This window comes from Ursus arctos, unplaced genomic scaffold, assembly GCF_023065955.2.
Source record: "Ursus arctos isolate Adak ecotype North America unplaced genomic scaffold, UrsArc2.0 scaffold_40, whole genome shotgun sequence".
Classification (NCBI taxonomy): Eukaryota; Metazoa; Chordata; class Mammalia; order Carnivora; family Ursidae; genus Ursus; species Ursus arctos.
The window spans coordinates 1,026,087-1,170,265 of NW_026623057.1; the positions used below are offsets into that span (position 1 = coordinate 1,026,087).

Genomic DNA, 144,179 nt, shown 5'->3' on the forward strand with positions numbered 1-144,179 from the left:
AGGAGAAGCCCCCCCCAACAAAGAAAAGACAGTGAGTCTCTGGCCTCTGCCACAGAAGTAACGGATATGGATGTAACCAAATTATCAGAAATGGAATTCAGAGTAACAATGGTCAAGATGAGTAGACTTGAAAAAAGTATTAAGGAAAATGTTACTGAGAATATAGAATCCCTAAGGGCATAAATGAGAGCGAATTTGACAGAAATTAAAAATTCTATGAGCCAAATGCAGGCAAAACAAGAGGCTCTGACTGCCAGGGTCACCAAAGCAGAGGAAAGGGTTAGTGAATTGGAGGATGGGTTAATAGAGGAAAAAATGAAAATAGAAGATGGTCTTAAAAAAATCCACGCCCACGAATGTTGGCTACGGGAGATTACTGACTCAACGAAATGATCCAATGTTAGAATCATCGGCATCCCCGAGGGGGTGGAGAAAAACAGAGGTCTAGAAGAGATATTTGAACAAATTGTAGCTGAAAACTTCCCTAATCTAGCAAGGGAAACAAACATTCGTGTCCAAGAGGCAGAGAGGACCCCTCCCAAGCTCAACCACGACAAACCCATGCCACGTCACGTCACGTCATAGTGCATTTCGCAAATATTAGATCCAAGGATACAGTATTGAAAGCGGCCAAGGCAAAGAAATTTCTCACGTACCAAGGCAAAGGCATCAGAATTACGTCAGACCTGTCTACACAGACCTGGAATGAGAGAAAGGGTTGGGGGAGCATTTTTAAAGCTCTTTCAGAGAAAAACATGCAGCCAAGGATCCTTTATCCAGCAAGGCTGTCATTCAGAATTGATGGAGAAATAAAGACATTTCAGAATCGACAGTCACTAACCAATTTTGTAACCACGAAACCAGCCCTACAGGAGATATTACGGGGGGTTCTATAAAAGTAAAAAGGCCCCAAGAGTGATACAAAACAGAAAGTCACAGCCAATACAAACAAAGACTTTACTGACAACATGGCAGCATTAAAAGCATATCTCTCAGTACTCAGTCTTAATATTAATGGTTTAAATTCTTCCTTAAAGTGCCACAGGGTTGCAGATTGGCTAAAAAGAAATGACCCATCCATTTGCTGTCTACAAGAGACTCATTTCAAACCCAAAGATGCATTCAGACTGAGAGTAAGGGGATGGCGTACCATCTTTCTCGCAAATGGACCTCAAAAGAAAGCTGGGGTAGCAATTCTCATATCAGATAAACTGGATTTTAAACTATAGACTATAGTTAGAGACGCAGAAGGGCACTATATTATTCTTAAAGGAAGTATTCAACAAGTGGATATGACAATTATAAATATATATGCCCCCGAGAGGGGAGCAGCAAGATACACAAGCCAACTCTTAACCAGAATAAAGAGACATATAAATAAAATACATTAATAGTAGGGGACCTCAACACTCCACTCTCAGAAATAGACAGAACACCCTGGGAAAAACTAAGCAAAGAATCAAAGGCTTTGAATGCCATACTCGACGAGTTGGACCTCTTAGATATATAGAGAACACTACACCCCAGAACCAAAGAATACTCATTCTATTCTAATGCCCATGGAACATTCTCAAGAATAGACCATGTTCTGGGACACAAGACAGGTCTCAGCCGATACCAAAAGATTGAAATTATCCCGTGCATATTCTCAGACCACAACGCTCTGAAATTGGAACTCAACCACAAGGAAAAATTTGGAAGAAACTCAAACACTTGGAGACTAAGAACCATTCTGCTCAGGAATGACTCGATAAACCAGGAAATCAAAAATCAAATTAAACAATTTATGGAGACCAATGAGAATGAAAATACAACAGTCCAAAACCTATGGGATACTACAAAGGCAGTCCTAAGGGGGAAATACATAGCCATCCAAGCCTCACTCAAAAGAATAGAAAAATCTAAAATGCAGTTTTTATATTCTCACCTCAAGAAGCTGGAACAGCAACAGAGGGACAGGCCTAATCCATGCACGAGGAAGCAGTTGACCAAAATTAGAGCTGAAATCAATCAAGCAGAAACCAGAAGTACAGTAGAGCAGATCAACAGGACTAGAAGCTCTGAGAGAATCAATAAAATTGACAGACCACTGGCAAGACTTATCCAAAAGAAAAGAGAAAGGACCCAGATTATTAAAATTATGAATGAAAAAGGAGAGGTCACGATGAACACCATTGAAATTGGAAGGATTATTAGAAATTTTTATCAACAGCTATATGCCAATAAACTAAGCAATCTGGAAGAGATGGAATCCTTCCTGGAAACCTATAAACTACCAAGATTGAAACAGGAAGAAACTGATTTCTTAAACAGGCCAATTAATGATGAAGAAATTGAGTCAGTGATAAACAACCTTCCAAATAAGAAAACTCCAGGCCCGGACGGTTTTCCTGGGGAATTCTACCAACATTCAAAGAAGAAATAATACCTACTCTCCTAAAGCTATTTCAAAAAATAGAAACAGAAGGAAAGCTACCAAACTCATTCTATGAGGACAATATTACCTTGATCCCCAAACCAGGAAAGACCCCCTCAAAAAGGAGAATTACAGACCGATTTCCCTAATGAATATGGACGCCAAAATCCTCAACAAGATACTTGCTAATAGAATCCAACAGTTCAGGGGCGCCTGGGTGGCACAGCGGTTAAAGCGTCTGCCTTCGGCTCGGGGCGTGATCCCGGCGTTCCGGGTTCGGGCCCCACGTCAGGCTCCTCCTCTATGAGCCTGCTTCTTCCTCTCCCACTCCCCCTGCTTGTGTTCCCTCTCTCACTGGCTGTCTCTATCTCTGTCAAATAAATAAATAAATAAATCTTTAAAAAAAAAAAAAAAAAAAAAAAAAAAAAAGAATCCAACAGTTCATTAAAAGGATTATCCACCACAATCAAGTGGGATTCATACCTGGGATGCAAGCGTGGTTCAATATTCGCAAATCAATCAGCGTGATTGATCGATATGGTGTATCAGCGTGATACATCATATCAACAAGAAAAGACTCAGGAACCATATGATCCTCTCAATCGATGCCGAAAAAGCATTTGACAAAATACAGCATCCTTTACTGATTAAAACCCTTCAGAGTGTAGGAATAGAAGGTACATTTCTCAATCTCATAAAAGCCATCTATGAAAAGCCTACTGCAAATATTATTCTCAATGGGGAAAAGCTGGAAGCCTTTCCCTTAAGATCAGGAACACGACAAGGATGCCCACTCTCGCCACTATTATTCAACATAGTACTAGAAGTCCTTGCAACAGCAATCAGACGACAAAAAGGGATCAAAGGTATTCAAATCGGCAAAGAAGAAGTCAAAATGTCTCTCTTTGCAGATGACATGATACTCTATATGGAAAACCCAAAAGAAGCCACTCCCAAACTATTAGAAGTTATAGAGCAATTCAGTAACGTGGCGGGATACAAAATCAATGCTCAGAAATCAGTTGCATTTCTGTACACGAATAACGAGAACGAAGAAAGAGAAATTAGGGAATCCATCCCATTTACAATAGCACCAAAAACCATACGTTACCTTGGAATTAACTTAACCAGAGACGTAAAGGACCTTTATTCTAGAAACTATAAATCATTCTTAAAAGACATTGAGGAAGACATAAAAAGATGGAAAGATATTCCATGCTCATGGATCGGAAGAATTAACATAGTTAAAATGTCCATGCTACCCAGAGCCATCTACACTTTCAATGCTATCCCGATCAAAATACTGCGGACATTTTTCAAAGAACTGGAACAAATAGTCCTTAAATTTGTATGGAACCAGAAAAGACCCCAAATCTCCAAGGAACTGATGAAAAGGAAAAACAAAGCTGGGGGCATCACAATGCCGGATTTCGAGCTGTACTACAAAGCTGTGATCACAAAGACAGCATGGTACTGGCACAAAAACAGACACATAGACCAATGGAACAGAATAGAGAGCCCAGAAATGGACCCTCGGCTCTTTGGGCAACTAATATTTGATAAAGCAGGAAAAAACATCCGGTGGGAAAAAGACAGTCTCTTCAATAAATGGTGGTGGGAAAATTGGACAGCTACATGCAAAAGAATGAAACTTGACCACTCTCTCAGACCATACACAAAAATAAACTCCAAATGGATGAAAGACCTCAATGTGAGACAGGAATCCATCAAAATCCTAGAGGAGAACATAGGCAGCAACCTCTACGACATCGGCCAAAGCAACCTTTTTCATGATACATCCCCAAAGGCAAGAGAAACAAAAGATACAATGAATTTATGGGACTTCATCAAGATTAAAAGTTTCTGCACAGCCAAGGAAACAGAAAAACTAAGAGGCAGCCCACGGAATGGGAGAATATATTTGCAAATGACACTACAGATAAAGGACTGGTATCCAAGATCTACAAAGAACTTCTCAAACTCAATACACGAGAAACAAATAAATCAAAAAATGGGCAGAAGATATGAACAGACACTTTTTCAATGAAGACATACAAATGGCTAACAGACACATGAAAAAATGTTCAAAATCATTAGCCATCAAGGAAATTCAAATCAAAACTTCACTGAGATACCACCTTACGCCAGTTAGAATGGCAAAAATAGACAAGGCAAGAAACAACAATTGTTGGAGAGGATGTGGAGAAACGGGATCCCTCCTACATTGTTGGTGGGAATGCAAGTTGGTACAGCCACTCTGGAAAACAGTGTGGAGGTCCCTTAAAAAGTTAAAAATCGAGCTACCTTATGATCCAGCCATTGCACTACTGGGTGTTTACCCCAAAGATACAGACGTGGTGAAGAGAAGGGCCATATGCACCCCAATGTTCATAGCAGCAATGTCCACAATAGCTAAATCGTGGAAGGAGCCGAGATGCCCTGCAACAGATGACTGGATTAAGAAGTTGTGGTCCATATATACAATGGAATATTACTCAGCTATCAGAAAGAACGAGTTCTCAACATTTGCTACAACATGGACGGCACTGGAGGAGATAATGCTAAGTGAAATAAGCAGAGAAAGACAACTATCATATGATTTCTCTCATCTATGGAACATAAGAACTAGAATGATCAGTAGGGGAAGAAAGGGATAAAGAAAGGGGGGGTAATCAGAAGGGGGAATGAAACATGAGAGACTATGGACTATGAGAAACAAACTGAGGACTTCAGAGGGGAGGGTGTGGGGGAATGGGATAGGCCGGTGATGGGTAGTAAGGAGGGCACATATTGCATGGTGCACTGGGTGTTATACACAACTAATGAATCATCGAGCCTTACATCGAAAAGCGGGGATGTACTGTATGGTGACTAACATAATATAATAAAAAATCATTATAAAAAAAAGTGTCTACGAATGCATAGGGAAAGGGTCACCTACTTTACTCAAGGAGAGAACACTCTATGTGAAAGCATCTTGCACCTCACATCTGGTGTCATGAAGTGGGAGCATTGTGCCAAACGGTGTCTGCAAGCATCAAGATAATGCCCTTCATTTAACGACGTAAGAACACTACACAGAAAGCACCTCTCAACTCACATCAGTCATGAGGAGGAAAGCCCTTCAAAAAGGTTGTGTGAAAACGAAAGGAAAGTGCCATCAGTCAATTCAGTGAACCATGTTTTTGTAGAGACAAGGCAACGTTGATCAGTGAAAACACCAGGGTTCACCAATACGTGTGTTGAAACTTAAGGAAACAGCCATAGACGTAATCTCAGGAAGAAGAGGGTATGGAAAGGGTTTTCCAAGTCCCATAAACTGTCATGATGATGGAAGCATGTGTCTGATTGGGAATAAAAGCATAAGGAAAGGGACGTGAACCAATCTTAGGAAAGAACATTGTACCAAAGCCATCTTTGAAGTCACGTCTTCGGTGGTGAAGATGAAACCATTTGTACAGGTGCCTAAGAAAACATAAGGAAAGTGCCATATACTGAATCAATGAAGGAACACCGTAGAGAAACCATCTGGCATCTCACAGTCCTCTGTCATGAAAACGGAAGCATGTGCAAAAGTGTGTAAGAAAGAGACACATAATGCTCCTGGAGCATTCAGGGGCCGCTGGTGGCTGGCGGTGTTAGAAACACAAAGGACAGAGACACACTGGCCCTGTAGGTGAGAGCTGGGATGCCAGGTGTGGGGCTCACATCCCGGACAGTGCAGGGTTGAGCAGCACCAACAGAAACAGAGTTAAAGTGGCCAGAACATCAGTGGAGAACTGTCCGCAATCCCTCTGAGACAGAGGATGAAATTTGGCCACTGCTGCTCTGGCTCTCAGAAGAGGCACAGCAAAACACCAGGGAAAGCCGCCAGAGAACAAAAGCCTGGAAATACCGAATCACTCTGTGCCCATCCCCATCCCCCCTTGCAGGGGACACAGAGACTATACCCAAACAGGGTTAACCTTAATATCGGCTTGGCAGGCCCCTCCCCCAGAAGGCAGGCTGAAAAATCAAGAAGCCCACATCCCTAAGATCCCCATAAAACAAGGGCTCATGGCCTGGGTCCCAGTCAATAATTTGGGCTCTGGACAAACCCACAACTTCTCATTAGAATGTCTAGAAGGAGAAATCCACCCCAGCAAAGAAAAGAAAAGGAGTCTGTGGCTTCTGCCACAGAATTAATGGATATGGACATAACCAAATTATCAGAAATGGAATTCAGAGTAACAAAGGTGAAGATGGTGTGTAGACTTGAAAAAGTATTAACGAAAATATTGATGAGAATATAGAATCTCTAAGGGCAGAAATGAGACCAAATCTGGCAGAAATTAAAGTAAAAAAATAACAAATAACGTACAGTATCTTTGCTCAGTGTAGAATTCCTATCGTAAGTGGTTGTGGCAACGTAAAGAACATGCCATAAACTAATCTGTAAGAAACAACAGTGTACAAGAACAAATTAGCCCTAACACCATCATTCGTGAACATGGAAGCATTAACGAAAATGGTCATGGAAGCCTACGAAAGTGCAAAACACGTATCTCTGAGAGACAACACTATACAAGGAAAGACCAATGAACACCATCTTTCATGATTATGGAAGCATGAATGAAAAGGTTCTGGAATTACCAAGACTTTGCCCCATCCTTTAGGTAATAAACCACCGTGTACAGGAAAACACCTTCAACTCATATCAACCTCCTCAATAGTGATCCCAACTCAACACTGGGTGTGTTGGCCTAGGGAAATGTCCACATACTTAGAGATAAGAAACAACGGTGTCAGCATAATTCCCTTCAAGTCACATCAGACTTCCTGAAGGTGGAAGGAGGAATCAAAGTGGTTATGGTACCGTTAGGAAAGGCCTTCGAACATAAAGCTGAGAAAAAACAGTGTACAGGAACCCTCTTACAACATACAGTATCTTTGGTTAATGTGGAATCTCTATCGTAAGTGGTTGTGGCATCGTAAAGAAAATCCTTAAGCTTTTTTATATGAAACAACAGTGTACAGGAACCCGCTTAGCCCTAACATCATCCTTCGTGAATATGGAAGCAGTAACCAAATTGGACGTGAAAGCCTGACTAAAGTGCCAAACACTTATCTCTGAGACACAACACTATACAAGGAAAGACCAATGAACATAATCCTTCACAAGTAAGGAAGAATTAATGAAAAGGTTCTGGAATCTCGGGGACTCTGCCCAATCCTTATTGCTAATGAACCACTGTGTACAGGAAGACACCTTCAACTCACATCAGCCTCCTCAACACTGATCCCGATTCAATTTTGGCTCTGTAGGCCTAGGTAAAGGTCCACATACTTATAGCTAAGAAACAACGGTGTCAGGATAATGCCCTTCAAGTTACATCAGCCTTCCTGAAGATGGAAGCAGGAATCTAGGTGGTTATAGTACCATTAGGAAAAGCCTACTGAAATATACCTGAGAAACCACAGTGTACAGGAAATATATTACAACGTACAATTTTTTGTAAGTGGTTCTGGCAACATAACTACAATGCCAAAAATTTATCTGTAAGAAACAACAGTGTACGGGAACCCACTTAGCCCTGACATCATTAATAATGAGTATGGAAGCATTCACCAATGTGGTCGTGGAGCCTTACGAAAGTGCCAAAAACTTATCTCTGAGACACAACAGTATACAGGAAAGGAAAGACCAATGATTTCTCAACATTTGCTGCAACATGGACGGTACTGGAGGAGGTAATGCTAAGTGAAATAAGTCAAGCAGAGAAAGACAATTATCATATTTTTTCTCTCAATTATGGAACATAAGAACTAGGAAGATCGGTAAGAGAAGAAAGGGATAAAAAGGGGGGGTAATGAGAAGGGGGAATAAAGCATGGCAGATAATGGACTCTGAGATAGAAACTGATTGTTTCAGAGGGGTGAGGGGTGAGGGAATGGGAGAGGCTGGTGATGGGCATTAAGGAGGGTACGTATTGTATGGTGCACTGGGTGTTATACGCAACTAATGAATCATTGAAATTTACATCAAAAACAAGGGATATACTGCATGGTGACTAACATAAAATAATAAAAAAAACACTAAAAAAAAGAAAATAGGGGGTTATGAATCACCAAAGGCACGCATACATATATCTAAGAAACAACAGTGTACAGGAAAGAACCCCTTACAATGGATATCAGCATTCACGCATATGGAAATATGATCCAAGGTGGAGGTGGAATTAGAGGGAAAGGACCACATACATATCCCAAGACAATACCACTTTAGAGAATAGCATTAACAATTAACATCATCTTTCATGAATATGGAAACATTAATGAAAAGTTTTTATTTTTTATTTTTATTTTTTAAAGATTTTATTTATTTATTTGACAGAGATAGAGACAACCAGCGAGAGAGGGAACACAAGTAGGGGGAGTGGGAGAGGAAGAAGCAGGCTCATAGCAGAGGAGCCTGATGTGGGGCTCGATCCCATAACGCCAGGATCACGCCCAGAGCCGAAGGCAGACGCTTAACCGCTGTGCTACCCAGGCGCCCCTAATGAAAAGTTTGTAAATCTTGAGGACCGTGCCCCAATCTTATTGGTAATATACCACCGTATACAGGAAAACACCTTCAACTAATATCAGCCTCCTCAACACTGATCCCTATTCAAGATTGGGTGTGTACGCCTAGGGAAAGGTCCACATAATTATAGCTAAGAAACAACAGTGTCAGGATAATGCCTTTCAAGTCACATCAGCCTTCCTAAAGACGAAGGCATCGGTCAATGTCACTAGGGTACCCTCTGGTAAGGCCTACGAACATAAAGCTGAGAAACAACAGTGTACAGGAGCCATCTTACAACGTACAATATCTTTGGTTAATGTGGCATCCTTATCGTAAATGGTTGTGGCAATGTACATAAACTTATCTGTAAGAAACAACAGTGTACGGGAACCCACTTAGCCCTAATATCAAAATTCATGAATATGGAAGCATTAACCAAAATGGTTGTGGAAGCCTGACAAGAGTGCCAAAAACTTATCTCTGAGATGCAACACTATACAAGGAAAGACCAATGAACATCATCTTTCAAGAGTAAGGAAGATTTTACCATAGTGGTCTTGAAACATGAAATTTGTGCCCCATTCTTGTACGTAATAGATAGCAGTGTCTTTGAACCGTCCTCCAATTAAAGCAACCTCCTGCATAGGGATCCCTTCGCAAAATTGTGTTGCAGTCCTAGGGAAATGACCACACCCTTCTCTCTAGGAAACAACAGTGTCAGGATAATGTCTACCAATAATATCACTGATTAGAAATAGGGAAGCATGACTCAAAGTGGTTGTCGAAGCTTTAGGAAAGGTCTAAGTACATATCTGTAAGAAACAACAGTGTATAGGGACTGCCCTCAGCTAAAATCACCCTCATGATTATACAATCCTTCAGAAAATAGGGTGTGTATGAATCACCAAACCGCATACATATATCTAAGAAAAAACCGTGTAGAGGATAGAACCCCTTACAATGAACATCACCATTCATGAATATGGAAACATGAACCAAGGAGGAGGTAGAATCAGAAGAAAAGGACCACATACCTATCCCTTGACAACACCACTTTACAGAATAGCATTAACAATTAACAGCATCTTTCATGAATATGGAAGCATTAATGAACAGTTTCTTGAATCTTGAGGACTATTCCCCATCCTTATTGGTAATGAACCACCGTGTACAGGAAAACACCTTCAACTAACATCAGCCTAATCAATACTGATGCCTATTCAACATTGTGTGTGTAGGCCTAGGGAAATTTTCCCATACTTATAGCTAAGAAACAATGGTGTGAGGATAATGCCCTTCAAATCACATCAGCCTTCTGAAGATGGAAGCATGAATCAAGGTGGTTATGGTTCCATTGGGTAAGTCCTCCGAACATATAACTGAGAAACAACAGTGTATAGGAACCATCTTACAACATACAATATATTTGGTTAATGTGGACTCCCTATCATAAGTGATTGCAGCAACCTAACCAAAGTGCCATAAACTTATAGGTAAGAAAGAACATTGTACAGGAACCCACTTACCCATAATATCATCATTCATGAATATGGAAGCATTCATCAAATTGGTCACGGACGCCTGATGAAAATGAAAAACACTTATCTCTGAGACACAACACTATACAAGGAAAGACACAACACTATACATGGCTGCCATTTGGGACTCCAGAAAGCACTCTGAGACGGGGAAACCTCAGGGAACACCTGACCCAAGCCCAGACGAAACCAATTCCAGCAGATTCCTGGCCCCTAAACACTGTGCCGACAGTCTCCCCAACCCACTCTCCTCAGCCCCGATAGGGTCGCAGAGCCAGCGATTGAGATTTCCATCCTCCTAGGGCCTGACATTAACATTAGGTTGGGTTCTCAGGGTTTCACTCCTAGAGACACAGCACAAAGATATAGGTATTGGGGAAGCCTGAGCCCGATTGGGGCCAAAGCATGCCACACAGAAAGAAAGAGTGCTATCTGGGACTCTAGAGGCTATTAGGAGCAGGAGAAATCTGCATATCCCACACAGTCAATCCCGTCCAGCTCCCGCATTCAGGAGACCCTTGGATGAAAACCCTGAGCCTTCCTTTCTCCACAACCCACCTACTCAAATCAGGACACGGCAATGCTGAGTTCAAAACCAAGATATGGTCTTTCCCATGCTCCTGAGCCCTAAGCCAAATGCTCCGTTGGGTTCCCAGAGACCATTCCAGGAGCCAAGCACCAAACACACAGGGACTGGGGAAACCTGAGCCACATTGGTGAATCAGCATGCCACAGAGAGGGAAACCGTACCATTTGGACCTGCAGAGGAAGAGAAATAAGAATGCCTACCTGATCCAATCCCAGCGAGACACCACTTCCACAGACCCCCTGTGGGTAACTCCTGTGTCTGACATTCAACCCAAAGCACACCCTCCTCTTAGGCCCCTGGAATCTCACATCGGATGGCTCATCTGAACAGCCATACACCTAGACCCGTGCCCTTACTACACGTTGAGTAGTGTGAGGTCCATTCCGAGACATCTAGCTCCAAGGACCAGGGAATGGGGACTGCTGAGCAATGTCAGGACACAAAGCCTGCCACACAGAAGGAAAGGTTGTCATCTGGGACTCCAGAAAGCACTCTGAGAAGGAGAAACCTCAGGGAACACCTGACCAAAGCAAAGAGAAAATCACTTCCAGTGGATTCCTGACCCCTAAACACTGTGCCGACAGTCTCTCCAGCCCACTCTCCTGAGCCTCAACAGGGTGGCAGAGCCAGTCGATTGGGCTTTGCAGCCTCCTAGGGCGTGACACTCACCATAGCTTGGGTACTCAGGGGTCCACTCCTAGAGAGATGGCACAAAGATAGGGATTTGGGAAACCTGAGCCCTATCTGAGGCCTCAGCATGCCACACAGAAAGAAAACGTACCATCTGGGATGCAGAGGTATTCGGGGGCTGAAAAATCTGCATATCCCACTGAATCAATTCTAGCTGGCTCCCGCATTCAGGGTCCCCTTGGACCAAAACCCTGAGCCTTCCCTTCTCCACAACCCACCTACTCAAATCAGGACACAGCAATGGTGAGCTCAAAACCAGGAGATGGTCCCTCCCAGGCTCCTGAGCCCTAAGCCAAATGTTCCGTTGGCTTCCAAGAGGTCTTTCCAGGAGGCAAACACACAGCGACTGGGGAAATCTGAGTCATACCTGCAAATCAGCATGCCATGCAGAGGGAAACTGTGCCATTTGGACCCACAGAAGGAATGCAGAGCAGAAGTTATGAATTCCCAGCTGTTCCAAACCCAACGAACCCCACATTCAAAGCCCCCCTGCCTGCAACTGCTGTGTTTCAGATGCAACCCAAATCATGCCCTACTCTTGGCCCCTGGAAGGTCGCATCTGCTGGCTGATCTTTAGGGCCATGCCCCTAGACCCACGCCTTAATTCTAGTTTGGGGTCTGTTAGGTTTATTCCCATACGCCTGACTCCAAAGCACAGGGATCAGGTACCACTGAGCAATGTTAGGCAGTAGCCTGCCACACAGAACTAAAATATGCCATTTGGGACTCCAGAAAGTTTTGCGAGAAGAAACCTAAGTGAACACCTGACCTAAGCCCAGCAAATCTCCACTTTCAGCGGAACTCTAGGCCCTCATCCGTGACACTGGCACTCTCCTCAGCCCCCAGGTCAGTTTGTTTAGAGCCGGTCAATCGGGCTTTCCATCCTCCCCTCCATGACAGTAATCATAGGTTGGATTCTGAGTAGTCCACTCCCAGAGGTCTGCCTCCAAAGATACGGAGATGAAGAAGCCTGAGTCATACCTAAGGCCTCAGTATGCCACCCAAAGCGAAACCGTTTTATTTGGGACTCCAGAAAGGAGGTCGAGGGGGAGAAATCCTAATTACTTCTGTACTTGATTCCCTCGATCCCCTGCATTCACTGGCTCATGGGCACAAACCCACTGCTTCACACTCACCCCAACCCATGCCATCAATCCCCGCCCCCACCGTGGAAATTCTGGACACATCCACCCTATTGGAACTCTCATTCTCCTATGCCTTACCCCTAACCCTAGATTTGGTGTGAGAGGTCCATTCTGAAAAGGCTGGAGTGGGAGACATGGATCCTGAGGGCAGACCTGTGGCCCCCCTCCAAGGCCGGGCATCATCCTTGCCTCACAGGGGATCCATGAAAGTGTTCTATCAGATGACTGATGGGGCTCCCTCCTGAAGAACTCAGACACAGAAAGACAATTACAGATGCTCACATGTACATACAACATGGGGAAAGAAATTACTGAACGCATAGATACGGAGAATAGATTTGTGGGTGCCTGATTCAGAGGAGGATGGGAAGGGTGAAGGTGGTCAAAGATACAGGTTTGTGTGTTAAAATCCAACAGCCATGGAATGTTCTGTGCAGCATGGAGACTAAAGTGAACCCCGCAGGATGGGGTACAGGTTCCCCAGCTCTTTGAAAGTACAGTACTCCTAGGAAACCTTTCAGAGCAGAAAGGGTATAAAGAAGGAATGATCATTAATTAATATGGAAAAATTAGTGACCATACTCAGACTCCTAAATTTACTTATTGTTGGCATTTCTCAGGACCCAGGACACAATTCCTAATGGATGCCGAAAATAAATGGAGAGAAAGCACAGCAGATGCTCACAAACAGAATTCAAAGCGCTGGTGGCTGGACACGGAGAGCGGTTTACAGGAAGGAGCTGGTTACGGTGTACACTGCGTCTGTCGTGCTTCTCCCCAAACAGATGCTGAATGCAAAGCTCACCGTTCAACTATTTTCATAAGGAACATCCTCTTCAGGTTTCTTCCCATTAGTGAAACCAGGTGATAACGGAGATCTTTCCAAAAAGCCAAGTGTCTTCCCATGAACTTTTAAAAAATGGGGAATACTTATACTTCACCGTTGCTGAGGGAGGAGATGTGAAAGCTTCTCCTGGAAACAAACCTCAGCAGATCCACCCAGAAAGGCACCTTCCTCAGCATGCCGAACGCGGACTACCTCCTACCCCCAGATACCTTCTCCTTCCCCTCGCTCAGGACAACCCACAACAGCTGGGAGCTACCCCAGTTCCTCCTTTCTCCCATCCTCAATATCTAAGCTGTCGGCAAATCCTGTGAGCTCCATCTTCAAGACGTACCCACCGTAGGACTCACCACTCCTTTCAAGGCCGCCTGTCTGGACCACACTGGAGCCCATCTCTTGCCTGAGTTCCTGGAAAAGAGTCATCATTGACCTCCCTTGCCCAACCTCAACCCTCTGTCATCTGTTCTCAACCCTGCAGCCAGGATGACCCAGTGAAACAGGGTCCCATGGGGTCACAGCCCTGCTATGGCTTTCTGTCACTCTGTCACCTTGATGATGCAAGTCCTAAGCTGTCGCCTGTGGTCACAGGGCCATCTTGTAGCTCATGGATGCACCTGGTATGCTCCTTCCCTGGGGCCTTTGCACATGCTTTCCATTCTGTTTAGAATGCTCTTCATGTGATATCACTGACCTTCCCTAGATCTTGACTCAAGCATCACTCTCCTAGTGAAGTACCACCTGACCCCTATGTGAATACCAAACACCATCCCCACCTTCCCTTCAGCACCCCCAGTCCTGTCTCCTCCTTTATATTTCCATAGCACTTATTTTAATCTCCAGTTCATCTTGGCAGGGAAGAAACTGAGGCATCAACTGATGGCTTCATCACCTACTGCTCCCAATTTCCTGGTCCAAAGTCCAGGGGAAAAGGTGCCCCAGGACTCTTACACAGCCAGGATGCCCGGGACAAGGGGGTCCATCCACCTCCTGCACCCTGAACACCATCAGGTAAGGGAGCCATATGAGGAATTCACCTGTACACGAAACCTGAAACCAGAAACCTTCCTCGATGACAGGTGAGCACACACATTCACTCCTCTTCCCTGAGGTGCTCATCCAAGAAACCTGAGCAGAGATGCTGCCCAGAGCCCAAATATCCCTCTGGCCAAAATCCTGGGAAACAGACATCTGATCTCAGCACCCTGCCAGGCTTGGATCCGCTCAGTGAGTCCTAAGACCCAGAGACTTCTTTCCACTCCAGCTCAATCCTTCTCACAGAGAAGCAAACTCCAGCCTCACAAACGTGCTCATCATTAGCTCTGGAATTCCCTGGGTTGTGTCTACACTGGCCCACACAGTGGTCCCATGCAGAATACTCCACAAATGTCCTAGGTTTACAAGCCACTTTCAAGCTGCCCTTAGAAAGGCAGAAACTGGCCCAATTAGGCAGACCAGCCAAGTGTCTCGATGTGCTGCAAACTCGGACAACATCCTCCCTGAACACCAATGCTTCCGAGTCCAAGCGTCCAAACTTCGCTCACTGGGCACTGAGAACCATGTAAGCATGAACACTGCTCTTTCGATTCACTGACCTCCCAGGCCTTCCAATCAGAACCAAGCTTCAGTCACCACTCTATTTTCCCTTCAGAGAGAGAGGTCAAATGATGGAATAAAACACTCCCTGTGTACAGCACACTTTTATCCACATAGAATTCCTTGGTCTTTCTCATTCGGGCAGCCCTACAAGACCCACACCAATGAGAGATACCACAAGTTCAATCATCACGTATATATTTGACCTTGTGTTCTTTCTTTTGATAATTTTATTTCAAAGTCAATGTCTCTCTTGCTTCTTAAAATAATAATAATAATTAATAATCATGATAATGATGATGATGATATGGTCACCTAAGGATTTGGATCTCCATTGCCAGATGGCATGGCTCTTGTCCAGATAAGGATGAAGACAAAACCTCAGCCCATAAAGCAAAGCCCACAACCTCAGGGATCCCGACACGCCTCATGGGTGAAGAGTTCCGATGCTACATGGACGTGTCTGAGTCCAAATTATACAGGCAAACTCCAGCATTCATTCTGTTTTCTTCATTAATTCCCCAGCTCAAGTCGCAAGTGACTCACCGGGTCAAGCTTCCAGAGCCCTGGATGGGTCTCCAGGTAAGCACCCCCACCCCGGGGGGACATGAACACCAACAAAGGATTCTTTTAATATTTCACAAGACTGTTTTCCCATTCTTTAATTAAACTGGGAAATAAAAACGCACAGATAGCCCCTTCTACTAGCCGGTCCGATTCACTTCACTGGTCGATATAAGAGCAGGAAATAAAAGAGTTACGGATTTTCTGAGGACCCATCATGTCCACCACTTCAGGTTTGAAACTTCACACACATGCAAGGAAAGAAGCTCCAGCAAACATCTCGGCCTGGCAACTCTGACTGCCTGAATTGGAGTGACAGGGACAAACGATGATTCTGTGTGTGCTGGCTGAGGCTGGTGGCCCTGAAGAAGGGACTCGGCCAGCTCTCCACCTGTGCCTCAACTGTCCTCAGCCAGGAACCAGCTCACAGCCCTCACCTGTCACAACGTTCACATGGGAGACCACAGCCACCCCAGGAGCGCGCCCTGCCCATACCCTGCTGCAGAATGCACTCAGCTCTCCTCTGGGACCCGTCACCTCTACCCAGACCTGGAACCCCCATCTGCTGCAAAGCTCCAGGATTCCCCCTCTTCTTCCACAATTACACTGGCCCAAGGCTTTCCTGAGAAAGGGAGAAGGCTACCTAATGAATGGTTCACACCTTCTTTCCCTTTCTTTCATATTTATCTCCACTTACCTTCCTACCTGTGCAAACTGTTAAGTGATGTATGCATGGAACATGAACGTGTTCTGAGATCTCAATCTTTCATTGCAGCCTTCTCAGGCCTCCTTATGCAATAAAATACCATATCCCTAGGACAGGGAGTTTTAAAATTATTATTTACAGAATAATAGAGCCCAAATCACCTCGTTTTTAGTTGCTCTTCAATAGGCAGAACAGTTTCTGTGTAAAAAGATTTTCCACAGATATGACCTCCCATCAATTTCTTTATTTTCTTTTTTAAATTTTTTTTTTATTATGTTATGTTAGTCACCATACACTACATCCTTAGTTTTTGATGTAGTGTTCCATGATTCATTGTTTGCATACAACACCCAGGGCTCCATGCAATACGTGCCCTCCTTAATACCCATCACCGGCCTATCCCAATCCCCCACCAAACCCCTCTGAAGCCCTCAGTTTGTTCCCCAGAGTCCATAGTCTGTCGTGGTTCATTCCCCCTTCTGTTTACCCCACCCTTCATTCTTCCCTTCCTTCTCCTACTGAGCTCCCTGCTATTTCTCCTGTTCCATGAATGAGTGAATCCGTATCAAAATTGCCTTTCTCTGCTTGACTTATTTCACCTTCCAGCAATCTCATAAGGAGGAAACAGAAACTGTGTGGGATAACCTGACTCACCGGCGTCAAGCAAGTAGTTCCAGAACTCAGCCCAGGGCTCCCGTCACCAGGCCCCTTGAAGCCACCAGCATGACTCTATCCAAAAGAATTCCCAAAGACTCTCCTTCTGACTGCACCACCAAAGAAATGACAGAGAGAATATGGCACCTTAAAATATTGAGTTGATACATCTAGTAAAGCTAGATAGTCAAGCTTAACTTTTAAACAGGAAAAGGCTGCTTTAAATAATTTTGAATTTTCCCTCGACCCTCATTGTAATTCTTGGGATGAAAAGACTAATCAGTGATGAAACATCACCTTTGACAAATGACAAGACATCATCCATATCTGTATCTGACGACAAAAAGCCATCTAACCCTAAATGGTGGCCACTCACCCATATCGTAGGCCCAACTGAATAAACACTGTTAGATGTATATCTTAAAAATACACAAAGAGTAAATCTAACCTTCCCTTTCTAATGAAAGTGTTTCTAGGAAACAGCTGTTCAAAATACATTCATAAGCAGTCAATGAACAGAGAAAATGGGATCCCCTGCAAAGTGCTCTAAGTTCAGAAACTAAGTACCTCCTTCACCAAATTCAGAACACTGACACTATTACTAAAGTTTTACTTCATGGCTCAACTAGAGAAAAGAGAAAAGCCCAGGAGATAGTGGGTTAATGAGAGGTGTTACCTCCAGTCCTGACGTGGATATGACATTTCTCCAAATGGACCTGCCGCTTTCTCTGAATGCTGGTGTCCTGTGTCAAGCTGCCTCACTGACTCAGATGCAGACGTTCAAAACCTCGGGTCTCACGGAGCCAGAGAAGAGAAGTGTTGTCAGGTGGGGAGAAGGCGGCTCCTCGGACCTAAAGCCAGCATGCCTGCTGCAGTTTCTGGGAGAAGGGGAAACACAGACTTGTCTTTTAGTAGTAATTATCTTCTAGCCCATTGCCACCATTCCCAGGGAACAGGCAGCACAATGCTGAAGTTGGGTAACGGCTCTGGGGTTTCCTAGTGCCACACATGTGCCTGAAGGAACAGGGAACACCCTGCTGAACTTGGGGAACTGCTCAAGGTCCATTACCTGCACTGTGTCAGGGGACAGGGGCACCGCACTGAAGTTGGGGACCGTGCGGTCCTTACTCTCGCTCTTGCTGGGGAACAAGTGAAACCCTGGAATGTCTGTGACCAATACCACAAAAGCTCTGCTGAGCAGGTGCCCTGGAGTCCATGGGTTTGCTATGTAAGGCCAGTTGACAGAGAGTAGGCAGAAGAGACTATCAAGGGAAAAAGAAAACTCAACTGAATCTCCAAATGAACTCCCTCCACATGCCCTTCCAGAACCCCACCTCTCACCTGGGGTGCCCCTACTCCCAGACCATGCCCCACACAGGCACACAGCATGCATTCACTCAGCCAGGAACTCCACACTTTGAATCTCTCAGAGCTCCCCTTCCCTGGTTCCCAGTCTGCATCTTAGGTCTGCTCTGGGTTTGCCCACAGAGACGTAGCTCCACCCCCATGGGGTGATTGGTTTGGGAGTGTGCGGTTTCCATCCCCTTGAATGCGGGGCAACCGGCCCCATGACTCACAACTCTGGGAGTGCAAGGGGTCCAAGACCTGCCTCCTTGGCTCAATGCCCAGCGCAGGCATGACTGTGATCACGGGCAGGGCCCCAAGCACGCGCGTGCGCGCGCGCACACACACACACACTCTGCCCCTTCCGCGGACCCCTCTAGCTGCAGAACACCCTCAGAGCCCTGCCCCTTCCCTTCTGCACCAACCCTTCCTACAGGTGTGTGCCTGGATTCTGGCTAGGTCAGCTGCTCTCAGACTGTTCCAGCTTTGGGCTTTAGGAAATGGCAATGCTTTCATGCATGTCCAAGGCAATTTTAAGCCCCAAAAGGAATGCTCCAAGCGGGAATAGCTTTGCCTTCTTGTCTCACCCATGGAGTGGATAGTGCTTCTCAGACCTTCAAAGCATCCTTCTAGGATGAGCCCATTTGTGCTGGAATCTATATACACATGCTTGGTTCTGCAGGGTAGGGGCCAGGAGGAACAGCCGGCCTTCTGTGCTGTCACGGTTGTGAACCAGGAACATTTATTTTTCACTTGAAAAGAAAACATAGTGTTATTGTCAACACTAAAGGAAGGAACATTTTAAAACATTTTAGAGAGAAATGAAGAGAGTTTTATTCAAACCCAAGTCAGGTCAGATGCCTGGGAGACACAGTCTTCACAAAGAAGGGAGTGCTCCAGGGAAGGAACATTTAGGGCAGGGTTATATATTTGTTCTGTTTTGTGTTAGGTACAGTTACCCATCACGATGAGGCAGAAGATTCCAGAAAGTGACAGACTTTTCTTATCTTTTCAGTATGTACAAGTCGGTATGACTTTAATCTTACGGGGGACAGAGAGGTTCTTTTGTGTTCTCACCTTGATGTTGGCAAGGGCATTTTTTTGTTCTCTTTTTTCTTTTTGAAACAGATGGACAATATGTGCTGGGGGCAGAAATAGGGCCCATGCTTTGAGGGTTTGCCCGGTCATTTTGAGCTGGGTGAAATGATAAAGGAGGGTTTCCCTAGGAGGTCAAGATCAGGGCCCACAGATGGTATGAGATAAAAATTACTCTTATCCTTATCACCACTACCAAATGGAGGAGCTTGAGATGAAAGCACCTTTCCCATAGCTCAGAGACATCAAAAGGACCCCTACAGAAGGTTACCTGCTCCATGGTCAACACAGGTAACAGAGGCGTTTACGGTCTCTGGACTCCTCCCTTGTCCTGCCCAAATCTCTGAAGCATAGAGATCATTTACAGTCAGAATTTTAGACATCTTAGAGATGTCTGGCACCATTCCCTTGGACTACAGAATACAACAGAATAGCTCACTGTCACAATACGAAAGTGCCCCTGGATACACTAAGTTCTTTCTCCGTAACTTTTGCCTCATGGAAATCGTAATCCTAACATAGAAACACTGCGATAGTTGGGAAGTAAATAATCAGAGGTAAGGGAATATTTTAGCAATCTTTAGAGGCATTGTCTCACTCTGTAGAAGAGGCTGAGTGTTTTCAAATAGTCTTTCCAACCTTTCCACCAAGAGCTTCCATCAATTAAAAAAGGATAGTTCTTTCAGGCACTTTAATATCAGAAAAATAGTATAGTATCTCTATTCTAAGGGATCTTTAAGTCTCTTACTCAAAGGTCCTCCACTGAGATAATTATCTTCATGGTCATGATGGGCAGAGGTGAAAAGGCAGCCGAATTCATTCCATTTGGCCACACAACAAGAAAATCCTAATACTTCCTAGGTTTCCAGATCAACAAGACCAGAGGTAAGAGTGAAATGGTACCCTGTATGGAAGAACAAGGGTTTTGGAGTCAGTTTGGAGATCCCACTTAGGTTTCTGACACTAAAATCCTCTGTAATTCATATAATCTCTGAGCCCTTGTCTATCCATCTAGGAAATGGGACTCATTCTGTATACACCCTAGTTGAGAAGTTTAAGAGGGAGAATGCTACACAGAGCCACTATGCAATCTCCCAAGAGCAGGTGCTCAGGAGCCATAATTACCATTGGGTCTATTTCTTTTCCAGAGAAAAGAACACATGGTGAAACCGTTTTTTGAAAAGATGACTCACAAGATGATTTTTAAACCTTAAGGAAGGTCAAGAAGCTGCTATTGTGTCGTAATTCTCTCAGAAATCATGTTGATAGACTGGTGGGGACAATAGCACCATCATCACTAGGAGAGGGGAGCTCCCATCTCCATATGGCTATGTTGACTCCCTTAACTCAATGCCACCAAGAAGGAAAGCTGGAGGGAGGTGGTGGTGGGCCCAGGCCAAGGCTGCCAGGTGTGGCTGGCACATGCAGAACTCTGATAGGAGGCTTAACTCCTGTCTATGTTAGAATAGTCAGTGTTCTTCAGAGACAAAGGGCCATTGTGTGTGAGCCCTGATGTAGAAAAGGTGGCAAATATCCACTGCGATCCCCTCTCTGACCCTTAAGATATGCAGCAAAGTTACATTGAATTTTTAAACATAGAGGGACTGCCTGGTCTTCTTTTGATGAGGACTAGGGCTCTATTCCTTGGAGGCCTAAGAATAGAATCTAGTTACTTTCAGTATTTTAAAATGTAGACATGATTCATGGTCCAACATATCATCTGTTTGGGTAAATAGTCTATGACCGCTGGAAAATAATGTATTCTGCACTTATTATCGAATGTTCCATAGACGTCAATTAGGTCACATTTGTGACCGAGTTTTGTCTGCTCTATCAAATATTAAGAAAGGCATATTAAAATTTCCAAACAAAATTTCCAAAGAAAAGGAGGAAAGCCATTAGAAAAGGTTGTGTGAACACGAAAAGAAAGTGCCATCAGTCAGTTCAGTTTGGGTAGAGAGACGGCAACATTGATCAGTGAAGAGAGCAGGGTTTCCCATTACATGTGTTGAACCTTAAGGGAACTGCCATAGATTTGAAAGAGCACCATCTAGAGACAACATTCCAAATCATATCTACGTTCATGAGGATGGATGTATGTTCCAAAAGTGTGTATGAAAATGTAAGGAACATGCTGTATGCTCAGGTAAGGACACCCTTGGGAAAAGATCTTCCAATTCACATCTTCTGTAATGAAGAAGAAGTACTTGCAGAAGTGCAAGTGAAAGCAGAAGGAGAGGTCCTATCTAAGTAGTTGTGAGAACCAACTCAGTGTTGATAGAAGGCAACATCAAACCAACATCAGGACCAATGAACACACCCAAGTTTTCCAAAAAGTGTGATGAACCTTAAGGGCAATTTTCACAAATCTCAGTCAGAACACCGAATAGACACCATTGTCCAAGTCAAATCTTCTCTTAGGAAGGTGGCAAGTTTTTCAAAAGTGTCCATGAATGCATAAGTAAGGTGTCACCTGCTTTACGCTAGGAGAGAACACTCTATATAAAAGCATCTTGCACCTCACATCTGGTGTCATGGATTGGGAGCATTGTGCAAAATGGGGTCTGCAAGCATCAAGATAATGCCCTTTGTTTAACTACTTAAGAACACTACACAGAAAGCATCTCTCAACTCACATCTGTCATGAGGAGGAAAGCCGTTTGAAAAGGTTTTGTGAAAAGGAAAAGGAAGTGCCATTATTTAATTCAGCGAACCAAGTTTGTGCAGAGAGACAGCAACATCGATTAGTGAAGGCACCAGTGTTTCCCAGTATGTGTGTTGAACATTAATTAAACTGCCATAGACGTAACTCTCAGTAAGAAGAGGGTATGGAAAGGGTCCTCCGAATCCTAACGTCTGTCACGATGATGGATGCATGTTTCCGAGTGGGAATGAAAGCATAAGGAAAGGGCCATTAACCAGTCTTTAAGAAAGAACAATGTGGCAGGATACAAAATCAATGCTCAGAAATCAGTTGCATTTCTATAAACAAATAATGCGACTGAAGAAAGAGAAATTAGGGAATCCATCCCATTTGCAAGAGCACCAAAAACCATATGTTACCTTTGCATTAAGTTAACCGAGACTTAAAGGATCTGTATTCTAAAACTACAAATCACTCTTGAAAGACATTGAGGAAGACAAGAAAAGATGGAATAATATTCCATGCTCATGGATCAGAAGAACTAACATAGTTAAAATGTCCATGCTATCCAGAGCAATCTACACATTCAATGCTATCCTGATCAAAGTACCGATGACATTTTTCAAAGAACAAATAGTCCTTAAATTTGTATGGAACCAGAAAAGGCCCCAAATCTCCAAGGAACTGTTGATAAGGAAAAACAAAGCTGAGGGCATCATAATGCCGGATTTCGAGCTGTACTACAAAGCTGTGATCACAAAGACAGCATGTACAAGAACAGACACATAGACCAATGGAACAGAATAGAGAACCCAGAAATGGACCTTCAGCTCTTTGGGCAACTAATCTTTGATAAAGCAGGAAAAAACATCCGGTGGGAAAAAGACTCTTCAATAAATGGTGCTGGGAAAATTGGACAGCTACATGCAAAAGAATGAAACATGACCACTCACTCACACCATACACAAAAATAAACTCCAAATGGATGAAAGACCTCGAAGTGAGACAGGAATCCATCAAAATCCTAGAGGAGAACATAGGCAGCAACCTCCACGACATCGGCCAAAGTAAACTTTTTCATGACACATATCCAAAGGCAAGAGAGACAGAAGATAAAACGAATTTGTGGGGCTTCATCAAGACAAAAAGCTTCTGCACTGCCAAGGAAACAGTAAAAAAAACTAAGCACCAGCCCACGGAATGGGAGAATTTATTTGTAAATGACATTATAGATAAAAGACTGGTATTCAAGATCTACAAAGAACTCCTCAAACTCAATACACAAAAAAATAAGCAAATTATAATATGGGCAGAAGATGTGAACAGACACTTTTCCAATGAAGATGTACAAATGGCTAACAGACACATGAAAAAATGTTCAAAATCATTAGCCATCAGGGAAATTCAAATCAAAACCACACTGAGATAATACCTTATGCCAGTTAGAATGGCAAAAATTGACAAGGCAAGAAACAACAATTGTTGGAGAGCATGTGGAGAAAGGGGATCCCTCCCACTCTGTTGGTGGGAATGCAAGTTGGTATAGCCACTCTGGAAAACAGTGTAGAGGTCCCTTAAAAAGTTAAAAAGTGAGCTACCCTATGATCCAGCCATTGCACTACTGGGTATTTACCTCAAAGATACAGACGTGGTGAAGAGAAGGGCCATATGCACCCCAATGTTCATAGCAGCAATGTCCACAATATCGTGGAAGGAACCGACATGCCCTTCAAGAGATGACTGGAGTAAGAAGTTGTGGTCCATATATACAATGGCATATTACTCAGGTAACAGAAAGAACGAGTTCTCAACATTTGCTGCAACATGGACGGCACTGGAGGAGATAATGCTAAGTGAAATAAGTCAAGCAGAGAAAGACAATTATCATATGATTTCTCTCATCTATGGAACATAAGACCTCGGAAGATCGGTAGGGGAAGAAAGGGATAAAGAAAGAGGGGTAATCAGAAGGGGGAATGAAGCATGAGAGACCATGGACTCTGAGAAACAAACTGAGGGCTTCAGAGAGGATTGCGGTGGGGGATTGGGATAGACTGGTGATGGGTAGTAAGGAGGGCACGTATTGCATGGTGCCTTGGGTGTCATACGCAACTAATGAATCATCGAACTTTACATTGGAAACCCGGGATGTACTGTATGGTGACTAACATAATATTAAAAAAAAACTTAAAAAAAAATTGTATCAAAGCCATCTTTCAACTCATGTCTACGACTCACCCTGCCTCCCCACCGACATCGGGCCCGCTGGTGCGTCGCTGGTCATTCAGGGTGGGAGAACGGGCAGAGCCCTCAAGACTCCGGTGAATTTTGAAGGCCATCTGCGCCAAAACACTGGGGCCCACGCTGGAGCTTGCCAGCACCCTCACCTCGGCCCGCCCCTCCGCTCTGCGCTCTCCGCACAGCTGGCGGATCGGGCCTGCCAGCCTCCTGGGGGCTAACTCTAACCCTAAGTCGGCCCAAGAGAGGAGCCCCTCCAAAGGGGCCTGCTGCCACAACGCCAGGGATTGGGGACCCCCGAGCCACAGCACCAGACTCACCCTGCCGCACCGCTGGCACACGAGCCGCTAGGGGTACCGCCGTTCATTCAGGGAGGGAGAACGGGCAATGCTCACCATGCCCACGGCGACTTTCAAAGGCCCCCGGCACCAAAACGCTGGGGCCCACGCTCCGGTTTGCCAGCACGTTCACCTGGGCCTGTGCTCCACTTGGCGCACAGCCGGCGGTTCGGGCCTGCCAGCCTCCTGGGGGCTAACCCTGACCCTAGGCCGGCCCCAGAGAGGCCCCTCCCAAGGAGCCTGGCACTGCAACGCTGGGGATTGGGGACCCTCGAGCCTCACACCGGACTAACCCTGCCGCCGTGCCACCACCCGGGCCGGTAGGTGTGCCGCCGGTCATTCAGGGCGGGAGAAGGGGCAGGGCCCTCTGAGCCCCCAGTTAACTTTAAAGGCCCCCCGCGCCAAATCGCGGGGGCCCACGCTCCCGCTCACCAGCGCCTTTACTTCAGCCCATCCCTCCGCTCGCCATCTAGCCGGCGTATTGGGCCTGCCGGCCTCCTGGGAGCTAACCCTAACCCAAGATCGGCCCAAGAGGGGCCACTCCCAAGGGGTCTGGCGCGGGAATGCTGGGGATTGTGGACCTCTGAGCCACAGCGCCGGACTCACCCTGCCGCACTGCCGCCACCCGGGCCACTAGGGGCACTGCTGGTCATTCAGGGCGGGAGAACATGCAGGGCCCTAGGAGCCCCCAGCGACCTTCAGAGGACCCCCACGCCAAAACGATGGGGCCCATGCTCCCGCTAACCTGCGCCCTCACTTCGGCCCGCCCTCCGCTCGCTGCACAGCTGGCGAATCGGGGCTGCCGGCCTCCTGGGGGCTAACCCTAACCCTAGGCCGGCCCCCGAGGGGCCCCTCCCAAAGAGACTGCCGCCGAATGCCGGGGATTGGGGACCCCAGAGTCGCAATGCTGGATTCACCCTTGCGCCCCGCCGACACCCGGGCCACTAGGGCACTGCCGATCATTCAGGGCGGGAGAACAGGCAGGGCCCTCCCTGCCCCGGTAACCTTCGAAGGCCCCCAGCGCCAAAAAGCTGGGGCCCACTCTCCCGCTCGCCAGATCCCTGATCTTCGACCGCACTTCCGCTCGCCCCAGAGGGCGGATCGTGCCTGCCGGCCTCCAGGGGCTAACCTTTACCCTAGGTCGGCCCCTGAGGGGCCCCTCCCAAGGGGCCTGGCGCTGCAACGCTGGGGACTGGGGACCCCCGAGCCCCAGCGCCGGACTCATCCTGCCGCCCCGCCGTCACCCGGGCCGCTAGGGGCGCTGCTGATCATTCATGGCGGGAGAACTGGCAGGGCCCTCCGAGGCCCGGCGACCTTCTAAGGCCCCCCCTGCCAAATGCTTGGGCCTACGCTTCCCTCGCCAGCGCCCTCACATCGGCTTGCCCCTCCGCTCGTGGAACAGCAGAGGGATCGGGCCTGCCGGCCTCCTGGGGGCTAAGCCTGACCCTAGGTCGGCCCCCAAGGCGCCCTTCCCAAGTGGCTTGGCGCCAAACGCAGGGGATTGGGGACCCCTGAGCTGCAGCGCCGGACTCACCCTGCCGCCAAGCCGACACCGGGCCTGCTGGGGCGTCGCCGGTTATTCACGGTGGGAGATCCGGCAGGGCCCTCAAGACTCCGGCGTCTTTCGAATGCCATCCGCGCCAAAACGCCGGGGCCGATGCTCACGCTCGACAGCGCCCTCAACTCGGCCCACCTCTCCGCTCACCGCACAGCCGGTGGATCGGGACTTCCGGCCTCCTGGGGGCTAACTCTAACCGTAGGTCGGCCCCAGAGGGTTCCCTCCAAGGGGCCTGGCGCCGCAACGCTGGGGATTGGGGATCCCCGAACCATAACGCCGGACTCACCCTGCTGCCCCGCTGCCACCCGGGCCGCTAGGGGCGCCGTCAGTCATTCAGGTCAGGAGAACAGGCAGGGCCCTCCGAGCCCCCAGTGACCTTCAAAGGCCCCCACAGCCAAAACGCTGGGGCCCACGCTCCTGCTCTCCAGCGACCTGACCTCGGCCCACCCCTCCACTTGCCGCACAGGCGGCGGATTGAGCCTGCCGCCTCCTGGAGGGTAACCCTAACCCTAGGTTTTCCCCCCGAGGGGCCCATCCTAGGGGCCTGGCGCCGCAACGCCTGGGATTGGGGATTCCGGAGCCACAGCGCCGGACTCACCATGCCGCCCCACCGCCACCTGGGCCCCTAGGGGCGCCACCGGTCATTCAGGGCAGGAGAACGGGTAAGGCCCAACTAGGCCCTGGAGACCTTCCAAGGCCCCCCGTGCCAAAACGCTGGGTACTATGCTCCCGCTCGCCAGCGCTCTCACCTCAGCCCACTCCTCCGCTCGCTGCACAGCGGCAGATCGGGCCTGCTGGCTTCCTGGGTGCTAACACATACCCTAGGTCAGTCCCTGAGGGTCCACTCCCAAGGGGCGTGGCCCCGCAAGGCCCGGGATGGGGACCCCTGAGCCCCAGCAATGTACTCAACCTGCCGCTCCGCCACCACCCAGGCCACTTGGGGCGCCGCCGGTCATTTAGGGTGGGGGAACGGGCAGGGCCCTCCGAGCCCCCGGCGACGTTCGTAGGTCCCCCGCGCCAAAACGCTGAGGCCCACGCTCCCGCTCTCCAGCGCCCTCACCTCGGCCCGCCCCCCCCCCCCCAGCTGCACAGCCGGCGGATCCAGCCTGCCAGGCTCCTCAGGGATAACCCTAACCCTAGGTGGGCCCCAGAGTGGCCTCTCCCAAGAGGCCTGGTGCCGCAACGCCAGGGATTGGGGACCTGCAAGCCGCAGCGCCGGGCTCACCCTGCCGCCCCGCCGCCACGCGGGCCGCTAGGGGCGCCGCCGGTCATTCAGGGCGGGATAACCGGTAGGGCCCTCTGAGCCCCTGGTGAAATACGAAGGCCCCCCACGCCAAAATGCTGGATACCACGCTACGGTTCGACTGCGCCCTACCACGGTCCATCCCTCCGCTCACCGCACAGCCGGCGGATCGGGTCTGCCGGCCTCCTGGGGGCTAACCTAACCTTAGGACAGTCCCCGAGGGGCCCCTCCCAAAGGGCCTGGCGCTGCAACGCTGGGGATTGGGGACCCCCGAGCCCCAGCGCCGGACTGACCCTGCCACCCCGCCGCCACCCGGGGCGCTGGGGGCGTCGCCGGTCCTTCATGGCGGGAGAACGGGCAGGGCCCTCCGAGCCCCCTGTGACCTTCGAAGGCCCCCCAAGCCAAAATGTTGGGGCCCACGCTCCCACTCACCAGCGACCTCATCTTGGCTCACCCCTCCATTCGCCGCAGAGCCGGTGGATTGAGCCTGCCGGCCTCCTGGGGGCTAACCCTAACCCTAGGTTGGCCCCCGAGGGGCCCCTCCCAAAGGGACTGCCACGGAACGCCAGGGATTGGGGACCCCCGAGTCGCAACCCTGGACTCACCCTTCCACCCCGCCAACACCGGGCCGCTAGGGCACCACCGATCATTCAGGGTGGGAGAACAGGCAGGGCCCTCCCTGCCCCGGTGACCTTCGAAGGCCCCCAGCGCCAAAACGCTGGGGCCCACTCTCCCGCTCGTCAGCTCCCTGATCTTCGACCGCGTCTCCGCTCGCCACAGACGGCAGATCGTGCCTGCCAGGCTCCAGGGGCTAACTTTTACCTTAGGTCGGCCCCGGAAGGGCCCCTCCCAAGGGGCCTGGAGACGCAACGCCGGGCATTGGGGACCCCTGAGCCTCAGCGCCAGATTCACCCTGCTGCCCCGCCGCCACTCAGGCCGCTAGGGGTGCCTCCAGTCATTCAGGGCGGGAGGAGGGGCAGGGCCCTTCGAGCCCCCAGCGACGTTTGAAGGCCTCCCACTTCAAAACGCTTGGGCCCACACTCCCTCTCGCTAGCGCCCTCACCTTGGCCCGCCCCTCCGCTTGCTGCACAGCCGGCAGATCAGGCCTGCCGACCTCCTGGGGGCTAACCCTAACCCTAGGTCGGCCCCCGAGGCGTCCCTCCCAAGGGACCTGGCGCCACAATGCCGGGGATTGGGGACGACCGAGCCCCAGCGTCGGACTCACCCTGCAGCCCCGCCGCCACTCAGGCCGCTAGGGGTGCTGCCTTTCATTCAGGGTGGGAGAACAGGCAGGGCCCTCCGAGGCCCCGGTGATCTTCAAAGGCCCGTTGTGCCAAAACGCCAGGGCCCACGCTTTCGCTCGCCAGCGCCTTAACCTTGGCCCGCCCCTCCGTTCACGGCCTAGCCGGAGTATTGGGCCTGACGGCCTCCTGGGAGCTAACTCTAACCCTTGGTCAGCCCCCGAGGGGCCCCTCCCAAGGGGCCTGGCACCGAACTCAGGGGATTGGGGACCCCCGAGCTGCAGCGCAGGAATCACCCTGCCGCCAAGCCCACACCGGGCCTGCTGGGGCGTCGCCGGTCATTCAGGGTTGGTAAACAGGCAGGGCCCTCGAGACTCTGGCGACTTTCGAAGGTCATCCGCACCAAAACGCTGGGTCCCAAGCTCGCGCTCACCAGTGCCCTCAACTCGGCCCGCCCCTCCGCTCACTGCAGAGTTGGTGGATCCGGCCTACCGGCATCCTGGGGGTAACTCTAACCCTACGTTGGCCCCAGAGGGGCCCATCTGAAGGGGCCTGCCACCACAACGCCGGGGATTGGGGACCCCCAAGCCTCAGCACCGGAATTACCCTGCCGCCCCGCCGCCACCCAGGCTGCTAGGGCTGCCGTCGTTCATTCAGGGTGGGAAAATGGGCAGGGCCCTCTGAGCCCTCGGTGAACTTCGATAGCAGCCGCGCTAAAACGCTGGGGCCCACGCTCCTGCTCGCCAGCGCCCTCACCTCGGCCCGCCCCTCCGCTCCCCGCACAGCAGCGGATCGGGCCTGCCAGCCTCCTGGGGGCTAACCCTAACCCTAGATCGGCCCACGAGGGGTCCCTCCCAAGGGGCCTGGCGCCGCAACGCCGGGGATTGGGGACCACCGAGTCGCAACGCTGGACTCACTCTTATGCCCCGCCGACACCCGGGCCCCTAGGGTGCCGCTGATCATTCAGGGCGGGAGAATGGGCAGGGCCCTCTGAGCCCTCGGCGACTTTCGATAGCAGCCTGTGCCAAAACACTGGGGCCCACGCTCCCCCTCGCCAGCGCCCTCACCTCGGCCCGCCCATCCGCTCGCCGCACAGCAGCGGATCGGGCCTGCCGGCCTTCTGGGGGCTAACCCTAACCCTAGGTCGGCCCCCAAGTGGCCCCTTCCAAGGGGCCTGGCGCCACAACGCTGGGGATTTGCGACCCCCAAGCCCCAGTGCTGGACTTACCCTGCCGCCCCGCAACCACCCGGGCCGCCAGTGGCACCACTGGTCATTCAGGGGGGGGACCGTGCAGGGCGATCTGAGCCCCCAGCGTCCTTCAAAGGGCCCCCACGCCAAAACGCTTGGGCCCAGGCTCCCGCTCACCAGCGCCCTCACCAGGGCCCGCCCCTCCGCTCGACGCACAGTGGGCAGATAGGGCCTGCCGGCCTTCTGGGGGCTAACCCTAACCCTAGGTCAGCCCCCGAGGGGCCCCTCCCAAAGGGCCTGCACCACAAAGCCGGGGATTGGCGACCCCCGCGCCCCAGCACCAGACTCACCCTGCCGCCCTGCTGCCACCTGGGCCGCGAGGGGCACCACCAGTCATTCAGGGCGGAGGAACAGGCAGGGCCCTCCGAGACGCTGGCAAACTCTGAATGCCCCTGAGTCAAAATGCTTTGGCCCATGCTCCCACTCGCCAGTGCCCTCACCTCGGCCCGCCCCTCCGCTCACTGCACAGCTGGCGGATCGGGCCTGTCATCCTCCTGGGGGCAATCCCTAACCCTAGTTTGGCCCCCGAGGGGCCCCTCTCAAGGGGACTGGCGCTGAACGCTGGGGATTGGGGACCCCCGAGCCTCAGCACCGAACTCACCCTGCTGCCCCGCTGGCACCCGAGCCGCTAGGGGTACCGCCATTCATTCAGGGTGGGAGAACGGGCAGGGCCCTCCGAGCCACCGATGACCTTCGAAGGCCCCCCACGCCAAAACGCTGAGACCCACGCTCCCATCGCCAGCGCCCTCACCTCAGCCCTTCCCACCGCTCACCGCAGAGCTGGCAGATCAGGCCTGCTGGCCTCCTGGGGTCTAACCCTAACCCTAACTCTAAACCTAAACCCTAAACCCTAACCTTAACCCTAACCCCTAAACCTAACCCTACCCTCAACCCTACACCTTCCCCTAAACCTACCCATAACCCGTACCCTAACCCTAACCCGTACCCTAACCCTTACCCTAACCCTAAACCGTACCCTAACCTGTACCCTAACCCGTATTCTAACCGTAACACATACCCTATCCTGTACCCTAACCCTAACACGTACCCTAATCCGTACCCTAACCCTAACCCAAACCCATACCCTAACACTATCCCTAAACCGTCCCCTAACTCGTACCCTAACCCTAAACCCTAAACCCTGAACCTAACCCGTACCCTAACCGGTACGCTAACCTGTAGCCTAACACTACCCGTATACTAACCCTAACCCTAAACCCTAACCCTAACCAGTACCCTGCCTTAACACTAACCTGCAGCCTATCCCGTACCTTAACCCTTACCCTAACCCGTACCCTAACCCTAACCCGGACCCGAACCCATACCCTAACCCGAACCCTAACCCTAACTAGTAACTTAACCTGTACCCTAACCCATACCCTAACCCTAAACCGTACCCTAAACCTAACCCATTCCCTAAACCGTACCCTAACCCTAACCCTAACCTAAACCTAACCCGTATCCTAACCCATACCCTAAACCACACCCAAACCCAAACCCGTACCCTATCCCTAACACAAAACGTAACCCTAACGATAACCCATACCCTAACCCTAACCCATACCCTAATCCATACCCTCACCCTAACCTGTACCCTAACCCTAATCCTAAACCGTAACCTAACCCGTACCCTAACCCTAACCCATACCCTAACCTTAACCCATATCCTAACCCTAACCTGCACCCTAAACCGTACCCTAACCCGTCCCTAAACTGTACCCTAACGCGTACCCTAACCTGTACCCAAACCCTAACCCATACCCTAACCCGTACCCTAACCCTAACCCGTACACTAAACCCAAACCCTAAACCCTAACCCGTACCCTAAACCCTAATCCGTACCGTAACCCATAACCCCTAACCTGCAACCCCTAAAGCCAACCCTAACCCGTAACCTCACCTTACCCTAACCCTAACCCCTACCCTCACCCGAACACTAACTGTAACCCGTACACTAACCCTAACCCGTACCCTAATCCGTACCCTAACCCCGGGGATTGGGTACACCTGAGCCCCACCACGGGACTCAGCCTGCCACCCCTCAGGAAACCATGCCCCTTGGGACGCCGCAGAGCATCCCGTGCAGAATTAGTAGGGCCCCCCTGAGCCCCCAGCGATCCTCGGCGGCCCCCTACACCCCAACTCTGAGGCCCACGCTCATCCCGCCCCGCGCCTTCCCTTCAGCCTGCCACCAAGCTCGTCGCAGAGCCGGCAGATCAGTCCTGCCCGGTTCCTGGGGCCTAGTCCTGACCCTAGGTCAGCTAGGGAGGGCCCCTCCCCCGGGGCCCAGTGCCGCAGCCCCGGGGACTGGGGACACCTGAGCCCCACTGCAGGACAAAGCCTGCGACCCCGCAGGAAACCGTGCCCCTTGGGAGTCTGTAGAGCATTCAGGGTGGGAGAACCGGGAGGGCCCCCAGAGCCCCCGGAGAACTTCAGCGATCCTTAAGCCCCAACCTTGATGCCCATGCTCACCCCACCCCGTACCCTCACCTCAACCCGTGGCAGAGCTCGCCATATAGCGGGCAGATCTGGCCTGCGGGGTTCCTGGGCCCCAACCCTAACCCTAGTTCATCTGTGGAGGGGCCCCTCCCCAGGAGCCTGGAGCCGCAGCCGCGGGGATTCGGGACACCTGAGCCCCACCGCAGGACTCAGTCTGCCACCTTGCAGGAAACCGTGCCCCTTGGGAGGCCATAGAGCATTCAGGGCGGGAGAACCAGGAGGGCCCCCCTGAGCCCCCAGCGAACTTTGGCGGCCTCCCGCACCCCAACCCTGAGGCCCACGCTCACCCTCCCCACACCCTCACCTCAGCCTGTGTAGCTCACCATACAGCCAGCAGATCGGGCCTGCGGGGCTCCTGGGGCCTAACCCTAACCCTAGGTCAGCCGCGGGTTTGGCGGCCTCCCCAGGAGCCTTACACCGCAGCCCCGGGGAATTGGGATACCTGTGCCCCGCCTCAGGACTCAGCTTGCCAGTCCACAGGAAACCGTGCCCCTTGGGGCGCTACAGAGCATACAGGGCACGAGAACTTGGGGAGGCCCCCGGAGCCCGTCCCCACCTTTGGCAACCCCCGTGCCCCAACCCTGAGGCCCATGCTCACCCTCCCCCATGGCCTCATCTCAGCCCTCCACGGAGCTCGCCGCACAGCTTGCTAGATTGGCCCTGCCGGGCCCCTGGACCCTAACCCTTACCCTAGTTTGGCCACAGAGGGGCCCCTCCCCAGGATCCTGGCGCCCAACTCCGGGGGATTGGCGACACCCAAGCCCCACCGTAGGACTCAGCCTGCAGCCCACAGGAAACTGTACCGTTTTGGGGCACAATAGAGCATTCAGGGCAAGAGAACTGGGACACCCCCTCAGAGCCCCTGCTGGTGAACCCCGACCTTTGTGAGCCCTTCCGGATCAAACCCCAAGGCTCACAGTCACCCGCCCTTGTGCCCTCATCTCAGTCGGCCTGGGAGTTCTCTGAGCACTGGGCAGTTCGCACCTGCTGTCTCTTGAGGCCTAACCTAACCCTGGGTCTTCTGCTGAGGGTCCCCTCCCCGTTTGCCGGCCTCCAAGGTACCAGGCATTGGGCTCACCTCTGCACGACTAGAGGACTCAGCCTGCCCCACTGCAGGAAACTGTCCGTTTGGGGCTGCAGAAAGGATTCATAGCAGGAAAATCGGAGGGCCCCCCTCAGCCCATCCCAGGGAACCCCCACTTTCAGAGATCTCCCCGGATCCAATTAGTAGCTTCACACTGACCTTTAAACTTGCTCTCCATGGAGATCTTTTGAAATTCTCCACAATTCCAACCGATGGCATCATCCAGCTTCAGTGCCTTACCCAGCTTTAGGTCTTGAGATGGATTAAAATGGGAAGTCATTTCACTGATGACGATGTACTGGTGACCAAAAGATACATGCATAAATGCTTCATATCACTTGGCTTCAGGGAAATGCAAATCTAAACCCCTATAGATGCCATATCACACGAGGCCGAATATCTAAAAATAAGAAGACATGAAACTATACATGTTGGAGAGGATGTGGAGAAACGGGAACCCTCTTACACCCCTGTGCGAATGCAGTCCGGTACAGCCACTCTGGAAAATGGTACGGAGTTTCCTCAAGACGTTATAAATAAAGCTACCCTATGTCCCAGCAATTGCACTACTGGGGATTTACCCCAAAGAGACAGAGGTAGTGAAGACGGGACACATGAACCCCAGTGTTCATAGCAGCAATATCCATAATAGACAAGCTGTGGAAAGAGTGCAGATGAGCATGGACAGATGAATGGATAAAGAAGATGTGGATCATATATATAATGGAATATTACTCAGCCATCAGAAAGGATGAATACTTACCATCACACCGACCTGGGTGGAGCTGGAAGGTATTATGCTGAGTGGAATAAGCCAATGAAAGAAAGACAATGATCATATGCTTTCACTCCTATGTGGAATATCAGAAACAGGGAAGAAGACCATAGGGAGGGAAAATAGAAAGGGAAGTCATCAGAGGGAGAAAACCCATGATAGACTCTTAACTATCGCAACAAACTGATGATTGCTGGAGGAGAAGTTGGGGGGGGGGTAACTGGGTGAGTGGCATTAAGGAGGTCACACAATACAATGAGCACTGGGTGTTCCACACGACTGGTAATTTATTGAAGACTACATCTGAAACTAATGATGTACTGTAAGTTGGCTAATTGAATTTAAATTAAAGAATAAAAGACCTCGAATAAACAATCCTAAACATTTGTATGGAACCACTAAAGATACTGAACAGCCAGTGCAATGTGGAAAAGAAAAACAAAGCTGGAGGACTCACAATTTCAGATTTCAGGTTATACTACAAAGCTGCAGTCATCCTAACAAGAGAGTACGGCACAAAAATAGACACAGCGACCAAAGGAACAGGATACAAGTTCAGACAGAAACCCACAATTATGTGGTCCATGAATCTTCCACAAGGCAAGCAATGATATCAAAAGGGAAAAGGACAGTCTCTACAACAAATGGTGTTGGGAAAACTAGACAGCTACGCACAAAAGAATGAAATTAGACTGCTTTCTTACACAATACAGACAAACACAAAACAGTTTCAAGACCTCAATAGGAGACCTAAATCCACAAAAATTCTACAGGAGGGAAGACAGTAACTTCTTGACATGGACCATACCAACGTTTTTCTAGACTGTCTCCTGAGGCAAAGGAAATGAAAGCAAAAATAAACTATTGGGAATAGAGCAAAATAAAAAGTTTCCACATGGCAGAAGAACAATGAAAACGTAAAAATAATAAGACAACCTACTCAAAGGGAGAAGATGTTTGCAAAGATCATATGCAATAAAAGGATAGTGTCCAAAACATAGAACTGATACTACTCGACCCCCAAAAAACAAATAATTCAGTTAAAAAACAGGCAGAAGACATGAACAGACATTTCTCCAAAGAAGAAATACAAATGGCCAACAGTCCCGTGAAAAGATGTTCACCATCACCCATCATCAGGAAAATGTAAATCCAAAGGACAATGAGGTATTACCTCACACCTGTCAGAATGGCTAACATCAAAAGCACAAGAAAGAGCAGGCGTTGGGAGGATGTGGATAAAGGGGAATCCTCGCGAACCGTGGGTGGGAATGCAAACTGTGATGGCCACCGTGGAAAACAATATGAAGGTTCCTCAAAAAATTAAATATAGAACTACCCTACGATCCAACAATCACACTACTGGTATTTGCCCAAAGACTATGAAAACAGCAACTTAAAAGGATACGTGCACCCCTATGTTTCTTGCACCTTTATTTACAATATCACAATATGGAAGCAACCCAAGTGTCTGTAGAAAAATTGACAAATGAGATGATAGATGTGTGTATTCACACACACACACACACACACACACACACACACACACACACACACAATGGAGTATTACTAGGCTTGAATGAAACCTTGCCATTTGCAGCCACATGGATGGAGCTAGAGAGTATTATCCTAACTGAAATCAGTCAGTCAGGGAAAGACAAATCCCATATGATGTCACTCTTCTAGGGAACTTAAAAAACAAACAAAACTAAATAAAGAGAAAAAGGAGACACAGCAAAATACAAACTCTTAACAAGAGAGAACAAACGGATGGTTACCAGAGAGGAGGAGGTGCATAGAGGGATGAGTGAAATAGATGAAGCGGATTAAGAGGACACTTTTCTGGATGACCACTGAGTAATATATAGAATTACTGAATCACTCTCTTGTACACCTGAAACGAATGTAACACTGTATGTTAGCTCTACTGGAATTAAAATAAATTTTTTAAAAAGATTTTTCTTTCAGGAACCTCTTTGAAAAAGCTTTTCCTCTGCAATGTGCACAAGCCCTACTTGGGAGGATTCACTCTACAATAATTATTCACTCTATGCCTCGAATTCAGATTTCACTGAGTTCTTACTGTGGATCCCAGCCCACGGGAGCCATGGTCCTTTTCTGTCCAGGCTCAGCACCTATGCCTTCAAGATTGGAAGTAGAGACACATGTCACTTCACAGTCCAGAAAGCTATTATTGTTTCTGTTTCAGTGTGAGAGAGTCACAGACTTTGGGACAGGTTTCAGAGCAGGTTTATTATGGATCCTGGATCTCTACTTCAATGTTCATTACCTGGATCCATTTGGCTAATAGGTTCCCTGTGGATGGACTTGCTTCCAAGCACATACATGGAAGATGCAAAGGTGAGTGGGCTTGGTGCGGGACAGGAAGAAGACCAAAATCAGACAAGGGTCCGACCCCTCCCCTGATCCAGGAACTGCTACAGGAGAGGGTATGGGAGGTAGAATCCATGCGAAACTCCAAGGTCACCAGCTGAACACAGGAGGCATAGGTCAAGGGATCCGGAGATGCAGGGGTTGAAGGCTGCTCTGAGCTACCTCTGGGAGGAAGGGAGGGAAGGAATGGGGAGACACTGCCTGCCCCTGGCCTATGCCAGCTGCCCACCGCTCCGACACGCATCCGTCTACACAGCTGACACACAGCCTGGGCTCAGGATGGGCTGGCTCGGGTCCCTCAATCCTCAGTGGGACAGCTGGCCCCAGGGCTCAGAGACAGGCTGAGGGAGATGAGAGGGAAAGCTGCCCCACCCACGTCATCCCCTCCTTGAGCAGACAGCCCTTCAGAACTGCTAAAAAAAAAAAAACAAAAAAAAAACCCACTAACGGCGTTGAAAGACATGCCATGGATGAACTAAGGCATAGAGATATGTAAAATAACATCCACTTTTAAGTTCAGAGCTGTCATCTCAGGAAGTGGGGAGAGCTTCCCTGAAGAAGACTGAGGGGAGGGCAGGCCATGCTGAAAAGGGAGACATGGCTCTCCTGATTGGGGACCTGCAGCCTCCTTCCAGGGCAGGACATCATCCTCGCATCACACGAGATCCATGGAAGTGTTCCATCAGGGCCAGATATTTGTCTGGAGAAGGCTACCCTGGCATCGGACTGCACAGGGCACCAGGGACGAGGGCCAGATGGAGGACGGACAATACCCCGGAGGCCATGGGGCAAGAGCAGAGGCACACGACCTTGAAGATGATGATGAAAAGCAGGAGGTGGCAGCATGGAGCCGGCCCGAAAGTGCCATGGGAGCAGTGCCCACAGCTACACTGACTGGGGGCCTTCTGTGCCAGGAGTGGCTGACTTCAGTGGGCTCCAGACTAGTCCTGACCACAAGTCTAGGAAGTGTGCACCACCCCCGGCCTCCTCTCCCCTTGCAGCTGCTAGGAATCACGGTCACAGACCCTGGTCAGCTTTTGTGGAAACCAAGCAGTGGCTCCCCCGCGTGCTGCACCTCTGGTGGTGGTCCAGTGCGACCCTCGTGCCTGGCCAGACACTGATGTCTACCTGTCTCCACACAAATCCACAGACAGGAGGGTGTCCCTGAATTCCACAGCACCTGATGAAACAGATCCACGGAACCCAACACCCAGTGGGTCACTCGGGACCTCACCTATGAGGTCATGGAGCTCACCATACCCTATTTCCGTCACTTCCCACAGAAAGCCTGGTTCTGATCCCCCACAATACCATACATCCTGGTTGCTGACCTGGGGTCATGCCATGAACCCACATGGCACCTTTCTTTTAGAGAAGCCTATGCCTACACCTCCTAGAAAATATTTCTAATGAAGTACAAGCCCATCAGGACTACGGTGTGAACGGTAGCACACAGCCTGCATGGTAGTAGTCAGTAATTCTAACAAGGGTTAACCCCACCCCCCGTCTCACAAAACCTTCCTCCGTCCCCACGGAACTCATGGTCTGCCCTCAGAAAACCCTCCAGGAAACAAACCTTTCATCTGAATGCTCTCTTCACCTTCTGCTACAAATCTTGTCCAACCACAATGATATGAAACTAGAAATCAGTCTCAAGAACAAAATGGGACAGTCAAAAACAGGTGGAGATTGGGGGGCCTGGGTGGCTCAGTCATTAACGATCTGCCTTCAGCTCAGGTCGTGATCCCAGGAGCCTGGGATCTAGCCCCGAATCAGGCTCCTTGCTCAGTGGGAAGCCCGCTTCTCCCTCTCCCACCCCCCTGCTTGCGTTCCCTCTCTCGCTGTCTCACTCTCTGCCAGATACTTAAATAATCTTAAAAACATATGTGGAGATTTAACAACATGCTACTGAACAACCAACAGTCAAAGAAGAAATCAAAAAAATTTTTAGAAATACCTTGACACTGATGAAAAAGACAACCTACAAAAACTTATGGGATGCAGCAAAAGTAGCTCTACGGGGGGGACGTTCATAGAAATTCAAGTCTTCATCAATCCATGAGAATGCTCTCCAATAAACAGCCTGATTTCTGTGGTAAAGAAGTAGAAAAAAAAAAACAGCAAACAAAGCCCCAAATTAGTAGAAATAAGGAAATAACAAAAAGGAATGCATAAATAAATCCAACAGAGACTAAAAAGACAAAAAAAAAAAAAACACACACACACACACACAATGAAAATGAGAGCTGCCTTTTTTGGAAAGATAAACAAAACTGACAAACTTAGCTAGACTCACCAAGAGAGACAGAGGACTCGAATGCAATCAGGAAAGAAAGATAATGGATTCCTGTCTCATATCAAAATCAAAAGAACTCTTCAACCTTGGACACAACAACTTCTTGCAAGCCACGTCTCTAAAGGCAAAGGAAATAAAAGCAAAAATGAACTATTGGCACTTCATCAAGATAAAAAGTTTCTGCACGGCAAAGCAAACGATCAACAAAACAAAAAGGCAACCTATGGAATCGAAGAAGATATCTGCAAATGATATTACAGATAAAGGGCCGGTATCCAAGATCTATAAAGAACTCCTCAAACTCGACACCCAAAAAATGGGCAGAAGACACAAAGAGATACTTGTCCAGAGAAGACATACAAATGGCCAACAGACACATGAAAAAATGCTCCACATCACTTGCCATCAGGCAAATACAAATCAAAACTACAATGAGATACCACCTTACACCAGTTAGAATGGTTAAAATTAACAAGGCAGGGGGCACCTGGGTGGCACAGCGGTTAAGCGTCTGCCTTCGGCTCAGGGCGTGATCCCGGCATTATGGGATGGAGCCCCACATCAGGCTCCTCCGCTATGAGCCTGCTTCTTCCTCTCCCACTCCCCCTGCTTGTGTTCCCTCTCTCGCTGGCTGTCTCTATCTCTGTGGAATAAATAAATAAAATCTTGAGAAGAAATTAACAAGACAGGAAATAAAAAAAAGTCAGAGAGGATGTGGAGAAAGGGGAGCCCTCTAACACTACTCGTGAGAATTCAAGCTGGTACAGCCACTTTTGAAAACAATATGGAGATTCCTCAAGACGTTGAACACAGAGCTATCCTACGACCCACCAATTGCACTACTGGGTATTTACCCCATAGACACAGAGTAATGAAAAGAAGGGGCACCTGTATCCCAATGTTCATAGCAGCAATGTCCCTAATAGCCAAACTGTGGAAGGAGCCAAGATGTCCTTCAGCAGATGAATGGACAGAGAAGATGTGGTTCATCTATACAATGGAATATTACTCAGTCATCAGAAAGGATGAATACCCACCATTTGCACCAACGTGGATGGACCAGGAGGGGATTATGCTAAGTGAAATTAAGTCAAGCAGAGAAAGACAATTATCATATCGTTTCACTCCTATGTGGAATGGAAGGAATAGCATGGAGGACATTAGGAGAAGGAAGGGAAAAGTGAAGGTGGGGAATGAGAGGGGGAGATGAACCATGAGAGACTATTGACACTGGGAAACAAACTGAAGGTTGCAGAAAGGGAGGGGTAGGGGAATGGGTTATCCTGGTGATGGGTATTAAGGAGGGCACGTGTCATAATGAGCACTAGGTGTTATATGCAAACAATGAATCCTGGAACACTACATCAAAAACAAATGAAGTACTGTAGGGTGACTAACATAATTTTAAAAAAAGAGAAAGATATGAAATCCATACAGGAAAACTGTCACTATTTGCAAATGACATGAAATCCCAAAGGATTCCACAAAAAAAAAAAAAAAAAAAAAAAAAAAAACAGAATAAACAAATTCAAGAAAGCTGCAGGATATAAAGTCAATATACAGAGACCTGTTGTCTTTATTTTTTTTCAGATTTTATTTATTTATTTGACAGGAAGAGAAAAAGCACGAGCCGGGGGAGTGTCAGAAAGACGGAGAAGCAGACCCTCGCTAAGCGGGGAGCCCAACACGGGGCTCGATCCCAGAACTCTGGGATCATGACCTGAGCAGAAAGCAGACGCTTCACCTATGGAGCCACCCAGATGACCCAACTTCTTGCATTTCTGTATACTGATGACACACTTTCGCAAAGAGAAATTAAAAAAGCAATGCCATTTACAATTGCATCAAAAAAAAAAATCTAGGAATAAAAGTAACCAAGAATGAGAAAGACATAGTACACTCAACACATGGCAGAAAAGAAATGAAAAACATGTGTGTCGAGGGGGGCAGAATGTATGGGTCAAAGATTTGGAAGGCAACACAAACAAATGGAAGCATACGCCATGCTCCTTAACTGGAAGAGTTAATTATGTGAACATGTCCATCGTACCCAAAGCAATCGACAGATGTGATGAAATCCCCATCTGAATTCCAGTGGCATTATTCGAGGAAATAGAAAACAGTCCTCAAACTTGTATGGAATCACAAAAGACCCCAAATACCCAAAGCAACCTGGAGAAAGAAAGGTGCAGTCAACACACTCCTGGATTTCAAGCTAGATTACAAAGCTGTTGTCATCAAAACAGGACGGTACTGGCAGAAACACAGACACCAGGTCAGCGGAACAGAACAGAAAGCTCAGAAACTTACCCACACGTAGATGACCCTAACTTACGACACAGCAGCAGAAGATATGCCATGAGGGAAGGACTGTGTCTTCAGTGAGCGGTCACAGGCCAACTGGACACTAAATGCAGAAGAATATAACTGGGTCACTTTCTTACACCACACACAAAATTTTTAATGGATGAATGATTTGAACATAAGACCCGAATCCATAAACCTCCAAGAAGACACAGGTACTAAGTCTCTCGACATTGGTTTTGGCAAAGAGTCTTCAGATCGGACACCAAATGCAAAGGCAACAAAAGCAAAAATAAACAAGTGGAACAACATCAAACTGAAATCTTCCACACGGCAAAAGAAACCATCAAAAACTTAAAAGGCCACTGACCCAATAAGAAAAAAATATCTGCGAATCATATGTGTGAGAAGAGGCTAATATCCAAAATGCACACAACACTCATACAAATCAAAACAAAAAAAAAAACTGTATAAAAAATGGGGTGAATATGTGAATAGATACTGTCCAAAGATGGCACACAGGTGCCAACAGACAGAAAAAGTTGTTCGACATCACTAATCATCGTCAGGGAAACATCAGTCAAACCCACAATCGGCTATCCCCTCACAACTGTTGGAACAGCAATTGTCCCAGAGACAGACACCAGGTGGGGTCAAGGGTGTGCAGACGAGGAGACACTGTGCGCTGTTGGTGGGAATGGAAATTGGTGCAGCCACTGTGACAAACGGTATGGAGGTTCCTGAAAAAATAAATACAACTACCGCATGACCCAGTAATGGCTCTACTGAGTATTGATTTGGAGAACACAAAAATACTGCCTCAAAAAGACAGATGCACTCCCACGTTCACTGCAGCATTATTCACAATAACCAGACATGGAAACACAGACCTTGGGGGCCTTATGCCAAGTAACTCAGACACAGAAAGACAAATACCAGATGCTCTCATGTACATTCCACGTGGAATAAACAAATACTGAACGCATAGATACTGAGAGCAGATTGGTAGGTGCCAGATTCGGGGATGGGGTGGTAGAAACGGGTGACGGTGGTCCAAGTCTCAATGTTTGAGTGAGAAAATCCGACAGTCATGAAATGTTCTGTCCAGCATGGAGACTAAAACTAACCCCGCAGCATGGGGTATAGGTTTCCCTGCTCTTTGAAAGTACAGGGCTTCTGAGAAACCTTGCACAGCAGAAATGGTGTAAAGAAGGAATGACCATTCATTTACACGGAAAAATTGGACAGTGTGCTCAGACTCCAAGATTCCTTCTCTTTGGCTTTTCTTAGGCCTCAGGACACAAGTTTCTAACGGAGGCCCAGCATAAATGAAGATAAAGCACAGCAGAGGCTCACAGACACAATTCAAAGTGCTGGTGGCTGGATGCGGAGAGCGGTTCCCAGCGGAAGGAGCTGGTTGGGGTGCACGCCGCCTCTGTCGTGCTTCTCCCCAAAACAGATGCTGAACGCGATTCTCACTGTTCACCTTTTTTCATAAGAGGGAAATCCTCTTTAGGTCTCTTCCTCTCACTGAAGCTGGGTAATAACGTAGTTCTTTCAAGAAAGCCAAGTGTCTTACTGTGAACGTTTAAAAGCTGGGGGATACTTGTACTTGAGCATTGCTGAGGGAGGAGATGTGAAAGGTTCTCCCAGACACAAACCTCAGCAGATCCACCGGGAAAGGCACCTTCCTCAGCATGCGGAACACGGACTACCTCCTTACCCCAGAAACCCTCTCCTTCCCCTCGATCAGGACAACCCACAACAGCTGGGAGTTACCCCAATTCCTCCGTTCTCCTGCTCCTAATATCTAACTCATCAGCAAATCCTGTGAGCTCCATCTTCAAAATGGACCCAGAATAGGTCTAACCACTCCATCCAAGGCCACCTGTCTGGTCCACAGTGCCTGAGTTCCTGGAAAAGCTTCGTCATTGACCTGCCTTGCCATCTTCAACCCTCTGTCATCTGTTCTCAACGCTGTAGCCACGATGGCCTAGTGAAACAGGGTCTCATGGGGTTATAGCCCTGGAATGGCTTTCTGTCGCCCTCTGTCACCTCCCTGAGGTCATGTCCTAAGCTGTCCCCTGTGGCCACAGGGCCTTCTTGCTGCTCCTGGACATATCTGGAATTCTCCTGCCCCAGAGCCTTTGCACATGCTTTCCCTTCTGTTTAGAATGCTCTTGATGTGTTCTCACTCGCCTTCTGAGAAGTCTGAATTGGAGTGACAGGGACAGAAGGTGAGGCTGTGTGTGTTGGGTGAGGCTGGTGGCCCAGAAAAAGGTTTTCTGCCAGCTCTCCACCTGTGCCTCACTTGTCCTCAGCCAGGAACTTGCACACAGCCCTCACCTGTCACAACTCTCACACAGGAGACCCACAGCCACCCCTGGAGCCCACCCTGCCCACACCCTGCTGCAGAATGCATTCAGCTCTCCTCTGGGACCCCTGTCAGCTTTACCCAGACCTGGAACTCCCCCGTCTCCTGCAAAGCTCCCGGATTCCCCCTCTTCTTGCAAAATCACACTGGCGCAAGGCTTTCATGAGAAAGCTATAATGCTAACTAATGAAAGGTTCACACCTACTTTCCCCTTCTGTTGCCTTTCTCTCCTTCTGTCCTACCTGTGCAAACTGTAACATATCAGTGGAACATGAACATGCTCTGAGATCTGAATCTTTCATTGCAGCTTTCTGAGGACTCCTTATGTGATAAGAAACTAGTGTATCTTACAACAGGGTGTTTTACAACTATCATCTATAGAACAGTACAGCCCAAATCACTACAATTTTACCTCACTCTTCATGAAGCAGAACACTTTTTCCTTTCTTCTTTTACTTAAATTCCAGTTAGTTCACATGCCATGGAATATTCGCTTCAGGGGTAGGATTTAGTGATTCCTCACCTGCATACAGTACCCAGTGCTCATCACAAGCGCCCTCCTTAATACCCCTCACCCATTTAACTCTTCCCCCCACGCCCCTGTCCTGCAGCAACACTCAGTTTGTTCTCCAAGGTTGAGTCTATTTCCTTGTTTGCCTTTCTCATCACCCCTCAACTCTGTTCATCTGTTTTCTTTCTGAAATTCCACAAGCGTGAGAGCATAGGATATTTGTCTTTCCTCACTAATTTTGTTTAGCTTAATACACTCTAGATCCATCCACATCCTTGCAAATGGTAAGATTTCATTCTTTTTGAAACTGGGTCATATTCCCATATATATATATATGTGTATATATATATGTATATATACATATATACATATATATATGTGTGTATATATATATATATATACACATATATACATATATACATATATTTACGTATCCCACATCTGCTTTATCCATTCATCAGTGCATGGACTTTGGGATTCTCTCCATAGTTTGGCTACTGTGGACATTGTTGCTATAAACATCATGGTGCATGTACCCCCTTCGAATGTGCATTTTTGTATCTTTTGGGTAAGCACCTAGGAGAGCAATTGCTGGATCATGTGGTTGTTCAATGCTTAACTTTTCGAGGAACCCCCACACTGTTTCCCAGACTGTCTGCACCACTCTGCATTCCCACCAACAGGATGGGAGGGTTCCCCTTTAAGCAGAACATTATCTGCTGGCAATTTCATAAGAGGAAACAAAACCTCTGCGAGATGCACCCAGGGTCAGGCAAGCAGTTGCAGAATTCACCCCAAGGCTCCTGACGCCAAGCCCCTTGAAGCCACCAGCATGCCACTATCCAAAAGAATTCCCAGACTCTCCTTCTGACTCCACCACCAAAGAAACTACAGACAGAATATGGCACCTCAAAATATCGAGATAATAGTAAAACTAGACAGTCAAGCTCAACTTTTAAACAGGAACAGGCCCATTTGGATAATTTTGAATTTTCCCTCCACCCTAATTTTAACTCTTCTGATGAATAAACTAATCAATGATGAAACATCACCTTTGTCAAATGACATCATCCAACTCTGTATCAGATGAAAAAAAGCCATCTAACTCTAGATGCTGGCCACTCAACCATATCTTAGGCCCAATTGAATAAACATTGTTAGATGAAGGAACAAATTAGATGTTACAAACAGGCACAGAGTGAATCTCACCTTCCCTTTCTAATAAAAGAGGGTTCCTAGGAAACAGATAGTCAAAATACATTTGTAAGCAATAAATGGACAGAGAAATTGTGATCCCCTGCAAAGTTCTACCTGCAGGGAAACTAAGTAATTCTTGCACCAAACCCAGAATGCTGACAGCTACTTCAATTTTACTTTGTGGCTCAACTAGAGAAAAGAGAAAAGCCCAGGAGGTTTTGGGATAATGAGAGGTTTTACCTCCAGTCCTGACATAGATAGGACATTATGCCAAAATAGCTGTGTTTTCTCTGAACACTGGCGTCCTGTGACAAGCTGCCTCCCTGACTCAGATGCTGACGTTCAAAACCTCGGGTCTCATGGAGCCAGAGCAGAGAAGTGCTGTCAGCTGGGGAGAAGAAGGCACCTCTGACCTAAAGCCTGCACACCTGCTTCGGTTTCTGGACGAAGGGGCAACACATACTTGTTGTTTAGCAGTAATTATCTTCATTCTCAATAGACCAATGACCTTGCCTTTTCTGGAAAGCAGACTTACTCTTCTAAAGAAACCCTCAATTCGTCTATTCCCAATGCAACTAGAGTGGGGTCTGGTTTACGCCCGCCTCCAGGCCCCCACCTGGAGGATTTTCCTGCATGATTCTAACAGCCAATTACCACTAACTCGGGGGCACACGGGGCATAATGCTGAAGTTGGGGGATGGCTCTGGGGCTTGCTACTGCCACACCTGTGCCTGGGGGACCAGGGCACACCCTGCTGAACTCGGGGTACTGCTCAAGATGCATCACCTGCACTGTGTCAGAGAACCGGGGGACACCCCACTGAAGGTGGGGATTCTGTGAGGTCCTTACCCGCACTCTTCCCGGGGAACAGGGGAAACCCTGAAATTCTGCAACCCATCCCACAAAAGCTCAGGTGAGTGGGCGCCCTGGAGTTCACGGGTATGGGGAATAAGGCCAGTTGAGGACATGGGGCGGAAGAGACTTTAAAGGGAAAAAGAAAACTCACCTGAGTCCCCACAATGAACCCTCTCCACGTGCCCTTCCAGAACCCTGCCTCCCACCTGGGGCGCACCCTACCCCCCGACCCCCACCCCGGGGCATGCTGCTCACTCACCAGCCCGGACCTCCGCAGGGCAACTCTCTCTCTCCCAGTGCCCCTTCTTCTGCCCCAGGTCTGCAACCCGCTGCAACTCTGGGACCGCCCACAGAGACGTAGCTCCACCCCCAAGCGGTGATTGGTCGGGGAGGGTGGTGCCCTAGCCCCTTGGATGCCGGGCAACCCGCCCTCAAGCCCCTGGAACCCTGAAAGTGCAGGGGGTCCAAGAGGCGCCTCCTCTACTCAACACCCAGCACAGGCATGGGTGGGGTCGTGGGCCGGGCTCCCCCCACACACCTGGCCCCTTCCAGGGACCCCCCTCTAGCTGCAGACCACCCTCAGCGTCCTGCCCCTTCCCTTTCTGCACCAGCCCTCCCTGCTGGGGTGTGCCTGGTTCTGGGCAAGGTCAGTGGCTCTCAGACCCTCCAAGGCTTGGGCTTTAGGACATGCAATGATTTCATGCATTTTCAGTATGTACATGTCAGTATGACTTTAATCTTATGGGAGCCAAAGAGGTTCTTTATTTTTTCTTATCTTCATGTTGGCATTTTTGGTTATTGTTTTCTTCTCGAAACAGATGTACAACATGTGCTTGGGGCAGAAATAGGGCCCATGCTTTGAGGTTTTGCCCAGTCATTTTGAGCCGGGTAAAATGTTAAAGGATAGCTTCCCTGGGAGCCCAGGATCAGGGCCCACAGATGATATAAGATAAACATTACTTTTATCATTATAATTGCTCCTAAATGGAGGAATTTGAGACAAAAGCACCTTTCACAAGAGTACCAAGAAATCAAAATGATGCCCACAGAAGGCTACCTGCTCCATGGTCAGCACAGGTAACAGAAGTGTTCACAGTCTCTGGACTCCTGCCCTTCTCCTGCCCAAATCTCTGAAGCACACAGACCACTTAAAATCAGAATTGTAGAACTGCTAGACACCTTAGAGATGTCTGGCACCATTCCCTTGGACTGCAGTATAAAACACAGTAGCTCGTTGTCACAAACTAATTTCAACATGAAGTGCCCCCTGGATGCACTAAGTTCTTTCTCTGCAAATGTTGACTAATGTAAGTCACAGTCATACCAGTTAAACACTACGATGGCTGGGAAGTCATCGTCGGTAAGGGAATATTTTAGCCATGTTTATAAGCATTGGCTCACTTTGTAGAAGAGGCTGAGCTGAGTGTTTTTAAATACTATTTCAGGTACAAGAGAGGAGTTAAGATGGCGGAGGAGTAGGGGACCCCTTTTTCACAGGTCCCCTGAGTCGAGCTGGATAGGTACCAGACCAGCCTAAACAACCACGGAATCAGCCTGAGACGCAGGAAGATACATCTGGATCTCTACAAATGAACATCTCCAGCGCTGAGTATTGAGGTACGAAGCGGGGAGCCGTGAAACCGGGCACAGATATCGGAAGATAAACGGAAGGGGGAGGGAGCCGCCGCGTTCGGGCGCCGGGAAGCGGCAGCCACCTGGGGGGGGGGGGGAGCGGGCGGACTCACAGAGGGCACCCGCGAGAGAGCGGACTGAGACCGGTGAGCCGGGAGCGCGCGCCACCAGGCATCTCGCGGAACCCGGGAATCCCGTGTGCTCACGGGATCCAGACTGAGACCGGGAGCTCCCGGAGCGCATGCGGGGCAGCTGGCAGCTGGCAGGCCACCTGCACGGGGGAGCGGGCGGACTCACGGTCGGCACCCGCGAAACAGCAGACTGAGACCCTGAACCGGGTGCGCGCGCCACCAGGCTTCTCACGGAATTCCTGAATCCCGGTGTGCTCACGGGATCCAGACTGAGACCAGGAGCTTCTGGAGCACGCGCAGGGCGGCTGCCGGTTGGCGGGCCACCTGCACGGGGGAGCGGGCGGACTCACGGTCGGCACCCACGAAACAGCAGACTGAGACCCTGAACCGGGTGCGCGCGCCACCAGGCTTCTCACGGAACTCCGGAATCCTGGTGTGCTCACGGGATCCAGACTGAGACCAGGAGATCCGGGAGCGCGCGGGGGGGGGGGGGGGGGGGGCGGCGGCTGGCGGCTGGCAGCATTAGAAACACAAAGGACAGAGACGCGCCTGCCCTGGAAGTGAGGGCAGGGACGCCGGGTGTGGGGCGCACATCCCGGGACGCTACAGGGTTGAGCAGCACCAACAGTAACGGAGTTAAAGTGGCCAGAACATCGGTGGAGAATGGGCCGCAATCCCTCTGTTCTGTGACAATTCAGCCTCTGCTGCTCTGACTCTCAGAAGAGGCACAGCAGACCGCCAGAGAAAGCCGCCAGGGAACAAAAGCCTGGAAATACCGGCTCACAGCGTGCCCACCGCCATCCCCCCTCGCAGGGGACACGGAAACTCTACCCAAACAGGGTTGCCTGAGTATGGGCCTGGCAAAATACAAACCCTTAACAATAGAGAACAAACGGATGGTTACCAGAGAGGAGGAGGTGCATAGAGGGATGAGTGAAATAGATGAAGCGGATTAAGAGGACACTTTTCTGGATGACCACTGAGTAATATATAGAATTACTGAATCACTCTCTTGTACACCTGAAACGAATGTAACACTGTATGTTAGCTCTACTGGAATTAAAATAAATTTTTTAAAAAGATTTTTCTTTCAGGAACCTCTTTGAAAAAGCTTTTCCTCTGCAATGTGCACAAGCCCTACTTGGGAGGATTCACTCTACAATAATTATTCACTCTATGCCTCGAATTCAGATTTCACTGAGTTCTTACTGTGGATCCCAGCCCACGGGAGCCATGGTCCTTTTCTGTCCAGGCTCAGCACCTATGCCTTCAAGATTGGAAGTAGAGACACATGTCACTTCACAGTCCAGAAAGCTATTATTGTTTCTGTTTCAGTGTGAGAGAGTCACAGACTTTGGGACAGGTTTCAGAGCAGGTTTATTATGGATCCTGGATCTCTACTTCAATGTTCATTACCTGGATCCATTTGGCTAATAGGTTCCCTGTGGATGGACTTGCTTCCAAGCACATACATGGAAGATGCAAAGGTGAGTGGGCTTGGTGCGGGACAGGAAGAAGACCAAAATCAGACAAGGGTCCGACCCCTCCCCTGATCCAGGAACTGCTACAGGAGAGGGTATGGGAGGTAGAATCCATGCGAAACTCCAAGGTCACCAGCTGAACACAGGAGGCATAGGTCAAGGGATCCGGAGATGCAGGGGTTGAAGGCTGCTCTGAGCTACCTCTGGGAGGAAGGGAGGGAAGGAATGGGGAGACACTGCCTGCCCCTGGCCTATGCCAGCTGCCCACCGCTCCGACACGCATCCGTCTACACAGCTGACACACAGCCTGGGCTCAGGATGGGCTGGCTCGGGTCCCTCAATCCTCAGTGGGACAGCTGGCCCCAGGGCTCAGAGACAGGCTGAGGGAGATGAGAGGGAAAGCTGCCCCACCCACGTCATCCCCTCCTTGAGCAGACAGCCCTTCAGAACTGCTAAAAAAAAAAAAAAAAAAAAAAAAAAACCCACTAACGGCGTTGAAAGACATGCCATGGATGAACTAAGGCATAGAGATATGTAAAATAACATCCACTTTTAAGTTCAGAGCTGTCATCTCAGGAAGTGGGGAGAGCTTCCCTGAAGAAGACTGAGGGGAGGGCAGGCCATGCTGAAAAGGGAGACATGGCTCTCCTGATTGGGGACCTGCAGCCTCCTTCCAGGGCAGGACATCATCCTCGCATCACACGAGATCCATGGAAGTGTTCCATCAGGGCCAGATATTTGTCTGGAGAAGGCTACCCTGGCATCGGACTGCACAGGGCACCAGGGACGAGGGCCAGATGGAGGACGGACAATACCCCGGAGGCCATGGGGCAAGAGCAGAGGCACACGACCTTGAAGATGATGATGAAAAGCAGGAGGTGGCAGCATGGAGCCGGCCCGAAAGTGCCATGGGAGCAGTGCCCACAGCTACACTGACTGGGGGCCTTCTGTGCCAGGAGTGGCTGACTTCAGTGGGCTCCAGACTAGTCCTGACCACAAGTCTAGGAAGTGTGCACCACCCCCGGCCTCCTCTCCCCTTGCAGCTGCTAGGAATCACGGTCACAGACCCTGGTCAGCTTTTGTGGAAACCAAGCAGTGGCTCCCCCGCGTGCTGCACCTCTGGTGGTGGTCCAGTGCGACCCTCGTGCCTGGCCAGACACTGATGTCTACCTGTCTCCACACAAATCCACAGACAGGAGGGTGTCCCTGAATTCCACAGCACCTGATGAAACAGATCCACGGAACCCAACACCCAGTGGGTCACTCGGGACCTCACCTATGAGGTCATGGAGCTCACCATACCCTATTTCCGTCACTTCCCACAGAAAGCCTGGTTCTGATCCCCCACAATACCATACATCCTGGTTGCTGACCTGGGGTCATGCCATGAACCCACATGGCACCTTTCTTTTAGAGAAGCCTATGCCTACACCTCCTAGAAAATATTTCTAATGAAGTACAAGCCCATCAGGACTACGGTGTGAACGGTAGCACACAGCCTGCATGGTAGTAGTCAGTAATTCTAACAAGGGTTAACCCCACCCCCCGTCTCACAAAACCTTCCTCCGTCCCCACGGAACTCATGGTCTGCCCTCAGAAAACCCTCCAGGAAACAAACCTTTCATCTGAATGCTCTCTTCACCTTCTGCTACAAATCTTGTCCAACCACAATGATATGAAACTAGAAATCAGTCTCAAGAACAAAATGGGACAGTCAAAAACAGGTGGAGATTGGGGGGCCTGGGTGGCTCAGTCATTAACGATCTGCCTTCAGCTCAGGTCGTGATCCCAGGAGCCTGGGATCTAGCCCCGAATCAGGCTCCTTGCTCAGTGGGAAGCCCGCTTCTCCCTCTCCCACCCCCCTGCTTGCGTTCCCTCTCTCGCTGTCTCACTCTCTGCCAGATACTTAAATAATCTTAAAAACATATGTGGAGATTTAACAACATGCTACTGAACAACCAACAGTCAAAGAAGAAATCAAAAAAATTTTTAGAAATACCTTGACACTGATGAAAAAGACAACCTACAAAAACTTATGGGATGCAGCAAAAGTAGCTCTACGGGGGGGACGTTCATAGAAATTCAAGTCTTCATCAATCCATGAGAATGCTCTCCAATAAACAGCCTGATTTCTGTGGTAAAGAAGTAGAAAAAAAAAAACAGCAAACAAAGCCCCAAATTAGTAGAAATAAGGAAATAACAAAAAGGAATGCATAAATAAATCCAACAGAGACTAAAAAGACAAAAAAACACACACACACACACACACACACACAATGAAAATGAGAGCTGCCTTTTTTGGAAAGATAAACAAAACTGACAAACTTAGCTAGACTCACCAAGAGAGACAGAGGACTCGAATGCAATCAGGAAAGAAAGATAATGGATTCCTGTCTCATATCAAAATCAAAAGAACTCTTCAACCTTGGACACAACAACTTCTTGCAAGCCACGTCTCTAAAGGCAAAGGAAATAAAAGCAAAAATGAACTATTGGCACTTCATCAAGATAAAAAGTTTCTGCACGGCAAAGCAAACGATCAACAAAACAAAAAGGCAACCTATGGAATCGAAGAAGATATCTGCAAATGATATTACAGATAAAGGGCCGGTATCCAAGATCTATAAAGAACTCCTCAAACTCGACACCCAAAAAATGGGCAGAAGACACAAAGAGATACTTGTCCAGAGAAGACATACAAATGGCCAACAGACACATGAAAAAATGCTCCACATCACTTGCCATCAGGCAAATACAAATCAAAACTACAATGAGATACCACCTTACACCAGTTAGAATGGTTAAAATTAACAAGGCAGGGGGCACCTGGGTGGCACAGCGGTTAAGCGTCTGCCTTCGGCTCAGGGCGTGATCCCGGCATTATGGGATGGAGCCCCACATCAGGCTCCTCCGCTATGAGCCTGCTTCTTCCTCTCCCACTCCCCCTGCTTGTGTTCCCTCTCTCGCTGGCTGTCTCTATCTCTGTGGAATAAATAAATAAAATCTTGAGAAGAAATTAACAAGACAGGAAATAAAAAAAAGTCAGAGAGGATGTGGAGAAAGGGGAGCCCTCTAACACTACTCGTGAGAATTCAAGCTGGTACAGCCACTTTTGAAAACAATATGGAGATTCCTCAAGACGTTGAACACAGAGCTATCCTACGACCCACCAATTGCACTACTGGGTATTTACCCCATAGACACAGAGTAATGAAAAGAAGGGGCACCTGTATCCCAATGTTCATAGCAGCAATGTCCCTAATAGCCAAACTGTGGAAGGAGCCAAGATGTCCTTCAGCAGATGAATGGACAGAGAAGATGTGGTTCATCTATACAATGGAATATTACTCAGTCATCAGAAAGGATGAATACCCACCATTTGCACCAACGTGGATGGACCAGGAGGGGATTATGCTAAGTGAAATTAAGTCAAGCAGAGAAAGACAATTATCATATCGTTTCACTCCTATGTGGAATGGAAGGAATAGCATGGAGGACATTAGGAGAAGGAAGGGAAAAGTGAAGGTGGGGAATGAGAGGGGGAGATGAACCATGAGAGACTATTGACACTGGGAAACAAACTGAAGGTTGCAGAAAGGGAGGGGTAGGGGAATGGGTTATCCTGGTGATGGGTATTAAGGAGGGCACGTGTCATAATGAGCACTAGGTGTTATATGCAAACAATGAATCCTGGAACACTACATCAAAAACAAATGAAGTACTGTAGGGTGACTAACATAATTTTAAAAAAAGAGAAAGATATGAAATCCATACAGGAAAACTGTCACTATTTGCAAATGACATGAAATCCCAAAGGATTCCACAAAAAAAAAAAAAAAAAAAAAAAAAAAAAAAAAAAACAGAATAAACAAATTCAAGAAAGCTGCAGGATATAAAGTCAATATACAGAGACCTGTTGTCTTTATTTTTTTTCAGATTTTATTTATTTATTTGACAGGAAGAGAAAAAGCACGAGCCGGGGGAGTGTCAGAAAGACGGAGAAGCAGACCCTCGCTAAGCGGGGAGCCCAACACGGGGCTCGATCCCAGAACTCTGGGATCATGACCTGAGCAGAAAGCAGACGCTTCACCTATGGAGCCACCCAGATGACCCAACTTCTTGCATTTCTGTATACTGATGACACACTTTCGCAAAGAGAAATTAAAAAAGCAATGCCATTTACAATTGCATCAAAAAAAAAAATCTAGGAATAAAAGTAACCAAGAATGAGAAAGACATAGTACACTCAACACATGGCAGAAAAGAAATGAAAAACATGTGTGTCGAGGGGGGCAGAATGTATGGGTCAAAGATTTGGAAGGCAACACAAACAAATGGAAGCATACGCCATGCTCCTTAACTGGAAGAGTTAATTATGTGAACATGTCCATCGTACCCAAAGCAATCGACAGATGTGATGAAATCCCCATCTGAATTCCAGTGGCATTATTCGAGGAAATAGAAAACAGTCCTCAAACTTGTATGGAATCACAAAAGACCCCAAATACCCAAAGCAACCTGGAGAAAGAAAGGTGCAGTCAACACACTCCTGGATTTCAAGCTAGATTACAAAGCTGTTGTCATCAAAACAGGACGGTACTGGCAGAAACACAGACACCAGGTCAGCGGAACAGAACAGAAAGCTCAGAAACTTACCCACACGTAGATGACCCTAACTTACGACACAGCAGCAGAAGATATGCCATGAGGGAAGGACTGTGTCTTCAGTGAGCGGTCACAGGCCAACTGGACACTAAATGCAGAAGAATATAACTGGGTCACTTTCTTACACCACACACAAAATTTTTAATGGATGAATGATTTGAACATAAGACCCGAATCCATAAACCTCCAAGAAGACACAGGTACTAAGTCTCTCGACATTGGTTTTGGCAAAGAGTCTTCAGATCGGACACCAAATGCAAAGGCAACAAAAGCAAAAATAAACAAGTGGAACAACATCAAACTGAAATCTTCCACACGGCAAAAGAAACCATCAAAAACTTAAAAGGCCACTGACCCAATAAGAAAAAAATATCTGCGAATCATATGTGTGAGAAGAGGCTAATATCCAAAATGCACACAACACTCATACAAATCAAAACAAAAAAAAAAACTGTATAAAAAATGGGGTGAATATGTGAATAGATACTGTCCAAAGATGGCACACAGGTGCCAACAGACAGAAAAAGTTGTTCGACATCACTAATCATCGTCAGGGAAACATCAGTCAAACCCACAATCGGCTATCCCCTCACAACTGTTGGAACAGCAATTGTCCCAGAGACAGACACCAGGTGGGGTCAAGGGTGTGCAGACGAGGAGACACTGTGCGCTGTTGGTGGGAATGGAAATTGGTGCAGCCACTGTGACAAACGGTATGGAGGTTCCTGAAAAAATAAATACAACTACCGCATGACCCAGTAATGGCTCTACTGAGTATTGATTTGGAGAACACAAAAATACTGCCTCAAAAAGACAGATGCACTCCCACGTTCACTGCAGCATTATTCACAATAACCAGACATGGAAACACAGACCTTGGGGGCCTTATGCCAAGTAACTCAGACACAGAAAGACAAATACCAGATGCTCTCATGTACATTCCACGTGGAATAAACAAATACTGAACGCATAGATACTGAGAGCAGATTGGTAGGTGCCAGATTCGGGGATGGGGTGGTAGAAACGGGTGACGGTGGTCCAAGTCTCAATGTTTGAGTGAGAAAATCCGACAGTCATGAAATGTTCTGTCCAGCATGGAGACTAAAACTAACCCCGCAGCATGGGGTATAGGTTTCCCTGCTCTTTGAAAGTACAGGGCTTCTGAGAAACCTTGCACAGCAGAAATGGTGTAAAGAAGGAATGACCATTCATTTACACGGAAAAATTGGACAGTGTGCTCAGACTCCAAGATTCCTTCTCTTTGGCTTTTCTTAGGCCTCAGGACACAAGTTTCTAACGGAGGCCCAGCATAAATGAAGATAAAGCACAGCAGAGGCTCACAGACACAATTCAAAGTGCTGGTGGCTGGATGCGGAGAGCGGTTCCCAGCGGAAGGAGCTGGTTGGGGTGCACGCCGCCTCTGTCGTGCTTCTCCCCAAAACAGATGCTGAACGCGATTCTCACTGTTCACCTTTTTTCATAAGAGGGAAATCCTCTTTAGGTCTCTTCCTCTCACTGAAGCTGGGTAATAACGTAGTTCTTTCAAGAAAGCCAAGTGTCTTACTGTGAACGTTTAAAAGCTGGGGGATACTTGTACTTGAGCATTGCTGAGGGAGGAGATGTGAAAGGTTCTCCCAGACACAAACCTCAGCAGATCCACCGGGAAAGGCACCTTCCTCAGCATGCGGAACACGGACTACCTCCTTACCCCAGAAACCCTCTCCTTCCCCTCGATCAGGACAACCCACAACAGCTGGGAGTTACCCCAATTCCTCCGTTCTCCTGCTCCTAATATCTAACTCATCAGCAAATCCTGTGAGCTCCATCTTCAAAATGGACCCAGAATAGGTCTAACCACTCCATCCAAGGCCACCTGTCTGGTCCACAGTGCCTGAGTTCCTGGAAAAGCTTCGTCATTGACCTGCCTTGCCATCTTCAACCCTCTGTCATCTGTTCTCAACGCTGTAGCCACGATGGCCTAGTGAAACAGGGTCTCATGGGGTTATAGCCCTGGAATGGCTTTCTGTCGCCCTCTGTCACCTCCCTGAGGTCATGTCCTAAGCTGTCCCCTGTGGCCACAGGGCCTTCTTGCTGCTCCTGGACATATCTGGAATTCTCCTGCCCCAGAGCCTTTGCACATGCTTTCCCTTCTGTTTAGAATGCTCTTGATGTGTTCTCACTCGCCTTCTGAGAAGTCTGAATTGGAGTGACAGGGACAGAAGGTGAGGCTGTGTGTGTTGGGTGAGGCTGGTGGCCCAGAAAAAGGTTTTCTGCCAGCTCTCCACCTGTGCCTCACTTGTCCTCAGCCAGGAACTTGCACACAGCCCTCACCTGTCACAACTCTCACACAGGAGACCCACAGCCACCCCTGGAGCCCACCCTGCCCACACCCTGCTGCAGAATGCATTCAGCTCTCCTCTGGGACCCCTGTCAGCTTTACCCAGACCTGGAACTCCCCCGTCTCCTGCAAAGCTCCCGGATTCCCCCTCTTCTTGCAAAATCACACTGGCGCAAGGCTTTCATGAGAAAGCTATAATGCTAACTAATGAAAGGTTCACACCTACTTTCCCCTTCTGTTGCCTTTCTCTCCTTCTGTCCTACCTGTGCAAACTGTAACATATCAGTGGAACATGAACATGCTCTGAGATCTGAATCTTTCATTGCAGCTTTCTGAGGACTCCTTATGTGATAAGAAACTAGTGTATCTTACAACAGGGTGTTTTACAACTATCATCTATAGAACAGTACAGCCCAAATCACTACAATTTTACCTCACTCTTCATGAAGCAGAACACTTTTTCCTTTCTTCTTTTACTTAAATTCCAGTTAGTTCACATGCCATGGAATATTCGCTTCAGGGGTAGGATTTAGTGATTCCTCACCTGCATACAGTACCCAGTGCTCATCACAAGCGCCCTCCTTAATACCCCTCACCCATTTAACTCTTCCCCCCACGCCCCTGTCCTGCAGCAACACTCAGTTTGTTCTCCAAGGTTGAGTCTATTTCCTTGTTTGCCTTTCTCATCACCCCTCAACTCTGTTCATCTGTTTTCTTTCTGAAATTCCACAAGCGTGAGAGCATAGGATATTTGTCTTTCCTCACTAATTTTGTTTAGCTTAATACACTCTAGATCCATCCACATCCTTGCAAATGGTAAGATTTCATTCTTTTTGAAACTGGGTCATATTCCCATATATATATATATGTGTATATATATATGTATATATACATATATACATATATATATGTGTGTATATATATATATATATACACATATATACATATATACATATATTTACGTATCCCACATCTGCTTTATCCATTCATCAGTGCATGGACTTTGGGATTCTCTCCATAGTTTGGCTACTGTGGACATTGTTGCTATAAACATCATGGTGCATGTACCCCCTTCGAATGTGCATTTTTGTATCTTTTGGGTAAGCACCTAGGAGAGCAATTGCTGGATCATGTGGTTGTTCAATGCTTAACTTTTCGAGGAACCCCCACACTGTTTCCCAGACTGTCTGCACCACTCTGCATTCCCACCAACAGGATGGGAGGGTTCCCCTTTAAGCAGAACATTATCTGCTGGCAATTTCATAAGAGGAAACAAAACCTCTGCGAGATGCACCCAGGGTCAGGCAAGCAGTTGCAGAATTCACCCCAAGGCTCCTGACGCCAAGCCCCTTGAAGCCACCAGCATGCCACTATCCAAAAGAATTCCCAGACTCTCCTTCTGACTCCACCACCAAAGAAACTACAGACAGAATATGGCACCTCAAAATATCGAGATAATAGTAAAACTAGACAGTCAAGCTCAACTTTTAAACAGGAACAGGCCCATTTGGATAATTTTGAATTTTCCCTCCACCCTAATTTTAACTCTTCTGATGAATAAACTAATCAATGATGAAACATCACCTTTGTCAAATGACATCATCCAACTCTGTATCAGATGAAAAAAAGCCATCTAACTCTAGATGCTGGCCACTCAACCATATCTTAGGCCCAATTGAATAAACATTGTTAGATGAAGGAACAAATTAGATGTTACAAACAGGCACAGAGTGAATCTCACCTTCCCTTTCTAATAAAAGAGGGTTCCTAGGAAACAGATAGTCAAAATACATTTGTAAGCAATAAATGGACAGAGAAATTGTGATCCCCTGCAAAGTTCTACCTGCAGGGAAACTAAGTAATTCTTGCACCAAACCCAGAATGCTGACAGCTACTTCAATTTTACTTTGTGGCTCAACTAGAGAAAAGAGAAAAGCCCAGGAGGTTTTGGGATAATGAGAGGTTTTACCTCCAGTCCTGACATAGATAGGACATTATGCCAAAATAGCTGTGTTTTCTCTGAACACTGGCGTCCTGTGACAAGCTGCCTCCCTGACTCAGATGCTGACGTTCAAAACCTCGGGTCTCATGGAGCCAGAGCAGAGAAGTGCTGTCAGCTGGGGAGAAGAAGGCACCTCTGACCTAAAGCCTGCACACCTGCTTCGGTTTCTGGACGAAGGGGCAACACATACTTGTTGTTTAGCAGTAATTATCTTCATTCTCAATAGACCAATGACCTTGCCTTTTCTGGAAAGCAGACTTACTCTTCTAAAGAAACCCTCAATTCGTCTATTCCCAATGCAACTAGAGTGGGGTCTGGTTTACGCCCGCCTCCAGGCCCCCACCTGGAGGATTTTCCTGCATGATTCTAACAGCCAATTACCACTAACTCGGGGGCACACGGGGCATAATGCTGAAGTTGGGGGATGGCTCTGGGGCTTGCTACTGCCACACCTGTGCCTGGGGGACCAGGGCACACCCTGCTGAACTCGGGGTACTGCTCAAGATGCATCACCTGCACTGTGTCAGAGAACCGGGGGACACCCCACTGAAGGTGGGGATTCTGTGAGGTCCTTACCCGCACTCTTCCCGGGGAACAGGGGAAACCCTGAAATTCTGCAACCCATCCCACAAAAGCTCAGGTGAGTGGGCGCCCTGGAGTTCACGGGTATGGGGAATAAGGCCAGTTGAGGACATGGGGCGGAAGAGACTTTAAAGGGAAAAAGAAAACTCACCTGAGTCCCCACAATGAACCCTCTCCACGTGCCCTTCCAGAACCCTGCCTCCCACCTGGGGCGCACCCTACCCCCCGACCCCCACCCCGGGGCATGCTGCTCACTCACCAGCCCGGACCTCCGCAGGGCAACTCTCTCTCTCCCAGTGCCCCTTCTTCTGCCCCAGGTCTGCAACCCGCTGCAACTCTGGGACCGCCCACAGAGACGTAGCTCCACCCCCAAGCGGTGATTGGTCGGGGAGGGTGGTGCCCTAGCCCCTTGGATGCCGGGCAACCCGCCCTCAAGCCCCTGGAACCCTGAAAGTGCAGGGGGTCCAAGAGGCGCCTCCTCTACTCAACACCCAGCACAGGCATGGGTGGGGTCGTGGGCCGGGCTCCCCCCACACACCTGGCCCCTTCCAGGGACCCCCCTCTAGCTGCAGACCACCCTCAGCGTCCTGCCCCTTCCCTTTCTGCACCAGCCCTCCCTGCTGGGGTGTGCCTGGTTCTGGGCAAGGTCAGTGGCTCTCAGACCCTCCAAGGCTTGGGCTTTAGGACATGCAATGATTTCATGCATTTTCAGTATGTACATGTCAGTATGACTTTAATCTTATGGGAGCCAAAGAGGTTCTTTATTTTTTCTTATCTTCATGTTGGCATTTTTGGTTATTGTTTTCTTCTCGAAACAGATGTACAACATGTGCTTGGGGCAGAAATAGGGCCCATGCTTTGAGGTTTTGCCCAGTCATTTTGAGCCGGGTAAAATGTTAAAGGATAGCTTCCCTGGGAGCCCAGGATCAGGGCCCACAGATGATATAAGATAAACATTACTTTTATCATTATAATTGCTCCTAAATGGAGGAATTTGAGACAAAAGCACCTTTCACAAGAGTACCAAGAAATCAAAATGATGCCCACAGAAGGCTACCTGCTCCATGGTCAGCACAGGTAACAGAAGTGTTCACAGTCTCTGGACTCCTGCCCTTCTCCTGCCCAAATCTCTGAAGCACACAGACCACTTAAAATCAGAATTGTAGAACTGCTAGACACCTTAGAGATGTCTGGCACCATTCCCTTGGACTGCAGTATAAAACACAGTAGCTCGTTGTCACAAACTAATTTCAACATGAAGTGCCCCCTGGATGCACTAAGTTCTTTCTCTGCAAATGTTGACTAATGTAAGTCACAGTCATACCAGTTAAACACTACGATGGCTGGGAAGTCATCGTCGGTAAGGGAATATTTTAGCCATGTTTATAAGCATTGGCTCACTTTGTAGAAGAGGCTGAGCTGAGTGTTTTTAAATACTATTTCAGGTACAAGAGAGGAGTTAAGATGGCGGAGGAGTAGGGGACCCCTTTTTCACAGGTCCCCTGAGTCGAGCTGGATAGGTACCAGACCAGCCTAAACAACCACGGAATCAGCCTGAGACGCAGGAAGATACATCTGGATCTCTACAAATGAACATCTCCAGCGCTGAGTATTGAGGTACGAAGCGGGGAGCCGTGAAACCGGGCACAGATATCGGAAGATAAACGGAAGGGGGAGGGAGCCGCCGCGTTCGGGCGCCGGGAAGCGGCAGCCACCTGGGGGGGGGGGGGAGCGGGCGGACTCACAGAGGGCACCCGCGAGAGAGCGGACTGAGACCGGTGAGCCGGGAGCGCGCGCCACCAGGCATCTCGCGGAACCCGGGAATCCCGTGTGCTCACGGGATCCAGACTGAGACCGGGAGCTCCCGGAGCGCATGCGGGGCAGCTGGCAGCTGGCAGGCCACCTGCACGGGGGAGCGGGCGGACTCACGGTCGGCACCCGCGAAACAGCAGACTGAGACCCTGAACCGGGTGCGCGCGCCACCAGGCTTCTCACGGAATTCCTGAATCCCGGTGTGCTCACGGGATCCAGACTGAGACCAGGAGCTTCTGGAGCACGCGCAGGGCGGCTGCCGGTTGGCGGGCCACCTGCACGGGGGAGCGGGCGGACTCACGGTCGGCACCCACGAAACAGCAGACTGAGACCCTGAACCGGGTGCGCGCGCCACCAGGCTTCTCACGGAACTCCGGAATCCTGGTGTGCTCACGGGATCCAGACTGAGACCAGGAGATCCGGGAGCGCGCGGGGGGGGGGGGGGGGGGGGCGGCGGCTGGCGGCTGGCAGCATTAGAAACACAAAGGACAGAGACGCGCCTGCCCTGGAAGTGAGGGCAGGGACGCCGGGTGTGGGGCGCACATCCCGGGACGCTACAGGGTTGAGCAGCACCAACAGTAACGGAGTTAAAGTGGCCAGAACATCGGTGGAGAATGGGCCGCAATCCCTCTGTTCTGTGACAATTCAGCCTCTGCTGCTCTGACTCTCAGAAGAGGCACAGCAGACCGCCAGAGAAAGCCGCCAGGGAACAAAAGCCTGGAAATACCGGCTCACAGCGTGCCCACCGCCATCCCCCCTCGCAGGGGACACGGAAACTCTACCCAAACAGGGTTGCCTGAGTATGGGCCTGGCAAAATACAAACCCTTAACAATAGAGAACAAACGGATGGTTACCAGAGAGGAGGAGGTGCATAGAGGGATGAGTGAAATAGATGAAGCGGATTAAGAGGACACTTTTCTGGATGACCACTGAGTAATATATAGAATTACTGAATCACTCTCTTGTACACCTGAAACGAATGTAACACTGTATGTTAGCTCTACTGGAATTAAAATAAATTTTTTAAAAAGATTTTTCTTTCAGGAACCTCTTTGAAAAAGCTTTTCCTCTGCAATGTGCACAAGCCCTACTTGGGAGGATTCACTCTACAATAATTATTCACTCTATGCCTCGAATTCAGATTTCACTGAGTTCTTACTGTGGATCCCAGCCCACGGGAGCCATGGTCCTTTTCTGTCCAGGCTCAGCACCTATGCCTTCAAGATTGGAAGTAGAGACACATGTCACTTCACAGTCCAGAAAGCTATTATTGTTTCTGTTTCAGTGTGAGAGAGTCACAGACTTTGGGACAGGTTTCAGAGCAGGTTTATTATGGATCCTGGATCTCTACTTCAATGTTCATTACCTGGATCCATTTGGCTAATAGGTTCCCTGTGGATGGACTTGCTTCCAAGCACATACATGGAAGATGCAAAGGTGAGTGGGCTTGGTGCGGGACAGGAAGAAGACCAAAATCAGACAAGGGTCCGACCCCTCCCCTGATCCAGGAACTGCTACAGGAGAGGGTATGGGAGGTAGAATCCATGCGAAACTCCAAGGTCACCAGCTGAACACAGGAGGCATAGGTCAAGGGATCCGGAGATGCAGGGGTTGAAGGCTGCTCTGAGCTACCTCTGGGAGGAAGGGAGGGAAGGAATGGGGAGACACTGCCTGCCCCTGGCCTATGCCAGCTGCCCACCGCTCCGACACGCATCCGTCTACACAGCTGACACACAGCCTGGGCTCAGGATGGGCTGGCTCGGGTCCCTCAATCCTCAGTGGGACAGCTGGCCCCAGGGCTCAGAGACAGGCTGAGGGAGATGAGAGGGAAAGCTGCCCCACCCACGTCATCCCCTCCTTGAGCAGACAGCCCTTCAGAACTGCTAAAAAAAAAAAAAAAAAAAAAAAAAAACCCACTAACGGCGTTGAAAGACATGCCATGGATGAACTAAGGCATAGAGATATGTAAAATAACATCCACTTTTAAGTTCAGAGCTGTCATCTCAGGAAGTGGGGAGAGCTTCCCTGAAGAAGACTGAGGGGAGGGCAGGCCATGCTGAAAAGGGAGACATGGCTCTCCTGATTGGGGACCTGCAGCCTCCTTCCAGGGCAGGACATCATCCTCGCATCACACGAGATCCATGGAAGTGTTCCATCAGGGCCAGATATTTGTCTGGAGAAGGCTACCCTGGCATCGGACTGCACAGGGCACCAGGGACGAGGGCCAGATGGAGGACGGACAATACCCCGGAGGCCATGGGGCAAGAGCAGAGGCACACGACCTTGAAGATGATGATGAAAAGCAGGAGGTGGCAGCATGGAGCCGGCCCGAAAGTGCCATGGGAGCAGTGCCCACAGCTACACTGACTGGGGGCCTTCTGTGCCAGGAGTGGCTGACTTCAGTGGGCTCCAGACTAGTCCTGACCACAAGTCTAGGAAGTGTGCACCACCCCCGGCCTCCTCTCCCCTTGCAGCTGCTAGGAATCACGGTCACAGACCCTGGTCAGCTTTTGTGGAAACCAAGCAGTGGCTCCCCCGCGTGCTGCACCTCTGGTGGTGGTCCAGTGCGACCCTCGTGCCTGGCCAGACACTGATGTCTACCTGTCTCCACACAAATCCACAGACAGGAGGGTGTCCCTGAATTCCACAGCACCTGATGAAACAGATCCACGGAACCCAACACCCAGTGGGTCACTCGGGACCTCACCTATGAGGTCATGGAGCTCACCATACCCTATTTCCGTCACTTCCCACAGAAAGCCTGGTTCTGATCCCCCACAATACCATACATCCTGGTTGCTGACCTGGGGTCATGCCATGAACCCACATGGCACCTTTCTTTTAGAGAAGCCTATGCCTACACCTCCTAGAAAATATTTCTAATGAAGTACAAGCCCATCAGGACTACGGTGTGAACGGTAGCACACAGCCTGCATGGTAGTAGTCAGTAATTCTAACAAGGGTTAACCCCACCCCCCGTCTCACAAAACCTTCCTCCGTCCCCACGGAACTCATGGTCTGCCCTCAGAAAACCCTCCAGGAAACAAACCTTTCATCTGAATGCTCTCTTCACCTTCTGCTACAAATCTTGTCCAACCACAATGATATGAAACTAGAAATCAGTCTCAAGAACAAAATGGGACAGTCAAAAACAGGTGGAGATTGGGGGGCCTGGGTGGCTCAGTCATTAACGATCTGCCTTCAGCTCAGGTCGTGATCCCAGGAGCCTGGGATCTAGCCCCGAATCAGGCTCCTTGCTCAGTGGGAAGCCCGCTTCTCCCTCTCCCACCCCCCTGCTTGCGTTCCCTCTCTCGCTGTCTCACTCTCTGCCAGATACTTAAATAATCTTAAAAACATATGTGGAGATTTAACAACATGCTACTGAACAACCAACAGTCAAAGAAGAAATCAAAAAAATTTTTAGAAATACCTTGACACTGATGAAAAAGACAACCTACAAAAACTTATGGGATGCAGCAAAAGTAGCTCTACGGGGGGGACGTTCATAGAAATTCAAGTCTTCATCAATCCATGAGAATGCTCTCCAATAAACAGCCTGATTTCTGTGGTAAAGAAGTAGAAAAAAAAAAACAGCAAACAAAGCCCCAAATTAGTAGAAATAAGGAAATAACAAAAAGGAATGCATAAATAAATCCAACAGAGACTAAAAAGACAAAAAAACACACACACACACACACACACACAATGAAAATGAGAGCTGCCTTTTTTGGAAAGATAAACAAAACTGACAAACTTAGCTAGACTCACCAAGAGAGACAGAGGACTCGAATGCAATCAGGAAAGAAAGATAATGGATTCCTGTCTCATATCAAAATCAAAAGAACTCTTCAACCTTGGACACAACAACTTCTTGCAAGCCACGTCTCTAAAGGCAAAGGAAATAAAAGCAAAAATGAACTATTGGCACTTCATCAAGATAAAAAGTTTCTGCACGGCAAAGCAAACGATCAACAAAACAAAAAGGCAACCTATGGAATCGAAGAAGATATCTGCAAATGATATTACAGATAAAGGGCCGGTATCCAAGATCTATAAAGAACTCCTCAAACTCGACACCCAAAAAATGGGCAGAAGACACAAAGAGATACTTGTCCAGAGAAGACATACAAATGGCCAACAGACACATGAAAAAATGCTCCACATCACTTGCCATCAGGCAAATACAAATCAAAACTACAATGAGATACCACCTTACACCAGTTAGAATGGTTAAAATTAACAAGGCAGGGGGCACCTGGGTGGCACAGCGGTTAAGCGTCTGCCTTCGGCTCAGGGCGTGATCCCGGCATTATGGGATGGAGCCCCACATCAGGCTCCTCCGCTATGAGCCTGCTTCTTCCTCTCCCACTCCCCCTGCTTGTGTTCCCTCTCTCGCTGGCTGTCTCTATCTCTGTGGAATAAATAAATAAAATCTTGAGAAGAAATTAACAAGACAGGAAATAAAAAAAAGTCAGAGAGGATGTGGAGAAAGGGGAGCCCTCTAACACTACTCGTGAGAATTCAAGCTGGTACAGCCACTTTTGAAAACAATATGGAGATTCCTCAAGACGTTGAACACAGAGCTATCCTACGACCCACCAATTGCACTACTGGGTATTTACCCCATAGACACAGAGTAATGAAAAGAAGGGGCACCTGTATCCCAATGTTCATAGCAGCAATGTCCCTAATAGCCAAACTGTGGAAGGAGCCAAGATGTCCTTCAGCAGATGAATGGACAGAGAAGATGTGGTTCATCTATACAATGGAATATTACTCAGTCATCAGAAAGGATGAATACCCACCATTTGCACCAACGTGGATGGACCAGGAGGGGATTATGCTAAGTGAAATTAAGTCAAGCAGAGAAAGACAATTATCATATCGTTTCACTCCTATGTGGAATGGAAGGAATAGCATGGAGGACATTAGGAGAAGGAAGGGAAAAGTGAAGGTGGGGAATGAGAGGGGGAGATGAACCATGAGAGACTATTGACACTGGGAAACAAACTGAAGGTTGCAGAAAGGGAGGGGTAGGGGAATGGGTTATCCTGGTGATGGGTATTAAGGAGGGCACGTGTCATAATGAGCACTAGGTGTTATATGCAAACAATGAATCCTGGAACACTACATCAAAAACAAATGAAGTACTGTAGGGTGACTAACATAATTTTAAAAAAAGAGAAAGATATGAAATCCATACAGGAAAACTGTCACTATTTGCAAATGACATGAAATCCCAAAGGATTCCACAAAAAAAAAAAAAAAAAAAAAAAAAAAAAAAAAAAACAGAATAAACAAATTCAAGAAAGCTGCAGGATATAAAGTCAATATACAGAGACCTGTTGTCTTTATTTTTTTTCAGATTTTATTTATTTATTTGACAGGAAGAGAAAAAGCACGAGCCGGGGGAGTGTCAGAAAGACGGAGAAGCAGACCCTCGCTAAGCGGGGAGCCCAACACGGGGCTCGATCCCAGAACTCTGGGATCATGACCTGAGCAGAAAGCAGACGCTTCACCTATGGAGCCACCCAGATGACCCAACTTCTTGCATTTCTGTATACTGATGACACACTTTCGCAAAGAGAAATTAAAAAAGCAATGCCATTTACAATTGCATCAAAAAAAAAAATCTAGGAATAAAAGTAACCAAGAATGAGAAAGACATAGTACACTCAACACATGGCAGAAAAGAAATGAAAAACATGTGTGTCGAGGGGGGCAGAATGTATGGGTCAAAGATTTGGAAGGCAACACAAACAAATGGAAGCATACGCCATGCTCCTTAACTGGAAGAGTTAATTATGTGAACATGTCCATCGTACCCAAAGCAATCGACAGATGTGATGAAATCCCCATCTGAATTCCAGTGGCATTATTCGAGGAAATAGAAAACAGTCCTCAAACTTGTATGGAATCACAAAAGACCCCAAATACCCAAAGCAACCTGGAGAAAGAAAGGTGCAGTCAACACACTCCTGGATTTCAAGCTAGATTACAAAGCTGTTGTCATCAAAACAGGACGGTACTGGCAGAAACACAGACACCAGGTCAGCGGAACAGAACAGAAAGCTCAGAAACTTACCCACACGTAGATGACCCTAACTTACGACACAGCAGCAGAAGATATGCCATGAGGGAAGGACTGTGTCTTCAGTGAGCGGTCACAGGCCAACTGGACACTAAATGCAGAAGAATATAACTGGGTCACTTTCTTACACCACACACAAAATTTTTAATGGATGAATGATTTGAACATAAGACCCGAATCCATAAACCTCCAAGAAGACACAGGTACTAAGTCTCTCGACATTGGTTTTGGCAAAGAGTCTTCAGATCGGACACCAAATGCAAAGGCAACAAAAGCAAAAATAAACAAGTGGAACAACATCAAACTGAAATCTTCCACACGGCAAAAGAAACCATCAAAAACTTAAAAGGCCACTGACCCAATAAGAAAAAAATATCTGCGAATCATATGTGTGAGAAGAGGCTAATATCCAAAATGCACACAACACTCATACAAATCAAAACAAAAAAAAAACTGTATAAAAAATGGGGTGAATATGTGAATAGATACTGTCCAAAGATGGCACACAGGTGCCAACAGACAGAAAAAGTTGTTCGACATCACTAATCATCGTCAGGGAAACATCAGTCAAACCCACAATCGGCTATCCCCTCACAACTGTTGGAACAGCAATTGTCCCAGAGACAGACACCAGGTGGGGTCAAGGGTGTGCAGACGAGGAGACACTGTGCGCTGTTGGTGGGAATGGAAATTGGTGCAGCCACTGTGACAAACGGTATGGAGGTTCCTGAAAAAATAAATACAACTACCGCATGACCCAGTAATGGCTCTACTGAGTATTGATTTGGAGAACACAAAAATACTGCCTCAAAAAGACAGATGCACTCCCACGTTCACTGCAGCATTATTCACAATAACCAGACATGGAAACACAGACCTTGGGGGCCTTATGCCAAGTAACTCAGACACAGAAAGACAAATACCAGATGCTCTCATGTACATTCCACGTGGAATAAACAAATACTGAACGCATAGATACTGAGAGCAGATTGGTAGGTGCCAGATTCGGGGATGGGGTGGTAGAAACGGGTGACGGTGGTCCAAGTCTCAATGTTTGAGTGAGAAAATCCGACAGTCATGAAATGTTCTGTCCAGCATGGAGACTAAAACTAACCCCGCAGCATGGGGTATAGGTTTCCCTGCTCTTTGAAAGTACAGGGCTTCTGAGAAACCTTGCACAGCAGAAATGGTGTAAAGAAGGAATGACCATTCATTTACACGGAAAAATTGGACAGTGTGCTCAGACTCCAAGATTCCTTCTCTTTGGCTTTTCTTAGGCCTCAGGACACAAGTTTCTAACGGAGGCCCAGCATAAATGAAGATAAAGCACAGCAGAGGCTCACAGACACAATTCAAAGTGCTGGTGGCTGGATGCGGAGAGCGGTTCCCAGCGGAAGGAGCTGGTTGGGGTGCACGCCGCCTCTGTCGTGCTTCTCCCCAAAACAGATGCTGAACGCGATTCTCACTGTTCACCTTTTTTCATAAGAGGGAAATCCTCTTTAGGTCTCTTCCTCTCACTGAAGCTGGGTAATAACGTAGTTCTTTCAAGAAAGCCAAGTGTCTTACTGTGAACGTTTAAAAGCTGGGGGATACTTGTACTTGAGCATTGCTGAGGGAGGAGATGTGAAAGGTTCTCCCAGACACAAACCTCAGCAGATCCACCGGGAAAGGCACCTTCCTCAGCATGCGGAACACGGACTACCTCCTTACCCCAGAAACCCTCTCCTTCCCCTCGATCAGGACAACCCACAACAGCTGGGAGTTACCCCAATTCCTCCGTTCTCCTGCTCCTAATATCTAACTCATCAGCAAATCCTGTGAGCTCCATCTTCAAAATGGACCCAGAATAGGTCTAACCACTCCATCCAAGGCCACCTGTCTGGTCCACAGTGCCTGAGTTCCTGGAAAAGCTTCGTCATTGACCTGCCTTGCCATCTTCAACCCTCTGTCATCTGTTCTCAACGCTGTAGCCACGATGGCCTAGTGAAACAGGGTCTCATGGGGTTATAGCCCTGGAATGGCTTTCTGTCGCCCTCTGTCACCTCCCTGAGGTCATGTCCTAAGCTGTCCCCTGTGGCCACAGGGCCTTCTTGCTGCTCCTGGACATATCTGGAATTCTCCTGCCCCAGAGCCTTTGCACATGCTTTCCCTTCTGTTTAGAATGCTCTTGATGTGTTCTCACTCGCCTTCTGAGAAGTCTGAATTGGAGTGACAGGGACAGAAGGTGAGGCTGTGTGTGTTGGGTGAGGCTGGTGGCCCAGAAAAAGGTTTTCTGCCAGCTCTCCACCTGTGCCTCACTTGTCCTCAGCCAGGAACTTGCACACAGCCCTCACCTGTCACAACTCTCACACAGGAGACCCACAGCCACCCCTGGAGCCCACCCTGCCCACACCCTGCTGCAGAATGCATTCAGCTCTCCTCTGGGACCCCTGTCAGCTTTACCCAGACCTGGAACTCCCCCGTCTCCTGCAAAGCTCCCGGATTCCCCCTCTTCTTGCAAAATCACACTGGCGCAAGGCTTTCATGAGAAAGCTATAATGCTAACTAATGAAAGGTTCACACCTACTTTCCCCTTCTGTTGCCTTTCTCTCCTTCTGTCCTACCTGTGCAAACTGTAACATATCAGTGGAACATGAACATGCTCTGAGATCTGAATCTTTCATTGCAGCTTTCTGAGGACTCCTTATGTGATAAGAAACTAGTGTATCTTACAACAGGGTGTTTTACAACTATCATCTATAGAACAGTACAGCCCAAATCACTACAATTTTACCTCACTCTTCATGAAGCAGAACACTTTTTCCTTTCTTCTTTTACTTAAATTCCAGTTAGTTCACATGCCATGGAATATTCGCTTCAGGGGTAGGATTTAGTGATTCCTCACCTGCATACAGTACCCAGTGCTCATCACAAGCGCCCTCCTTAATACCCCTCACCCATTTAACTCTTCCCCCCACGCCCCTGTCCTGCAGCAACACTCAGTTTGTTCTCCAAGGTTGAGTCTATTTCCTTGTTTGCCTTTCTCATCACCCCTCAACTCTGTTCATCTGTTTTCTTTCTGAAATTCCACAAGCGTGAGAGCATAGGATATTTGTCTTTCCTCACTAATTTTGTTTAGCTTAATACACTCTAGATCCATCCACATCCTTGCAAATGGTAAGATTTCATTCTTTTTGAAACTGGGTCATATTCCCATATATATATATATGTGTATATATATATGTATATATACATATATACATATATATATATGTGTGTATATATATATATATATACACATATATACATATATACATATATTTACGTATCCCACATCTGCTTTATCCATTCATCAGTGCATGGACTTTGGGATTCTCTCCATAGTTTGGCTACTGTGGACATTGTTGCTATAAACATCATGGTGCATGTACCCCCTTCGAATGTGCATTTTTGTATCTTTTGGGTAAGCACCTAGGAGAGCAATTGCTGGATCATGTGGTTGTTCAATGCTTAACTTTTCGAGGAACCCCCACACTGTTTCCCAGACTGTCTGCACCACTCTGCATTCCCACCAACAGGATGGGAGGGTTCCCCTTTAAGCAGAACATTATCTGCTGGCAATTTCATAAGAGGAAACAAAACCTCTGCGAGATGCACCCAGGGTCAGGCAAGCAGTTGCAGAATTCACCCCAAGGCTCCTGACGCCAAGCCCCTTGAAGCCACCAGCATGCCACTATCCAAAAGAATTCCCAGACTCTCCTTCTGACTCCACCACCAAAGAAACTACAGACAGAATATGGCACCTCAAAATATCGAGATAATAGTAAAACTAGACAGTCAAGCTCAACTTTTAAACAGGAACAGGCCCATTTGGATAATTTTGAATTTTCCCTCCACCCTAATTTTAACTCTTCTGATGAATAAACTAATCAATGATGAAACATCACCTTTGTCAAATGACATCATCCAACTCTGTATCAGATGAAAAAAAGCCATCTAACTCTAGATGCTGGCCACTCAACCATATCTTAGGCCCAATTGAATAAACATTGTTAGATGAAGGAACAAATTAGATGTTACAAACAGGCACAGAGTGAATCTCACCTTCCCTTTCTAATAAAAGAGGGTTCCTAGGAAACAGATAGTCAAAATACATTTGTAAGCAATAAATGGACAGAGAAATTGTGATCCCCTGCAAAGTTCTACCTGCAGGGAAACTAAGTAATTCTTGCACCAAACCCAGAATGCTGACAGCTACTTCAATTTTACTTTGTGGCTCAACTAGAGAAAAGAGAAAAGCCCAGGAGGTTTTGGGATAATGAGAGGTTTTACCTCCAGTCCTGACATAGATAGGACATTATGCCAAAATAGCTGTGTTTTCTCTGAACACTGGCGTCCTGTGACAAGCTGCCTCCCTGACTCAGATGCTGACGTTCAAAACCTCGGGTCTCATGGAGCCAGAGCAGAGAAGTGCTGTCAGCTGGGGAGAAGAAGGCACCTCTGACCTAAAGCCTGCACACCTGCTTCGGTTTCTGGACGAAGGGGCAACACATACTTGTTGTTTAGCAGTAATTATCTTCATTCTCAATAGACCAATGACCTTGCCTTTTCTGGAAAGCAGACTTACTCTTCTAAAGAAACCCTCAATTCGTCTATTCCCAATGCAACTAGAGTGGGGTCTGGTTTACGCCCGCCTCCAGGCCCCCACCTGGAGGATTTTCCTGCATGATTCTAACAGCCAATTACCACTAACTCGGGGGCACACGGGGCATAATGCTGAAGTTGGGGGATGGCTCTGGGGCTTGCTACTGCCACACCTGTGCCTGGGGGACCAGGGCACACCCTGCTGAACTCGGGGTACTGCTCAAGATGCATCACCTGCACTGTGTCAGAGAACCGGGGGACACCCCACTGAAGGTGGGGATTCTGTGAGGTCCTTACCCGCACTCTTCCCGGGGAACAGGGGAAACCCTGAAATTCTGCAACCCATCCCACAAAAGCTCAGGTGAGTGGGCGCCCTGGAGTTCACGGGTATGGGGAATAAGGCCAGTTGAGGACATGGGGCGGAAGAGACTTTAAAGGGAAAAAGAAAACTCACCTGAGTCCCCACAATGAACCCTCTCCACGTGCCCTTCCAGAACCCTGCCTCCCACCTGGGGCGCACCCTACCCCCCGACCCCCACCCCGGGGCATGCTGCTCACTCACCAGCCCGGACCTCCGCAGGGCAACTCTCTCTCTCCCAGTGCCCCTTCTTCTGCCCCAGGTCTGCAACCCGCTGCAACTCTGGGACCGCCCACAGAGACGTAGCTCCACCCCCAAGCGGTGATTGGTCGGGGAGGGTGGTGCCCTAGCCCCTTGGATGCCGGGCAACCCGCCCTCAAGCCCCTGGAACCCTGAAAGTGCAGGGGGTCCAAGAGGCGCCTCCTCTACTCAACACCCAGCACAGGCATGGGTGGGGTCGTGGGCCGGGCTCCCCCCACACACCTGGCCCCTTCCAGGGACCCCCCTCTAGCTGCAGACCACCCTCAGCGTCCTGCCCCTTCCCTTTCTGCACCAGCCCTCCCTGCTGGGGTGTGCCTGGTTCTGGGCAAGGTCAGTGGCTCTCAGACCCTCCAAGGCTTGGGCTTTAGGACATGCAATGATTTCATGCATTTTCAGTATGTACATGTCAGTATGACTTTAATCTTATGGGAGCCAAAGAGGTTCTTTATTTTTTCTTATCTTCATGTTGGCATTTTTGGTTATTGTTTTCTTCTCGAAACAGATGTACAACATGTGCTTGGGGCAGAAATAGGGCCCATGCTTTGAGGTTTTGCCCAGTCATTTTGAGCCGGGTAAAATGTTAAAGGATAGCTTCCCTGGGAGCCCAGGATCAGGGCCCACAGATGATATAAGATAAACATTACTTTTATCATTATAATTGCTCCTAAATGGAGGAATTTGAGACAAAAGCACCTTTCACAAGAGTACCAAGAAATCAAAATGATGCCCACAGAAGGCTACCTGCTCCATGGTCAGCACAGGTAACAGAAGTGTTCACAGTCTCTGGACTCCTGCCCTTCTCCTGCCCAAATCTCTGAAGCACACAGACCACTTAAAATCAGAATTGTAGAACTGCTAGACACCTTAGAGATGTCTGGCACCATTCCCTTGGACTGCAGTATAAAACACAGTAGCTCGTTGTCACAAACTAATTTCAACATGAAGTGCCCCCTGGATGCACTAAGTTCTTTCTCTGCAAATGTTGACTAATGTAAGTCACAGTCATACCAGTTAAACACTACGATGGCTGGGAAGTCATCGTCGGTAAGGGAATATTTTAGCCATGTTTATAAGCATTGGCTCACTTTGTAGAAGAGGCTGAGCTGAGTGTTTTTAAATACTATTTCAGGTACAAGAGAGGAGTTAAGATGGCGGAGGAGTAGGGGACCCCTTTTTCACAGGTCCCCTGAGTCGAGCTGGATAGGTACCAGACCAGCCTAAACAACCACGGAATCAGCCTGAGACGCAGGAAGATACATCTGGATCTCTACAAATGAACATCTCCAGCGCTGAGTATTGAGGTACGAAGCGGGGAGCCGTGAAACCGGGCACAGATATCGGAAGATAAACGGAAGGGGGAGGGAGCCGCCGCGTTCGGGCGCCGGGAAGCGGCAGCCACCTGGGGGGGGGGGGGAGCGGGCGGACTCACAGAGGGCACCCGCGAGAGAGCGGACTGAGACCGGTGAGCCGGGAGCGCGCGCCACCAGGCATCTCGCGGAACCCGGGAATCCCGTGTGCTCACGGGATCCAGACTGAGACCGGGAGCTCCCGGAGCGCATGCGGGGCAGCTGGCAGCTGGCAGGCCACCTGCACGGGGGAGCGGGCGGACTCACGGTCGGCACCCGCGAAACAGCAGACTGAGACCCTGAACCGGGTGCGCGCGCCACCAGGCTTCTCACGGAATTCCTGAATCCCGGTGTGCTCACGGGATCCAGACTGAGACCAGGAGCTTCTGGAGCACGCGCAGGGCGGCTGCCGGTTGGCGGGCCACCTGCACGGGGGAGCGGGCGGACTCACGGTCGGCACCCACGAAACAGCAGACTGAGACCCTGAACCGGGTGCGCGCGCCACCAGGCTTCTCACGGAACTCCGGAATCCTGGTGTGCTCACGGGATCCAGACTGAGACCAGGAGATCCGGGAGCGCGCGGGGGGGGGGGGGGGGGGGGGCGGCGGCTGGCGGCTGGCAGCATTAGAAACACAAAGGACAGAGACGCGCCTGCCCTGGAAGTGAGGGCAGGGACGCCGGGTGTGGGGCGCACATCCCGGGACGCTACAGGGTTGAGCAGCACCAACAGTAACGGAGTTAAAGTGGCCAGAACATCGGTGGAGAATGGGCCGCAATCCCTCTGTTCTGTGACAATTCAGCCTCTGCTGCTCTGACTCTCAGAAGAGGCACAGCAGACCGCCAGAGAAAGCCGCCAGGGAACAAAAGCCTGGAAATACCGGCTCACAGCGTGCCCACCGCCATCCCCCCTCGCAGGGGACACGGAAACTCTACCCAAACAGGGTTGCCTGAGTATGGGCCTGGCAAAATACAAACCCTTAACAATAGAGAACAAACGGATGGTTACCAGAGAGGAGGAGGTGCATAGAGGGATGAGTGAAATAGATGAAGCGGATTAAGAGGACACTTTTCTGGATGACCACTGAGTAATATATAGAATTACTGAATCACTCTCTTGTACACCTGAAACGAATGTAACACTGTATGTTAGCTCTACTGGAATTAAAATAAATTTTTTAAAAAGATTTTTCTTTCAGGAACCTCTTTGAAAAAGCTTTTCCTCTGCAATGTGCACAAGCCCTACTTGGGAGGATTCACTCTACAATAATTATTCACTCTATGCCTCGAATTCAGATTTCACTGAGTTCTTACTGTGGATCCCAGCCCACGGGAGCCATGGTCCTTTTCTGTCCAGGCTCAGCACCTATGCCTTCAAGATTGGAAGTAGAGACACATGTCACTTCACAGTCCAGAAAGCTATTATTGTTTCTGTTTCAGTGTGAGAGAGTCACAGACTTTGGGACAGGTTTCAGAGCAGGTTTATTATGGATCCTGGATCTCTACTTCAATGTTCATTACCTGGATCCATTTGGCTAATAGGTTCCCTGTGGATGGACTTGCTTCCAAGCACATACATGGAAGATGCAAAGGTGAGTGGGCTTGGTGCGGGACAGGAAGAAGACCAAAATCAGACAAGGGTCCGACCCCTCCCCTGATCCAGGAACTGCTACAGGAGAGGGTATGGGAGGTAGAATCCATGCGAAACTCCAAGGTCACCAGCTGAACACAGGAGGCATAGGTCAAGGGATCCGGAGATGCAGGGGTTGAAGGCTGCTCTGAGCTACCTCTGGGAGGAAGGGAGGGAAGGAATGGGGAGACACTGCCTGCCCCTGGCCTATGCCAGCTGCCCACCGCTCCGACACGCATCCGTCTACACAGCTGACACACAGCCTGGGCTCAGGATGGGCTGGCTCGGGTCCCTCAATCCTCAGTGGGACAGCTGGCCCCAGGGCTCAGAGACAGGCTGAGGGAGATGAGAGGGAAAGCTGCCCCACCCACGTCATCCCCTCCTTGAGCAGACAGCCCTTCAGAACTGCTAAAAAAAAAAAAACAAAAAAAAAAAAACCACTAACGGCGTTGAAAGACATGCCATGGATGAACTAAGGCATAGAGATATGTAAAATAACATCCACTTTTAAGTTCAGAGCTGTCATCTCAGGAAGTGGGGAGAGCTTCCCTGAAGAAGACTGAGGGGAGGGCAGGCCATGCTGAAAAGGGAGACATGGCTCTCCTGATTGGGGACCTGCAGCCTCCTTCCAGGGCAGGACATCATCCTCGCATCACACGAGATCCATGGAAGTGTTCCATCAGGGCCAGATATTTGTCTGGAGAAGGCTACCCTGGCATCGGACTGCACAGGGCACCAGGGACGAGGGCCAGATGGAGGACGGACAATACCCCGGAGGCCATGGGGCAAGAGCAGAGGCACACGACCTTGAAGATGATGATGAAAAGCAGGAGGTGGCAGCATGGAGCCGGCCCGAAAGTGCCATGGGAGCAGTGCCCACAGCTACACTGACTGGGGGCCTTCTGTGCCAGGAGTGGCTGACTTCAGTGGGCTCCAGACTAGTCCTGACCACAAGTCTAGGAAGTGTGCACCACCCCCGGCCTCCTCTCCCCTTGCAGCTGCTAGGAATCACGGTCACAGACCCTGGTCAGCTTTTGTGGAAACCAAGCAGTGGCTCCCCCGCGTGCTGCACCTCTGGTGGTGGTCCAGTGCGACCCTCGTGCCTGGCCAGACACTGATGTCTACCTGTCTCCACACAAATCCACAGACAGGAGGGTGTCCCTGAATTCCACAGCACCTGATGAAACAGATCCACGGAACCCAACACCCAGTGGGTCACTCGGGACCTCACCTATGAGGTCATGGAGCTCACCATACCCTATTTCCGTCACTTCCCACAGAAAGCCTGGTTCTGATCCCCCACAATACCATACATCCTGGTTGCTGACCTGGGGTCATGCCATGAACCCACATGGCACCTTTCTTTTAGAGAAGCCTATGCCTACACCTCCTAGAAAATATTTCTAATGAAGTACAAGCCCATCAGGACTACGGTGTGAACGGTAGCACACAGCCTGCATGGTAGTAGTCAGTAATTCTAACAAGGATTAACCCCACCCCCCGTCTCACAAAACCTTCCTCCGTCCCCACGGAACTCATGGTCTGCCCTCAGAAAACCCTCCAGGAAACAAACCTTTCATCTGAATGCTCTCTTCACCTTCTGCTACAAATCTTGTCCAACCACAATGATATGAAACTAGAAATCAGTCTCAAGAACAAAACGGGACAGTCAAAAACAGGTGGAGATTGGGGGGCCTGGGTGGCTCAGTCATTAACGATCTGCCTTCAGCTCAGGTCGTGATCCCAGGAGCCTGGGATCTAGCCCCGAATCAGGCTCCTTGCTCAGTGGGAAGCCCGCTTCTCCCTCTCCCACCCCCCTGCTTGCGTTCCCTCTCTCGCTGTCTCACTCTCTGCCAGATACTTAAATAATCTTAAAAACATATGTGGAGATTTAACAACATGCTACTGAACAACCAACAGTCAAAGAAGAAATCAAAAAAATTTTTAGAAATACCTTGACACTGATGAAAAAGACAACCTACAAAAACTTATGGGATGCAGCAAAAGTAGCTCTACGGGGGGGACGTTCATAGAAATTCAAGTCTTCATCAATCCATGAGAATGCTCTCCAATAAACAGCCTGATTTCTGTGGTAAAGAAGTAGAAAAAAAAAAACAGCAAACAAAGCCCCAAATTAGTAGAAATAAGGAAATAACAAAAAGGAATGCATAAATAAATCCAACAGAGACTAAAAAGACAAAAAAACACACACACACACACACACACACACACAATGAAAATGAGAGCTGCCTTTTTTGGAAAGATAAACAAAACTGACAAACTTAGCTAGACTCACCAAGAGAGACAGAGGACTCGAATGCAATCAGGAAAGAAAGATAATGGATTCCTGTCTCATATCAAAATCAAAAGAACTCTTCAACCTTGGACACAACAACTTCTTGCAAGCCACGTCTCTAAAGGCAAAGGAAATAAAAGCAAAAATGAACTATTGGCACTTCATCAAGATAAAAAGTTTCTGCACGGCAAAGCAAACGATCAACAAAACAAAAAGGCAACCTATGGAATCGAAGAAGATATCTGCAAATGATATTACAGATAAAGGGCCGGTATCCAAGATCTATAAAGAACTCCTCAAACTCGACACCCAAAAAATGGGCAGAAGACACAAAGAGATACTTGTCCAGAGAAGACATACAAATGGCCAACAGACACATGAAAAAATGCTCCACATCACTTGCCATCAGGCAAATACAAATCAAAACTACAATGAGATACCACCTTACACCAGTTAGAATGGTTAAAATTAACAAGGCAGGGGGCACCTGGGTGGCACAGCGGTTAAGCGTCTGCCTTCGGCTCAGGGCGTGATCCCGGCATTATGGGATGGAGCCCCACATCAGGCTCCTCCGCTATGAGCCTGCTTCTTCCTCTCCCACTCCCCCTGCTTGTGTTCCCTCTCTCGCTGGCTGTCTCTATCTCTGTGGAATAAATAAATAAAATCTTGAGAAGAAATTAACAAGACAGGAAATAAAAAAAAGTCAGAGAGGATGTGGAGAAAGGGGAGCCCTCTAACACTACTCGTGAGAATTCAAGCTGGTACAGCCACTTTTGAAAACAATATGGAGATTCCTCAAGACGTTGAACACAGAGCTATCCTACGACCCACCAATTGCACTACTGGGTATTTACCCCATAGACACAGAGTAATGAAAAGAAGGGGCACCTGTATCCCAATGTTCATAGCAGCAATGTCCCTAATAGCCAAACTGTGGAAGGAGCCAAGATGTCCTTCAGCAGATGAATGGACAGAGAAGATGTGGTTCATCTATACAATGGAATATTACTCAGTCATCAGAAAGGATGAATACCCACCATTTGCACCAACGTGGATGGACCAGGAGGGGATTATGCTAAGTGAAATTAAGTCAAGCAGAGAAAGACAATTATCATATCGTTTCACTCCTATGTGGAATGGAAGGAATAGCATGGAGGACATTAGGAGAAGGAAGGGAAAAGTGAAGGTGGGGAATGAGAGGGGGAGATGAACCATGAGAGACTATTGACACTGGGAAACAAACTGAAGGTTGCAGAAAGGGAGGGGTAGGGGAATGGGTTATCCTGGTGATGGGTATTAAGGAGGGCACGTGTCATAATGAGCACTAGGTGTTATATGCAAACAATGAATCCTGGAACACTACATCAAAAACAAATGAAGTACTGTAGGGTGACTAACATAATTTTAAAAAAAGAGAAAGATATGAAATCCATACAGGAAAACTGTCACTATTTGCAAATGACATGAAATCCCAAAGGATTCCACAAAAAAAAAAAAAAAAAAAAAAAAAAAAAAAAAAAAAACAGAATAAACAAATTCAAGAAAGCTGCAGGATATAAAGTCAATATACAGAGACCTGTTGTCTTTATTTTTTTTCAGATTTTATTTATTTATTTGACAGGAAGAGAAAAAGCACGAGCCGGGGGAGTGTCAGAAAGACGGAGAAGCAGACCCTCGCTAAGCGGGGAGCCCAACACGGGGCTCGATCCCAGAACTCTGGGATCATGACCTGAGCAGAAAGCAGACGCTTCACCTATGGAGCCACCCAGATGACCCAACTTCTTGCATTTCTGTATACTGATGACACACTTTCGCAAAGAGAAATTAAAAAAGCAATGCCATTTACAATTGCATCAAAAAAAAAAATCTAGGAATAAAAGTAACCAAGAATGAGAAAGACATAGTACACTCAACACATGGCAGAAAAGAAATGAAAAACATGTGTGTCGAGGGGGGCAGAATGTATGGGTCAAAGATTTGGAAGGCAACACAAACAAATGGAAGCATACGCCATGCTCCTTAACTGGAAGAGTTAATTATGTGAACATGTCCATCGTACCCAAAGCAATCGACAGATGTGATGAAATCCCCATCTGAATTCCAGTGGCATTATTCGAGGAAATAGAAAACAGTCCTCAAACTTGTATGGAATCACAAAAGACCCCAAATACCCAAAGCAACCTGGAGAAAGAAAGGTGCAGTCAACACACTCCTGGATTTCAAGCTAGATTACAAAGCTGTTGTCATCAAAACAGGACGGTACTGGCAGAAACACAGACACCAGGTCAGCGGAACAGAACAGAAAGCTCAGAAACTTACCCACACGTAGATGACCCTAACTTACGACACAGCAGCAGAAGATATGCCATGAGGGAAGGACTGTGTCTTCAGTGAGCGGTCACAGGCCAACTGGACACTAAATGCAGAAGAATATAACTGGGTCACTTTCTTACACCACACACAAAATTTTTAATGGATGAATGATTTGAACATAAGACCCGAATCCATAAACCTCCAAGAAGACACAGGTACTAAGTCTCTCGACATTGGTTTTGGCAAAGAGTCTTCAGATCGGACACCAAATGCAAAGGCAACAAAAGCAAAAATAAACAAGTGGAACAACATCAAACTGAAATCTTCCACACGGCAAAAGAAACCATCAAAAACTTAAAAGGCCACTGACCCAATAAGAAAAAAATATCTGCGAATCATATGTGTGAGAAGAGGCTAATATCCAAAATGCACACAACACTCATACAAATCAAAACAAAAAAAAAAACTGTATAAAAAATGGGGTGAATATGTGAATAGATACTGTCCAAAGATGGCACACAGGTGCCAACAGACAGAAAAAGTTGTTCGACATCACTAATCATCGTCAGGGAAACATCAGTCAAACCCACAATCGGCTATCCCCTCACAACTGTTGGAACAGCAATTGTCCCAGAGACAGACACCAGGTGGGGTCAAGGGTGTGCAGACGAGGAGACACTGTGCGCTGTTGGTGGGAATGGAAATTGGTGCAGCCACTGTGACAAACGGTATGGAGGTTCCTGAAAAAATAAATACAACTACCGCATGACCCAGTAATGGCTCTACTGAGTATTGATTTGGAGAACACAAAAATACTGCCTCAAAAAGACAGATGCACTCCCACGTTCACTGCAGCATTATTCACAATAACCAGACATGGAAACACAGACCTTGGGGGCCTTATGCCAAGTAACTCAGACACAGAAAGACAAATACCAGATGCTCTCATGTACATTCCACGTGGAATAAACAAATACTGAACGCATAGATACTGAGAGCAGATTGGTAAGGTGCCAGATTCGGGGATGGGGTGGTAGAAACGGGTGACGGTGGTCCAAGTCTCAATGTTTGAGTGAGAAAATCCGACAGTCATGAAATGTTCTGTCCAGCATGGAGACTAAAACTAACCCCGCAGCATGGGGTATAGGTTTCCCTGCTCTTTGAAAGTACAGGGCTTCTGAGAAACCTTGCACAGCAGAAATGGTGTAAAGAAGGAATGACCATTCATTTACACGGAAAAATTGGACAGTGTGCTCAGACTCCAAGATTCCTTCTCTTTGGCTTTTCTTAGGCCTCAGGACACAAGTTTCTAACGGAGGCCCAGCATAAATGAAGATAAAGCACAGCAGAGGCTCACAGACACAATTCAAAGTGCTGGTGGCTGGATGCGGAGAGCGGTTCCCAGCGGAAGGAGCTGGTTGGGGTGCACGCCGCCTCTGTCGTGCTTCTCCCCAAAACAGATGCTGAACGCGATTCTCACTGTTCACCTTTTTTCATAAGAGGGAAATCCTCTTTAGGTCTCTTCCTCTCACTGAAGCTGGGTAATAACGTAGTTCTTTCAAGAAAGCCAAGTGTCTTACTGTGAACGTTTAAAAGCTGGGGGATACTTGTACTTGAGCATTGCTGAGGGAGGAGATGTGAAAGGTTCTCCCAGACACAAACCTCAGCAGATCCACCGGGAAAGGCACCTTCCTCAGCATGCGGAACACGGACTACCTCCTTACCCCAGAAACCCTCTCCTTCCCCTCGATCAGGACAACCCACAACAGCTGGGAGTTACCCCAATTCCTCCGTTCTCCTGCTCCTAATATCTAACTCATCAGCAAATCCTGTGAGCTCCATCTTCAAAATGGACCCAGAATAGGTCTAACCACTCCATCCAAGGCCACCTGTCTGGTCCACAGTGCCTGAGTTCCTGGAAAAGCTTCGTCATTGACCTGCCTTGCCATCTTCAACCCTCTGTCATCTGTTCTCAACGCTGTAGCCACGATGGCCTAGTGAAACAGGGTCTCATGGGGTTATAGCCCTGGAATGGCTTTCTGTCGCCCTCTGTCACCTCCCTGAGGTCATGTCCTAAGCTGTCCCCTGTGGCCACAGGGCCTTCTTGCTGCTCCTGGACATATCTGGAATTCTCCTGCCCCAGAGCCTTTGCACATGCTTTCCCTTCTGTTTAGAATGCTCTTGATGTGTTCTCACTCGCCTTCTGAGAAGTCTGAATTGGAGTGACAGGGACAGAAGGTGAGGCTGTGTGTGTTGGGTGAGGCTGGTGGCCCAGAAAAAGGTTTTCTGCCAGCTCTCCACCTGTGCCTCACTTGTCCTCAGCCAGGAACTTGCACACAGCCCTCACCTGTCACAACTCTCACACAGGAGACCCACAGCCACCCCTGGAGCCCACCCTGCCCACACCCTGCTGCAGAATGCATTCAGCTCTCCTCTGGGACCCCTGTCAGCTTTACCCAGACCTGGAACTCCCCCGTCTCCTGCAAAGCTCCCGGATTCCCCCTCTTCTTGCAAAATCACACTGGCGCAAGGCTTTCATGAGAAAGCTATAATGCCAACTAATGAAAGGTTCACACCTACTTTCCCCTTCTGTTGCCTTTCTCTCCTTCTGTCCTACCTGTGCAAACTGTAACATATCAGTGGAACATGAACATGCTCTGAGATCTGAATCTTTCATTGCAGCTTTCTGAGGACTCCTTATGTGATAAGAAACTAGTGTATCTTACAACAGGGTGTTTTACAACTATCATCTATAGAACAGTACAGCCCAAATCACTACAATTTTACCTCACTCTTCATGAAGCAGAACACTTTTTCCTTTCTTCTTTTACTTAAATTCCAGTTAGTTCACATGCCATGGAATATTCGCTTCAGGGGTAGGATTTAGTGATTCCTCACCTGCATACAGTACCCAGTGCTCATCACAAGCGCCCTCCTTAATACCCCTCACCCATTTAACTCTTCCCCCCACGCCCCTGTCCTGCAGCAACACTCAGTTTGTTCTCCAAGGTTGAGTCTATTTCCTTGTTTGCCTTTCTCATCACCCCTCAACTCTGTTCATCTGTTTTCTTTCTGAAATTCCACAAGCGTGAGAGCATAGGATATTTGTCTTTCCTCACTAATTTTGTTTAGCTTAATACACTCTAGATCCATCCACATCCTTGCAAATGGTAAGATTTCATTCTTTTTGAAACTGGGTCATATTCCCATATATATATATATGTGTATATATATATGTATATATACATATATACATATATATATATGTGTGTATATATATATATATACACATATATACATATATACATATATTTACGTATCCCACATCTGCTTTATCCATTCATCAGTGCATGGACTTTGGGATTCTCTCCATAGTTTGGCTACTGTGGACATTGTTGCTATAAACATCATGGTGCATGTACCCCCTTCGAATGTGCATTTTTGTATCTTTTGGGTAAGCACCTAGGAGAGCAATTGCTGGATCATGTGGTTGTTCAATGCTTAACTTTTCGAGGAACCCCCACACTGTTTCCCAGACTGTCTGCACCACTCTGCATTCCCACCAACAGGATGGGAGGGTTCCCCTTTAAGCAGAACATTATCTGCTGGCAATTTCATAAGAGGAAACAAAACCTCTGCGAGATGCACCCAGGGTCAGGCAAGCAGTTGCAGAATTCACCCCAAGGCTCCTGACGCCAAGCCCCTTGAAGCCACCAGCATGCCACTATCCAAAAGAATTCCCAGACTCTCCTTCTGACTCCACCACCAAAGAAACTACAGACAGAATATGGCACCTCAAAATATCGAGATAATAGTAAAACTAGACAGTCAAGCTCAACTTTTAAACAGGAACAGGCCCATTTGGATAATTTTGAATTTTCCCTCCACCCTAATTTTAACTCTTCTGATGAATAAACTAATCAATGATGAAACATCACCTTTGTCAAATGACATCATCCAACTCTGTATCAGATGAAAAAAAGCCATCTAACTCTAGATGCTGGCCACTCAACCATATCTTAGGCCCAATTGAATAAACATTGTTAGATGAAGGAACAAATTAGATGTTACAAACAGGCACAGAGTGAATCTCACCTTCCCTTTCTAATAAAAGAGGGTTCCTAGGAAACAGATAGTCAAAATACATTTGTAAGCAATAAATGGACAGAGAAATTGTGATCCCCTGCAAAGTTCTACCTGCAGGGAAACTAAGTAATTCTTGCACCAAACCCAGAATGCTGACAGCTACTTCAATTTTACTTTGTGGCTCAACTAGAGAAAAGAGAAAAGCCCAGGAGGTTTTGGGATAATGAGAGGTTTTACCTCCAGTCCTGACATAGATAGGACATTATGCCAAAATAGCTGTGTTTTCTCTGAACACTGGCGTCCTGTGACAAGCTGCCTCCCTGACTCAGATGCTGACGTTCAAAACCTCGGGTCTCATGGAGCCAGAGCAGAGAAGTGCTGTCAGCTGGGGAGAAGAAGGCACCTCTGACCTAAAGCCTGCACACCTGCTTCGGTTTCTGGACGAAGGGGCAACACATACTTGTTGTTTAGCAGTAATTATCTTCATTCTCAATAGACCAATGACCTTGCCTTTTCTGGAAAGCAGACTTACTCTTCTAAAGAAACCCTCAATTCGTCTATTCCCAATGCAACTAGAGTGGGGTCTGGTTTACGCCCGCCTCCAGGCCCCCACCTGGAGGATTTTCCTGCATGATTCTAACAGCCAATTACCACTAACTCGGGGGCACACGGGGCATAATGCTGAAGTTGGGGGATGGCTCTGGGGCTTGCTACTGCCACACCTGTGCCTGGGGGACCAGGGCACACCCTGCTGAACTCGGGGTACTGCTCAAGATGCATCACCTGCACTGTGTCAGAGAACCGGGGGACACCCCACTGAAGGTGGGGATTCTGTGAGGTCCTTACCCGCACTCTTCCCGGGGAACAGGGGAAACCCTGAAATTCTGCAACCCATCCCACAAAAGCTCAGGTGAGTGGGCGCCCTGGAGTTCACGGGTATGGGGAATAAGGCCAGTTGAGGACATGGGGCGGAAGAGACTTTAAAGGGAAAAAGAAAACTCACCTGAGTCCCCACAATGAACCCTCTCCACGTGCCCTTCCAGAACCCTGCCTCCCACCTGGGGCGCACCCTACCCCCCGACCCCCACCCCGGGGCATGCTGCTCACTCACCAGCCCGGACCTCCGCAGGGCAACTCTCTCTCTCCCAGTGCCCCTTCTTCTGCCCCAGGTCTGCAACCCGCTGCAACTCTGGGACCGCCCACAGAGACGTAGCTCCACCCCCAAGCGGTGATTGGTCGGGGAGGGTGGTGCCCTAGCCCCTTGGATGCCGGGCAACCCGCCCTCAAGCCCCTGGAACCCTGAAAGTGCAGGGGGTCCAAGAGGCGCCTCCTCTACTCAACACCCAGCACAGGCATGGGTGGGGTCGTGGGCCGGGCTCCCCCCACACACCTGGCCCCTTCCAGGGACCCCCCTCTAGCTGCAGACCACCCTCAGCGTCCTGCCCCTTCCCTTTCTGCACCAGCCCTCCCTGCTGGGGTGTGCCTGGTTCTGGGCAAGGTCAGTGGCTCTCAGACCCTCCAAGGCTTGGGCTTTAGGACATGCAATGATTTCATGCATTTTCAGTATGTACATGTCAGTATGACTTTAATCTTATGGGAGCCAAAGAGGTTCTTTATTTTTTCTTATCTTCATGTTGGCATTTTTGGTTATTGTTTTCTTCTCGAAACAGATGTACAACATGTGCTTGGGGCAGAAATAGGGCCCATGCTTTGAGGTTTTGCCCAGTCATTTTGAGCCGGGTAAAATGTTAAAGGATAGCTTCCCTGGGAGCCCAGGATCAGGGCCCACAGATGATATAAGATAAACATTACTTTTATCATTATAATTGCTCCTAAATGGAGGAATTTGAGACAAAAGCACCTTTCACAAGAGTACCAAGAAATCAAAATGATGCCCACAGAAGGCTACCTGCTCCATGGTCAGCACAGGTAACAGAAGTGTTCACAGTCTCTGGACTCCTGCCCTTCTCCTGCCCAAATCTCTGAAGCACACAGACCACTTAAAATCAGAATTGTAGAACTGCTAGACACCTTAGAGATGTCTGGCACCATTCCCTTGGACTGCAGTATAAAACACAGTAGCTCGTTGTCACAAACTAATTTCAACATGAAGTGCCCCCTGGATGCACTAAGTTCTTTCTCTGCAAATGTTGACTAATGTAAGTCACAGTCATACCAGTTAAACACTACGATGGCTGGGAAGTCATCGTCGGTAAGGGAATATTTTAGCCATGTTTATAAGCATTGGCTCACTTTGTAGAAGAGGCTGAGCTGAGTGTTTTTAAATACTATTTCAGGTACAAGAGAGGAGTTAAGATGGCGGAGGAGTAGGGGACCCCTTTTTCACAGGTCCCCTGAGTCGAGCTGGATAGGTACCAGACCAGCCTAAACAACCACGGAATCAGCCTGAGACGCAGGAAGATACATCTGGATCTCTACAAATGAACATCTCCAGCGCTGAGTATTGAGGTACGAAGCGGGGAGCCGTGAAACCGGGCACAGATATCGGAAGATAAACGGAAGGGGGAGGGAGCCGCCGCGTTCGGGCGCCGGGAAGCGGCAGCCACCTGGGGGGGGGGGGGGAGCGGGCGGACTCACAGAGGGCACCCGCGAGAGAGCGGACTGAGACCGGTGAGCCGGGAGCGCGCGCCACCAGGCATCTCGCGGAACCCGGGAATCCCGTGTGCTCACGGGATCCAGACTGAGACCGGGAGCTCCCGGAGCGCATGCGGGGCAGCTGGCAGCTGGCAGGCCACCTGCACGGGGGAGCGGGCGGACTCACGGTCGGCACCCGCGAAACAGCAGACTGAGACCCTGAACCGGGTGCGCGCGCCACCAGGCTTCTCACGGAATTCCTGAATCCCGGTGTGCTCACGGGATCCAGACTGAGACCAGGAGCTTCTGGAGCACGCGCAGGGCGGCTGCCGGTTGGCGGGCCACCTGCACGGGGGAGCGGGCGGACTCACGGTCGGCACCCACGAAACAGCAGACTGAGACCCTGAACCGGGTGCGCGCGCCACCAGGCTTCTCACGGAACTCCGGAATCCTGGTGTGCTCACGGGATCCAGACTGAGACCAGGAGATCCGGGAGCGCGCGGGGGGGGGGGGGGGGGGGGCGGCGGCTGGCGGCTGGCAGCATTAGAAACACAAAGGACAGAGACGCGCCTGCCCTGGAAGTGAGGGCAGGGACGCCGGGTGTGGGGCGCACATCCCGGGACGCTACAGGGTTGAGCAGCACCAACAGTAACGGAGTTAAAGTGGCCAGAACATCGGTGGAGAATGGGCCGCAATCCCTCTGTTCTGTGACAATTCAGCCTCTGCTGCTCTGACTCTCAGAAGAGGCACAGCAGACCGCCAGAGAAAGCCGCCAGGGAACAAAAGCCTGGAAATACCGGCTCACAGCGTGCCCACCGCCATCCCCCCTCGCAGGGGACACGGAAACTCTACCCAAACAGGGTTGCCTGAGTATGGGCCTGGCAAAATACAAACCCTTAACAATAGAGAACAAACGGATGGTTACCAGAGAGGAGGAGGTGCATAGAGGGATGAGTGAAATAGATGAAGCGGATTAAGAGGACACTTTTCTGGATGACCACTGAGTAATATATAGAATTACTGAATCACTCTCTTGTACACCTGAAACGAATGTAACACTGTATGTTAGCTCTACTGGAATTAAAATAAATTTTTTAAAAAGATTTTTCTTTCAGGAACCTCTTTGAAAAAGCTTTTCCTCTGCAATGTGCACAAGCCCTACTTGGGAGGATTCACTCTACAATAATTATTCACTCTATGCCTCGAATTCAGATTTCACTGAGTTCTTACTGTGGATCCCAGCCCACGGGAGCCATGGTCCTTTTCTGTCCAGGCTCAGCACCTATGCCTTCAAGATTGGAAGTAGAGACACATGTCACTTCACAGTCCAGAAAGCTATTATTGTTTCTGTTTCAGTGTGAGAGAGTCACAGACTTTGGGACAGGTTTCAGAGCAGGTTTATTATGGATCCTGGATCTCTACTTCAATGTTCATTACCTGGATCCATTTGGCTAATAGGTTCCCTGTGGATGGACTTGCTTCCAAGCACATACATGGAAGATGCAAAGGTGAGTGGGCTTGGTGCGGGACAGGAAGAAGACCAAAATCAGACAAGGGTCCGACCCCTCCCCTGATCCAGGAACTGCTACAGGAGAGGGTATGGGAGGTAGAATCCATGCGAAACTCCAAGGTCACCAGCTGAACACAGGAGGCATAGGTCAAGGGATCCGGAGATGCAGGGGTTGAAGGCTGCTCTGAGCTACCTCTGGGAGGAAGGGAGGGAAGGAATGGGGAGACACTGCCTGCCCCTGGCCTATGCCAGCTGCCCACCGCTCCGACACGCATCCGTCTACACAGCTGACACACAGCCTGGGCTCAGGATGGGCTGGCTCGGGTCCCTCAATCCTCAGTGGGACAGCTGGCCCCAGGGCTCAGAGACAGGCTGAGGGAGATGAGAGGGAAAGCTGCCCCACCCACGTCATCCCCTCCTTGAGCAGACAGCCCTTCAGAACTGCTAAAAAAAACAAAACAAAAAAAAAAAAACCACTAACGGCGTTGAAAGACATGCCATGGATGAACTAAGGCATAGAGATATGTAAAATAACATCCACTTTTAAGTTCAGAGCTGTCATCTCAGGAAGTGGGGAGAGCTTCCCTGAAGAAGACTGAGGGGAGGGCAGGCCATGCTGAAAAGGGAGACATGGCTCTCCTGATTGGGGACCTGCAGCCTCCTTCCAGGGCAGGACATCATCCTCGCATCACACGAGATCCATGGAAGTGTTCCATCAGGGCCAGATATTTGTCTGGAGAAGGCTACCCTGGCATCGGACTGCACAGGGCACCAGGGACGAGGGCCAGATGGAGGACGGACAATACCCCGGAGGCCATGGGGCAAGAGCAGAGGCACACGACCTTGAAGATGATGATGAAAAGCAGGAGGTGGCAGCATGGAGCCGGCCCGAAAGTGCCATGGGAGCAGTGCCCACAGCTACACTGACTGGGGGCCTTCTGTGCCAGGAGTGGCTGACTTCAGTGGGCTCCAGACTAGTCCTGACCACAAGTCTAGGAAGTGTGCACCACCCCCGGCCTCCTCTCCCCTTGCAGCTGCTAGGAATCACGGTCACAGACCCTGGTCAGCTTTTGTGGAAACCAAGCAGTGGCTCCCCCGCGTGCTGCACCTCTGGTGGTGGTCCAGTGCGACCCTCGTGCCTGGCCAGACACTGATGTCTACCTGTCTCCACACAAATCCACAGACAGGAGGGTGTCCCTGAATTCCACAGCACCTGATGAAACAGATCCACGGAACCCAACACCCAGTGGGTCACTCGGGACCTCACCTATGAGGTCATGGAGCTCACCATACCCTATTTCCGTCACTTCCCACAGAAAGCCTGGTTCTGATCCCCCACAATACCATACATCCTGGTTGCTGACCTGGGGTCATGCCATGAACCCACATGGCACCTTTCTTTTAGAGAAGCCTATGCCTACACCTCCTAGAAAATATTTCTAATGAAGTACAAGCCCATCAGGACTACGGTGTGAACGGTAGCACACAGCCTGCATGGTAGTAGTCAGTAATTCTAACAAGGATTAACCCCACCCCCCGTCTCACAAAACCTTCCTCCGTCCCCACGGAACTCATGGTCTGCCCTCAGAAAACCCTCCAGGAAACAAACCTTTCATCTGAATGCTCTCTTCACCTTCTGCTACAAATCTTGTCCAACCACAATGATATGAAACTAGAAATCAGTCTCAAGAACAAAACGGGACAGTCAAAAACAGGTGGAGATTGGGGGGCCTGGGTGGCTCAGTCATTAACGATCTGCCTTCAGCTCAGGTCGTGATCCCAGGAGCCTGGGATCTAGCCCCGAATCAGGCTCCTTGCTCAGTGGGAAGCCCGCTTCTCCCTCTCCCACCCCCCTGCTTGCGTTCCCTCTCTCGCTGTCTCACTCTCTGCCAGATACTTAAATAATCTTAAAAACATATGTGGAGATTTAACAACATGCTACTGAACAACCAACAGTCAAAGAAGAAATCAAAAAAATTTTTAGAAATACCTTGACACTGATGAAAAAGACAACCTACAAAAACTTATGGGATGCAGCAAAAGTAGCTCTACGGGGGGGACGTTCATAGAAATTCAAGTCTTCATCAATCCATGAGAATGCTCTCCAATAAACAGCCTGATTTCTGTGGTAAAGAAGTAGAAAAAAAAAAACAGCAAACAAAGCCCCAAATTAGTAGAAATAAGGAAATAACAAAAAGGAATGCATAAATAAATCCAACAGAGACTAAAAAGACAAAAAAAAACACACACACACACACACACACACACAATGAAAATGAGAGCTGCCTTTTTTGGAAAGATAAACAAAACTGACAAACTTAGCTAGACTCACCAAGAGAGACAGAGGACTCGAATGCAATCAGGAAAGAAAGATAATGGATTCCTGTCTCATATCAAAATCAAAAGAACTCTTCAACCTTGGACACAACAACTTCTTGCAAGCCACGTCTCTAAAGGCAAAGGAAATAAAAGCAAAAATGAACTATTGGCACTTCATCAAGATAAAAAGTTTCTGCACGGCAAAGCAAACGATCAACAAAACAAAAAGGCAACCTATGGAATCGAAGAAGATATCTGCAAATGATATTACAGATAAAGGGCCGGTATCCAAGATCTATAAAGAACTCCTCAAACTCGACACCCAAAAAATGGGCAGAAGACACAAAGAGATACTTGTCCAGAGAAGACATACAAATGGCCAACAGACACATGAAAAAATGCTCCACATCACTTGCCATCAGGCAAATACAAATCAAAACTACAATGAGATACCACCTTACACCAGTTAGAATGGTTAAAATTAACAAGGCAGGGGGCACCTGGGTGGCACAGCGGTTAAGCGTCTGCCTTCGGCTCAGGGCGTGATCCCGGCATTATGGGATGGAGCCCCACATCAGGCTCCTCCGCTATGAGCCTGCTTCTTCCTCTCCCACTCCCCCTGCTTGTGTTCCCTCTCTCGCTGGCTGTCTCTATCTCTGTGGAATAAATAAATAAAATCTTGAGAAGAAATTAACAAGACAGGAAATAAAAAAAAGTCAGAGAGGATGTGGAGAAAGGGGAGCCCTCTAACACTACTCGTGAGAATTCAAGCTGGTACAGCCACTTTTGAAAACAATATGGAGATTCCTCAAGACGTTGAACACAGAGCTATCCTACGACCCACCAATTGCACTACTGGGTATTTACCCCATAGACACAGAGTAATGAAAAGAAGGGGCACCTGTATCCCAATGTTCATAGCAGCAATGTCCCTAATAGCCAAACTGTGGAAGGAGCCAAGATGTCCTTCAGCAGATGAATGGACAGAGAAGATGTGGTTCATCTATACAATGGAATATTACTCAGTCATCAGAAAGGATGAATACCCACCATTTGCACCAACGTGGATGGACCAGGAGGGGATTATGCTAAGTGAAATTAAGTCAAGCAGAGAAAGACAATTATCATATCGTTTCACTCCTATGTGGAATGGAAGGAATAGCATGGAGGACATTAGGAGAAGGAAGGGAAAAGTGAAGGTGGGGAATGAGAGGGGGAGATGAACCATGAGAGACTATTGACACTGGGAAACAAACTGAAGGTTGCAGAAAGGGAGGGGTAGGGGAATGGGTTATCCTGGTGATGGGTATTAAGGAGGGCACGTGTCATAATGAGCACTAGGTGTTATATGCAAACAATGAATCCTGGAACACTACATCAAAAACAAATGAAGTACTGTAGGGTGACTAACATAATTTTAAAAAAAGAGAAAGATATGAAATCCATACAGGAAAACTGTCACTATTTGCAAATGACATGAAATCCCAAAGGATTCCACAAAAAAAAAAAAAAAAAAAAAAAAAAAAAAAAAAAAAAACAGAATAAACAAATTCAAGAAAGCTGCAGGATATAAAGTCAATATACAGAGACCTGTTGTCTTTATTTTTTTTCAGATTTTATTTATTTATTTGACAGGAAGAGAAAAAGCACGAGCCGGGGGAGTGTCAGAAAGACGGAGAAGCAGACCCTCGCTAAGCGGGGAGCCCAACACGGGGCTCGATCCCAGAACTCTGGGATCATGACCTGAGCAGAAAGCAGACGCTTCACCTATGGAGCCACCCAGATGACCCAACTTCTTGCATTTCTGTATACTGATGACACACTTTCGCAAAGAGAAATTAAAAAAGCAATGCCATTTACAATTGCATCAAAAAAAAAAATCTAGGAATAAAAGTAACCAAGAATGAGAAAGACATAGTACACTCAACACATGGCAGAAAAGAAATGAAAAACATGTGTGTCGAGGGGGGCAGAATGTATGGGTCAAAGATTTGGAAGGCAACACAAACAAATGGAAGCATACGCCATGCTCCTTAACTGGAAGAGTTAATTATGTGAACATGTCCATCGTACCCAAAGCAATCGACAGATGTGATGAAATCCCCATCTGAATTCCAGTGGCATTATTCGAGGAAATAGAAAACAGTCCTCAAACTTGTATGGAATCACAAAAGACCCCAAATACCCAAAGCAACCTGGAGAAAGAAAGGTGCAGTCAACACACTCCTGGATTTCAAGCTAGATTACAAAGCTGTTGTCATCAAAACAGGACGGTACTGGCAGAAACACAGACACCAGGTCAGCGGAACAGAACAGAAAGCTCAGAAACTTACCCACACGTAGATGACCCTAACTTACGACACAGCAGCAGAAGATATGCCATGAGGGAAGGACTGTGTCTTCAGTGAGCGGTCACAGGCCAACTGGACACTAAATGCAGAAGAATATAACTGGGTCACTTTCTTACACCACACACAAAATTTTTAATGGATGAATGATTTGAACATAAGACCCGAATCCATAAACCTCCAAGAAGACACAGGTACTAAGTCTCTCGACATTGGTTTTGGCAAAGAGTCTTCAGATCGGACACCAAATGCAAAGGCAACAAAAGCAAAAATAAACAAGTGGAACAACATCAAACTGAAATCTTCCACACGGCAAAAGAAACCATCAAAAACTTAAAAGGCCACTGACCCAATAAGAAAAAAATATCTGCGAATCATATGTGTGAGAAGAGGCTAATATCCAAAATGCACACAACACTCATACAAATCAAAACAAAAAAAAAAACTGTATAAAAAATGGGGTGAATATGTGAATAGATACTGTCCAAAGATGGCACACAGGTGCCAACAGACAGAAAAAGTTGTTCGACATCACTAATCATCGTCAGGGAAACATCAGTCAAACCCACAATCGGCTATCCCCTCACAACTGTTGGAACAGCAATTGTCCCAGAGACAGACACCAGGTGGGGTCAAGGGTGTGCAGACGAGGAGACACTGTGCGCTGTTGGTGGGAATGGAAATTGGTGCAGCCACTGTGACAAACGGTATGGAGGTTCCTGAAAAAATAAATACAACTACCGCATGACCCAGTAATGGCTCTACTGAGTATTGATTTGGAGAACACAAAAATACTGCCTCAAAAAGACAGATGCACTCCCACGTTCACTGCAGCATTATTCACAATAACCAGACATGGAAACACAGACCTTGGGGGCCTTATGCCAAGTAACTCAGACACAGAAAGACAAATACCAGATGCTCTCATGTACATTCCACGTGGAATAAACAAATACTGAACGCATAGATACTGAGAGCAGATTGGTAAGGTGCCAGATTCGGGGATGGGGTGGTAGAAACGGGTGACGGTGGTCCAAGTCTCAATGTTTGAGTGAGAAAATCCGACAGTCATGAAATGTTCTGTCCAGCATGGAGACTAAAACTAACCCCGCAGCATGGGGTATAGGTTTCCCTGCTCTTTGAAAGTACAGGGCTTCTGAGAAACCTTGCACAGCAGAAATGGTGTAAAGAAGGAATGACCATTCATTTACACGGAAAAATTGGACAGTGTGCTCAGACTCCAAGATTCCTTCTCTTTGGCTTTTCTTAGGCCTCAGGACACAAGTTTCTAACGGAGGCCCAGCATAAATGAAGATAAAGCACAGCAGAGGCTCACAGACACAATTCAAAGTGCTGGTGGCTGGATGCGGAGAGCGGTTCCCAGCGGAAGGAGCTGGTTGGGGTGCACGCCGCCTCTGTCGTGCTTCTCCCCAAAACAGATGCTGAACGCGATTCTCACTGTTCACCTTTTTTCATAAGAGGGAAATCCTCTTTAGGTCTCTTCCTCTCACTGAAGCTGGGTAATAACGTAGTTCTTTCAAGAAAGCCAAGTGTCTTACTGTGAACGTTTAAAAGCTGGGGGATACTTGTACTTGAGCATTGCTGAGGGAGGAGATGTGAAAGGTTCTCCCAGACACAAACCTCAGCAGATCCACCGGGAAAGGCACCTTCCTCAGCATGCGGAACACGGACTACCTCCTTACCCCAGAAACCCTCTCCTTCCCCTCGATCAGGACAACCCACAACAGCTGGGAGTTACCCCAATTCCTCCGTTCTCCTGCTCCTAATATCTAACTCATCAGCAAATCCTGTGAGCTCCATCTTCAAAATGGACCCAGAATAGGTCTAACCACTCCATCCAAGGCCACCTGTCTGGTCCACAGTGCCTGAGTTCCTGGAAAAGCTTCGTCATTGACCTGCCTTGCCATCTTCAACCCTCTGTCATCTGTTCTCAACGCTGTAGCCACGATGGCCTAGTGAAACAGGGTCTCATGGGGTTATAGCCCTGGAATGGCTTTCTGTCGCCCTCTGTCACCTCCCTGAGGTCATGTCCTAAGCTGTCCCCTGTGGCCACAGGGCCTTCTTGCTGCTCCTGGACATATCTGGAATTCTCCTGCCCCAGAGCCTTTGCACATGCTTTCCCTTCTGTTTAGAATGCTCTTGATGTGTTCTCACTCGCCTTCTGAGAAGTCTGAATTGGAGTGACAGGGACAGAAGGTGAGGCTGTGTGTGTTGGGTGAGGCTGGTGGCCCAGAAAAAGGTTTTCTGCCAGCTCTCCACCTGTGCCTCACTTGTCCTCAGCCAGGAACTTGCACACAGCCCTCACCTGTCACAACTCTCACACAGGAGACCCACAGCCACCCCTGGAGCCCACCCTGCCCACACCCTGCTGCAGAATGCATTCAGCTCTCCTCTGGGACCCCTGTCAGCTTTACCCAGACCTGGAACTCCCCCGTCTCCTGCAAAGCTCCCGGATTCCCCCTCTTCTTGCAAAATCACACTGGCGCAAGGCTTTCATGAGAAAGCTATAATGCCAACTAATGAAAGGTTCACACCTACTTTCCCCTTCTGTTGCCTTTCTCTCCTTCTGTCCTACCTGTGCAAACTGTAACATATCAGTGGAACATGAACATGCTCTGAGATCTGAATCTTTCATTGCAGCTTTCTGAGGACTCCTTATGTGATAAGAAACTAGTGTATCTTACAACAGGGTGTTTTACAACTATCATCTATAGAACAGTACAGCCCAAATCACTACAATTTTACCTCACTCTTCATGAAGCAGAACACTTTTTCCTTTCTTCTTTTACTTAAATTCCAGTTAGTTCACATGCCATGGAATATTCGCTTCAGGGGTAGGATTTAGTGATTCCTCACCTGCATACAGTACCCAGTGCTCATCACAAGCGCCCTCCTTAATACCCCTCACCCATTTAACTCTTCCCCCCACGCCCCTGTCCTGCAGCAACACTCAGTTTGTTCTCCAAGGTTGAGTCTATTTCCTTGTTTGCCTTTCTCATCACCCCTCAACTCTGTTCATCTGTTTTCTTTCTGAAATTCCACAAGCGTGAGAGCATAGGATATTTGTCTTTCCTCACTAATTTTGTTTAGCTTAATACACTCTAGATCCATCCACATCCTTGCAAATGGTAAGATTTCATTCTTTTTGAAACTGGGTCATATTCCCATATATATATATATGTGTATATATATATGTATATATACATATATACATATATATATATGTGTGTATATATATATATATATACACATATATACATATATACATATATTTACGTATCCCACATCTGCTTTATCCATTCATCAGTGCATGGACTTTGGGATTCTCTCCATAGTTTGGCTACTGTGGACATTGTTGCTATAAACATCATGGTGCATGTACCCCCTTCGAATGTGCATTTTTGTATCTTTTGGGTAAGCACCTAGGAGAGCAATTGCTGGATCATGTGGTTGTTCAATGCTTAACTTTTCGAGGAACCCCCACACTGTTTCCCAGACTGTCTGCACCACTCTGCATTCCCACCAACAGGATGGGAGGGTTCCCCTTTAAGCAGAACATTATCTGCTGGCAATTTCATAAGAGGAAACAAAACCTCTGCGAGATGCACCCAGGGTCAGGCAAGCAGTTGCAGAATTCACCCCAAGGCTCCTGACGCCAAGCCCCTTGAAGCCACCAGCATGCCACTATCCAAAAGAATTCCCAGACTCTCCTTCTGACTCCACCACCAAAGAAACTACAGACAGAATATGGCACCTCAAAATATCGAGATAATAGTAAAACTAGACAGTCAAGCTCAACTTTTAAACAGGAACAGGCCCATTTGGATAATTTTGAATTTTCCCTCCACCCTAATTTTAACTCTTCTGATGAATAAACTAATCAATGATGAAACATCACCTTTGTCAAATGACATCATCCAACTCTGTATCAGATGAAAAAAAGCCATCTAACTCTAGATGCTGGCCACTCAACCATATCTTAGGCCCAATTGAATAAACATTGTTAGATGAAGGAACAAATTAGATGTTACAAACAGGCACAGAGTGAATCTCACCTTCCCTTTCTAATAAAAGAGGGTTCCTAGGAAACAGATAGTCAAAATACATTTGTAAGCAATAAATGGACAGAGAAATTGTGATCCCCTGCAAAGTTCTACCTGCAGGGAAACTAAGTAATTCTTGCACCAAACCCAGAATGCTGACAGCTACTTCAATTTTACTTTGTGGCTCAACTAGAGAAAAGAGAAAAGCCCAGGAGGTTTTGGGATAATGAGAGGTTTTACCTCCAGTCCTGACATAGATAGGACATTATGCCAAAATAGCTGTGTTTTCTCTGAACACTGGCGTCCTGTGACAAGCTGCCTCCCTGACTCAGATGCTGACGTTCAAAACCTCGGGTCTCATGGAGCCAGAGCAGAGAAGTGCTGTCAGCTGGGGAGAAGAAGGCACCTCTGACCTAAAGCCTGCACACCTGCTTCGGTTTCTGGACGAAGGGGCAACACATACTTGTTGTTTAGCAGTAATTATCTTCATTCTCAATAGACCAATGACCTTGCCTTTTCTGGAAAGCAGACTTACTCTTCTAAAGAAACCCTCAATTCGTCTATTCCCAATGCAACTAGAGTGGGGTCTGGTTTACGCCCGCCTCCAGGCCCCCACCTGGAGGATTTTCCTGCATGATTCTAACAGCCAATTACCACTAACTCGGGGGCACACGGGGCATAATGCTGAAGTTGGGGGATGGCTCTGGGGCTTGCTACTGCCACACCTGTGCCTGGGGGACCAGGGCACACCCTGCTGAACTCGGGGTACTGCTCAAGATGCATCACCTGCACTGTGTCAGAGAACCGGGGGACACCCCACTGAAGGTGGGGATTCTGTGAGGTCCTTACCCGCACTCTTCCCGGGGAACAGGGGAAACCCTGAAATTCTGCAACCCATCCCACAAAAGCTCAGGTGAGTGGGCGCCCTGGAGTTCACGGGTATGGGGAATAAGGCCAGTTGAGGACATGGGGCGGAAGAGACTTTAAAGGGAAAAAGAAAACTCACCTGAGTCCCCACAATGAACCCTCTCCACGTGCCCTTCCAGAACCCTGCCTCCCACCTGGGGCGCACCCTACCCCCCGACCCCCACCCCGGGGCATGCTGCTCACTCACCAGCCCGGACCTCCGCAGGGCAACTCTCTCTCTCCCAGTGCCCCTTCTTCTGCCCCAGGTCTGCAACCCGCTGCAACTCTGGGACCGCCCACAGAGACGTAGCTCCACCCCCAAGCGGTGATTGGTCGGGGAGGGTGGTGCCCTAGCCCCTTGGATGCCGGGCAACCCGCCCTCAAGCCCCTGGAACCCTGAAAGTGCAGGGGGTCCAAGAGGCGCCTCCTCTACTCAACACCCAGCACAGGCATGGGTGGGGTCGTGGGCCGGGCTCCCCCCACACACCTGGCCCCTTCCAGGGACCCCCCTCTAGCTGCAGACCACCCTCAGCGTCCTGCCCCTTCCCTTTCTGCACCAGCCCTCCCTGCTGGGGTGTGCCTGGTTCTGGGCAAGGTCAGTGGCTCTCAGACCCTCCAAGGCTTGGGCTTTAGGACATGCAATGATTTCATGCATTTTCAGTATGTACATGTCAGTATGACTTTAATCTTATGGGAGCCAAAGAGGTTCTTTATTTTTTCTTATCTTCATGTTGGCATTTTTGGTTATTGTTTTCTTCTCGAAACAGATGTACAACATGTGCTTGGGGCAGAAATAGGGCCCATGCTTTGAGGTTTTGCCCAGTCATTTTGAGCCGGGTAAAATGTTAAAGGATAGCTTCCCTGGGAGCCCAGGATCAGGGCCCACAGATGATATAAGATAAACATTACTTTTATCATTATAATTGCTCCTAAATGGAGGAATTTGAGACAAAAGCACCTTTCACAAGAGTACCAAGAAATCAAAATGATGCCCACAGAAGGCTACCTGCTCCATGGTCAGCACAGGTAACAGAAGTGTTCACAGTCTCTGGACTCCTGCCCTTCTCCTGCCCAAATCTCTGAAGCACACAGACCACTTAAAATCAGAATTGTAGAACTGCTAGACACCTTAGAGATGTCTGGCACCATTCCCTTGGACTGCAGTATAAAACACAGTAGCTCGTTGTCACAAACTAATTTCAACATGAAGTGCCCCCTGGATGCACTAAGTTCTTTCTCTGCAAATGTTGACTAATGTAAGTCACAGTCATACCAGTTAAACACTACGATGGCTGGGAAGTCATCGTCGGTAAGGGAATATTTTAGCCATGTTTATAAGCATTGGCTCACTTTGTAGAAGAGGCTGAGCTGAGTGTTTTTAAATACTATTTCAGGTACAAGAGAGGAGTTAAGATGGCGGAGGAGTAGGGGACCCCTTTTTCACAGGTCCCCTGAGTCGAGCTGGATAGGTACCAGACCAGCCTAAACAACCACGGAATCAGCCTGAGACGCAGGAAGATACATCTGGATCTCTACAAATGAACATCTCCAGCGCTGAGTATTGAGGTACGAAGCGGGGAGCCGTGAAACCGGGCACAGATATCGGAAGATAAACGGAAGGGGGAGGGAGCCGCCGCGTTCGGGCGCCGGGAAGCGGCAGCCACCTGGGGGGGGGGGGGGGAGCGGGCGGACTCACAGAGGGCACCCGCGAGAGAGCGGACTGAGACCGGTGAGCCGGGAGCGCGCGCCACCAGGCATCTCGCGGAACCCGGGAATCCCGTGTGCTCACGGGATCCAGACTGAGACCGGGAGCTCCCGGAGCGCATGCGGGGCAGCTGGCAGCTGGCAGGCCACCTGCACGGGGGAGCGGGCGGACTCACGGTCGGCACCCGCGAAACAGCAGACTGAGACCCTGAACCGGGTGCGCGCGCCACCAGGCTTCTCACGGAATTCCTGAATCCCGGTGTGCTCACGGGATCCAGACTGAGACCAGGAGCTTCTGGAGCACGCGCAGGGCGGCTGCCGGTTGGCGGGCCACCTGCACGGGGGAGCGGGCGGACTCACGGTCGGCACCCACGAAACAGCAGACTGAGACCCTGAACCGGGTGCGCGCGCCACCAGGCTTCTCACGGAACTCCGGAATCCTGGTGTGCTCACGGGATCCAGACTGAGACCAGGAGATCCGGGAGCGCGCGGGGGGGGGGGGGGGGGGGGGGGGCGGCGGCTGGCGGCTGGCAGCATTAGAAACACAAAGGACAGAGACGCGCCTGCCCTGGAAGTGAGGGCAGGGACGCCGGGTGTGGGGCGCACATCCCGGGACGCTACAGGGTTGAGCAGCACCAACAGTAACGGAGTTAAAGTGGCCAGAACATCGGTGGAGAATGGGCCGCAATCCCTCTGTTCTGTGACAATTCAGCCTCTGCTGCTCTGACTCTCAGAAGAGGCACAGCAGACCGCCAGAGAAAGCCGCCAGGGAACAAAAGCCTGGAAATACCGGCTCACAGCGTGCCCACCGCCATCCCCCCTCGCAGGGGACACGGAAACTCTACCCAAACAGGGTTGCCTGAGTATGGGCCTGGCAAAATACAAACCCTTAACAATAGAGAACAAACGGATGGTTACCAGAGAGGAGGAGGTGCATAGAGGGATGAGTGAAATAGATGAAGCGGATTAAGAGGACACTTTTCTGGATGACCACTGAGTAATATATAGAATTACTGAATCACTCTCTTGTACACCTGAAACGAATGTAACACTGTATGTTAGCTCTACTGGAATTAAAATAAATTTTTTAAAAAGATTTTTCTTTCAGGAACCACTTTGAAAAAGCTTTTCCTCTGCAATGTGCACAAGCCCTACTTGGGAGGATTCACTCTACAATAATTATTCACTCTATGCCTCGAATTCAGATTTCACTGAGTTCTTACTGTGGATCCCAGCCCACGGGAGCCATGGTCCTTTTCTGTCCAGGCTCAGCACCTATGCCTTCAAGATTGGAAGTAGAGACACATGTCACTTCACAGTCCAGAAAGCTATTATTGTTTCTGTTTCAGTGTGAGAGAGTCACAGACTTTGGGACAGGTTTCAGAGCAGGTTTATTATGGATCCTGGATCTCTACTTCAATGTTCATTACCTGGATCCATTTGGCTAATAGGTTCCCTGTGGATGGACTTGCTTCCAAGCACATACATGGAAGATGCAAAGGTGAGTGGGCTTGGTGCGGGACAGGAAGAAGACCAAAATCAGACAAGGGTCCGACCCCTCCCCTGATCCAGGAACTGCTACAGGAGAGGGTATGGGAGGTAGAATCCATGCGAAACTCCAAGGTCACCAGCTGAACACAGGAGGCATAGGTCAAGGGATCCGGAGATGCAGGGGTTGAAGGCTGCTCTGAGCTACCTCTGGGAGGAAGGGAGGGAAGGAATGGGGAGACACTGCCTGCCCCTGGCCTATGCCAGCTGCCCACCGCTCCGACACGCATCCGTCTACACAGCTGACACACAGCCTGGGCTCAGGATGGGCTGGCTCGGGTCCCTCAATCCTCAGTGGGACAGCTGGCCCCAGGGCTCAGAGACAGGCTGAGGGAGATGAGAGGGAAAGCTGCCCCACCCACGTCATCCCCTCCTTGAGCAGACAGCCCTTCAGAACTGCTAAAAAAAAAAAAAACAAAAAAAAAAACCCACTAACGGCGTTGAAAGACATGCCATGGATGAACTAAGGCATAGAGATATGTAAAATAACATCCACTTTTAAGTTCAGAGCTGTCATCTCAGGAAGTGGGGAGAGCTTCCCTGAAGAAGACTGAGGGGAGGGCAGGCCATGCTGAAAAGGGAGACATGGCTCTCCTGATTGGGGACCTGCAGCCTCCTTCCAGGGCAGGACATCATCCTCGCATCACACGAGATCCATGGAAGTGTTCCATCAGGGCCAGATATTTGTCTGGAGAAGGCTACCCTGGCATCGGACTGCACAGGGCACCAGGGACGAGGGCCAGATGGAGGACGGACAATACCCCGGAGGCCATGGGGCAAGAGCAGAGGCACACGACCTTGAAGATGATGATGAAAAGCAGGAGGTGGCAGCATGGAGCCGGCCCGAAAGTGCCATGGGAGCAGTGCCCACAGCTACACTGACTGGGGGCCTTCTGTGCCAGGAGTGGCTGACTTCAGTGGGCTCCAGACTAGTCCTGACCACAAGTCTAGGAAGTGTGCACCACCCCCGGCCTCCTCTCCCCTTGCAGCTGCTAGGAATCACGGTCACAGACCCTGGTCAGCTTTTGTGGAAACCAAGCAGTGGCTCCCCCGCGTGCTGCACCTCTGGTGGTGGTCCAGTGCGACCCTCGTGCCTGGCCAGACACTGATGTCTACCTGTCTCCACACAAATCCACAGACAGGAGGGTGTCCCTGAATTCCACAGCACCTGATGAAACAGATCCACGGAACCCAACACCCAGTGGGTCACTCGGGACCTCACCTATGAGGTCATGGAGCTCACCATACCCTATTTCCGTCACTTCCCACAGAAAGCCTGGTTCTGATCCCCCACAATACCATACATCCTGGTTGCTGACCTGGGGTCATGCCATGAACCCACATGGCACCTTTCTTTTAGAGAAGCCTATGCCTACACCTCCTAGAAAATATTTCTAATGAAGTACAAGCCCATCAGGACTACGGTGTGAACGGTAGCACACAGCCTGCATGGTAGTAGTCAGTAATTCTAACAAGGGTTAACCCCACCCCCCGTCTCACAAAACCTTCCTCCGTCCCCACGGAACTCATGGTCTGCCCTCAGAAAACCCTCCAGGAAACAAACCTTTCATCTGAATGCTCTCTTCACCTTCTGCTACAAATCTTGTCCAACCACAATGATATGAAACTAGAAATCAGTCTCAAGAACAAAATGGGACAGTCAAAAACAGGTGGAGATTGGGGGGCCTGGGTGGCTCAGTCATTAACGATCTGCCTTCAGCTCAGGTCGTGATCCCAGGAGCCTGGGATCTAGCCCCGAATCAGGCTCCTTGCTCAGTGGGAAGCCCGCTTCTCCCTCTCCCACCCCCCTGCTTGCGTTCCCTCTCTCGCTGTCTCACTCTCTGCCAGATACTTAAATAATCTTAAAAACATATGTGGAGATTTAACAACATGCTACTGAACAACCAACAGTCAAAGAAGAAATCAAAAAAATTTTTAGAAATACCTTGACACTGATGAAAAAGACAACCTACAAAAACTTATGGGATGCAGCAAAAGTAGCTCTACGGGGGGGACGTTCATAGAAATTCAAGTCTTCATCAATCCATGAGAATGCTCTCCAATAAACAGCCTGATTTCTGTGGTAAAGAAGTAGAAAAAAAAAAACAGCAAACAAAGCCCCAAATTAGTAGAAATAAGGAAATAACAAAAAGGAATGCATAAATAAATCCAACAGAGACTAAAAAGACAAAAAAAACACACACACACACACACACACACACACAATGAAAATGAGAGCTGCCTTTTTTGGAAAGATAAACAAAACTGACAAACTTAGCTAGACTCACCAAGAGAGACAGAGGACTCGAATGCAATCAGGAAAGAAAGATAATGGATTCCTGTCTCATATCAAAATCAAAAGAACTCTTCAACCTTGGACACAACAACTTCTTGCAAGCCACGTCTCTAAAGGCAAAGGAAATAAAAGCAAAAATGAACTATTGGCACTTCATCAAGATAAAAAGTTTCTGCACGGCAAAGCAAACGATCAACAAAACAAAAAGGCAACCTATGGAATCGAAGAAGATATCTGCAAATGATATTACAGATAAAGGGCCGGTATCCAAGATCTATAAAGAACTCCTCAAACTCGACACCCAAAAAATGGGCAGAAGACACAAAGAGATACTTGTCCAGAGAAGACATACAAATGGCCAACAGACACATGAAAAAATGCTCCACATCACTTGCCATCAGGCAAATACAAATCAAAACTACAATGAGATACCACCTTACACCAGTTAGAATGGTTAAAATTAACAAGGCAGGGGGCACCTGGGTGGCACAGCGGTTAAGCGTCTGCCTTCGGCTCAGGGCGTGATCCCGGCATTATGGGATGGAGCCCCACATCAGGCTCCTCCGCTATGAGCCTGCTTCTTCCTCTCCCACTCCCCCTGCTTGTGTTCCCTCTCTCGCTGGCTGTCTCTATCTCTGTGGAATAAATAAATAAAATCTTGAGAAGAAATTAACAAGACAGGAAATAAAAAAAAGTCAGAGAGGATGTGGAGAAAGGGGAGCCCTCTAACACTACTCGTGAGAATTCAAGCTGGTACAGCCACTTTTGAAAACAATATGGAGATTCCTCAAGACGTTGAACACAGAGCTATCCTACGACCCACCAATTGCACTACTGGGTATTTACCCCATAGACACAGAGTAATGAAAAGAAGGGGCACCTGTATCCCAATGTTCATAGCAGCAATGTCCCTAATAGCCAAACTGTGGAAGGAGCCAAGATGTCCTTCAGCAGATGAATGGACAGAGAAGATGTGGTTCATCTATACAATGGAATATTACTCAGTCATCAGAAAGGATGAATACCCACCATTTGCACCAACGTGGATGGACCAGGAGGGGATTATGCTAAGTGAAATTAAGTCAAGCAGAGAAAGACAATTATCATATCGTTTCACTCCTATGTGGAATGGAAGGAATAGCATGGAGGACATTAGGAGAAGGAAGGGAAAAGTGAAGGTGGGGAATGAGAGGGGGAGATGAACCATGAGAGACTATTGACACTGGGAAACAAACTGAAGGTTGCAGAAAGGGAGGGGTAGGGGAATGGGTTATCCTGGTGATGGGTATTAAGGAGGGCACGTGTCATAATGAGCACTAGGTGTTATATGCAAACAATGAATCCTGGAACACTACATCAAAAACAAATGAAGTACTGTAGGGTGACTAACATAATTTTAAAAAAAGAGAAAGATATGAAATCCATACAGGAAAACTGTCACTATTTGCAAATGACATGAAATCCCAAAGGATTCCACAAAAAAAAAAAAAAAAAAAAAAAAAAAAAAAAAAAAAACAGAATAAACAAATTCAAGAAAGCTGCAGGATATAAAGTCAATATACAGAGACCTGTTGTCTTTATTTTTTTTCAGATTTTATTTATTTATTTGACAGGAAGAGAAAAAGCACGAGCCGGGGGAGTGTCAGAAAGACGGAGAAGCAGACCCTCGCTAAGCGGGGAGCCCAACACGGGGCTCGATCCCAGAACTCTGGGATCATGACCTGAGCAGAAAGCAGACGCTTCACCTATGGAGCCACCCAGATGACCCAACTTCTTGCATTTCTGTATACTGATGACACACTTTCGCAAAGAGAAATTAAAAAAGCAATGCCATTTACAATTGCATCAAAAAAAAAATCTAGGAATAAAAGTAACCAAGAATGAGAAAGACATAGTACACTCAACACATGGCAGAAAAGAAATGAAAAACATGTGTGTCGAGGGGGGCAGAATGTATGGGTCAAAGATTTGGAAGGCAACACAAACAAATGGAAGCATACGCCATGCTCCTTAACTGGAAGAGTTAATTATGTGAACATGTCCATCGTACCCAAAGCAATCGACAGATGTGATGAAATCCCCATCTGAATTCCAGTGGCATTATTCGAGGAAATAGAAAACAGTCCTCAAACTTGTATGGAATCACAAAAGACCCCAAATACCCAAAGCAACCTGGAGAAAGAAAGGTGCAGTCAACACACTCCTGGATTTCAAGCTAGATTACAAAGCTGTTGTCATCAAAACAGGACGGTACTGGCAGAAACACAGACACCAGGTCAGCGGAACAGAACAGAAAGCTCAGAAACTTACCCACACGTAGATGACCCTAACTTACGACACAGCAGCAGAAGATATGCCATGAGGGAAGGACTGTGTCTTCAGTGAGCGGTCACAGGCCAACTGGACACTAAATGCAGAAGAATATAACTGGGTCACTTTCTTACACCACACACAAAATTTTTAATGGATGAATGATTTGAACATAAGACCCGAATCCATAAACCTCCAAGAAGACACAGGTACTAAGTCTCTCGACATTGGTTTTGGCAAAGAGTCTTCAGATCGGACACCAAATGCAAAGGCAACAAAAGCAAAAATAAACAAGTGGAACAACATCAAACTGAAATCTTCCACACGGCAAAAGAAACCATCAAAAACTTAAAAGGCCACTGACCCAATAAGAAAAAAATATCTGCGAATCATATGTGTGAGAAGAGGCTAATATCCAAAATGCACACAACACTCATACAAATCAAAACAAAAAAAAAAACTGTATAAAAAATGGGGTGAATATGTGAATAGATACTGTCCAAAGATGGCACACAGGTGCCAACAGACAGAAAAAGTTGTTCGACATCACTAATCATCGTCAGGGAAACATCAGTCAAACCCACAATCGGCTATCCCCTCACAACTGTTGGAACAGCAATTGTCCCAGAGACAGACACCAGGTGGGGTCAAGGGTGTGCAGACGAGGAGACACTGTGCGCTGTTGGTGGGAATGGAAATTGGTGCAGCCACTGTGACAAACGGTATGGAGGTTCCTGAAAAAATAAATACAACTACCGCATGACCCAGTAATGGCTCTACTGAGTATTGATTTGGAGAACACAAAAATACTGCCTCAAAAAGACAGATGCACTCCCACGTTCACTGCAGCATTATTCACAATAACCAGACATGGAAACACAGACCTTGGGGGCCTTATGCCAAGTAACTCAGACACAGAAAGACAAATACCAGATGCTCTCATGTACATTCCACGTGGAATAAACAAATACTGAACGCATAGATACTGAGAGCAGATTGGTAGGTGCCAGATTCGGGGATGGGGTGGTAGAAACGGGTGACGGTGGTCCAAGTCTCAATGTTTGAGTGAGAAAATCCGACAGTCATGAAATGTTCTGTCCAGCATGGAGACTAAAACTAACCCCGCAGCATGGGGTATAGGTTTCCCTGCTCTTTGAAAGTACAGGGCTTCTGAGAAACCTTGCACAGCAGAAATGGTGTAAAGAAGGAATGACCATTCATTTACACGGAAAAATTGGACAGTGTGCTCAGACTCCAAGATTCCTTCTCTTTGGCTTTTCTTAGGCCTCAGGACACAAGTTTCTAACGGAGGCCCAGCATAAATGAAGATAAAGCACAGCAGAGGCTCACAGACACAATTCAAAGTGCTGGTGGCTGGATGCGGAGAGCGGTTCCCAGCGGAAGGAGCTGGTTGGGGTGCACGCCGCCTCTGTCGTGCTTCTCCCCAAAACAGATGCTGAACGCGATTCTCACTGTTCACCTTTTTTCATAAGAGGGAAATCCTCTTTAGGTCTCTTCCTCTCACTGAAGCTGGGTAATAACGTAGTTCTTTCAAGAAAGCCAAGTGTCTTACTGTGAACGTTTAAAAGCTGGGGGATACTTGTACTTGAGCATTGCTGAGGGAGGAGATGTGAAAGGTTCTCCCAGACACAAACCTCAGCAGATCCACCGGGAAAGGCACCTTCCTCAGCATGCGGAACACGGACTACCTCCTTACCCCAGAAACCCTCTCCTTCCCCTCGATCAGGACAACCCACAACAGCTGGGAGTTACCCCAATTCCTCCGTTCTCCTGCTCCTAATATCTAACTCATCAGCAAATCCTGTGAGCTCCATCTTCAAAATGGACCCAGAATAGGTCTAACCACTCCATCCAAGGCCACCTGTCTGGTCCACAGTGCCTGAGTTCCTGGAAAAGCTTCGTCATTGACCTGCCTTGCCATCTTCAACCCTCTGTCATCTGTTCTCAACGCTGTAGCCACGATGGCCTAGTGAAACAGGGTCTCATGGGGTTATAGCCCTGGAATGGCTTTCTGTCGCCCTCTGTCACCTCCCTGAGGTCATGTCCTAAGCTGTCCCCTGTGGCCACAGGGCCTTCTTGCTGCTCCTGGACATATCTGGAATTCTCCTGCCCCAGAGCCTTTGCACATGCTTTCCCTTCTGTTTAGAATGCTCTTGATGTGTTCTCACTCGCCTTCTGAGAAGTCTGAATTGGAGTGACAGGGACAGAAGGTGAGGCTGTGTGTGTTGGGTGAGGCTGGTGGCCCAGAAAAAGGTTTTCTGCCAGCTCTCCACCTGTGCCTCACTTGTCCTCAGCCAGGAACTTGCACACAGCCCTCACCTGTCACAACTCTCACACAGGAGACCCACAGCCACCCCTGGAGCCCACCCTGCCCACACCCTGCTGCAGAATGCATTCAGCTCTCCTCTGGGACCCCTGTCAGCTTTACCCAGACCTGGAACTCCCCCGTCTCCTGCAAAGCTCCCGGATTCCCCCTCTTCTTGCAAAATCACACTGGCGCAAGGCTTTCATGAGAAAGCTATAATGCTAACTAATGAAAGGTTCACACCTACTTTCCCCTTCTGTTGCCTTTCTCTCCTTCTGTCCTACCTGTGCAAACTGTAACATATCAGTGGAACATGAACATGCTCTGAGATCTGAATCTTTCATTGCAGCTTTCTGAGGACTCCTTATGTGATAAGAAACTAGTGTATCTTACAACAGGGTGTTTTACAACTATCATCTATAGAACAGTACAGCCCAAATCACTACAATTTTACCTCACTCTTCATGAAGCAGAACACTTTTTCCTTTCTTCTTTTACTTAAATTCCAGTTAGTTCACATGCCATGGAATATTCGCTTCAGGGGTAGGATTTAGTGATTCCTCACCTGCATACAGTACCCAGTGCTCATCACAAGCGCCCTCCTTAATACCCCTCACCCATTTAACTCTTCCCCCCACGCCCCTGTCCTGCAGCAACACTCAGTTTGTTCTCCAAGGTTGAGTCTATTTCCTTGTTTGCCTTTCTCATCACCCCTCAACTCTGTTCATCTGTTTTCTTTCTGAAATTCCACAAGCGTGAGAGCATAGGATATTTGTCTTTCCTCACTAATTTTGTTTAGCTTAATACACTCTAGATCCATCCACATCCTTGCAAATGGTAAGATTTCATTCTTTTTGAAACTGGGTCATATTCCCATATATATATATATGTGTATATATATATGTATATATACATATATACATATATATATATGTGTGTATATATATATATATACACATATATACATATATACATATATTTACGTATCCCACATCTGCTTTATCCATTCATCAGTGCATGGACTTTGGGATTCTCTCCATAGTTTGGCTACTGTGGACATTGTTGCTATAAACATCATGGTGCATGTACCCCCTTCGAATGTGCATTTTTGTATCTTTTGGGTAAGCACCTAGGAGAGCAATTGCTGGATCATGTGGTTGTTCAATGCTTAACTTTTCGAGGAACCCCCACACTGTTTCCCAGACTGTCTGCACCACTCTGCATTCCCACCAACAGGATGGGAGGGTTCCCCTTTAAGCAGAACATTATCTGCTGGCAATTTCATAAGAGGAAACAAAACCTCTGCGAGATGCACCCAGGGTCAGGCAAGCAGTTGCAGAATTCACCCCAAGGCTCCTGACGCCAAGCCCCTTGAAGCCACCAGCATGCCACTATCCAAAAGAATTCCCAGACTCTCCTTCTGACTCCACCACCAAAGAAACTACAGACAGAATATGGCACCTCAAAATATCGAGATAATAGTAAAACTAGACAGTCAAGCTCAACTTTTAAACAGGAACAGGCCCATTTGGATAATTTTGAATTTTCCCTCCACCCTAATTTTAACTCTTCTGATGAATAAACTAATCAATGATGAAACATCACCTTTGTCAAATGACATCATCCAACTCTGTATCAGATGAAAAAAAGCCATCTAACTCTAGATGCTGGCCACTCAACCATATCTTAGGCCCAATTGAATAAACATTGTTAGATGAAGGAACAAATTAGATGTTACAAACAGGCACAGAGTGAATCTCACCTTCCCTTTCTAATAAAAGAGGGTTCCTAGGAAACAGATAGTCAAAATACATTTGTAAGCAATAAATGGACAGAGAAATTGTGATCCCCTGCAAAGTTCTACCTGCAGGGAAACTAAGTAATTCTTGCACCAAACCCAGAATGCTGACAGCTACTTCAATTTTACTTTGTGGCTCAACTAGAGAAAAGAGAAAAGCCCAGGAGGTTTTGGGATAATGAGAGGTTTTACCTCCAGTCCTGACATAGATAGGACATTATGCCAAAATAGCTGTGTTTTCTCTGAACACTGGCGTCCTGTGACAAGCTGCCTCCCTGACTCAGATGCTGACGTTCAAAACCTCGGGTCTCATGGAGCCAGAGCAGAGAAGTGCTGTCAGCTGGGGAGAAGAAGGCACCTCTGACCTAAAGCCTGCACACCTGCTTCGGTTTCTGGACGAAGGGGCAACACATACTTGTTGTTTAGCAGTAATTATCTTCATTCTCAATAGACCAATGACCTTGCCTTTTCTGGAAAGCAGACTTACTCTTCTAAAGAAACCCTCAATTCGTCTATTCCCAATGCAACTAGAGTGGGGTCTGGTTTACGCCCGCCTCCAGGCCCCCACCTGGAGGATTTTCCTGCATGATTCTAACAGCCAATTACCACTAACTCGGGGGCACACGGGGCATAATGCTGAAGTTGGGGGATGGCTCTGGGGCTTGCTACTGCCACACCTGTGCCTGGGGGACCAGGGCACACCCTGCTGAACTCGGGGTACTGCTCAAGATGCATCACCTGCACTGTGTCAGAGAACCGGGGGACACCCCACTGAAGGTGGGGATTCTGTGAGGTCCTTACCCGCACTCTTCCCGGGGAACAGGGGAAACCCTGAAATTCTGCAACCCATCCCACAAAAGCTCAGGTGAGTGGGCGCCCTGGAGTTCACGGGTATGGGGAATAAGGCCAGTTGAGGACATGGGGCGGAAGAGACTTTAAAGGGAAAAAGAAAACTCACCTGAGTCCCCACAATGAACCCTCTCCACGTGCCCTTCCAGAACCCTGCCTCCCACCTGGGGCGCACCCTACCCCCCGACCCCCACCCCGGGGCATGCTGCTCACTCACCAGCCCGGACCTCCGCAGGGCAACTCTCTCTCTCCCAGTGCCCCTTCTTCTGCCCCAGGTCTGCAACCCGCTGCAACTCTGGGACCGCCCACAGAGACGTAGCTCCACCCCCAAGCGGTGATTGGTCGGGGAGGGTGGTGCCCTAGCCCCTTGGATGCCGGGCAACCCGCCCTCAAGCCCCTGGAACCCTGAAAGTGCAGGGGGTCCAAGAGGCGCCTCCTCTACTCAACACCCAGCACAGGCATGGGTGGGGTCGTGGGCCGGGCTCCCCACACACACCTGGCCCCTTCCAGGGACCCCCCTCTAGCTGCAGACCACCCTCAGCGTCCTGCCCCTTCCCTTTCTGCACCAGCCCTCCCTGCTGGGGTGTGCCTGGTTCTGGGCAAGGTCAGTGGCTCTCAGACCCTCCAAGGCTTGGGCTTTAGGACATGCAATGATTTCATGCATTTTCAGTATGTACATGTCAGTATGACTTTAATCTTATGGGAGCCAAAGAGGTTCTTTATTTTTTCTTATCTTCATGTTGGCATTTTTGGTTATTGTTTTCTTCTCGAAACAGATGTACAACATGTGCTTGGGGCAGAAATAGGGCCCATGCTTTGAGGTTTTGCCCAGTCATTTTGAGCCGGGTAAAATGTTAAAGGATAGCTTCCCTGGGAGCCCAGGATCAGGGCCCACAGATGATATAAGATAAACATTACTTTTATCATTATAATTGCTCCTAAATGGAGGAATTTGAGACAAAAGCACCTTTCACAAGAGTACCAAGAAATCAAAATGATGCCCACAGAAGGCTACCTGCTCCATGGTCAGCACAGGTAACAGAAGTGTTCACAGTCTCTGGACTCCTGCCCTTCTCCTGCCCAAATCTCTGAAGCACACAGACCACTTAAAATCAGAATTGTAGAACTGCTAGACACCTTAGAGATGTCTGGCACCATTCCCTTGGACTGCAGTATAAAACACAGTAGCTCGTTGTCACAAACTAATTTCAACATGAAGTGCCCCCTGGATGCACTAAGTTCTTTCTCTGCAAATGTTGACTAATGTAAGTCACAGTCATACCAGTTAAACACTACGATGGCTGGGAAGTCATCGTCGGTAAGGGAATATTTTAGCCATGTTTATAAGCATTGGCTCACTTTGTAGAAGAGGCTGAGCTGAGTGTTTTTAAATACTATTTCAGGTACAAGAGAGGAGTTAAGATGGCGGAGGAGTAGGGGACCCCTTTTTCACAGGTCCCCTGAGTCGAGCTGGATAGGTACCAGACCAGCCTAAACAACCACGGAATCAGCCTGAGACGCAGGAAGATACATCTGGATCTCTACAAATGAACATCTCCAGCGCTGAGTATTGAGGTACGAAGCGGGGAGCCGTGAAACCGGGCACAGATATCGGAAGATAAACGGAAGGGGGAGGGAGCCGCCGCGTTCGGGCGCCGGGAAGCGGCAGCCACCTGGGGGGGGGGGGGGAGCGGGCGGACTCACAGAGGGCACCCGCGAGAGAGCGGACTGAGACCGGTGAGCCGGGAGCGCGCGCCACCAGGCATCTCGCGGAACCCGGGAATCCCGTGTGCTCACGGGATCCAGACTGAGACCGGGAGCTCCCGGAGCGCATGCGGGGCAGCTGGCAGCTGGCAGGCCACCTGCACGGGGGAGCGGGCGGACTCACGGTCGGCACCCGCGAAACAGCAGACTGAGACCCTGAACCGGGTGCGCGCGCCACCAGGCTTCTCACGGAATTCCTGAATCCCGGTGTGCTCACGGGATCCAGACTGAGACCAGGAGCTTCTGGAGCACGCGCAGGGCGGCTGCCGGTTGGCGGGCCACCTGCACGGGGGAGCGGGCGGACTCACGGTCGGCACCCACGAAACAGCAGACTGAGACCCTGAACCGGGTGCGCGCGCCACCAGGCTTCTCACGGAACTCCGGAATCCTGGTGTGCTCACGGGATCCAGACTGAGACCAGGAGATCCGGGAGCGCGCGGGGGGGGGGGGGGGGGGGGGGCGGTGGCTGGCGGCTGGCAGCATTAGAAACACAAAGGACAGAGACGCGCCTGCCCTGGAAGTGAGGGCAGGGACGCCGGGTGTGGGGCGCACATCCCGGGACGCTACAGGGTTGAGCAGCACCAACAGTAACGGAGTTAAAGTGGCCAGAACATCGGTGGAGAATGGGCCGCAATCCCTCTGTTCTGTGACAATTCAGCCTCTGCTGCTCTGACTCTCAGAAGAGGCACAGCAGACCGCCAGAGAAAGCCGCCAGGGAACAAAAGCCTGGAAATACCGGCTCACAGCGTGCCCACCGCCATCCCCCCTCGCAGGGGACACGGAAACTCTACCCAAACAGGGTTGCCTGAGTATGGGCCTGGCAAAATACAAACCCTTAACAATAGAGAACAAACGGATGGTTACCAGAGAGGAGGAGGTGCATAGAGGGATGAGTGAAATAGATGAAGCGGATTAAGAGGACACTTTTCTGGATGACCACTGAGTAATATATAGAATTACTGAATCACTCTCTTGTACACCTGAAACGAATGTAACACTGTATGTTAGCTCTACTGGAATTAAAATAAATTTTTTAAAAAGATTTTTCTTTCAGGAACCACTTTGAAAAAGCTTTTCCTCTGCAATGTGCACAAGCCCTACTTGGGAGGATTCACTCTACAATAATTATTCACTCTATGCCTCGAATTCAGATTTCACTGAGTTCTTACTGTGGATCCCAGCCCACGGGAGCCATGGTCCTTTTCTGTCCAGGCTCAGCACCTATGCCTTCAAGATTGGAAGTAGAGACACATGTCACTTCACAGTCCAGAAAGCTATTATTGTTTCTGTTTCAGTGTGAGAGAGTCACAGACTTTGGGACAGGTTTCAGAGCAGGTTTATTATGGATCCTGGATCTCTACTTCAATGTTCATTACCTGGATCCATTTGGCTAATAGGTTCCCTGTGGATGGACTTGCTTCCAAGCACATACATGGAAGATGCAAAGGTGAGTGGGCTTGGTGCGGGACAGGAAGAAGACCAAAATCAGACAAGGGTCCGACCCCTCCCCTGATCCAGGAACTGCTACAGGAGAGGGTATGGGAGGTAGAATCCATGCGAAACTCCAAGGTCACCAGCTGAACACAGGAGGCATAGGTCAAGGGATCCGGAGATGCAGGGGTTGAAGGCTGCTCTGAGCTACCTCTGGGAGGAAGGGAGGGAAGGAATGGGGAGACACTGCCTGCCCCTGGCCTATGCCAGCTGCCCACCGCTCCGACACGCATCCGTCTACACAGCTGACACACAGCCTGGGCTCAGGATGGGCTGGCTCGGGTCCCTCAATCCTCAGTGGGACAGCTGGCCCCAGGGCTCAGAGACAGGCTGAGGGAGATGAGAGGGAAAGCTGCCCCACCCACGTCATCCCCTCCTTGAGCAGACAGCCCTTCAGAACTGCTAAAAAAAAAAAAAAAAAAAAAAAAAAACCCACTAACGGCGTTGAAAGACATGCCATGGATGAACTAAGGCATAGAGATATGTAAAATAACATCCACTTTTAAGTTCAGAGCTGTCATCTCAGGAAGTGGGGAGAGCTTCCCTGAAGAAGACTGAGGGGAGGGCAGGCCATGCTGAAAAGGGAGACATGGCTCTCCTGATTGGGGACCTGCAGCCTCCTTCCAGGGCAGGACATCATCCTCGCATCACACGAGATCCATGGAAGTGTTCCATCAGGGCCAGATATTTGTCTGGAGAAGGCTACCCTGGCATCGGACTGCACAGGGCACCAGGGACGAGGGCCAGATGGAGGACGGACAATACCCCGGAGGCCATGGGGCAAGAGCAGAGGCACACGACCTTGAAGATGATGATGAAAAGCAGGAGGTGGCAGCATGGAGCCGGCCCGAAAGTGCCATGGGAGCAGTGCCCACAGCTACACTGACTGGGGGCCTTCTGTGCCAGGAGTGGCTGACTTCAGTGGGCTCCAGACTAGTCCTGACCACAAGTCTAGGAAGTGTGCACCACCCCCGGCCTCCTCTCCCCTTGCAGCTGCTAGGAATCACGGTCACAGACCCTGGTCAGCTTTTGTGGAAACCAAGCAGTGGCTCCCCCGCGTGCTGCACCTCTGGTGGTGGTCCAGTGCGACCCTCGTGCCTGGCCAGACACTGATGTCTACCTGTCTCCACACAAATCCACAGACAGGAGGGTGTCCCTGAATTCCACAGCACCTGATGAAACAGATCCACGGAACCCAACACCCAGTGGGTCACTCGGGACCTCACCTATGAGGTCATGGAGCTCACCATACCCTATTTCCGTCACTTCCCACAGAAAGCCTGGTTCTGATCCCCCACAATACCATACATCCTGGTTGCTGACCTGGGGTCATGCCATGAACCCACATGGCACCTTTCTTTTAGAGAAGCCTATGCCTACACCTCCTAGAAAATATTTCTAATGAAGTACAAGCCCATCAGGACTACGGTGTGAACGGTAGCACACAGCCTGCATGGTAGTAGTCAGTAATTCTAACAAGGGTTAACCCCACCCCCCGTCTCACAAAACCTTCCTCCGTCCCCACGGAACTCATGGTCTGCCCTCAGAAAACCCTCCAGGAAACAAACCTTTCATCTGAATGCTCTCTTCACCTTCTGCTACAAATCTTGTCCAACCACAATGATATGAAACTAGAAATCAGTCTCAAGAACAAAATGGGACAGTCAAAAACAGGTGGAGATTGGGGGGCCTGGGTGGCTCAGTCATTAACGATCTGCCTTCAGCTCAGGTCGTGATCCCAGGAGCCTGGGATCTAGCCCCGAATCAGGCTCCTTGCTCAGTGGGAAGCCCGCTTCTCCCTCTCCCACCCCCCTGCTTGCGTTCCCTCTCTCGCTGTCTCACTCTCTGCCAGATACTTAAATAATCTTAAAAACATATGTGGAGATTTAACAACATGCTACTGAACAACCAACAGTCAAAGAAGAAATCAAAAAAATTTTTAGAAATACCTTGACACTGATGAAAAAGACAACCTACAAAAACTTATGGGATGCAGCAAAAGTAGCTCTACGGGGGGGGACGTTCATAGAAATTCAAGTCTTCATCAATCCATGAGAATGCTCTCCAATAGCCTGATTTCTGTGGTAAAGAAGTAGAAAAAAAAAAAACAGCAAACAAAGCCCCAAATTAGTAGAAATAAGGAAATAACAAAAAGGAATGCATAAATAAATCCAACAGAGACTAAAAAGACAAAAAAAAACACACACACACACACACACACACAATGAAAATGAGAGCTGCCTTTTTTGGAAAGATAAACAAAACTGACAAACTTAGCTAGACTCACCAAGAGAGACAGAGGACTCGAATGCAATCAGGAAAGAAAGATAATGGATTCCTGTCTCATATCAAAATCAAAAGAACTCTTCAACCTTGGACACAACAACTTCTTGCAAGCCACGTCTCTAAAGGCAAAGGAAATAAAAGCAAAAATGAACTATTGGCACTTCATCAAGATAAAAAGTTTCTGCACGGCAAAGCAAACGATCAACAAAACAAAAAGGCAACCTATGGAATCGAAGAAGATATCTGCAAATGATATTACAGATAAAGGGCCGGTATCCAAGATCTATAAAGAACTCCTCAAACTCGACACCCAAAAAATGGGCAGAAGACACAAAGAGATACTTGTCCAGAGAAGACATACAAATGGCCAACAGACACATGAAAAAATGCTCCACATCACTTGCCATCAGGCAAATACAAATCAAAACTACAATGAGATACCACCTTACACCAGTTGGAATGGTTAAAATTAACAAGGCAGGGGGCACCTGGGTGGCACAGCGGTTAAGCGTCTGCCTTCGGCTCAGGGCGTGATCCCGGCATTATGGGATGGAGCCCCACATCAGGCTCCTCCGCTATGAGCCTGCTTCTTCCTCTCCCACTCCCCCTGCTTGTGTTCCCTCTCTCGCTGGCTGTCTCTATCTCTGTGGAATAAATAAATAAAATCTTGAGAAGAAATTAACAAGACAGGAAATAAAAAAAAGTCAGAGAGGATGTGGAGAAAGGGGAGCCCTCTAACACTACTCGTGAGAATTCAAGCTGGTACAGCCACTTTTGAAAACAATATGGAGATTCCTCAAGACGTTGAACACAGAGCTATCCTACGACCCACCAATTGCACTACTGGGTATTTACCCCATAGACACAGAGTAATGAAAAGAAGGGGCACCTGTATCCCAATGTTCATAGCAGCAATGTCCCTAATAGCCAAACTGTGGAAGGAGCCAAGATGTCCTTCAGCAGATGAATGGACAGAGAAGATGTGGTTCATCTATACAATGGAATATTACTCAGTCATCAGAAAGGATGAATACCCACCATTTGCACCAACGTGGATGGACCAGGAGGGGATTATGCTAAGTGAAATTAAGTCAAGCAGAGAAAGACAATTATCATATCGTTTCACTCCTATGTGGAATGGAAGGAATAGCATGGAGGACATTAGGAGAAGGAAGGGAAAAGTGAAGGTGGGGAATGAGAGGGGGAGATGAACCATGAGAGACTATTGACACTGGGAAACAAACTGAAGGTTGCAGAAAGGGAGGGGTAGGGGAATGGGTTATCCTGGTGATGGGTATTAAGGAGGGCACGTGTCATAATGAGCACTAGGTGTTATATGCAAACAATGAATCCTGGAACACTACATCAAAAACAAATGAAGTACTGTAGGGTGACTAACATAATTTTAAAAAAAGAGAAAGATATGAAATCCATACAGGAAAACTGTCACTATTTGCAAATGACATGAAATCCCAAAGGATTCCACAAAAAAAAAAAAAAAAAAAAAAAAAAAAAAAAAAACAGAATAAACAAATTCAAGAAAGCTGCAGGATATAAAGTCAATATACAGAGACCTGTTGTCTTTATTTTTTTTCAGATTTTATTTATTTATTTGACAGGAAGAGAAAAAGCACGAGCCGGGGGAGTGTCAGAAAGACGGAGAAGCAGACCCTCGCTAAGCGGGGAGCCCAACACGGGGCTCGATCCCAGAACTCTGGGATCATGACCTGAGCAGAAAGCAGACGCTTCACCTATGGAGCCACCCAGATGACCCAACTTCTTGCATTTCTGTATACTGATGACACACTTTCGCAAAGAGAAATTAAAAAAGCAATGCCATTTACAATTGCATCAAAAAAAAAAATCTAGGAATAAAAGTAACCAAGAATGAGAAAGACATAGTACACTCAACACATGGCAGAAAAGAAATGAAAAACATGTGTGTCGAGGGGGGCAGAATGTATGGGTCAAAGATTTGGAAGGCAACACAAACAAATGGAAGCATACGCCATGCTCCTTAACTGGAAGAGTTAATTATGTGAACATGTCCATCGTACCCAAAGCAATCGACAGATGTGATGAAATCCCCATCTGAATTCCAGTGGCATTATTCGAGGAAATAGAAAACAGTCCTCAAACTTGTATGGAATCACAAAAGACCCCAAATACCCAAAGCAACCTGGAGAAAGAAAGGTGCAGTCAACACACTCCTGGATTTCAAGCTAGATTACAAAGCTGTTGTCATCAAAACAGGACGGTACTGGCAGAAACACAGACACCAGGTCAGCGGAACAGAACAGAAAGCTCAGAAACTTACCCACACGTAGATGACCCTAACTTACGACACAGCAGCAGAAGATATGCCATGAGGGAAGGACTGTGTCTTCAGTGAGCGGTCACAGGCCAACTGGACACTAAATGCAGAAGAATATAACTGGGTCACTTTCTTACACCACACACAAAATTTTTAATGGATGAATGATTTGAACATAAGACCCGAATCCATAAACCTCCAAGAAGACACAGGTACTAAGTCTCTCGACATTGGTTTTGGCAAAGAGTCTTCAGATCGGACACCAAATGCAAAGGCAACAAAAGCAAAAATAAACAAGTGGAACAACATCAAACTGAAATCTTCCACACGGCAAAAGAAACCATCAAAAACTTAAAAGGCCACTGACCCAATAAGAAAAAAATATCTGCGAATCATATGTGTGAGAAGAGGCTAATATCCAAAATGCACACAACACTCATACAAATCAAAACAAAAAAAAAAACTGTATAAAAAATGGGGTGAATATGTGAATAGATACTGTCCAAAGATGGCACACAGGTGCCAACAGACAGAAAAAGTTGTTCGACATCACTAATCATCGTCAGGGAAACATCAGTCAAACCCACAATCGGCTATCCCCTCACAACTGTTGGAACAGCAATTGTCCCAGAGACAGACACCAGGTGGGGTCAAGGGTGTGCAGACGAGGAGACACTGTGCGCTGTTGGTGGGAATGGAAATTGGTGCAGCCACTGTGACAAACGGTATGGAGGTTCCTGAAAAAATAAATACAACTACCGCATGACCCAGTAATGGCTCTACTGAGTATTGATTTGGAGAACACAAAAATACTGCCTCAAAAAGACAGATGCACTCCCACGTTCACTGCAGCATTATTCACAATAACCAGACATGGAAACACAGACCTTGGGGGCCTTATGCCAAGTAACTCAGACACAGAAAGACAAATACCAGATGCTCTCATGTACATTCCACGTGGAATAAACAAATACTGAACGCATAGATACTGAGAGCAGATTGGTAAGGTGCCAGATTCGGGGATGGGGTGGTAGAAACGGGTGACGGTGGTCCAAGTCTCAATGTTTGAGTGAGAAAATCCGACAGTCATGAAATGTTCTGTCCAGCATGGAGACTAAAACTAACCCCGCAGCATGGGGTATAGGTTTCCCTGCTCTTTGAAAGTACAGGGCTTCTGAGAAACCTTGCACAGCAGAAATGGTGTAAAGAAGGAATGACCATTCATTTACACGGAAAAATTGGACAGTGTGCTCAGACTCCAAGATTCCTTCTCTTTGGCTTTTCTTAGGCCTCAGGACACAAGTTTCTAACGGAGGCCCAGCATAAATGAAGATAAAGCACAGCAGAGGCTCACAGACACAATTCAAAGTGCTGGTGGCTGGATGCGGAGAGCGGTTCCCAGCGGAAGGAGCTGGTTGGGGTGCACGCCGCCTCTGTCGTGCTTCTCCCCAAAACAGATGCTGAACGCGATTCTCACTGTTCACCTTTTTTCATAAGAGGGAAATCCTCTTTAGGTCTCTTCCTCTCACTGAAGCTGGGTAATAACGTAGTTCTTTCAAGAAAGCCAAGTGTCTTACTGTGAACGTTTAAAAGCTGGGGGATACTTGTACTTGAGCATTGCTGAGGGAGGAGATGTGAAAGGTTCTCCCAGACACAAACCTCAGCAGATCCACCGGGAAAGGCACCTTCCTCAGCATGCGGAACACGGACTACCTCCTTACCCCAGAAACCCTCTCCTTCCCCTCGATCAGGACAACCCACAACAGCTGGGAGTTACCCCAATTCCTCCGTTCTCCTGCTCCTAATATCTAACTCATCAGCAAATCCTGTGAGCTCCATCTTCAAAATGGACCCAGAATAGGTCTAACCACTCCATCCAAGGCCACCTGTCTGGTCCACAGTGCCTGAGTTCCTGGAAAAGCTTCGTCATTGACCTGCCTTGCCATCTTCAACCCTCTGTCATCTGTTCTCAACGCTGTAGCCACGATGGCCTAGTGAAACAGGGTCTCATGGGGTTATAGCCCTGGAATGGCTTTCTGTCGCCCTCTGTCACCTCCCTGAGGTCATGTCCTAAGCTGTCCCCTGTGGCCACAGGGCCTTCTTGCTGCTCCTGGACATATCTGGAATTCTCCTGCCCCAGAGCCTTTGCACATGCTTTCCCTTCTGTTTAGAATGCTCTTGATGTGTTCTCACTCGCCTTCTGAGAAGTCTGAATTGGAGTGACAGGGACAGAAGGTGAGGCTGTGTGTGTTGGGTGAGGCTGGTGGCCCAGAAAAAGGTTTTCTGCCAGCTCTCCACCTGTGCCTCACTTGTCCTCAGCCAGGAACTTGCACACAGCCCTCACCTGTCACAACTCTCACACAGGAGACCCACAGCCACCCCTGGAGCCCACCCTGCCCACACCCTGCTGCAGAATGCATTCAGCTCTCCTCTGGGACCCCTGTCAGCTTTACCCAGACCTGGAACTCCCCCGTCTCCTGCAAAGCTCCCGGATTCCCCCTCTTCTTGCAAAATCACACTGGCGCAAGGCTTTCATGAGAAAGCTATAATGCTAACTAATGAAAGGTTCACACCTACTTTCCCCTTCTGTTGCCTTTCTCTCCTTCTGTCCTACCTGTGCAAACTGTAACATATCAGTGGAACATGAACATGCTCTGAGATCTGAATCTTTCATTGCAGCTTTCTGAGGACTCCTTATGTGATAAGAAACTAGTGTATCTTACAACAGGGTGTTTTACAACTATCATCTATAGAACAGTACAGCCCAAATCACTACAATTTTACCTCACTCTTCATGAAGCAGAACACTTTTTCCTTTCTTCTTTTACTTAAATTCCAGTTAGTTCACATGCCATGGAATATTCGCTTCAGGGGTAGGATTTAGTGATTCCTCACCTGCATACAGTACCCAGTGCTCATCACAAGCGCCCTCCTTAATACCCCTCACCCATTTAACTCTTCCCCCCACGCCCCTGTCCTGCAGCAACACTCAGTTTGTTCTCCAAGGTTGAGTCTATTTCCTTGTTTGCCTTTCTCATCACCCCTCAACTCTGTTCATCTGTTTTCTTTCTGAAATTCCACAAGCGTGAGAGCATAGGATATTTGTCTTTCCTCACTAATTTTGTTTAGCTTAATACACTCTAGATCCATCCACATCCTTGCAAATGGTAAGATTTCATTCTTTTTGAAACTGGGTCATATTCCCATATATATATATATGTGTATATATATATGTATATATACATATATACATATATATATATGTGTGTATATATATATATATACACATATATACATATATACATATATTTACGTATCCCACATCTGCTTTATCCATTCATCAGTGCATGGACTTTGGGATTCTCTCCATAGTTTGGCTACTGTGGACATTGTTGCTATAAACATCATGGTGCATGTACCCCCTTCGAATGTGCATTTTTGTATCTTTTGGGTAAGCACCTAGGAGAGCAATTGCTGGATCATGTGGTTGTTCAATGCTTAACTTTTCGAGGAACCCCCACACTGTTTCCCAGACTGTCTGCACCACTCTGCATTCCCACCAACAGGATGGGAGGGTTCCCCTTTAAGCAGAACATTATCTGCTGGCAATTTCATAAGAGGAAACAAAACCTCTGCGAGATGCACCCAGGGTCAGGCAAGCAGTTGCAGAATTCACCCCAAGGCTCCTGACGCCAAGCCCCTTGAAGCCACCAGCATGCCACTATCCAAAAGAATTCCCAGACTCTCCTTCTGACTCCACCACCAAAGAAACTACAGACAGAATATGGCACCTCAAAATATCGAGATAATAGTAAAACTAGACAGTCAAGCTCAACTTTTAAACAGGAACAGGCCCATTTGGATAATTTTGAATTTTCCCTCCACCCTAATTTTAACTCTTCTGATGAATAAACTAATCAATGATGAAACATCACCTTTGTCAAATGACATCATCCAACTCTGTATCAGATGAAAAAAAGCCATCTAACTCTAGATGCTGGCCACTCAACCATATCTTAGGCCCAATTGAATAAACATTGTTAGATGAAGGAACAAATTAGATGTTACAAACAGGCACAGAGTGAATCTCACCTTCCCTTTCTAATAAAAGAGGGTTCCTAGGAAACAGATAGTCAAAATACATTTGTAAGCAATAAATGGACAGAGAAATTGTGATCCCCTGCAAAGTTCTACCTGCAGGGAAACTAAGTAATTCTTGCACCAAACCCAGAATGCTGACAGCTACTTCAATTTTACTTTGTGGCTCAACTAGAGAAAAGAGAAAAGCCCAGGAGGTTTTGGGATAATGAGAGGTTTTACCTCCAGTCCTGACATAGATAGGACATTATGCCAAAATAGCTGTGTTTTCTCTGAACACTGGCGTCCTGTGACAAGCTGCCTCCCTGACTCAGATGCTGACGTTCAAAACCTCGGGTCTCATGGAGCCAGAGCAGAGAAGTGCTGTCAGCTGGGGAGAAGAAGGCACCTCTGACCTAAAGCCTGCACACCTGCTTCGGTTTCTGGACGAAGGGGCAACACATACTTGTTGTTTAGCAGTAATTATCTTCATTCTCAATAGACCAATGACCTTGCCTTTTCTGGAAAGCAGACTTACTCTTCTAAAGAAACCCTCAATTCGTCTATTCCCAATGCAACTAGAGTGGGGTCTGGTTTACGCCCGCCTCCAGGCCCCCACCTGGAGGATTTTCCTGCATGATTCTAACAGCCAATTACCACTAACTCGGGGGCACACGGGGCATAATGCTGAAGTTGGGGGATGGCTCTGGGGCTTGCTACTGCCACACCTGTGCCTGGGGGACCAGGGCACACCCTGCTGAACTCGGGGTACTGCTCAAGATGCATCACCTGCACTGTGTCAGAGAACCGGGGGACACCCCACTGAAGGTGGGGATTCTGTGAGGTCCTTACCCGCACTCTTCCCGGGGAACAGGGGAAACCCTGAAATTCTGCAACCCATCCCACAAAAGCTCAGGTGAGTGGGCGCCCTGGAGTTCACGGGTATGGGGAATAAGGCCAGTTGAGGACATGGGGCGGAAGAGACTTTAAAGGGAAAAAGAAAACTCACCTGAGTCCCCACAATGAACCCTCTCCACGTGCCCTTCCAGAACCCTGCCTCCCACCTGGGGCGCACCCTACCCCCCGACCCCCACCCCGGGGCATGCTGCTCACTCACCAGCCCGGACCTCCGCAGGGCAACTCTCTCTCTCCCAGTGCCCCTTCTTCTGCCCCAGGTCTGCAACCCGCTGCAACTCTGGGACCGCCCACAGAGACGTAGCTCCACCCCCAAGCGGTGATTGGTCGGGGAGGGTGGTGCCCTAGCCCCTTGGATGCCGGGCAACCCGCCCTCAAGCCCCTGGAACCCTGAAAGTGCAGGGGGTCCAAGAGGCGCCTCCTCTACTCAACACCCAGCACAGGCATGGGTGGGGTCGTGGGCCGGGCTCCCCCCACACACCTGGCCCCTTCCAGGGACCCCCCTCTAGCTGCAGACCACCCTCAGCGTCCTGCCCCTTCCCTTTCTGCACCAGCCCTCCCTGCTGGGGTGTGCCTGGTTCTGGGCAAGGTCAGTGGCTCTCAGACCCTCCAAGGCTTGGGCTTTAGGACATGCAATGATTTCATGCATTTTCAGTATGTACATGTCAGTATGACTTTAATCTTATGGGAGCCAAAGAGGTTCTTTATTTTTTCTTATCTTCATGTTGGCATTTTTGGTTATTGTTTTCTTCTCGAAACAGATGTACAACATGTGCTTGGGGCAGAAATAGGGCCCATGCTTTGAGGTTTTGCCCAGTCATTTTGAGCCGGGTAAAATGTTAAAGGATAGCTTCCCTGGGAGCCCAGGATCAGGGCCCACAGATGATATAAGATAAACATTACTTTTATCATTATAATTGCTCCTAAATGGAGGAATTTGAGACAAAAGCACCTTTCACAAGAGTACCAAGAAATCAAAATGATGCCCACAGAAGGCTACCTGCTCCATGGTCAGCACAGGTAACAGAAGTGTTCACAGTCTCTGGACTCCTGCCCTTCTCCTGCCCAAATCTCTGAAGCACACAGACCACTTAAAATCAGAATTGTAGAACTGCTAGACACCTTAGAGATGTCTGGCACCATTCCCTTGGACTGCAGTATAAAACACAGTAGCTCGTTGTCACAAACTAATTTCAACATGAAGTGCCCCCTGGATGCACTAAGTTCTTTCTCTGCAAATGTTGACTAATGTAAGTCACAGTCATACCAGTTAAACACTACGATGGCTGGGAAGTCATCGTCGGTAAGGGAATATTTTAGCCATGTTTATAAGCATTGGCTCACTTTGTAGAAGAGGCTGAGCTGAGTGTTTTTAAATACTATTTCAGGTACAAGAGAGGAGTTAAGATGGCGGAGGAGTAGGGGACCCCTTTTTCACAGGTCCCCTGAGTCGAGCTGGATAGGTACCAGACCAGCCTAAACAACCACGGAATCAGCCTGAGACGCAGGAAGATACATCTGGATCTCTACAAATGAACATCTCCAGCGCTGAGTATTGAGGTACGAAGCGGGGAGCCGTGAAACCGGGCACAGATATCGGAAGATAAACGGAAGGGGGAGGGAGCCGCCGCGTTCGGGCGCCGGGAAGCGGCAGCCACCTGGGGGGGGGGGGGGAGCGGGCGGACTCACAGAGGGCACCCGCGAGAGAGCGGACTGAGACCGGTGAGCCGGGAGCGCGCGCCACCAGGCATCTCGCGGAACCCGGGAATCCCGTGTGCTCACGGGATCCAGACTGAGACCGGGAGCTCCCGGAGCGCATGCGGGGCAGCTGGCAGCTGGCAGGCCACCTGCACGGGGGAGCGGGCGGACTCACGGTCGGCACCCGCGAAACAGCAGACTGAGACCCTGAACCGGGTGCGCGCGCCACCAGGCTTCTCACGGAATTCCTGAATCCCGGTGTGCTCACGGGATCCAGACTGAGACCAGGAGCTTCTGGAGCACGCGCAGGGCGGCTGCCGGTTGGCGGGCCACCTGCACGGGGGAGCGGGCGGACTCACGGTCGGCACCCACGAAACAGCAGACTGAGACCCTGAACCGGGTGCGCGCGCCACCAGGCTTCTCACGGAACTCCGGAATCCTGGTGTGCTCACGGGATCCAGACTGAGACCAGGAGATCCGGGAGCGCGCGGGGGGGGGGGGGGGGGGGGGCGGCGGCTGGCGGCTGGCAGCATTAGAAACACAAAGGACAGAGACGCGCCTGCCCTGGAAGTGAGGGCAGGGACGCCGGGTGTGGGGCGCACATCCCGGGACGCTACAGGGTTGAGCAGCACCAACAGTAACGGAGTTAAAGTGGCCAGAACATCGGTGGAGAATGGGCCGCAATCCCTCTGTTCTGTGACAATTCAGCCTCTGCTGCTCTGACTCTCAGAAGAGGCACAGCAGACCGCCAGAGAAAGCCGCCAGGGAACAAAAGCCTGGAAATACCGGCTCACAGCGTGCCCACCGCCATCCCCCCTCGCAGGGGACACGGAAACTCTACCCAAACAGGGTTGCCTGAGTATGGGCCTGGCAAAATACAAACCCTTAACAATAGAGAACAAACGGATGGTTACCAGAGAGGAGGAGGTGCATAGAGGGATGAGTGAAATAGATGAAGCGGATTAAGAGGACACTTTTCTGGATGACCACTGAGTAATATATAGAATTACTGAATCACTCTCTTGTACACCTGAAACGAATGTAACACTGTATGTTAGCTCTACTGGAATTAAAATAAATTTTTTAAAAAGATTTTTCTTTCAGGAACCTCTTTGAAAAAGCTTTTCCTCTGCAATGTGCACAAGCCCTACTTGGGAGGATTCACTCTACAATAATTATTCACTCTATGCCTCGAATTCAGATTTCACTGAGTTCTTACTGTGGATCCCAGCCCACGGGAGCCATGGTCCTTTTCTGTCCAGGCTCAGCACCTATGCCTTCAAGATTGGAAGTAGAGACACATGTCACTTCACAGTCCAGAAAGCTATTATTGTTTCTGTTTCAGTGTGAGAGAGTCACAGACTTTGGGACAGGTTTCAGAGCAGGTTTATTATGGATCCTGGATCTCTACTTCAATGTTCATTACCTGGATCCATTTGGCTAATAGGTTCCCTGTGGATGGACTTGCTTCCAAGCACATACATGGAAGATGCAAAGGTGAGTGGGCTTGGTGCGGGACAGGAAGAAGACCAAAATCAGACAAGGGTCCGACCCCTCCCCTGATCCAGGAACTGCTACAGGAGAGGGTATGGGAGGTAGAATCCATGCGAAACTCCAAGGTCACCAGCTGAACACAGGAGGCATAGGTCAAGGGATCCGGAGATGCAGGGGTTGAAGGCTGCTCTGAGCTACCTCTGGGAGGAAGGGAGGGAAGGAATGGGGAGACACTGCCTGCCCCTGGCCTATGCCAGCTGCCCACCGCTCCGACACGCATCCGTCTACACAGCTGACACACAGCCTGGGCTCAGGATGGGCTGGCTCGGGTCCCTCAATCCTCAGTGGGACAGCTGGCCCCAGGGCTCAGAGACAGGCTGAGGGAGATGAGAGGGAAAGCTGCCCCACCCACGTCATCCCCTCCTTGAGCAGACAGCCCTTCAGAACTGCTAAAAAAAAAAAAAACAAAAAAAAAAACCCACTAACGGCGTTGAAAGACATGCCATGGATGAGCTAAGGCATAGAGATATGTAAAATAACATCCACTTTTAAGTTCAGAGCTGTCATCTCAGGAAGTGGGGAGAGCTTCCCTGAAGAAGACTGAGGGGAGGGCAGGCCATGCTGAAAAGGGAGACATGGCTCTCCTGATTGGGGACCTGCAGCCTCCTTCCAGGGCAGGACATCATCCTCGCATCACACGAGATCCATGGAAGTGTTCCATCAGGGCCAGATATTTGTCTGGAGAAGGCTACCCTGGCATCGGACTGCACAGGGCACCAGGGACGAGGGCCAGATGGAGGACGGACAATACCCCGGAGGCCATGGGGCAAGAGCAGAGGCACACGACCTTGAAGATGATGATGAAAAGCAGGAGGTGGCAGCATGGAGCCGGCCCGAAAGTGCCATGGGAGCAGTGCCCACAGCTACACTGACTGGGGGCCTTCTGTGCCAGGAGTGGCTGACTTCAGTGGGCTCCAGACTAGTCCTGACCACAAGTCTAGGAAGTGTGCACCACCCCCGGCCTCCTCTCCCCTTGCAGCTGCTAGGAATCACGGTCACAGACCCTGGTCAGCTTTTGTGGAAACCAAGCAGTGGCTCCCCCGCGTGCTGCACCTCTGGTGGTGGTCCAGTGCGACCCTCGTGCCTGGCCAGACACTGATGTCTACCTGTCTCCACACAAATCCACAGACAGGAGGGTGTCCCTGAATTCCACAGCACCTGATGAAACAGATCCACGGAACCCAACACCCAGTGGGTCACTCGGGACCTCACCTATGAGGTCATGGAGCTCACCATACCCTATTTCCGTCACTTCCCACAGAAAGCCTGGTTCTGATCCCCCACAATACCATACATCCTGGTTGCTGACCTGGGGTCATGCCATGAACCCACATGGCACCTTTCTTTTAGAGAAGCCTATGCCTACACCTCCTAGAAAATATTTCTAATGAAGTACAAGCCCATCAGGACTACGGTGTGAACGGTAGCACACAGCCTGCATGGTAGTAGTCAGTAATTCTAACAAGGGTTAACCCCACCCCCCGTCTCACAAAACCTTCCTCCGTCCCCACGGAACTCATGGTCTGCCCTCAGAAAACCCTCCAGGAAACAAACCTTTCATCTGAATGCTCTCTTCACCTTCTGCTACAAATCTTGTCCAACCACAATGATATGAAACTAGAAATCAGTCTCAAGAACAAAATGGGACAGTCAAAAACAGGTGGAGATTGGGGGGCCTGGGTGGCTCAGTCATTAACGATCTGCCTTCAGCTCAGGTCGTGATCCCAGGAGCCTGGGATCTAGCCCCGAATCAGGCTCCTTGCTCAGTGGGAAGCCCGCTTCTCCCTCTCCCACCCCCCTGCTTGCGTTCCCTCTCTCGCTGTCTCACTCTCTGCCAGATACTTAAATAATCTTAAAAACATATGTGGAGATTTAACAACATGCTACTGAACAACCAACAGTCAAAGAAGAAATCAAAAAAATTTTTAGAAATACCTTGACACTGATGAAAAAGACAACCTACAAAAACTTATGGGATGCAGCAAAAGTAGCTCTACGGGGGGGACGTTCATAGAAATTCAAGTCTTCATCAATCCATGAGAATGCTCTCCAATAAACAGCCTGATTTCTGTGGTAAAGAAGTAGAAAAAAAAAAACAGCAAACAAAGCCCCAAATTAGTAGAAATAAGGAAATAACAAAAAGGAATGCATAAATAAATCCAACAGAGACTAAAAAGACAAAAAAAAACCACACACACACACACACACACACACAATGAAAATGAGAGCTGCCTTTTTTGGAAAGATAAACAAAACTGACAAACTTAGCTAGACTCACCAAGAGAGACAGAGGACTCGAATGCAATCAGGAAAGAAAGATAATGGATTCCTGTCTCATATCAAAATCAAAAGAACTCTTCAACCTTGGACACAACAACTTCTTGCAAGCCACGTCTCTAAAGGCAAAGGAAATAAAAGCAAAAATGAACTATTGGCACTTCATCAAGATAAAAAGTTTCTGCACGGCAAAGCAAACGATCAACAAAACAAAAAGGCAACCTATGGAATCGAAGAAGATATCTGCAAATGATATTACAGATAAAGGGCCGGTATCCAAGATCTATAAAGAACTCCTCAAACTCGACACCCAAAAAATGGGCAGAAGACACAAAGAGATACTTGTCCAGAGAAGACATACAAATGGCCAACAGACACATGAAAAAATGCTCCACATCACTTGCCATCAGGCAAATACAAATCAAAACTACAATGAGATACCACCTTACACCAGTTAGAATGGTTAAAATTAACAAGGCAGGGGGCACCTGGGTGGCACAGCGGTTAAGCGTCTGCCTTCGGCTCAGGGCGTGATCCCGGCATTATGGGATGGAGCCCCACATCAGGCTCCTCCGCTATGAGCCTGCTTCTTCCTCTCCCACTCCCCCTGCTTGTGTTCCCTCTCTCGCTGGCTGTCTCTATCTCTGTGGAATAAATAAATAAAATCTTGAGAAGAAATTAACAAGACAAGAAATAAAAAAAAGTCAGAGAGGATGTGGAGAAAGGGGAGCCCTCTAACACTACTCGTGAGAATTCAAGCTGGTACAGCCACTTTTGAAAACAATATGGAGATTCCTCAAGACGTTGAACACAGAGCTATCCTACGACCCACCAATTGCACTACTGGGTATTTACCCCATAGACACAGAGTAATGAAAAGAAGGGGCACCTGTATCCCAATGTTCATAGCAGCAATGTCCCTAATAGCCAAACTGTGGAAGGAGCCAAGATGTCCTTCAGCAGATGAATGGACAGAGAAGATGTGGTTCATCTATACAATGGAATATTACTCAGTCATCAGAAAGGATGAATACCCACCATTTGCACCAACGTGGATGGACCAGGAGGGGATTATGCTAAGTGAAATTAAGTCAAGCAGAGAAAGACAATTATCATATCGTTTCACTCCTATGTGGAATGGAAGGAATAGCATGGAGGACATTAGGAGAAGGAAGGGAAAAGTGAAGGTGGGGAATGAGAGGGGGAGATGAACCATGAGAGACTATTGACACTGGGAAACAAACTGAAGGTTGCAGAAAGGGAGGGGTAGGGGAATGGGTTATCCTGGTGATGGGTATTAAGGAGGGCACGTGTCATAATGAGCACTAGGTGTTATATGCAAACAATGAATCCTGGAACACTACATCAAAAACAAATGAAGTACTGTAGGGTGACTAACATAATTTTAAAAAAAGAGAAAGATATGAAATCCATACAGGAAAACTGTCACTATTTGCAAATGACATGAAATCCCAAAGGATTCCACAAAAAAAAAAAAAAAAAAAAAAAAAAAAAACAGAATAAACAAATTCAAGAAAGCTGCAGGATATAAAGTCAATATACAGAGACCTGTTGTCTTTATTTTTTTTCAGATTTTATTTATTTATTTGACAGGAAGAGAAAAAGCACGAGCCGGGGGAGTGTCAGAAAGACGGAGAAGCAGACCCTCGCTAAGCGGGGAGCCCAACACGGGGCTCGATCCCAGAACTCTGGGATCATGACCTGAGCAGAAAGCAGACGCTTCACCTATGGAGCCACCCAGATGACCCAACTTCTTGCATTTCTGTATACTGATGACACACTTTCGCAAAGAGAAATTAAAAAAGCAATGCCATTTACAATTGCATCAAAAAAAAAAAATCTAGGAATAAAAGTAACCAAGAATGAGAAAGACATAGTACACTCAACACATGGCAGAAAAGAAATGAAAAACATGTGTGTCGAGGGGGGCAGAATGTATGGGTCAAAGATTTGGAAGGCAACACAAACAAATGGAAGCATACGCCATGCTCCTTAACTGGAAGAGTTAATTATGTGAACATGTCCATCGTACCCAAAGCAATCGACAGATGTGATGAAATCCCCATCTGAATTCCAGTGGCATTATTCGAGGAAATAGAAAACAGTCCTCAAACTTGTATGGAATCACAAAAGACCCCAAATACCCAAAGCAACCTGGAGAAAGAAAGGTGCAGTCAACACACTCCTGGATTTCAAGCTAGATTACAAAGCTGTTGTCATCAAAACAGGACGGTACTGGCAGAAACACAGACACCAGGTCAGCGGAACAGAACAGAAAGCTCAGAAACTTACCCACACGTAGATGACCCTAACTTACGACACAGCAGCAGAAGATATGCCATGAGGGAAGGACTGTGTCTTCAGTGAGCGGTCACAGGCCAACTGGACACTAAATGCAGAAGAATATAACTGGGTCACTTTCTTACACCACACACAAAATTTTTAATGGATGAATGATTTGAACATAAGACCCGAATCCATAAACCTCCAAGAAGACACAGGTACTAAGTCTCTCGACATTGGTTTTGGCAAAGAGTCTTCAGATCGGACACCAAATGCAAAGGCAACAAAAGCAAAAATAAACAAGTGGAACAACATCAAACTGAAATCTTCCACACGGCAAAAGAAACCATCAAAAACTTAAAAGGCCACTGACCCAATAAGAAAAAAATATCTGCGAATCATATGTGTGAGAAGAGGCTAATATCCAAAATGCACACAACACTCATACAAATCAAAACAAAAAAAAAAACTGTATAAAAAATGGGGTGAATATGTGAATAGATACTGTCCAAAGATGGCACACAGGTGCCAACAGACAGAAAAAGTTGTTCGACATCACTAATCATCGTCAGGGAAACATCAGTCAAACCCACAATCGGCTATCCCCTCACAACTGTTGGAACAGCAATTGTCCCAGAGACAGACACCAGGTGGGGTCAAGGGTGTGCAGACGAGGAGACACTGTGCGCTGTTGGTGGGAATGGAAATTGGTGCAGCCACTGTGACAAACGGTATGGAGGTTCCTGAAAAAATAAATACAACTACCGCATGACCCAGTAATGGCTCTACTGAGTATTGATTTGGAGAACACAAAAATACTGCCTCAAAAAGACAGATGCACTCCCACGTTCACTGCAGCATTATTCACAATAACCAGACATGGAAACACAGACCTTGGGGGCCTTATGCCAAGTAACTCAGACACAGAAAGACAAATACCAGATGCTCTCATGTACATTCCACGTGGAATAAACAAATACTGAACGCATAGATACTGAGAGCAGATTGGTAAGGTGCCAGATTCGGGGATGGGGTGGTAGAAACGGGTGACGGTGGTCCAAGTCTCAATGTTTGAGTGAGAAAATCCGACAGTCATGAAATGTTCTGTCCAGCATGGAGACTAAAACTAACCCCGCAGCATGGGGTATAGGTTTCCCTGCTCTTTGAAAGTACAGGGCTTCTGAGAAACCTTGCACAGCAGAAATGGTGTAAAGAAGGAATGACCATTCATTTACACGGAAAAATTGGACAGTGTGCTCAGACTCCAAGATTCCTTCTCTTTGGCTTTTCTTAGGCCTCAGGACACAAGTTTCTAACGGAGGCCCAGCATAAATGAAGATAAAGCACAGCAGAGGCTCACAGACACAATTCAAAGTGCTGGTGGCTGGATGCGGAGAGCGGTTCCCAGCGGAAGGAGCTGGTTGGGGTGCACGCCGCCTCTGTCGTGCTTCTCCCCAAAACAGATGCTGAACGCGATTCTCACTGTTCACCTTTTTTCATAAGAGGGAAATCCTCTTTAGGTCTCTTCCTCTCACTGAAGCTGGGTAATAACGTAGTTCTTTCAAGAAAGCCAAGTGTCTTACTGTGAACGTTTAAAAGCTGGGGGATACTTGTACTTGAGCATTGCTGAGGGAGGAGATGTGAAAGGTTCTCCCAGACACAAACCTCAGCAGATCCACCGGGAAAGGCACCTTCCTCAGCATGCGGAACACGGACTACCTCCTTACCCCAGAAACCCTCTCCTTCCCCTCGATCAGGACAACCCACAACAGCTGGGAGTTACCCCAATTCCTCCGTTCTCCTGCTCCTAATATCTAACTCATCAGCAAATCCTGTGAGCTCCATCTTCAAAATGGACCCAGAATAGGTCTAACCACTCCATCCAAGGCCACCTGTCTGGTCCACAGTGCCTGAGTTCCTGGAAAAGCTTCGTCATTGACCTGCCTTGCCATCTTCAACCCTCTGTCATCTGTTCTCAACGCTGTAGCCACGATGGCCTAGTGAAACAGGGTCTCATGGGGTTATAGCCCTGGAATGGCTTTCTGTCGCCCTCTGTCACCTCCCTGAGGTCATGTCCTAAGCTGTCCCCTGTGGCCACAGGGCCTTCTTGCTGCTCCTGGACATATCTGGAATTCTCCTGCCCCAGAGCCTTTGCACATGCTTTCCCTTCTGTTTAGAATGCTCTTGATGTGTTCTCACTCGCCTTCTGAGAAGTCTGAATTGGAGTGACAGGGACAGAAGGTGAGGCTGTGTGTGTTGGGTGAGGCTGGTGGCCCAGAAAAAGGTTTTCTGCCAGCTCTCCACCTGTGCCTCACTTGTCCTCAGCCAGGAACTTGCACACAGCCCTCACCTGTCACAACTCTCACACAGGAGACCCACAGCCACCCCTGGAGCCCACCCTGCCCACACCCTGCTGCAGAATGCATTCAGCTCTCCTCTGGGACCCCTGTCAGCTTTACCCAGACCTGGAACTCCCCCGTCTCCTGCAAAGCTCCCGGATTCCCCCTCTTCTTGCAAAATCACACTGGCGCAAGGCTTTCATGAGAAAGCTATAATGCTAACTAATGAAAGGTTCACACCTACTTTCCCCTTCTGTTGCCTTTCTCTCCTTCTGTCCTACCTGTGCAAACTGTAACATATCAGTGGAACATGAACATGCTCTGAGATCTGAATCTTTCATTGCAGCTTTCTGAGGACTCCTTATGTGATAAGAAACTAGTGTATCTTACAACAGGGTGTTTTACAACTATCATCTATAGAACAGTACAGCCCAAATCACTACAATTTTACCTCACTCTTCATGAAGCAGAACACTTTTTCCTTTCTTCTTTTACTTAAATTCCAGTTAGTTCACATGCCATGGAATATTCGCTTCAGGGGTAGGATTTAGTGATTCCTCACCTGCATACAGTACCCAGTGCTCATCACAAGCGCCCTCCTTAATACCCCTCACCCATTTAACTCTTCCCCCCACGCCCCTGTCCTGCAGCAACACTCAGTTTGTTCTCCAAGGTTGAGTCTATTTCCTTGTTTGCCTTTCTCATCACCCCTCAACTCTGTTCATCTGTTTTCTTTCTGAAATTCCACAAGCGTGAGAGCATAGGATATTTGTCTTTCCTCACTAATTTTGCTTAGCTTAATACACTCTAGATCCATCCACATCCTTGCAAATGGTAAGATTTCATTCTTTTTGAAACTGGGTCATATTCCCATATATATATATATGTGTATATATATATGTATATATACATATATACATATATATATATGTGTGTATATATATATATATACACATATATACATATATTTACGTATCCCACATCTGCTTTATCCATTCATCAGTGCATGGACTTTGGGATTCTCTCCATAGTTTGGCTACTGTGGACATTGTTGCTATAAACATCATGGTGCATGTACCCCCTTCGAATGTGCATTTTTGTATCTTTTGGGTAAGCACCTAGGAGAGCAATTGCTGGATCATGTGGTTGTTCAATGCTTAACTTTTCGAGGAACCCCCACACTGTTTCCCAGACTGTCTGCACCACTCTGCATTCCCACCAACAGGATGGGAGGGTTCCCCTTTAAGCAGAACATTATCTGCTGGCAATTTCATAAGAGGAAACAAAACCTCTGCGAGATGCACCCAGGGTCAGGCAAGCAGTTGCAGAATTCACCCCAAGGCTCCTGACGCCAAGCCCCTTGAAGCCACCAGCATGCCACTATCCAAAAGAATTCCCAGACTCTCCTTCTGACTCCACCACCAAAGAAACTACAGACAGAATATGGCACCTCAAAATATCGAGATAATAGTAAAACTAGACAGTCAAGCTCAACTTTTAAACAGGAACAGGCCCATTTGGATAATTTTGAATTTTCCCTCCACCCTAATTTTAACTCTTCTGATGAATAAACTAATCAATGATGAAACATCACCTTTGTCAAATGACATCATCCAACTCTGTATCAGATGAAAAAAAGCCATCTAACTCTAGATGCTGGCCACTCAACCATATCTTAGGCCCAATTGAATAAACATTGTTAGATGAAGGAACAAATTAGATGTTACAAACAGGCACAGAGTGAATCTCACCTTCCCTTTCTAATAAAAGAGGGTTCCTAGGAAACAGATAGTCAAAATACATTTGTAAGCAATAAATGGACAGAGAAATTGTGATCCCCTGCAAAGTTCTACCTGCAGGGAAACTAAGTAATTCTTGCACCAAACCCAGAATGCTGACAGCTACTTCAATTTTACTTTGTGGCTCAACTAGAGAAAAGAGAAAAGCCCAGGAGGTTTTGGGATAATGAGAGGTTTTACCTCCAGTCCTGACATAGATAGGACATTATGCCAAAATAGCTGTGTTTTCTCTGAACACTGGCGTCCTGTGACAAGCTGCCTCCCTGACTCAGATGCTGACGTTCAAAACCTCGGGTCTCATGGAGCCAGAGCAGAGAAGTGCTGTCAGCTGGGGAGAAGAAGGCACCTCTGACCTAAAGCCTGCACACCTGCTTCGGTTTCTGGACGAAGGGGCAACACATACTTGTTGTTTAGCAGTAATTATCTTCATTCTCAATAGACCAATGACCTTGCCTTTTCTGGAAAGCAGACTTACTCTTCTAAAGAAACCCTCAATTCGTCTATTCCCAATGCAACTAGAGTGGGGTCTGGTTTACGCCCGCCTCCAGGCCCCCACCTGGAGGATTTTCCTGCATGATTCTAACAGCCAATTACCACTAACTCGGGGGCACACGGGGCATAATGCTGAAGTTGGGGGATGGCTCTGGGGCTTGCTACTGCCACACCTGTGCCTGGGGGACCAGGGCACACCCTGCTGAACTCGGGGTACTGCTCAAGATGCATCACCTGCACTGTGTCAGAGAACCGGGGGACACCCCACTGAAGGTGGGGATTCTGTGAGGTCCTTACCCGCACTCTTCCCGGGGAACAGGGGAAACCCTGAAATTCTGCAACCCATCCCACAAAAGCTCAGGTGAGTGGGCGCCCTGGAGTTCACGGGTATGGGGAATAAGGCCAGTTGAGGACATGGGGCGGAAGAGACTTTAAAGGGAAAAAGAAAACTCACCTGAGTCCCCACAATGAACCCTCTCCACGTGCCCTTCCAGAACCCTGCCTCCCACCTGGGGCGCACCCTACCCCCCGACCCCCACCCCGGGGCATGCTGCTCACTCACCAGCCCGGACCTCCGCAGGGCAACTCTCTCTCTCCCAGTGCCCCTTCTTCTGCCCCAGGTCTGCAACCCGCTGCAACTCTGGGACCGCCCACAGAGACGTAGCTCCACCCCCAAGCGGTGATTGGTCGGGGAGGGTGGTGCCCTAGCCCCTTGGATGCCGGGCAACCCGCCCTCAAGCCCCTGGAACCCTGAAAGTGCAGGGGGTCCAAGAGGCGCCTCCTCTACTCAACACCCAGCACAGGCATGGGTGGGGTCGTGGGCCGGGCTCCCCCCACACACCTGGCCCCTTCCAGGGACCCCCCTCTAGCTGCAGACCACCCTCAGCGTCCTGCCCCTTCCCTTTCTGCACCAGCCCTCCCTGCTGGGGTGTGCCTGGTTCTGGGCAAGGTCAGTGGCTCTCAGACCCTCCAAGGCTTGGGCTTTAGGACATGCAATGATTTCATGCATTTTCAGTATGTACATGTCAGTATGACTTTAATCTTATGGGAGCCAAAGAGGTTCTTTATTTTTTCTTATCTTCATGTTGGCATTTTTGGTTATTGTTTTCTTCTCGAAACAGATGTACAACATGTGCTTGGGGCAGAAATAGGGCCCATGCTTTGAGGTTTTGCCCAGTCATTTTGAGCCGGGTAAAATGTTAAAGGATAGCTTCCCTGGGAGCCCAGGATCAGGGCCCACAGATGATATAAGATAAACATTACTTTTATCATTATAATTGCTCCTAAATGGAGGAATTTGAGACAAAAGCACCTTTCACAAGAGTACCAAGAAATCAAAATGATGCCCACAGAAGGCTACCTGCTCCATGGTCAGCACAGGTAACAGAAGTGTTCACAGTCTCTGGACTCCTGCCCTTCTCCTGCCCAAATCTCTGAAGCACACAGACCACTTAAAATCAGAATTGTAGAACTGCTAGACACCTTAGAGATGTCTGGCACCATTCCCTTGGACTGCAGTATAAAACACAGTAGCTCGTTGTCACAAACTAATTTCAACATGAAGTGCCCCCTGGATGCACTAAGTTCTTTCTCTGCAAATGTTGACTAATGTAAGTCACAGTCATACCAGTTAAACACTACGATGGCTGGGAAGTCATCGTCGGTAAGGGAATATTTTAGCCATGTTTATAAGCATTGGCTCACTTTGTAGAAGAGGCTGAGCTGAGTGTTTTTAAATACTATTTCAGGTACAAGAGAGGAGTTAAGATGGCGGAGGAGTAGGGGACCCCTTTTTCACAGGTCCCCTGAGTCGAGCTGGATAGGTACCAGACCAGCCTAAACAACCACGGAATCAGCCTGAGACGCAGGAAGATACATCTGGATCTCTACAAATGAACATCTCCAGCGCTGAGTATTGAGGTACGAAGCGGGGAGCCGTGAAACCGGGCACAGATATCGGAAGATAAACGGAAGGGGGAGGGAGCCGCCGCGTTCGGGCGCCGGGAAGCGGCAGCCACCTGGGGGGGGGGGGGGAGCGGGCGGACTCACAGAGGGCACCCGCGAGAGAGCGGACTGAGACCGGTGAGCCGGGAGCGCGCGCCACCAGGCATCTCGCGGAACCCGGGAATCCCGTGTGCTCACGGGATCCAGACTGAGACCGGGAGCTCCCGGAGCGCATGCGGGGCAGCTGGCAGCTGGCAGGCCACCTGCACGGGGGAGCGGGCGGACTCACGGTCGGCACCCGCGAAACAGCAGACTGAGACCCTGAACCGGGTGCGCGCGCCACCAGGCTTCTCACGGAATTCCTGAATCCCGGTGTGCTCACGGGATCCAGACTGAGACCAGGAGCTTCTGGAGCACGCGCAGGGCGGCTGCCGGTTGGCGGGCCACCTGCACGGGGGAGCGGGCGGACTCACGGTCGGCACCCACGAAACAGCAGACTGAGACCCTGAACCGGGTGCGCGCGCCACCAGGCTTCTCACGGAACTCCGGAATCCTGGTGTGCTCACGGGATCCAGACTGAGACCAGGAGATCCGGGAGCGCGCGGGGGGGGGGGGGGGGAGGGCGGCGGCTGGCGGCTGGCAGCATTAGAAACACAAAGGACAGAGACGCGCCTGCCCTGGAAGTGAGGGCAGGGACGCCGGGTGTGGGGCGCACATCCCGGGACGCTACAGGGTTGAGCAGCACCAACAGTAACGGAGTTAAAGTGGCCAGAACATCGGTGGAGAATGGGCCGCAATCCCTCTGTTCTGTGACAATTCAGCCTCTGCTGCTCTGACTCTCAGAAGAGGCACAGCAGACCGCCAGAGAAAGCCGCCAGGGAACAAAAGCCTGGAAATACCGGCTCACAGCGTGCCCACCGCCATCCCCCCTCGCAGGGGACACGGAAACTCTACCCAAACAGGGTTGCCTGAGTATGGGCCTGGCAAAATACAAACCCTTAACAATAGAGAACAAACGGATGGTTACCAGAGAGGAGGAGGTGCATAGAGGGATGAGTGAAATAGATGAAGCGGATTAAGAGGACACTTTTCTGGATGACCACTGAGTAATATATAGAATTACTGAATCACTCTCTTGTACACCTGAAACGAATGTAACACTGTATGTTAGCTCTACTGGAATTAAAATAAATTTTTTAAAAAGATTTTTCTTTCAGGAACCTCTTTGAAAAAGCTTTTCCTCTGCAATGTGCACAAGCCCTACTTGGGAGGATTCACTCTACAATAATTATTCACTCTATGCCTCGAATTCAGATTTCACTGAGTTCTTACTGTGGATCCCAGCCCACGGGAGCCATGGTCCTTTTCTGTCCAGGCTCAGCACCTATGCCTTCAAGATTGGAAGTAGAGACACATGTCACTTCACAGTCCAGAAAGCTATTATTGTTTCTGTTTCAGTGTGAGAGAGTCACAGACTTTGGGACAGGTTTCAGAGCAGGTTTATTATGGATCCTGGATCTCTACTTCAATGTTCATTACCTGGATCCATTTGGCTAATAGGTTCCCTGTGGATGGACTTGCTTCCAAGCACATACATGGAAGATGCAAAGGTGAGTGGGCTTGGTGCGGGACAGGAAGAAGACCAAAATCAGACAAGGGTCCGACCCCTCCCCTGATCCAGGAACTGCTACAGGAGAGGGTATGGGAGGTAGAATCCATGCGAAACTCCAAGGTCACCAGCTGAACACAGGAGGCATAGGTCAAGGGATCCGGAGATGCAGGGGTTGAAGGCTGCTCCGAGCTACCTCTGGGAGGAAGGGAGGGAAGGAATGGGGAGACACTGCCTGCCCCTGGCCTATGCCAGCTGCCCACCGCTCCGACACGCATCCGTCTACACAGCTGACACACAGCCTGGGCTCAGGATGGGCTGGCTCGGGTCCCTCAATCCTCAGTGGGACAGCTGGCCCCAGGGCTCAGAGACAGGCTGAGGGAGATGAGAGGGAAAGCTGCCCCACCCACGTCATCCCCTCCTTGAGCAGACAGCCCTTCAGAACTGCTAAAAAAAAAAAAAACAAAAAAAAAAACCCACTAACGGCGTTGAAAGACATGCCATGGATGAACTAAGGCATAGAGATATGTAAAATAACATCCACTTTTAAGTTCAGAGCTGTCATCTCAGGAAGTGGGGAGAGCTTCCCTGAAGAAGACTGAGGGGAGGGCAGGCCATGCTGAAAAGGGAGACATGGCTCTCCTGATTGGGGACCTGCAGCCTCCTTCCAGGGCAGGACATCATCCTCGCATCACACGAGATCCATGGAAGTGTTCCATCAGGGCCAGATATTTGTCTGGAGAAGGCTACCCTGGCATCGGACTGCACAGGGCACCAGGGACGAGGGCCAGATGGAGGACGGACAATACCCCGGAGGCCATGGGGCAAGAGCAGAGGCACACGACCTTGAAGATGATGATGAAAAGCAGGAGGTGGCAGCATGGAGCCGGCCCGAAAGTGCCATGGGAGCAGTGCCCACAGCTACACTGACTGGGGGCCTTCTGTGCCAGGAGTGGCTGACTTCAGTGGGCTCCAGACTAGTCCTGACCACAAGTCTAGGAAGTGTGCACCACCCCCGGCCTCCTCTCCCCTTGCAGCTGCTAGGAATCACGGTCACAGACCCTGGTCAGCTTTTGTGGAAACCAAGCAGTGGCTCCCCCGCGTGCTGCACCTCTGGTGGTGGTCCAGTGCGACCCTCGTGCCTGGCCAGACACTGATGTCTACCTGTCTCCACACAAATCCACAGACAGGAGGGTGTCCCTGAATTCCACAGCACCTGATGAAACAGATCCACGGAACCCAACACCCAGTGGGTCACTCGGGACCTCACCTATGAGGTCATGGAGCTCACCATACCCTATTTCCGTCACTTCCCACAGAAAGCCTGGTTCTGATCCCCCACAATACCATACATCCTGGTTGCTGACCTGGGGTCATGCCATGAACCCACATGGCACCTTTCTTTTAGAGAAGCCTATGCCTACACCTCCTAGAAAATATTTCTAATGAAGTACAAGCCCATCAGGACTACGGTGTGAACGGTAGCACACAGCCTGCATGGTAGTAGTCAGTAATTCTAACAAGGATTAACCCCACCCCCCGTCTCACAAAACCTTCCTCCGTCCCCACGGAACTCATGGTCTGCCCTCAGAAAACCCTCCAGGAAACAAACCTTTCATCTGAATGCTCTCTTCACCTTCTGCTACAAATCTTGTCCAACCACAATGATATGAAACTAGAAATCAGTCTCAAGAACAAAACGGGACAGTCAAAAACAGGTGGAGATTGGGGGGCCTGGGTGGCTCAGTCATTAACGATCTGCCTTCAGCTCAGGTCGTGATCCCAGGAGCCTGGGATCTAGCCCCGAATCAGGCTCCTTGCTCAGTGGGAAGCCCGCTTCTCCCTCTCCCACCCCCCTGCTTGCGTTCCCTCTCTCGCTGTCTCACTCTCTGCCAGATACTTAAATAATCTTAAAAACATATGTGGAGATTTAACAACATGCTACTGAACAACCAACAGTCAAAGAAGAAATCAAAAAAATTTTTAGAAATACCTTGACACTGATGAAAAAGACAACCTACAAAAACTTATGGGATGCAGCAAAAGTAGCTCTACGGGGGGGACGTTCATAGAAATTCAAGTCTTCATCAATCCATGAGAATGCTCTCCAATAAACAGCCTGATTTCTGTGGTAAAGAAGTAGAAAAAAAAAAACAGCAAACAAAGCCCCAAATTAGTAGAAATAAGGAAATAACAAAAAGGAATGCATAAATAAATCCAACAGAGACTAAAAAGACAAAAAAAACACACACACACACACACACACACACACAATGAAAATGAGAGCTGCCTTTTTTGGAAAGATAAACAAAACTGACAAACTTAGCTAGACTCACCAAGAGAGACAGAGGACTCGAATGCAATCAGGAAAGAAAGATAATGGATTCCTGTCTCATATCAAAATCAAAAGAACTCTTCAACCTTGGACACAACAACTTCTTGCAAGCCACGTCTCTAAAGGCAAAGGAAATAAAAGCAAAAATGAACTATTGGCACTTCATCAAGATAAAAAGTTTCTGCACGGCAAAGCAAACGATCAACAAAACAAAAAGGCAACCTATGGAATCGAAGAAGATATCTGCAAATGATATTACAGATAAAGGGCCGGTATCCAAGATCTATAAAGAACTCCTCAAACTCGACACCCAAAAAATGGGCAGAAGACACAAAGAGATACTTGTCCAGAGAAGACATACAAATGGCCAACAGACACATGAAAAAATGCTCCACATCACTTGCCATCAGGCAAATACAAATCAAAACTACAATGAGATACCACCTTACACCAGTTAGAATGGTTAAAATTAACAAGGCAGGGGGCACCTGGGTGGCACAGCGGTTAAGCGTCTGCCTTCGGCTCAGGGCGTGATCCCGGCATTATGGGATGGAGCCCCACATCAGGCTCCTCCGCTATGAGCCTGCTTCTTCCTCTCCCACTCCCCCTGCTTGTGTTCCCTCTCTCGCTGGCTGTCTCTATCTCTGTGGAATAAATAAATAAAATCTTGAGAAGAAATTAACAAGACAGGAAATAAAAAAAAGTCAGAGAGGATGTGGAGAAAGGGGAGCCCTCTAACACTACTCGTGAGAATTCAAGCTGGTACAGCCACTTTTGAAAACAATATGGAGATTCCTCAAGACGTTGAACACAGAGCTATCCTACGACCCACCAATTGCACTACTGGGTATTTACCCCATAGACACAGAGTAATGAAAAGAAGGGGCACCTGTATCCCAATGTTCATAGCAGCAATGTCCCTAATAGCCAAACTGTGGAAGGAGCCAAGATGTCCTTCAGCAGATGAATGGACAGAGAAGATGTGGTTCATCTATACAATGGAATATTACTCAGTCATCAGAAAGGATGAATACCCACCATTTGCACCAACGTGGATGGACCAGGAGGGGATTATGCTAAGTGAAATTAAGTCAAGCAGAGAAAGACAATTATCATATCGTTTCACTCCTTTGTGGAATGGAAGGAATAGCATGGAGGACATTAGGAGAAGGAAGGGAAAAGTGAAGGTGGGGAATGAGAGGGGGAGATGAACCATGAGAGACTATTGACACTGGGAAACAAACTGAAGGTTGCAGAAAGGGAGGGGTAGGGGAATGGGTTATCCTGGTGATGGGTATTAAGGAGGGCACGTGTCATAATGAGCACTAGGTGTTATATGCAAACAATGAATCCTGGAACACTACATCAAAAACAAATGAAGTACTGTAGGGTGAGTAACATAATTTTAAAAAAAGAGAAAGATATGAAATCCATACAGGAAAACTGTCACTATTTGCAAATGACATGAAATCCCAAAGGATTCCACAAAAAAAAAAAAAAAAAAAAAAAAAAAAACAGAATAAACAAATTCAAGAAAGCTGCAGGATATAAAGTCAATATACAGAGACCTGTTGTCTTTATTTTTTTTCAGATTTTATTTATTTATTTGACAGGAAGAGAAAAAGCACGAGCCGGGGGAGTGTCAGAAAGACGGAGAAGCAGACCCTCGCTAAGCGGGGAGCCCAACACGGGGCTCGATCCCAGAACTCTGGGATCATGACCTGAGCAGAAAGCAGACGCTTCACCTATGGAGCCACCCAGATGACCCAACTTCTTGCATTTCTGTATACTGATGACACACTTTCGCAAAGAGAAATTAAAAAAGCAATGCCATTTACAATTGCATCAAAAAAAAAATCTAGGAATAAAAGTAACCAAGAATGAGAAAGACATAGTACACTCAACACATGGCAGAAAAGAAATGAAAAACATGTGTGTCGAGGGGGGCAGAATGTATGGGTCAAAGATTTGGAAGGCAACACAAACAAATGGAAGCATACGCCATGCTCCTTAACTGGAAGAGTTAATTATGTGAACATGTCCATCGTACCCAAAGCAATCGACAGATGTGATGAAATCCCCATCTGAATTCCAGTGGCATTATTCGAGGAAATAGAAAACAGTCCTCAAACTTGTATGGAATCACAAAAGACCCCAAATACCCAAAGCAACCTGGAGAAAGAAAGGTGCAGTCAACACACTCCTGGATTTCAAGCTAGATTACAAAGCTGTTGTCAT

At 48.4% G+C, this 144,179-nt stretch overlaps 5 long non-coding RNA genes across 5 annotated transcripts; all 5 read right to left on the reverse strand.

Annotated features, from left to right (window-relative positions):
• Nucleotides 1–17,087: 17,087 nt before the first annotated feature.
• LOC130542701 (uncharacterized) lies at nucleotides 17,088–77,889 on the reverse strand. The gene is made up of 14 exons (XR_008957416.1): nucleotides 77,772–77,889; nucleotides 77,430–77,562; nucleotides 64,938–65,055; nucleotides 64,600–64,732; nucleotides 52,109–52,226; nucleotides 51,769–51,901; nucleotides 41,595–41,691; nucleotides 39,285–39,402; nucleotides 38,946–39,078; nucleotides 36,373–36,488; nucleotides 33,979–34,117; nucleotides 19,218–19,382; nucleotides 17,963–18,164; nucleotides 17,088–17,396 (listed from the first exon to the last, which is right to left on the reverse strand). It is a non-coding gene; the product is annotated as an uncharacterized LOC130542701 (long non-coding RNA).
• A 1,991-nt stretch (nucleotides 77,890–79,880) lies between these two features.
• LOC130542703 (uncharacterized) lies at nucleotides 79,881–90,725 on the reverse strand. The gene is made up of 3 exons (XR_008957418.1): nucleotides 90,608–90,725; nucleotides 90,266–90,398; nucleotides 79,881–80,187 (listed from the first exon to the last, which is right to left on the reverse strand). It is a non-coding gene; the product is annotated as an uncharacterized LOC130542703 (long non-coding RNA).
• Nucleotides 90,726–92,717: 1,992 nt separating this feature from the next.
• On the reverse strand, nucleotides 92,718–103,564 carry LOC130542702 (uncharacterized). The gene is made up of 3 exons (XR_008957417.1): nucleotides 103,453–103,564; nucleotides 103,110–103,242; nucleotides 92,718–93,024 (listed from the first exon to the last, which is right to left on the reverse strand). It is a non-coding gene; the product is annotated as an uncharacterized LOC130542702 (long non-coding RNA).
• Nucleotides 103,565–118,419: 14,855 nt separating this feature from the next.
• Nucleotides 118,420–129,238, reverse strand: LOC130542704 (uncharacterized). Its single transcript, XR_008957419.1, has 3 exons — nucleotides 129,121–129,238; nucleotides 128,778–128,910; nucleotides 118,420–118,698 (listed from the first exon to the last, which is right to left on the reverse strand). It is a non-coding gene; the product is annotated as an uncharacterized LOC130542704 (long non-coding RNA).
• A 1,984-nt stretch (nucleotides 129,239–131,222) lies between these two features.
• LOC130542705 (uncharacterized) lies at nucleotides 131,223–142,054 on the reverse strand. Its single transcript, XR_008957420.1, has 3 exons — nucleotides 141,943–142,054; nucleotides 141,600–141,732; nucleotides 131,223–131,529 (listed from the first exon to the last, which is right to left on the reverse strand). It is a non-coding gene; the product is annotated as an uncharacterized LOC130542705 (long non-coding RNA).
• Nucleotides 142,055–144,179: the final 2,125 nt, after the last annotated feature.